We start from the raw sequence: 144,179 nt of genomic DNA, 5'->3' as shown, positions 1-144,179 counted from the left end.
ACATTCTAATTGCTGCCGTGATGTCATAATGAGCAATGTTAAGTCTATGGGGAAATTGTTAATAGTTTTTATTTAATAGTTCAAAAAGTATAAAAGTTACAAAGTTGAAAAATACAAAGCACACATGGCATAAGCAAGACCTACGCAACAACGTTTGAATGAAGTTTCTACGTTAAACGGTTGAAGCTGAATTGCGAGCGTTAGAAGAAGAAGAATAAGAAGCCTAGGAAGAACAGTACAGTGCATTTTCATGCACTGTAATAATAAGAAGAATAGGAAGAACAGTACAGTGCATTTTCATGCACTGTAATAATAAGAAGAATAGGAAGAACAGTACAGTGCATTTTCATGCACTGTAATAACTAGAAATGCAATTCCAAGGAATTACCAGTGCATGAAAATGCAAAAATAGATAGATAATGTAGATATGGTTACTAAGGTGTAGCTAGGGTAAACATGGTGGTTGCATAGTTTACAGAGAGTTGATAATGTGAAGGTAGGCAGTTTAAAGATGAAACATTCCAGTTCTAACTTAACTAATGATTTCTATTCATGTTAAAATGTTGATTAGCTAACTTAGCTAATGATTTCTAGCCGTTAGGCTAAAAATGCTAATTATGCTAGCAATACTAACTTTACTAACAATGCTAACCAGGTTGATTAGCTAACTTAACCGATGATTTCTAGCAGTAATGTTAAAAATGCTAACTATGCTAACAATGTTAAATATGCTAACAATGCTAACCAGGTTGATTAGCTAACTTAATTGATGATTTTTTGCAGTTATGCTAAAAATGCTAACTATGCTAACAATGCTAACCATGCTAAATAGCTAACTTGCTAGTGAGGACTTTTATTTTGAAACATTTGTTGCTAGGGTATCCATGGTGGCCACTATCAGGAAACAAGAAGTTACTGTTGTATAATCATGTTGGTTGCTATGGAAACGGTCATAAACACTTAATTTTAATGGTTGCTATGTTGGTTGCTAGGTACATGGAGGTTTCATGTAGTTGACTGGAGGCATAGTGGATGATAACTGACAGTTGGAATGGTTGAACAGTTCAATAGTTGAGTAGTTTCAATGGTTAAATGATTCAATAGTGTATTATTGCAGTGAGGACTTTTATTTTGAAACAGTTGTGGACAGAGGAAACAGTTAACAGGATATGTAGTCTTCTGAGAGACTGTATGCTTAAAGCCAGAGAAACTGACAGTTGGTGCCCAGGTGGCCGGCCACCTGGCGTAAGATTCTAATTGCTGCCGTGATGTCATAATGAGCAATGTTAAGTCTATGGGGAAATAGCTCAATGTTAAATCTATGGGGAAATCGTTTTTTAATTCATAGTTTAAAAAGTATAAAAGTTACAAAGTTGAAAAATACAAAGCACACATGGCATAAGCGAGACCTACGCAACAAAGTTTGAATGAAGTTTCTACGTTAAACGGTTCAAGCTGAATTGCGTGCGTTAGAAGAAGAACTAGAAATGCAATTCCAAGGAATTACCAGTGCATGAAAATGCAAAAATAGATAGATAATGTAGATATGGTTACTAAGGTGTAGCTAGGGTAAACATGGTGGTTGCATAGTTTACAGAGAGTTGATAGTGTGAAGGTAGACAGTTTAAAGCTGAAACATTCCAGTTCTAACTTAACCCTATGAGCCCTAAGCTGTTTTAAGGGCATTTTCACTACCTCTAGTTAGAAGCATTTATCCTGGTCATTGTAAGTGCCATTCACACATATTACATATTGTTTTTTTCAGCACAGTCTAGGCTATCCAGATCTGCCACAATATCATGTATAAATACTTGCATTGATTTGATTTAGATTTTTAAATAATAAAAAGTTGAAAAGCGTACTATAGAAATTCTTACATTTTGATGTGTATCTCACCACAGCAAGCTCACATCTCGACGAAACTTACATGGTTATGTAGGCCTGACTGTCCTGAACACGGCAATATAAGAACCATGGTGGAGGTATACTTTGGGGCTGAGCAATTTACAGAAATTTGTGGTGTGTGCCTTCCAGAAATAAATGGCAATTTTTATTTAGTGATGAAAAAATTACTTTTTGCCACTTTTTGCACTCCATATTTGTGACACTAGCTGATCTGACATGACTTGTTTGCGGTAGCACACATGACGTGCACAGATGATGATTCTCTATTATATTTGTTTTACTGCATTGCAATGAACAAAGTAAAGGCAAAAAGTGTTTATTTGTCAAACAAATGTGGATGCAATATGAATCTTGAATTGGATACCATACAGGAGTGTGCTAGGATCTCAAAACCGTCTTATGAACGTGACTTGTCATAGAGAAACACATGATAACATTGGATTATGAACATAGGCTATTCCACACAAAAACACGAGGTAAGTGGAGCTAAATTAAGTTATTATTTTGCTGTCACTTCGTCTGTTTTATGGCCTAGAAGGTTGTATTTGGTATCTGTGGATAGCTCTAGCTCTCCTATTTCATCTGACATGCGTGCCAAATCTTTTTGATCGCGATTTCACGAGGAAATCAAACGAGAGTAAAGGTAGCCAAAGCTATATGATATTATTATTTGTTTGTAACTTCGTCTGATTTTATCATACGAAATGATCGATGTATTTGGTATCAATGCAAAGCTCTGCTTCTCCTCTTTCATTTGATATGCGTGTCATGTCTGTGCGATGCGTGGTCCGCGAGTAATTTAAGCGAGAGTTCTGGATGCGCCGGTGAACGCAGAGCAATATAGACTGTAAATATGATATACTTTGATTTAACTTCATCATTTTATTTTATTTTCATACTTGATCGTACAGACAAGTGTCTAGTATCGTTGGAAAGCCCCGGTTCTGCTCTTTCCTGCAATATAAGTTTCATCTCGCTGTGACTAATAATAGCGGAGCAATGTAACAAAGAAAATGTGTGCGTTTTTTGACGCACTTTGCGTCCGTCGGGCTCATAGGGTTAACTAATGATTTCTATTCATGTTAAAATGTTGATTAGCTAACTTAGCTAATGATTTCTAGCAGTTACGTTAAAAATGCTAATTATGCTAGCAATGCTAACTTTACTAACAATGCTAACCAGGTTGATTAGCTAACTTAACCGATGATTTCTAGTAGTAATGCTAAAAATGCTAACTATGCTAACAATGCTACATTTGCTAACAATGCTAACCAGGTTGATTAGCTAACTTAGTTGATGATTTTTTTGTAGTTATGCTAAAAATGCTAACTATGCTAAACATGCTAACAAGCTAACTTGCTAGTGAGGACTTTTATTTTGAAACATTTGTTGCAAGGGTATCCATTGTGGCCACTATCAGGAAACAAGAAGTTACTGCAGTATAATCATGTTGGTTGCTATGGAAACGGTCATAAACGCTTAATTTTAATGGTTGTTATGTTGGTTGCTAGGTACATGGAGGTTTCATGTAGTTGACTGGAGTCATAGTTGATGATAACTGACAGTTGGAATGGTTGAACAGTTAAATAGTTGAGTAGTTTCAATGGTTAAATGATTTAATGGTGTATTATTGCAGTGAGGACTTTTATTTTGAAACAGTTGTGGACAGAGGAAACAGTTAACAGGATATGTAGTCGTCAGAGAGATTGTATGCTTATAGCCAGAGAAACTGACAGTTGATACAGGTGTAATCAATTTAACTGGCTAGTCTTAAGAGAAGAGTGTATATGCTTGAAGCCTGAGACAGAGTAAATAATTTAAAAGTTGAATGTAGTCTAATTAGTGTTGATAGACAGAGAGTTTAATGGATGTTGATAGACAGTTTAATGGGTGGATGAGTGAATGGTCTGAAGAAGATGAATGGATAGAGAGTTGGATGGAATGTGCCTTATATTCTTGTAGAGTGGAGAGACACAGCTCTCTACTGAGAGTAGTGGATACAGATACAGGTGTAATCAATTTAACTGGCTAGTCTTAAGACAGCCAGAGTGTGTGCTTAAAGCCTGAGACAGAGTAGATTGTTTAAAAGTTGAATGTAGATCGTCTAATTGATGTTGATAGGCAGACTGTTTAGAATGGGTGGATGAGTGAATGGTTTGAAGAAGATGAATGGATAGAAAGTTGGATGGAATTAGGAAGACTTATGTTGATACAGTTGATACAGGGGAACAGAAAATGTAGTCTCAAGAGAGCCAGTGTGAGAGAGAGAGCTGCTGCACCTGGACTGGCCACCTGGCGTAACATTCTAATTGCTGCCGTGATGTCATAATGAGCAATGTTAAGTCTATGGGGAAAGTTGAATAGTTTTTAATTACTAGTTCAAAAAGTATAAAAGTTACAAAGTTGAAAAATATAAAGCCCACATCGCGTAAGTAAGACCTACGCAACAAAGTTTGAATGAAGTTTCTACGTTAAACGGTTGAAGTTGCATTAACTGCGTTAGAAGAAGAAGAATAAGAATTAAATAGTTTTTCAAAGATTTTTTCATTTATCCGCCTTGAGTAGAACTTTTTTCTACTCGTTCAGCTCGGGGTGGACAGGCGGAAAATCCGCTTTCCACCTTGTGCAGATAATCGGCGCGGAATCCATTCACTTCCATTAAGAAACAACAGAAAATATTGCCAAGTCCTGAAAAATCCTAATGAAAAAAAAGAAGCTTTTAACATGGATTTAAAATTATCAATAATATGGATTGATTGACCTAATTTGAGAGACGATTCCAGAATTGAGCAGAAACAGAAAAGGCTCTAGTTGTAAATTGAGATGAAGGAAAAGAGAGAAAATGTTGGGAAGACATAGCAGGACAGATGTATTGTGTTGCAGATGTGTTGTGGTGCTGATTCATGCAAGCCTAAAAACAAACAGTTCAATTCAATTCTATATTTCATTGGTAGCCAGTGCAGTTCACACAACAGGAGTGATACGATCACGCTTCTTAGTTCCAGTAGATAGGCCTAATCTAGCAGCAACATTTTGAACCATTTGTAATCTTGTGACAAAATAAGGTGAGTTGCAATAGTCAAGTCTTAATGTAGCCTAAAGGCATGTAATGAATGTGACCAGAAAGGGTTGAAGCTGGTTGAAAATTTCACACAACATATTATACTTGATGCCAACTTTGAACACTCCAGCAGTGATCAAAAAGTGTTGTTAAAGAGTCGTAAGGGTAGATTAGGCAAATTCAACATTACCTGATGTTATCAAGCTGGAAGTAGTTGCTAGGCTGATGCTAGGGTACATGAGGTGGTTGCTAGGGTAAATAAGATTATTGCTAAGATGTTGCTAGGGTAGTTGTGGTGGTTGCTATAGTAACTCAAGGCATTGCTAGGCTGGTTGCTAGGGTAGCCATGTTGGTTGCTAGGTTGTGATTGTGGAAGTAGTTGACAGTGGTTTCACACTTAAATTGGTTGCCATGCTGGTTGCTAGGTTGCTAATCATGCTAGGTATCTTAAAATATGTTGACTATGTTGATCAGCTAACTATGTTAACAATGTTAACAATGCTAACCAGGTTGATTAGTTGACTTAGTTGATGATTTATAGCAGTTATGCTAAAAATGCTAACTATGCTAACAATGCTAACTAGCTAACTTGCTAGTGAGGACTTTTATTTTGAAACATTTGTTGCTAGGGTATCCATGGTGGCCACTATCAGGAAACAAGAAGTTACTGCAGTATAATCAAGTTGGTTGCTATGGAAACTGTCATAAACGCTTAATTTTAATGGTTGCTATGTTGGTTGCTAGGTACATTGAGGTTTCGTGTAGTTGACTGGAGGCATAGTTGATAACTGACAGTTGGAATGGTTGAACAGTTAAATAGTTGAGTAGTTACAATGGTTAAATGATTTAATAGTGTATTGCAGTGAGGACCTTTATTTTGAAACAGTTGTGGACAGAGGAAGTAGTGAAACAGGATCTGTAGTCTTAATGAGATTGTATGCTTAAAGCCTGAGACAGAGGGTGCCTCTCATATAGCGTTTAAGCGTCCTCTCTCGCTCCTTGATCCTCACTGATCTACATAAAGAATGATGGAGTGGCAACAATGGGATAGTCTAGCCCTTCTTTTATCTTTCTTTATGTAGATCATTGAGGATCGAGGAGCAAGGGAGGACATATAAACGCTGCTTGAGAGGCACCCACAGTAAATACTTTAAAAGTTGTATGTAGATAGTCTAATTAATGTTGATAGACAGAAAGTTTAATGGATGTTGATAGGCAGATTGTTTAATAGATATTGATTGACAGTTTAATGGGTGGATGAGTGAATGGTCTGAAGAAGATGAATGGATAGAAGGTTGGATGGAATGTGCCTTATATTCTTGTTAAGAGAGACACTGATACAGCTCTCTGAGAGTAGTTGATACAGATGTAATCAATTTAACTGGCTGGTCTTAAGAGAGCCATGAGTGTATTTTAAAGCCTGAGACAGAGTAAATCATTTAAAAGTTGAATGTAGATAGTCTAATTAATGTTGATAGACAGAGAGTTTAATGGATGTTGATAGGCAGATTGTTTAATAGATGTTGATAGACAGTTTAATGGGTGGATGAGTGAATGGTCTGAAGAAGATGAATGGATAGAAAGTTGGATGGAATGTGCCTTATATTCTTGTAGAATGGAGAGACACAGCTCTCTACTGAGAGTAGTGGATACAGATACAGGTGTAATCAATTTAACTGGCTAGTCTTAAGAGAGTGTGTGCTTAAAGCTGAGACAGAGTAGATTGTTTAAAAGTTGAATGTAGATCGTCTAATTGATGTTGATAGGCAGACTGTTAAGAATGGGTGGATGAGTGAATGGTTTGAAGAAGATGAATGGATAGAAAGTTGGATGGAATTAGGAAGACTTACGTTGATACAGTTATGCGCAGAGGATACAGGGGAACAGAAAATGTAGTCTCAAGAGGGCCAGTGTTTAAATCCTGAGAGAGTGAGAGAGCTGCTGCACCTGGACTGGCCACCTGGTGTAACATTCTAATTGCTGCCGTGATGTCATAATGAGCAATGTTAAGTCTATGGGGAAATTGTTAATAGTTTTTATTTAATAGTTCAAAAAGTATAAAAGTTACAAAGTTGAAAAATACAAAGCACACATGGCATAAGCAAGACCTACGCAACAACGTTTGAATGCAGTTTCTACGTTAAACGGTTGAAGCTGAATTGCGAGCGTTAGAAGAAGAAGTTTAACTAGAGAATGTAATTCCAGGGAAATTACGAGTGCATGAAAATGCAAAAATGTATAGATACAGTAGATAATGTAGATATAGTTACTAAGATGTAGCTAGGGTAAACATGGTGGTTGCATAGTTTAAAGAAAGCTGATAGTGTGAAGGTAGACAGTTTAAAGCTTAAACATTACAGTTCTAACTGAACTAATGATTTCTAGCAATTATGCTAAAAATGCTAACAATGCTAACCAGGCTGATTGGCTAACTTAGCTAATCATTTCTAACAGTTATGCTAAAAATGTAACTATGCTAACTATGCTAACCAGGTTGATTAGCTAATTTAGCTAATCATTTCTAGCAGTTATGCTAAAAATGCTAACTATGCTAATTAGCTAACTTGCTAGTGAGGACTTTTATTTTGAAACATTTGTTGATAGGGTATCTATGGTGGCCACTATCAGGAATAAAGAAGTTACTGTAGTAAAATCATGTTGGTTGCTATGGAAACGGTCATAAACGCTTGATTTTAATGGTTGCTATGCTGGTTGCTAGGTACATGGAGGTTTCATGTAGTTGACTGGAGGCATAGTTGATGATAACTGACAGTTGGAATGGTTGAACAGTTAAATAGTTGAGTAGTTTCAATGGTTAAATGATTTAATAGTGTATTATTGCAGTGAGGACTTTTATTTTGAAACAGTTGTGGACAGAGGAAACAGTTTAACAGGATATGTGTAGTCTTCAGAGAGATTGTATGCTTAAAGCCTGAGAGAAACTGACAGTTGGTGCCCAGGTGGCTGACCAGCTGGGGTAACATTCTAATTGCTGCCGTGATGTCATAATGAGCAATGTTAAGTCTATGGGGGAAATTTGAATAGTTTTTATTTAATAGTTCAAAAAGTATAAAAGTTACAAAGTTGAAAAATACATAGCTGAAGTCACCTAAGTAAGACCTACGCACCGCAGTTTGAATGAAGTTTCTACGTTAAACGGTTGAAGCTGAATTGCGCGCACAAAAACGTTAGAGGAAAAATAATAATAAGAAGATGTCGGATAACAGTAGAGTGCATTTTCATGCACTCTAATAATAATAATAAGAAGAATAGGAAGAACAGTACAGTGCATTTTCATGCACTGTAATAATAAGAAGACTTGGAATAACAGTACAGTGCATTTTCATGCACTGTAATAATAAGAAGTTGAAGTAGAAGACTAGGAAGAACAGTACAGTGCATTTTCATGCACTGTAATGAAAACTCGGGGCTATTATAGCCCCATAATTAAAAACAGCTCAAACAAGATGTAATTGCCTGAAAACCCAACAACAGAGAACAATTAAACTGTTCCAACTGGTCTCAGAGAGTCTCACAATGGCTCACAATGGTTTTGTGGTATTTCAGTGATGAGCAAGTTTGCTTGTGCAAGTTCACAGAGCAAAAGGCACCGACAACAGTATGTGCCTATTGCCTCTATGCCAGTCCTAAACAAAAAAAGAAATGATGACAAAAATGACATACAGTATTGCATGTCAATGAACCACGATGACAACAACAGTAAGATTTGGGTGTGTTTGAATTCCTGTCCATGTAACATCGCTTTCTACATTCCACAGTGGGGAGAACTTCACCTTCTCTAAATACAATTATATTTCCTCATCAGCTATAGAAACCCAGAACGATATTATTAAGGTCACTACCAAACTTTTCTCAATTGATTCTATAGTACTTTTTCGTGTACAATCCATTTCTGCTTGGTATATACAGGGTTTGCCCTGTCTATCACTTTTCACTGTTCTGTCTGAATATACCAAAAATATCAAAATATCAAAAAAAGTATGTTTATGTGGTATGACATAGTGTTAGACAATGTATATCAACTTATATCAACATTCTTGACACTTGATTGCCTGTAGATTACAAATCTAAATATAAATGTAAATATATCTAAATATATTTACCACTGTGCATTGTCCACATCAGCATCATCCTGACAAAAAGGTCTTTCATCTTCTTGAGTTTTCAAAGCTTATGAAATAAGACCAGACTGTGAGGAAAGTTATGTTAGATTCTGTATTCAAAACAAAGTATCTCCGGTTGATCTTAAGTGAGTTCCTGAATCTCTGTGGCATATCCCCTACAGCAGTGGTCCCCAAATGGCGGCCCGCGGGCCAGATCCGGCCCGCGCACAGTATTTTTTTGGCCCGCCACGTCAAGTCTGAACAAAGGTAAACAGTCATGTTGGCCACGCGTGATTAGCGATCTCTCTACTTCAGTGGGTTACAACATCTGATAGTCATTCACTTTTCATACTGTTCGTATCCGACGTCCATGTCAAATTTATTCCAATTGATCACAAATGCTACAATGAAACTCCATCTCATTCTCAGGTTTTCATTGCCTGTCCTCACAGCACGCATAAGCGCACACACGCACAGACAAATGAGCAGTCAATTTCTAGCTGAAGTAACCGCTGGAAGTGGCTACAATACACTCGCGAAATCCTTCTCGTTTTGATTACGTTAAATCCGTGTCAATAAACCACTGCTAATATTAATGCACAGTTTTTGCGAGAGCTACTTTATTAATATTTGGGAAAGTGATAAGGGGCTGCGACTGCTCTGCTGAAGTGCCACGACGGCACAGCACAATGAGCTTCAGAAACAATCAAGACATTCAGACTAGGCTACCCCAAAACGTTAACGGAATTCTCCCGAAGCTACCGATTAGCCACTCAGGGCCTGCATTCAAAACATTAAAGAAATTAATTTAACAGATCATGGCAACTGCATGCAAGGTTAACTAGGCCTATCATGAGGTTATTAAAGCTGGTTCAGAATTAGTCATTGAATCAAAAGCTTTACTTTGCAAGATACAATTCTAATCTAACAACCTGTTCAAATATACCAGAATAGAGGAAGTTGCATCTAGCAGAGCTAATTTTTTTTTCTGCTGATCTGTACCACCCACTTTCAAAAAGCCTCCAACACCCATGGGTGGATGTCCACATGGGTAATTGTCCACAGTTTGCCTCTGTTCACATCAGGCACTTAGGCCTAGATAAATGTGTGGCAGCTGATAATGCTTTAAGTTTCATTTAGCAAATGTGTAGGCTACAATTGTGGGGGGGGGGGGGGGGGGGGGGGGTTGTTGTTGGCCCTCAGCCTCACTTGCTGTACAGAATTTGGCCCTCGGGAAAACTAATTGGGGACCACTGCCCTACAGTCACAGCTGTGAGTCCCTACAGTCATAAACTTTACCTGCACATGCATACGCACCTCCCTTTCAGCCTCCAGTCTCACTTCATCTTACACACACACACACACACACACACACACACACACACACACACACACACACACACACACACACACTCACAAAATAATACACATCATGGACAGACCACACCATGGACTCATGAATATAAAACATGTAAAAATAAAGCTGGACAGCCTGGGAACAGAAAGGATTGGAATTGAACCCCACAGTGGATTGAGATTTTGAGGTCTACTGCACATAACATTATTCCCCTCTGAAAAAAAGTTATTGCAGTAGCTCAATGGTTATCATGAGCATGTTGTCTTTTGACACAGTGGCATACAGTATACTGCAATATTTTACATATTGTACTGTTCATTATAACATGCTGGCTTGGCACTCTGGCACAATACATCTGCTCAGTGGTTCAACTGGTTTGTTAAGAAGACTCATGAGTCATGACAGATTATTAGTTTAGATTTGTTTAGCTATAAAGCTTTTTTTCATATTTTATTTTAATATTCTTTGACATGGGGTCCATTTTGTGTTGTGAGGGTTCATGCGTGAGTGTTTGCTTCCATGCGTGCACGTGTGTTTGTGTAAGAATGTGAGACTGAGACTGGAGGCTGAGCATGAGATAGAGATAGAGAGAGAGAGAGAGTCTGTCTTTGTCTGTCTTGTCTTGTCTTGTCTGTATGTCTGTATGTCTGTCTGTCTGTCTGTCTGTCTATCTGTCTCTGTTTGTGTACCTGTCTCTGTCTGTCCTGTCTGTCTTGTCCTGTCTGTATGCATGTCTGTCTGTTTATCTGTCTCTGTTTGTGTACCTGTCTCTGTCTGTCCTGGCGGTCTTGTCTTGTCTGTCTGATTGTTTGTCTGTTTACCAGTCTCTGTTTGTGTGCCAGTCTCTGTCTGTCTGCATGTCTGTCTCCATCTGTCTGTCTGTCTACCGGTCTCTGTCTATCTGTCTGTCTGTCTGTGTACCTCCCTGTCTCTAAGCTACACCTTGTCACTCTTTAATGTCTGATAATATATATATATATTTATTTATTTTTTTATGTTGTTTTGCTTAGTTTAGTTTAGTTTTGTTTTGTATCTTGTGCACTGGGATAAGGGCACTCGGAGCTCCTTCAACCATTCTCTTTTTTTGTTAAACCTTGATGTGAATAAAAATAAAGTTGACCTCCGAAGACGGGGGGGGGGGGGGGGTGGTGGGAAAAAAAAAAAAAAAAAAAGTGAGAGAGAGAGAGAGAAGAGAAGATCTAGAGAAAGTGGGAAGAGGCAATGGAAGAGGAGGCTGAGAAGGAGGTGCTTGTGCAGGTGCAGCATGTGACTGTGGGAGATATGCCACAGAGATTCAGGAACTGACTGAAGATCATTTGGAGAGAATCTGTGTTCTCAACAGAGAGTCTATCATAACTTCCCTGCTGTGGTCTCATTTGAAAAGCTCAAAAAGATGGAACTGAGGACATCGCCTGTGGTACATGGAGGCACTCTTTTACCAAGTAAGAAATCATTTTAAACTTGCTTGTTATCTTTTTCTCTTTATGTACAGCTCTTCCATTTGCACTTTCTCTTTTAATCTCTGGACTACATACTTATAAATTATTGTTATTATGATTACCAGTAATGAAATAATTTGTCATATTTTGATATCTGATGTGGTGATAATCATACTGTTGGACATTTTGGAATGGGTGGGATCAGGAAATGATCATGGGGTGGACGTTGCAGCCACAAAATACTGTCTTTGCTTAAGAAATATGATGGCAATCACATACAATAATTCTGCTAGTTCATAAAAACCTCTTGACCTTTCTCAACAAACCAGTTGAACCACTGAACAGTTGAGCATTTATCACCTGACAAATGAAACTCATTTGTAGAGATTCCTCCAGCAATTTTCAGTGAGCTACTCACACATGCACACACACGCACGTATACGCACGCACGCAGGCACGCACACACACACACACACACACACACACACACACACACACACACACACACACACACACACACACAGAGAGACTATCTATGACTGTGGCCCGGTGAAGAAATGTATGACTTTTAATGACTTCACAATGCCATTTCACCTTAGCTTCTTTGGCCAATGGAAAACTTAAAGGAGAGGTGATTGAAGGAGCAAAACTGAAAGAAGCAATGCGAGGAGATGTCTGTCATGAGTGTCAAAGACATGGAGCCATTGAAGCTGTAGCTCCTGGAGGAGTAGTTGCAGGAGGTGTTGGGGGAGCAGTGGGTGGAGCAACAGGAGGAGCAAAGGGAGGAGCAGCACTAGGAGGAATTGTAGGAGCGAAAGTAGGAGCAGTGGTAGGGGGTGTCACTGGTGCAGTGACAGGAGCAATCAAGGGATTCAGCAAAGGGGGTGAACGCGGAGGAGCAGAGGGTGGGAGAGCCGGAGGAAAAGCTGGAACAGTGGCCGGGGGAATAGCTGGGACAATTAATGCAGCAAGTGAAGATGTAAACCCAGATAAAATAATCAAATCTGTCATGGATGGCACAGATCTCAAAGTTCTAGAAAAAGCAATCGAAGAAGGTGGAGAGATGGGAGAAACTGTAGGTAAAATGACTGGAAGGGAGGTTGAAAAATTTATCGGAGAAGAATGAATTTAATCGAGTCAGTACCTTCCGGAAATGTCACTATGGCAGCTGCGCAACGCTTCAACAACACTTTACTAACATTTCCGGAAAGGTACTGACTCGATTAAATTCATTCTGGACTCTCTATCCGACCACATAAAGACGTGAGGATACTTCGGTTTGGCTTCAGGGACCCTCTACTCACTACCACGTAAGTGTAGCGTTGTTTGGAACAGTAGAAGAGGTATAAAAATAGCGTTTTGTAGTGGCGAAAGGACCTGCCCCGGTCACTTACAGGCTAACGAGTTTTGGCTAAAAACGGTGAACTCGAACTTTCTCAAAATACATCCGAATGACATGATTTTGGTGTCAACTCAACACTCCCAATAGTCCGAAAAATTGATCTAAAGTGAATTTCACTCCGGATTATCCCTTTAAGATGACAAGCTCTCACAGTTAATTGAGAGAAGGTCCATTTTTATGCTACTGTTTCCTCCAGCAATTAGCAAAATAAATGCTCCTAGAGGTACACCATCACACACAAACACAGACAGTTTTTTTTTTTTTGATGATGATTTCACAATGAATAGCTCACTTTTAAAGAGACCCTATGCAACTTTCTGCAGGAGACGATCGCTCTTTGTTTACATCTGGAAGTCTGAGACGAAGAACCATGCTTGCAATTTATATATTTAAATATAGCCTGTACATGTATAAATATACACGCTAAAGCTGTCGGGGAAGCTCTGCAGAGAAAATGCAAGCATAAAATGAGCGAAAACGAACAACGAAACCGAAACCAGAGATGAAATCGCCAATCCTGCATAGTTCCTCTTTAACTCCTTGTAACGTTTTGCTCCCCCAAGAAGATGAAGTGGTTGGAGCAGTTGCAGGAGGAGCTGGGGGCGGAGCCGGAGGAGCAGCAGGAGGAGCAGTGGGAGGAGCAATAGACCTCTGAAGTTCGCCTACAAAAAAGCCACCATCTTTGCCCAAATAAGGAGATCCGGTATCTTGAGATTTTTTCTATGGGAAAATAACATGGGGATTTTCAATAATCGCACCTGTTAAACTCTCGCGGGGATGATGACATTTGAAATGCAGACGTTTTTCACTACACAGTTTTGTCCACTGCCTTCTAATGGATACTGTGATCTTCGGCAGGTGAAGACAGCACACTTTGATCTTTGCTACCCCAAAGCTAACTTACAATGCAACTTGCCATAGGCAGTTAGCTTCAATTAACTCCCGGATCTCCTTATATGGGCAAAGATTGCAGCTTTGGATCCTTTTTGTAGGCGAACTTCAGAGGTCCATACTCGGAGCACTCGGCGGATTGATTACAGGAGGAGCAGAGGCTGGAGCAAAGCTACTGTAGGAGCAGCCGTAGCTGGTGTATTTAGTGCAACGGCTGCAGGGGCAAAAGTAGGAGCAGCTGTAGGGGGCGCCACTGGTGCATATACAGGAGCACAAGAGGGATACAAACATGGGGGTGCATATGGAGGAGCAGCAGGTGGGAGAGCTGGTGGAGAGGCAGGAACATGGATGGCGAGTGAACAAAGGGCTGAAGGATGGGCTGGGGAAATTCTCGGAGGTGTAATTGATGATATCACAGACCTAGGTGGAACGATTGGAGAAACAGTGGGTGAATATATTGGTAGAGGGATTGAAACATGTATCAAAAATGAGTAGAGAAAATGAATTAAGAGGTTGGGATGTGTCAGCATCTTATGTCTACTACAGTACTTATGAAGTTAGCAACTGAATAAATGTGTAGGCTACTCCCATATACTCATGCTGGTGTTTTTTTTTTTGTTGTTGTTGTTCAACAGAATTAATCTTCCATTTAATTAGTCCATGAAGGGTTGACTTGTAAATATTGAACCATAGCTGTATAGGTTCTCACTATGGCTAAAATAACACATTTATAGAACACTATTAAGGGTTGAAGAGAAATTTAAAGAGGATTAAACAATTTGGTATTTCCAGGGGAGGTGTAATCTTGGTGAAAACATAACTTCAGCTCATCGCAATGACCCAACCCATGAAACGGAACCAAAAGCAGTTCTTACTCGACTAACAAGCAGTAGGGATTATCGATAATAACATTAACATGGGCGAAGGAAGCAGAGACAATGTACTAGTAGCTCGAAAGGCTCTTGGTGAGCGTGTTTACTCATATCAGAGCTTATAAAGAGAACAAGAAAGTCCAGAGACTCTGTTATGGCATAATGACATACCATAATAGTCCTAGCCCATTATGATCTGAGGCTCTGAAGAACCAATTCCAAGGTGTAGAACCTTGCATCTGATGTAAAGGTTCAACACAGAGTTTTGACTCTCCATGGAACCATGCCCATATATGTATATATATATATAAAAAAAAAAAACATTTCAGCACCTTTATATTCACAGTGCATGGGTAAAGGTCATAAAGGGACCCTGCCAAGTCACAGTGTGCACCAGTTATCAAGGTAATCTCTTTTTTCCCCCACGCCCAAATGTTTTTCATTTGTTACCAAGCCTCACAAAGCTATGCCGAGTCTCCTTTGAAAAGAAAAGACAAGAGGGCAGTAAACTAGTATAGCAGGATCTGGAAAGCACCTGAAGCTGGTTGCATAAAGGGAGGGTAACATAAATAAAACAAGAACACAAGAACAAACTAGCTTTGTTTGACAAACTATAAATATAATGGTGCATAGGAGGCCCCAGCGGTGGCGCAACTGGCTGGGGCACCTGCACCGCACACCGGTGACCCGAGTTTGATTCCCGCCCTCTGGTCCTTTCCGGATCCCACCCCAACTCTCTCTCCCATTCACTCCCTGTCATTCTCCACTGTCCTGCAGTATAACATTGCTTATTGCTGTGTAGTTGCACAAAAAGGCTCTCGGTGAGCTTGTTTGTTTCCTGCGGAGACTGGTGAATCAGCATGTCACAATAAAGAATGGCGGCTCCACAGGAAACAAACAAGCTCACCGAGAGCCTTTTGTGCAGCTAGTCTACAGTAATTGTCTTGTGTCTAGTGGTGCTGTTCAGCAAATCACCACTAGGGGACACTGGTGGTACACCTGTGGCTTACTGTACATATTTAGGCCTCTAAAGGTCACTGGAAAAAGGTCACTGGATTTGCATGATGGGTGGTGTTGTGGAATTTGCTGTGAGATTTCTTTTTTATATATATCTAATCATAAAATATTGTATTGTTACTTTATAACAGGTAATTTGATGACAGGAATTATAAACTAAGTGAAACAATAAAGTGAAAAGTGAGCAACATGCATTTTAGGTTCTAAGTGTAGATCACATATGTCCTTGTGCTATATTTGCTCCTCTAGTAAATGGTGTTGAGCAGCGAGAGCTGAGGGACACTAGAAGCGGCTGTCCAGAGTGAGACCCACAGGCAAAATACAGTAACGCAGTGTTTCTCAAACTTTGCACAATGAGTAGCCTACCACCTCAGAGAACTATTGACTCTCTAAGTAACACCATTATGACCAGCATTAAAATATGGTAGTAGTGTAGGCCAATTGAAATATATTTTACATTAGACATTACTGTTTTGCATGGGGCAATTTACAACAATTTACGAAAGCCTAAGACCTGCCCAAAGTGGAACAGAAGTGCTGTTCACCCTATGAAGAGTTTATGTGCCATCAAGATTAAAGGCTAATAAGCTCAATGTATGTTCATGTAACTTACTTACCGTAAATGAAACTTGAAGTATTTAAGTGAGTAAACATTTATTTTTAATGAATTGAATTAAAAGTTCATTAGACATTTCTTATGGACATACATGTTTGCATTACAGAATAATGTATTTGTAACTATTCCGACTGATTAGTCTACTAAACTGTGCCTGTGGTGGGGGTGGTCAAGCCTATGACGCAATCATTCGAAACCGAAAGTAAACTAGCCTCCTGCAGACAAATGTCGTCCTCCACGGTAAGTTGAACAACTTTACTCGGAAAAGTAAGGTATTTCGTGTTAGGTAGCCGAAGTAAGCATTATGTAACATGCTCACAACGCAAAGCCTAGTCTAGGCTAGCCTACAATCTTCGATATGGTAGTCTACTCGAACCTGAAAAAAATGCAGGCCACGCGGCCATTTGTTGACTGGTTAGCCAATGCTCGATAAACCACCGGGGCTTAAGGGGAAGGTTAAACAAGCGATGTTGATACTTGGGAAGTGGAAACATTTGTAACCTAACTTAGTCGGCCGAGAGTGTTTTGGTCGGTAGCACGTTTGGAAGAAGAGAAATTGCGGCAGACCAAAATGCGGTGCATCTATAGCCTAACGCGGCGGATGCATCATGAAGTAGGCCTGACGCAACGCAACGAGATTAGGCTACTGATGATTTTAATGAATACGATAGGCTTCTAAATACGGTAGGCTAGGCTACTACATTTGGTGTTCTGATAATAGGTCTTCATCACGCTTCTGATAGTAGCCTGTAGGCATTCACCAGCGTATAGCCTACGCCAGCAAGCAAGCAAACCGTTATCCTTAGTTGCGTAACCTTCCAGTTGTGTAACGTTCCACATTAGTGTTTTTTCTTGACTTAAATAGCCTACAACACCCGAATTGTTTTGTGTATTCAGGGCAAAATTGGTTTTGTGTATTCAGATGCTCTGTGTTTACAAAGCAATTAGGCTAAGCCTCATTATAGATCATTTGACCGCGAACACGAAAGGAGAGTGTCTCCAAAGGGTGGGGAAGAGCCTTCAATCTGAAGTTCTCTGGCCAGACAAAATATGTTGCATTAATGCATTATTTAGAAATAACTGATTTCGCCACTACCTCAAACCTTCGAACAGCAACTCTATGTTGCTGATGTATTAACATATTGCCAGTCGAACATGCAGCAGCTAACACGTTAACACAGAGGTTAGTAGATCAGTAACACCAGCAACTACAAAAGTCCTAAGGCAATAGCCTACCGGAGTTGGTTCACTTTCCACCGGTAGGCAGATGCTAGTCAATCAGTAGGCCTAGTAACATATCCAACTCCAGCTTCAGCGAGTAAAGTCCATACTATTGGTTCTACCAGTGCACTTAGTACAGGTGATCTCATCAATTAGCTGCTCTACCTGGCTGAAGAGTTGTGCTAATTAAAAATCGACTGGTTTAAGTGAATGCTTGGCACAGATACAGTATGTGGTAGGACTTTTTTCTTTCTGAAGGTGAAGTTTTCCACCTCTGCATATCACATGATTATACAGCCATGTACAATATTTATAATATTAGTAATCACATGCATGCAGGTTCCTGATAAAATAAATAAATACATTAATAAAAAGAGCACTTTTTTATCTGTTCTGTGATAGCCTAATATCACAATATATTCCTTTCAATTCTATGTAGTGAAAGCACCGAAATAATTTAAAGTTGGGAGTTTTTAGCATTTTTTTTTGCTTTTTGTTTTGTTTTAAAGATCAGCATGTGTTATTTATTAATTGTTGTGTGCTTCCAAAGATTGCTCAGTAAACCTCTGGATTTGCATATACTTATATAACTGCTTAGTTAAAAAGTATATTGTTTATTTCCTTCATTTTAAGTCTATTGTTTGTTTTACTTCATCAGGGCTGCCTGAACGGAAGTCAAATAATGGGCACAATCTCAGATATCTTGATAAAGACACTGGACAATCTTGAATCGGACTGCTTCAGGAGGTTCAAGCACCGCCTGCAGATTTATGGCCCAATCGCCTGGCGGAGACTGGAGAATGCTACCGTGGAGGAGACCGTGTGCATGCTGGTGGAGGCTTACACCAAGCCTAACTGTGGCAGCGTCGTGTCCAGCATCTTGAGGAACATGGACTTAAATCAGCGGGCTTTGGACCTGGAGACGGACCTCCAATTTGGCAAGTAACTCTAGTACAGCATTAGCTTTAGGGAATCAATTGGGTCTATGTAAGTCATAAGTCTGTCAGATCATCACATTTTTGGACTGCATCACTTTAATTTGAATAAAATTAAATCCAATTCAAGCCCATGGAACTTATCATTTTAAGCTTTAAAAAAAAAAAAAAAGTATTGTTTACATAAATATTATTTACACCGAAACATGAACAGTTACATAACCAGAATAGCACATGGTACAGGTAAACAAACACTCAGACATAAATAATGATATTTGGGCAACAATTCAAAAATATATAGAGTAAATTTCATTGTGATGTTGAAGGCTCATGTAAACAATTCTTCCCATTTAAGTTTTTTCTTTATATTGTAGTCACTTATACTATGATAACTGTTAAGGTGTAACATAATGTTTATGTGATGGAGATTTGCAAGCAATATGATAACTACATATCTGTGATTTAAATTGAGGGAGATATGGCAAGTCAAAACTTAGATCACCTCTTCCTTGGTATTGGTCCAAAGCACATGGAATTTCAGTTCCATGGGTTTCTGACATAACTGAATCAAGCATTCCAAGTTTTTTTTTTTTTTTTTTTTTTTTCAAATCTGTGACAATGCAATCCAAAATGTACACAGATACAACCAAATTGTGATCCTGCTCATAGTCATTCAATTGATTATTTTATTGCTTTATTGATAAATAATTTGGTTTGAATTGTCAGCAAATGTTTCAGTTATAGAGGAAAGAAAAGGAAAACAAACTTAAATCCCATCTTTAAATGTATCAACATGGTTTATCTGGCTTTTATTGATTAGTACCTCCCTCTGTTTCCACCCTCTTTCTGTCTGTTTTCCTGTATGCATGGATTAAAGTTTTCCGTCGCTACGACGGATTTCCGTCAACCGGAGGCGCTAGAGGTCAATCATGAGATTGATGCAGATCCGGGGAGAAAATATTGGGGGGGGGGGGGGGCGCGCGATCTCCCTTGCAAGCTGCAGTGATGGTTACACCTCTTGTTGAACCATGTTTTGTGATAGGCCTGTGTTTTAGCCTATGTTAAAACTTCGTTGTGCGCAAGATAAAATAAATAAATAAACGGAGTGATTATTTGCACCCGGGTGTAAATAGTGGAATGGAGGCATTTTCTTATTTGCACCCAAACCGGAAATGCGTGCTATCCAACATAGCGGGACCATCTTGGCAGGAGATGGCCTACCTAAATCTAACAAGTTAGGATTATTACAACTATATTTGAGAGGGGAAAGTGGTGCTAAATTTCCACAAACTTTATTCAGTGAACGGGTAAAGCCGTCCGTTTGCAAGCACAATCAAGAAACACGATCTTTTTATTTTGTTTACCGTTACCTAACAACCCCAACAAGTGAGTCAATAATTAGTATTCTCCCCTTCTTCTTCGACGGGGCGCAGTACAGCGGTAAAGTGACTGAGTTACCATGCTCGAGGTGCTGGGTTCGAACTTCAGATGAATTTATTATTTTTTTTGCCTGCCAAAGTACGCATCATGACTTCTTTTTTCTTAGATGACGTTACCTCGCGGCAAATAAGAGTTTGTGCTTTTTGAACCTGTCAAAGATTTACTGGTTTTATTTCAGTTATGAGTAGAGTTAAGTAGAAGTAGGCTTCAGTAGTTGTTAGAAAGGTTGTGTTTTGACTTTGAGCCCCCAACGCTGCCTGGAAGGCGCTTAGGCGTGGGTTAAGGTTAAGGTTAGGTTAAGGTTAGGGTTAAGGTTAGGTTAAGGTTAGGGTTAAGGTTAGGAGTAGGATTAAGTGTTTTAAGTCAACAGTGGCAGCGCTGCCTGGAAGACAACTCAGAAAACAACTCTTTAAAGTAGCTTGTCTTTGATGAAGCTACCACATGACCACTCATTACCCTAATATTTGTATAATCACTTCCAAGTAACCCAGACATGGCAAAACAGCTAAAAACTGTTCAAAACTATTAGGCCTAGCCTACTGTAGAGCTGGTAAATACACAGGCCTATTGACAGAGAACATGGATGTTAGACATCGGGTGTAAATAGTATTGTTGATTATTACACTATTTACACCCGGGTGTAAATAGTAATGTTGATTATTACACTATTTACACCCGGGTGTAAATAGTAATGTTGATTATTTGCACCCGGGTGTAAATAGTAATGTTCATTATTTACACCCGGGTGCAAATAGTCTCTGCCATAAATAAATGCGTTCGTGCAACTGCGTTGATGAACATTAGGCTACTACCACTATTAGGCTACTACTAGGCTACTACCACTATTAGGCTGCTACTACTAATAATCATCATCATCATCATCATAATGATACAACAATAAACGAAAGAAAGGCCAATTGAAACAGATGAAAGAACAGTCTTGATTTATAGCCTACTTGGAGCCGCATGCCTATTTTGTAGGTTAAACAAGCTTTGCAGAAGTTCAGGAAAGCTGTCGTTTTTTCAGTTTAATTAGTCTATGATTTGGGCTAATTATTCTTCATAAAAGTAAAATGAAAATAAACAGTTGTTTCGCCAGTTGTAATAGTAAGCTATAGAATAGTATCAGGACAGACATCCACGCACTAGCTGCGCAAAGTTCTGCGTTGTTTGCGATGACTTCTTGTCCGCACTTGCTGTGTAGTTCCCCGATCTCATCAAATTAGGCTACTTAGAGGTCGGCAGTGTTGGGGAGCTTAAAGATGAATAGTCAAAAAGAACATGGATATAGCCTACTTTCGGTCATTATTAATATTAGAGTCGGGTGCGCCCGAAACGCAGAGACAGACAACGGAAAAGTGTGTGTCTGCGCCACGCCACTATTAAGCTATCCTACTGTTTAGTTTAACTGCTAATTTCTCAAAAAATAATTATTATAAGCCAACAAGGTTAATTTATACAATTCAAAAGGATCCAGTAGCTTAGGCTATGTCTATACAGTTTGCCTAATTTGTCTTCTTCAAAGAGAAAGTTGTAGGTCCGTTTCCAATAAACAAAACTTATATAATGGGAGTCCTATGACTGACGCGTGTTCTTATAAAAACGTCTTATCTTCCAGTTAATATTCTTGAATGTTTATTGTAACAAACAGCACAGTTCTCATACAATTGACACGACCAACACGGTCAGAAAAAACGTGGAACTCCTAACATTCATGCCGTGCATCACGTTTAGCCAAAAACTAAAACGTCTTAAAGTGACATGCAATTAATTAAACAACATGTCACCTAATCACACTAAGTAAAGTTACACCAAATTATATCCTGACATCAGAAAACATCAGAATTCTTTAGCATATTACATTTCAAATCAATTATTCCAAATCTCCAATAACAGAGACGGTTAACCTATGGCTGTGAGTTTTAATTGTTTTCATGCATGTCTGATAACAGGTAGGGAATGTTTTGGAGACATACATTTTAAGCATAATGCTGGCCCTAATCTCTGACTGAAAGTTCGCAGAATTTATGCATTTACATAACAGTATTTCATAACTTTTCTCAGGGGTGACAGTGACACCCCCCAACCCCCTATTTTTTTTGGGGGGGGGCGGCCAACGGGCTATGGCCGGCCCTCGGAGCACTCTTAATAAGCAACAGTCTGCAGTATTGAATAGCTAGGCCTACTTTAAAATGTGTTACTTGTAAACGGAGGGTACAATTAGTCTGTATGGCCCTATTTTACGTAGGTCTACGCTAAGGCCCTTTGATTTGCATCACTTGCGTGTGTCAATTTTTTATTTTATTTTTTTGGACAAAAAAATTTCAGTTAGATGATTTTTTTTCACTTTAATCCATGTGTATGTCTCTCTCTTCACTTTCTCCCCTCTCCTCTCTCAGGAAGGGGTAGGTTGGGTTCCGCTGGTGTCTGTCAATGGACTCAGGGAGAACGTTTCAGCCTTGATGATTCTCCCTCCTGTAGCAGTCACTTGCAGCCAATCAGCTTTGATGCCACGACAGCGTTGATGCCACGACATGCTACAGGTGATAATGCTCACTTCTACATTATAAATGGGCACAGAAAATCAAAGTCCACAGCACATGATGCTTTTCTACTTTTTTTTTTTTTTGCTTTGTATGAGTCATATCAGTTAATGAAAGCCAAAATTTTCCTAGGATAAAGTAAAGTATCAATTTGTCCATGATTCTTGAAGTTGATGTTTCTAGAAATGGCAAAGTTCACAGTACATGATGCTCTTTTTTGCTTTGTATGAGTCATATCAGTTGATGAAAGCTGTGGGGGGGGGGGGGGGGCTTGTATTTTGGTTAAGAACAAAGGCAGCTTTTGTTCTATAATCACTACTGACAAATGTTAGGTTAATTTATCAACTGTTATTTTGAACTATCAAAATGCTCTACATATTTATTTTGTATTTAAAATGTCCTTTAAGAAGTCTTTAAAGGTAAAAAATATTTATCATGATCATTTCATTTCAAAATATGAGATTAATCAGTTTTTTTAAAAGCCCTATTTAAGTTTTAGAAGTGTATGCAAACAACGAACAATGTGTATGTAAACAATGAATTCTATTCTACGCTCATACTGTATCCATGTCACCCCCATAGGCACTGCTGAGTTGAGGATCGTGATGCTGGGCAAGACCGGAGCTGGCAAGAGCGCCACCGGAAACACCATCCTGGGGGGCAGCGGCGACCACTTTCACGTTGACTTCTCTCCCGAGTCGATCACGGCCACCTGTGAGCGGAAGTGTGCCGTGGTGTGCGGTCGGCCCGTCGCCGTGGTCGACACCCCTGGCCTGTTCGACACGGCACTGCCCACCAGCGAGATGGGGAGCGAGATCCAGAGGTGCGTGGAGATGTCTGTCCCTGGGCCACACGCCTTCTTGCTGGTCATCAGCCTCGGGAGGTTCACGGAGGAGGAGAGGAACGCGGTCAAGTGGGTTCAGGAGAACTTTGGGCCGGGGGCGTCCAAGTACACCATTGTGCTTTTTACCAACGGTGACCGGCTGAAGAGCACCATTGAGAATTTTCTGGCCCGCAGCCCTCAGCTGACAGATCTCATTCAGAGCTGCCACCACCGATACCATGTGCTCAACAACGAGAATACATCGGATCTGAGTCAGGTGGCGGCCCTGCTGGAGAAGATCGAAGTCATGGTGAGAGATAACGGAGGGAGTTACTACACTAACGACATGTACCAAGAGGCTCAGAGGAGGATGAGAGAGGAGGATGAGGAGAAAGAGAGAGAGGGGGCCAAATTACAACAAGAAATCATGTTCAATGAAAATTGGAAAGTTTTTTTTTCTTCCGCACAAGCCGCAGGGAACTTTGTCGTTCGTAAAGCGGAAGAGAAGGGAATGCCCAAGGAGGTGGTAGATGTGTTTGGAAATGTGTTTAATTTGTGTGACTATCCAATAGCGGACTGCAAAAAAAAGCTAAAAAAATTGAGGAGAAAAGGTTTAGAGTCAGAATAGTTGAAAACATGTCCACAGATCTGAAGAGGAAAGAATGATAGAAGATATAGAAACAGAGTTAGCAAGTACGATTATTATTTTGGACTGTTATAACAATAGGACTGCAAGAACAACTTTGAGAAAGTGAAGGAAATGTTTTAATAGTTATAGTATAGTTTTAAAAGCTTAAGATTATAGCCACAACATGTTGCCTCAAACACACATACACATTTTTCTACTGCCAAAGAAGCTCTGTTCCCATTCGCGAACCAACATTTGAACCATTCGGAGCGTTTCAACCCAACAAAATCCAGTTCGGAAGCAGAAAATACTTTCGACTTTTTTTTTTTGCGAACCATAGTGGGTGTGTCATTCTGCCGCTCAGAGGAGTTTTCTGTCCATATCAATTGTTGCCATGAGTAGAGATATATATAGTATAGTAGAAAGTGTTAATCCACAGGTGATTTCACCGACAACGAACCCGTGCTTTAACCGGTGCTGTTCAGTATTCTTTGAACCGTGGTGCTATCTAGTGAACCAGCCCGCACTACCTCCAGTTTTGAACCGAACCAAAGATGCATCATCACCAATGGGTGTTACATGAAAAAACAAAAGATTAAAAAAAGATGCATAAACAGGAGAATGACATGAAGAGTTGTCCTGTAAAACGGCAGAAACCAGCTGGTTATAAATGTGAACGTCTGCAGTGTAATGGTAGTTGACTAGTTTTGTTAGAATATGTTACAGATGCTGCAGAACATGTTACAGATGCTGCAGATGTATGTGTATCAGCTCCCCCTGAGATGGGTGTATTTTTGTAGAATGTCCCTGGCACATACGCAACACTCCTGGTGCCTGATGTAAGGCCAGTTACATTGACTATTAGTGAAAGCAAAATGTTACAGCAAAAGCTCTAGGAACGAGCCACTTCAGTTGCACATACAGGTGTATCCCGACTGTTACATTGACACAAAATGAGTCCATGTGCCAAAATCATTGTTTGCTGCAGAGTTGTCTTAAGTTTAATCATGTGGATTGGCTGAATCCAAAATGTTGTTGTACAGGTTTCTAAACTCAGTGCCAACCACTATACTGTGTATATATATATGCGTGTGTGTGTGTGTGTGTGTTTGTGTACATACACACACACACACACACACACACACACACACACACACACACACACACACACACACGCAATGTATAGTATACACTACTTTATGATTTCCTAGCACTTATTCGATCTATGCACTCTACCAATTTGAGTTTTAAACGTTTTTAGATTTCCATGTTGGCCAGAGTCTCTGAATCTCTGAAAACTTTGTGACACCGCCAAGGGGGCAGATCAATGCTAATTGAGAAAGTAGTCAATTTTGCATTGCTCCCACAAAGAAGTATGTCTCCTTTGAAATATCCATATATTTTAATGATGGTCAACCACTAGGGTCACCAATAGCATATCAGTTTTCAAGTATTCAAGTAATCAAGTATTGTTTTACGTTACGTTTTAGTTACTTAGAGCTTCAGCTTTCAGAGATACTTTAGCGTCACTGCTGTCCAACTGATCAATCAGATCATTATTTAGAACTCATTGTTTAATTCCACACAGCTGGCTGCCCACTAAACATTAGACGTCTGATGGACGTGCAGATCATGTTGTTATTGCGTCCGTCGATCCAAGACCAGTTCTGGACGACTGCACGATGTGCAAAGTGCTAGGTCCGCTATTTGGATGGCTAACCATGATGACCCCATTTGGACATCAATAGGACTAGGTAACCTGGTGAATACTGGACATTGGCAAAAAAGACCATTTTGAGTTACAATCTGCACCTGAATCTGGATGTCCAAAATACGTCTCTTTGCACAGTGGGTGGCTTCCTGAAACACACATACACACACACACACAAACACACACACACACACCAAACACACGCACACACGCGCACACACACACACACACACACACACACACACACACACACACACACACACACACACACACACACACACACACACAAACACACACATTCATTAGCTGCTGCTCATTTAAATGACACCTACTGCTGTTACTGCTTTTGTTTATAGTATATTCACTCATGTATGCCTTTAATAGTATATTCACTAATCTATGCCTTTAATCGTATATTCACTCAGGAATGCCTTTAATAAAACTGATTTTCCAAGATGTTGCTGACTGACAAATGTCTTTTTGTGATTGAAGAGATGTTTGTTTTCACATCTCCGCTTAATATGAAATGTTGTATTTGCCTGCATAACATGCAAGCCAGTTGGGAGAGAAAATGTGTTGGGTTATACAAGAACGGAGAGATTTACTCATTGGGTGGGCCTGATCACTTTAATAGAGTATGGCCTATATTAATTAAATAAAAAATATTAAATAATTGCAGTGACTTACCACTTCATTACAGGGAAATCTTCATGGTGTTTTCCAAAACTGCACACCATTATGCTGTCTAAATACTAGCTAAATGTGGCCATTTAAATGCAAGGTTTGCTTCACTCCTTCACATACAGTACTGTACCCCAGGACTGTGCAAGAATAGATTAGAGTGCCGTGCACAAAGCGAACGGACTCATTTTGGAAAATGTGACAAAACACTCACTGCAATCAAGGACTACAGTACATGATGATGCATCTGATTTTAAAGTTCTGGTCTCTCTTTTGTCGCCTTGTTATGTTCTGTTAGGATTCTCTGTCTTCGACTTTATTTAATCATAGTATAGATAGATAGATAGAGAGATAGATAGATAGATACTTTATTGATCCCCAAGGGGAAATTCAAGAAGTATTGTAACATAGGATTAACACTGGCTATTAACATTGCCTGGGAATACCCATGCAAACGTACATAGAGCCACATATGACATCCTCTGGAGGTTTATTCCAGTTGCATGCTGCATTAGCCTAGGAAGACCCATACAAACTTGCGTAGAGGCACATAGTTGCATGCTGCATTAGCCTGGGAAGACACATACAAACCTTTGGCACATTTGGGACTTGCTCTGCAGATCTGTCTGGCCAAGAAGGCATGCGAATACAATCACTAATCTGGCATATTATATGTGTGTTCCTTTGGAATTGAGCAAAAAATAACTGCATTTAAAACCTTCATTTAAAAGATTGCTATACTTTTGAAATCATTTGGTAAGAGTTTTAAGTACCAATTTAAGTTTAGTTTTACTGCTAGTTACGCCACTGTTGAAAGTTGTACGTCAATTTTCCAGACCCACTCCCAATTGTCTGGGTGATCACAGGCTAAATGTTGATTGAATATTTGTTAAAGAATAAAGACTAAGAAAAGTAAAACAATTGACATAATTTTCGGCTATATCTCCAAAATATACATGAAACACACACAGAGAGAGAGAGAGAGAGAGAGAGAGAGAGATAGAGAGTGTCTGTGTGTGTATGTGTGTGTGTGTGTGTATGTGTGTTTCAACAAATATGGTCATGCATACGTGCACACACACACATGTGTGTGTGTGTGTGTGTGTGTGTGTGTGTGTGTGTGTGTGTGTGTGTGTGTGTTTGTGTTTCAGTGATGGCCAATTGTGCGGTGCATGCTGGAAGGTAAAGAAACCTATATGATGAAAGACCTATTTAGCACAAGGTTATCTTGCCTGCTACATTTCGATTTATATATAAAACATAAGATAAAACACATACAATAAATGTCAGAAAAAGTGCAAAGGACTATGCTGTGGTTGCACTAGTGGCAGTCATGCATGCCTATAATCAAGGACTGGATTCTAATTTAAAGAGGACATAGAATGGATGGACTGAGTATTGTACTGTGTTCTCTGATGTTAAAATTGTATATCAATTTTGATTTATAAAAAATAAACTCAATTGCAATTTTACAAGGCCAATTAAAACCCTATATTTAGGCTGGGTATTGAAATGGTCCTTTTGACTAAATGGCGCCCTCCTTGGCAACCACCATTGAACTTCAATGGCTTTGCGATATTATTTGGCATCACAAGTAGCCATTTTTTTAGTGGCTATTTCTACAGTTAGTTCAATATTTTCATATGGAGGGCACAAGCATGCCTCATGTTCTCTTTGGTTATGCACAACCTCTACTAATTCATCAAAACCATGCCAAAAATTATTTCCATTCTATGTCTCCAGTCCTTTAAAGCTCTTCTTTATTTTTCCCAGCTTTGTCGTCTTTTCCCTTTTCTGCATGGAAGACTTGTCCGTCATGTTGTTCCCTCCAGGTCAGATGGACCTCTGAAGGCTGCTGTTCTCCCTCTGACAGCTTCTGCTGAATCTGACCAAGAGAGGAGAAAAGAGGGATTTTTTCTAGGGGTAATCTAGGTGCCTTTCACAGCAACCCTCATGATTTGTGGGCACCAGGCATGGAATTTCATAATTTTAGGGGCCACTTGGCTTTCGGTTAGGCATATCTGGAGGGCACAAAGCCACACATCAGGGCACCAATGCCAAAGTTCGCTATACTTTTTTGATGATGACGTGTCATCAAACAAAAGATTGCTTTTTGAGAGGTTTAGCTGTGACATATTCAATAACCCCCAATTTATTATTATCTGCGACATTCCATGATGTTACAACCAAAAGTCTAGCATGTCAGAATTTTTGGGGAATCTCCTGTGACACGCGAGGAGAAAGCTACGATAGATCGGCTATATGATCTTGTAATGTGGCCAGTCTTACAACCAAGACGTGGCAATTTTTGTGGTTTTCTGATCGCCTAGTCTGACATAGTCAATCGTGAAAGATCATCGTGGAAAACAAAAAACATTGTGTAGTCTGCACAGGCCATAAGACAGTGAGGGTTAAGCTGCTTGTGTAGTCTGCGCAGGCCATAAGACAGTGAGGGTTAAGCTGCTTGTGTAGTCTGCGCAGGCCATAAGACAGTGAGGGTTAAGCTGCTTGTGTAGTCTGCACAGGCCATAAGACAGTGAGGGTTAAGCTGCTTGTGTTGTCTGCACAGGCCATAAGACAGTGAGGGTTAAGCTGCTTGTGTAGTCTGCACAGGCCATAAGACAGTGAGGGTTAATCTGCTTGTGTAGTCTGCACAGGCCATAAGACAGTGAGGGTTAATCTGCTTGTGTAGTCTGCACAGGCCATAAGACAGTGAGGGTTAATCTGCTTGTGTAGTCTGCACAGGCCATAAGACAGTGAGGGTTAAGCTGCTTTGTTAGTCAGATCTGAATTTACCTGTTCCATTATAGCTGCTTGAACAGATGGGTTGTTCATATCGACTCCGGATTCTGGTCGAATCTTCACTTTGAAGATTTGCTTGTACACGACCCCTTACACACACACACACACAAACAAATAAACACACCAGCACACACACATAGAGAAGAAAGAGAGAGAGAGTTGTGACATTGTTGAGAGAGCATTCCAGTGATCCATGGTCGCAATCTGGACACATAAACCATGTAACTCACTGTAGCGGCAGACAAATGGTTTCGCTTCAGAGCACCGTCCATTCTTCACTATGCCACTGTCGCCCAATGAGACCAATCCACAGGTACCCTTCCCGTTGGCCGGTTGATACGGTGGCCAGTTGTTGAATGCGGTACCAGTTGTGTCGCTCCACCTCCAGCCTTGTCGGAACAGGCCGATCCAGGTATACTGCCAATAGCTGCCAGATGACTGCCCAGAGAAGCCCGAGACCTTGCTCTGGACCTGTTGGTTCTGAGCTCGGTCCGTTATGACGGCCAGGTCAGTGTGGTGGGTCCTGCAGTGGTTCTGAGCCAGAGTCCAGCTGAGAGGTGTGGCCACATTGATATAGGGGTCAGACTTCCCTTCTGGGGAAAACAACAACAACAACAACAACAACAACAACAACAACAACAACAATGCTTATTTGATATGCACTCACAAGGGGGAGGAGGAGTTCACTAAAGTGTAAGTTTGGGAAAAGAGACGGGGGGCATTCTGTACTTACGGTCATAGCACATGAAAGTTAAGTTTGTTTCACATGGAAAGTCATGCCAATTGCTATTATCTTCGATGGCAGCGCAGTTTTCCCCCTTGTTATACTGTGGCTCATCATATCGGCAGTTCTGGAATGTCGCCTCCTTGGAATAATCACCATTGCCGCCCAGTGACCACTGCCAGCTTTCGTACAGGCCGATCCAGAAGTCGCCCCCATGACCTTTATCCGTGGCGGCCTTGGTCAGTAGCTCCATGTCCCCTGCACTGGTGGCAGTGGCCAGAGTGCCCGACCTCTCCTTGCAGTACGCTTGGGCCTCTCTCCAGTTCTTATTGATTGACACAAACGAGTACTGATGGGGATGACATGAGACCATCACGTGGTGTCCTGTGTGGAAAATAGCAGCAGTCTGTTTGACAATGATTGAAGGACAAGAGTACGTATGTTCATACATTTACATTTATTAAGTTAACGGACATTTTAATGCGAAGTGACTTACTGCACGGACCAGGGCTATTCTCCGCAGAGCAACTCAATGACTCAAGGGCATAATAGTGGAGGTCGAGAATTGGACCGACAACTTTTTTAGGCTACTGCACCATGCTGTCATGTCCTCAGGTCTTAACTCTTTAATAAACAAACCTCAAAGCAAACGTGACATTTTGTGAAGTCAACTCGCGCAAAATGGGAGAACACCCAACTAACTTGGTCATTACAGTATGTTTATGAAACTCAACATGTGTATTGAAGTCGTGCTAACTACTGTATGTCTCAGTTCAGCTAACTAATATGACTTTAATGCATTTATAGACTGCAACAGCCCCGGCCTCCATATATTTTAAAGGATCACTTTACTTCAATTTTAAAAGTTAAAGTGACAGTGACACACTCAAGGCTATACTGTTGTTGTGTAATTTATGTGTAATTCAATCAAACACCCCATCAAGTAGATGACTAACCAAAACACACTAATCCTGTAAGAATTAGCTGAAAGAGTTGTGGACAGGCACAGATATGTTGCTGCAACTATACAGGTGTCCTGTTTCTACAAAGCAAATGTGGGCTTGGCAAGAGACCTCCTTGGAAGCGTACAGTATGTTGCTGCTGGAACTATTGAACTATTCAAGTATAGTTTACAGTACTTGATTTAAATGATCAGGCTTACTTTTCCACCCCAACATTTAATTACACTCAATCAAGCAATCTCAAAAGCCAAAATCAACATAATCAACAAAAGACAAAAACTGAGGTATACTATCTAAACATAGATCGACTTAGATTTTTACAGTGTGTGGTAATGTGGTGAAGGTTTCTACAGACAAATCAAAGTTTTGTAAACTTTGAAAGTGTACAGAGAAGTTATAACAAAACCTGTATCTGTAGAAAGAAAATCCACTGGCTTCCTGGTCTGGTGAAATCAGTTATCGCGTTCGATCTTGCAGCACTCATTTGACATATATTTTAAAATTTGGTTTAGAAATGAAAATATCCCAACATCCAGGTAAAATGAAATGTATCTCAGGCTTTTCAAAAGCCCTCTTTCCCCAAGTCTGACAGGTTGTGTGCCTTGATGAGGAAGCACACAATTTGCATTCAGTTGGTCCGATATGCCTACTAGGGGTGTCACGATACCAAAAAATCAGTAGTCGGTGCCAATACCAGTAAAATTACACGATTCTCGATGCCAAATTCGATACTATGTTAAAAAAAAAGAAGGATTTTCTAAAATCCCATGTAGGCCTACTTAATGAATTTCTCTATTGAAATATTTGAGAAAAAAAAAAGAATAGGCCTACTGACATATAATTTCAAAACATACAGAGCATAACAGAATACAGTATCCAATTGCGAGCATATCACATAATGGATTGTATAAAAACCAACAACTTGCATTGCCTTTTTATCGCTCTGCTTTCATAATGTGATTTTTTTACAAGATGTAAAGTCTTTATTTGAAACACACACACATTCTGTAACTATTTATACATAATGAAATGTCTGATCTTCATAACAGCAAACTTTATGCAGATTATAGCCTAGGCCTACTATTCATATTACAACTCCACCTCTTAAATTCAGCTGTCTGGTTGAAGCCTCAAAATATTGTAAACAAAGTAGCAGGCTAAGCGTACTGGTTGGACTGTTCAGTTTCCCCACATGTGTTTAAGTGTCAAGGTAAGCTACTTTTTCTCCTTGGGACATGCCCTTTTAAGTCTTGGAGTTGAAAAACATTGGTATTGAGATGGTCAGTCTTGAACGCAAGAGTTTTAATCAAATAGCCTACTGCACCATAGCCTGCTAATGATGCTAACCGGATTTTAAAAAGCAATTTAGCTAGTCGTCTTCTGTGCGTCATTGCGTTCACGATTGTGAATGTTTTATTTGGATTATGTGCATGTCGTGGTCGGGTGTAGGCCTACATTGAGCACGCACGAGAGCGGGCCAAGGAGGACGAGTTTACTTCTACTATTTGGTAAAGTTGCACGCATAGTCTACAAAAGTTGTGGAAGAACTAGCTTCCACCCGGGCAGCGTCAGGTGCATCAGTAGGCTACAACACTTCCAGAAATTACCAGGTTGTTTTCATGGAGACAGACGCTGTGTGCACGGAGGGGAGAGGCTGTGTGTGTGTGTGTGTGTGTGTGTGTGTGTGTGTGTGCGCATATGTGTGTGCATGAGAGACAGACGCGTGAGTGACAGAGAGGGAGAGCAGGGAAAGGAAATTCAGCTTAACGAATGTTGCGTGTTTTTCAATAGCGTTAAACAATAGATAAATAAATAAAAAAGTAACCAAACGCAATATGTGGCGGCCGGTGCTGAAACTGTGGCGCATGGCCACAAATTAGCCGATAAGGGAAACACTGTATTGCCCCCATCAGTTCCGGAAGAGTCGCAGCACCGATGCTTATGCTGGCGTCGGTGCTTACGGTGCTTCAAAAAAATAGGCATCGCCGGTGTTTTTTCATTTTAGAATCGAGAGGTATCGCAAGTATCGGTTCTCGTGACATCCCTAATGCCTACTCTTTTTCACAGAAACAGCTGTGTTTCCCTATACTGTAGTGTACGTGCACTGCATACACATAAGTGCATTTGTTTTCACAACTTGAAATTACAGATTAATCTGGTAAGTAAGGTTAGTAAACTCATTTTACAGTGTAGCACAAACTTCAGCGATTCAAGTATAGTTTACTTGATTGTTTACTTTTCTACCACAAAATTTAGCAACACTCATTTTATGCAAGTAATCTCAACAAAATGTAAAAACTAGAACACTAATAGAACACTTAGAACATTTTAAGGGAGAAAAGCTTACTTTTACAGTGTACGTAATGCATTCATGGTGGGAACAAAGCATGGTTTATCTCGAAGCATAACATAAGATACAACTGGGCTCCAAATTCTATTGGTCTGTGTGCATGTTCCTCTTTAAAGGTGCACTTCACCTATTTCCATTAAACTTTTTATCATTACAAACCCAGTCATAGATTTTAATGGTTGTGCATCATTCCCTCGTTTTGCCCTTAGACGGGAAGGGGAAAATGGCGAAAAAAAAATTTGGCTCATGAGGATGGAAGCATTGTTCACAGCTTGTTCATTTGAACATGTCAAGGTTGCAGGAAGGAAGGAAGGAAAAAAACTGATGTCATTGGGTTCCTGTCCAGATAATTCCTAACAGAGTAATTTGGGCTTACCCTAGCTACACATACAGTATTTTTTCAATTAAATAAATTGTTCATATATTGTAAATCACTTACTGTATTTACATTTTACAGTGGCACAAGGTTTTTTTTTTCTTTTTTGGCAAACAGGTTCGCAAAATGCTCATTACATTGGGTCTAACCATTTTGCGCAAGATAAAAAATCAGTATCTTCACCTTGTGAACCGACTCTATCCTATGGCTAACTAAGCTTCAGACACAAAAAGGTCAACATTTTTGTCTAGGTGTATCTATTTGATTATATAGATTGATCGTGAAGACACCTACCTGTTAGTAGAAAGATGAAGAAAGTGTGGACCTCCATGTTCTGGCAATGTGTCTCCAGATCTGTTTGTTCCTCTTCTCTTCTGGCTCTGTAGCTCTCTTCTGTACAACCCATTGTTCACCTTTTTTCCTTATTTATCCCTCATGTTGTCCTCAAATCTTACGACGTTCGTTGTCCTTGGGGTCAATTTGACCCCAGCTAAAAAAACTCTCAAAAAATGATTCAAATTATTTTTTTTACCCAATTTTTTTTGTGGTAGGTACTTAACAAGAGTGTAATAACCACCATCAAAAGCCCTACAAAACAATCCCACCCCCCCACACCCCTTTATGAACCCTGGAACCCTGACTGGCAATATGGCCAATCCAGTGTCAACAGCCCAAAGGCTGACTTTTTGGACTTTTTCAGACCTGCCAAAATAACTTATATGTAATATGTACTTGTATATGCAATAATGATAATAACTACATGTTCTCATACTATTACAATAATAATATCCATAATTTGTCAAATATTCATTCTCATCATGTTTCATAAAAATGGGGTCAAATTGACCCCAATACCACCAACGTAACTATTTTTTTTACAGGACATTGGAAACATATTTTTGTGCAAATTTCATGTTTACTCTGTTGTACCCTTCAAATGAGGAAAAGTCATGAAACTTGAAGCAAAACAAAAAAAGTGAACCATATATTTTATGATGTTAAACACTGCTTGGGGTCAAATTGACCCCAAGGACAACATAAGGGTTATATCAACTAATGCAAATGCAAACGGAATGATGGTTTGTTTTCAGAAAAACGATATGAGGAAACAGTCAAATAGAGGTGCTGGCTAGGATAAACTATGCAGAGTGCCTATAAAAAGTCTTCACCCCTCTTGGATATTTCACCTTTTACTGCTTTTTTTTAGCTATAACAGTGTGCGGACGATCTCTCTATCGTCTACTACAATTGTCCAGCACCTGTGCAGAGTTTATTTGGATGTGCGCACCACCCTGTTTCATAAGCGGAATATTGCTCAATTTAATTTGGTCTTTTTCACAATCATTTATAAAAATCCTCTCTTCAATGTCAATGTGAAAGCATCAAAATAATGCTAAGGGGTTCTGCCGGTGGGACCGTTACCCCTCCCCTCCACCTCCCCCCAACATAATAGTCTAAAGTAGCCTACTCATATTCCCATTCTACATTGATCTACTTTTGCAAACAGCTTCACAAGACATGATGCTAGGGCTCAGTTGTGTTTCTAAGTCATATCAAGAGACCTAGAGGGCTGAAATGTGGTTAGTTCAGATATGCTTGTTATCTGGCAGAAAGAGAAAACAACAGTTGTTGTGATGGTTTCCCAATTTAGGCAATAAGGCCTGAGAGGTCTAAAGTGGGATCGGACAGTCTATTCTGACGTAACTTCCGGAAAATGCACACTGCCCAGCGTGTGTACTGATGTTTCAGACACAGCCCTAGAGGGCTGAGATGTGGTTAGTTCAGATATGCTTGCTATCTGGCAGAAACAGTTGTGATGGTTTCCCAATTCAGGCAATAAGGCCCCAGAGGTCTAGAGGGGGCACCCTAGCATTTCGTGCCTGACAGCGCCCCATAGCTGTTCTAAAGTCAGTGAATCCTACAGACTCGAGTGGCGTATTGCTTTTTTTCACCATCATCATTTTTTTGTTTAACAAAAAAACAGCACTCAAAGCCTTCTTGTGTCAGATGGATGTAGCTGCTAAACAGATTTGGTGACATTTCAAAGTACCACCACGCCCTGCCCGTGGCAAAAAGCATGTGACTATGTGAGCCCTTTGGTTACGATTGTTTCTATTTCTAAAACCAATATGCTGATTTATGATAAAAAAAATAGATAAAGACTAGATAAAAGTGTAAAGACTAGATAAAAGTGCTGAAAGTCTCTGCTACATCTCCAAAATATTGATGAAATACCATAGAAATGTATGAAGGAATAGACACATTTGCACAGACTTGTCCCTGTTCAGAACTGCATTTTGGTCCCATTCCACTCCAACTCTGTTACTTGATTGAGCTGTGGAGACAGCTGAAACCTTGAAATATGTTTAAAATATGATGATTAACAACTTCAACACCAGAACAAGTCATTCACAAACCAAAACGAGTGCCTTTATTTGTTACAGCTGTTAAACTAGAAAGCTTAAATAGTCATCAATAAAAAAGGGAAAGTGTGTTTGCACATCGCAGATCACTTCTTGAAATTATTTCTCACAAGAGAGCTTGTGTGTGTGTGCGCGCGTCTGTGTGTGTGTGTCTGTGTGTGTGTGTGTGTGTGTGTGTGTGTGTGCGCGCGTCTGTGTGTGTGTGTGTGTGTGTGTGTGTGTGTGTGTGTGTGTGTGTGTGTGTGTGTGTGTGCGTGCGCACACGCATGTGTGCCAGTGTATGTGTGTATCAACAAACTTGTGTGCACTGTCGATGTGCCCATGCACACAAGAGTGTGTGTGGGATGGGCAATTTTGCAAGGCATGCTGGGAAGTAAAAAAGCTATATGGATATGCACAACATTGTTTTGCTTGCTAAATTCTGACATAATAAACTAAGATAAATATAAGATACAATGCAAATGACTATGTTCCGCTTCCACTAGTGGCAGTTATGTTTATAATCAAGAACTAGAATATTATTTAAAGCTCTACTCTGTTTTTTTTTTGTATGTGTGTGTCATCTTCTTCTGCGTGGAAGATCCGTCCATCGTATTGCTTCATCCATGTCAGACGGATATCAGAAGGCCGCTGCTTTCCCTTCAACAGTTTCTGCTGAATCTGCAGAAGAGAGAAGGGGAGGGGGGGGGGGGGGGGGGGGCAGTCAACTTTAGCATGTGTAACTTATGTATATATATATATATATATATATACAGTATATATATATATATACACACACAGTGGGGGGACTAGTATTTGACCCCATGCTAAAGTTGACTAAAAAGAGGAATATAAAATCATCCATTGGCAATTGATCTAATGCCTTAATTAAAAAAATGAGTAAAGATCCAACCGCTATGGACGCCTTTTTTTTGTGATTAAAGAATATTGTAAATAAATACATGTTATGCCTTAAATACAGGCATAATTATTTGACCCCTATGTTAAATTCCCATAGGAGCAGCAGAGTTTTTTTTATAGCTTTTTCAGCTATTTCATGGATCCAGGATACTATGCATCCTGATAAAGTTCCCCTGGCCTTTGGAATTAAAATAGCCCCACATCATCACATACCCTTCACCATAGCTAGAGATTGGCATGGTGTTTTTTTCCAGTTAGCCTATTAGCCTGTTTGATGCTTATTTGGCTCAATGCAAATCCAAAAAACGGTCAGTGTCAAGGTTTTTTTTCCGCCGAGGGCGCTGCTGAGTACTGTGAATACTGAACTACTTTGAATTGAAAATAGCTGCCATCAGCGTGGTGGACACAGGCCCTCAAGCTGCTTAGGTAGTCAGAGCTGGATTTACCTGTTCCATGATTGCTGTATGAAGAGCAGGGTTGTTCATATCGACATCGGATTCTGATCGTATCTTCACTCTGACGATTTGCTTACGCACAACCCCTTATACACACAAATAAACACACAAACAAACACACACACACACACACACACACACACACACACACACACACACACACACTCACACATATAGAGAAGAGAGAGAGAGAGAGAGAGACTTGATACATTGTTGAGAGCATTCCAGTGATACAATGGCACAATCTGGGTACATGATCCATGCAACTCACTGTAGCGGCAGACAAATGGCATTTGGTTGTAGCACTGTCTGTTCTTCACTATGCCACTGTCGCCCAATGAGACCGACCCACAGGTACCCTCCCCGTTGACTGGCTGACTGAATGTCCAGTTGTTGAATGTGGTACCAGTTGTGTCGCTCCACCTCCAGCCGTGTTGGAACAGGCCAATCCAGGTAAACTGCCAAGAGAGGCCCGAGACCTTGTTCTGGACCTGTTGGTTCTGAGCCTCGTCCGTTATGACGGCCAGGTCAGTGTGGTGGGTCCTGCAGTAGTTCTGAGCCAGAGACCAGCTGAGAGGTGTGGCCACGGGGATATAGGGGTCAGACTTCCCTTCTGGGCAAAACAACAACAACAACAACAACACTTATTGTATATGCACTCACAAGTGTGTGCCTGTGTGTGTGTGTGTGTGTGTGTGTGTGTGTGTGTGTGGGGGGGGGGGGGGGGGGGGGGGGGTATTCTGTACTTACGATCATAGCACACGAAGGTAAAGTTTGTTTCACACGGCCAGTCTTGCCACTTCCCTGTCGGTGCTTCTATGACCGTGCAGTTTTCCTTCTTGTCATAATGTGGCTCATCCCATCCCCAGTTCTGGAACTCCGCCTCCTTGGAATAATCATCATTGCCAGCCAGTGACCACTGCCAGCTGTTGTACAGGCCGATCCAGAAGTCGCCCCCATGACCTTTATCCGTGGCGGCCTTGGTCAGCAGCTCCATGTCCCCTGCACTGGTGGCAGTGGCCAGAGTGCCCCACCTCTCCTTGCAGTACGCTTGGGCCTCTGTCCAGGTCTTATTGATTGACACAAACGAGTACTGATGGTGATGACATGAGACCATCACGTAGTGTCCTGTGTGGAAAATAGCAGCAAAAATTATAGTGGTCTGTTTGGCAATGGTTGAAAGAGAAGAGTATGCATATACATCTACATGCATTCATTTACTAGACACTTTTATGTAGCCTAAATGGCTTACATCCATTACTCTGTTCAAGGGCACTACGGTGTAAGCTGGGAATTGAACCTACAGCTTTTCAGGCTACTGCAGGCCAGCCCAGCTCATAGAACACATGTAAAACTTTCTGCGATACCAATATTAGCCTACTGTAAGTTACGTAAAACAGGGTTTTGTATCAACAAGTCAAAATGGCACAACAAATATGTCTAAGTACAGGCCATTTCCAAAAACATAGGGCCATCGTCTTATCTGGGGACGAGCTCATATACTTCAGTTGAGTTTTTATTTTTCTTACTACTTTTACTTTAGTATATACAGTATATATATATATATTAAAAAAAAGTAAACTTTTCCTTCAATGCATTACATAAAAGAATGGTCCAATTTCTTAGCTCTTTTATACAAGCACAATGTGGCCAAAGCTGAAAAATTCAAGGAAAAGTCTCTAAAGCCAGTAGTAGTAGATAAAGCACTATTAATGAAGGGAAAAAAAAAAAAACTTTGACAATCATGAGCACCATCTGCAGGCTGATGGGTTAACACTTAACAGTCACTAAATGTACATATTGTAAATACATTTATTTTATAGCCCTGGATGAAATTCCACAAAACTTTGCATACTCCCAGAGGATGCCAGGTTGATCATACTGTACACAGGACATTTGGTGCAGTTCATAACATTTCAACTGAAGGTAGTGGTGATTAAAGCAATATTAAATTGCATTTTCATTTTTTACCATGGGGGTGCAAATCACAGATGACTGGTTATAAGCTAAGTTGATGCGGGCTCTTGAGACCAACATACCATGTGGCCCATTAGAGAAGCCCAGCTCAAGAGTACGTCCCCAGGGGTGAACCTTCAATTCTGCTTCAAAATGTTAGTCTTGCTTTTAATCACAGGCATTTTTATGCTTTCTCTCATGGAGCCTCTGAGTCAAATTTATAGTTGGCAGTAATTGAAACTGCTCCAGTTTGCACGCTGCCAAATTGCCAGGGGCGAGTGCGGGGGAGGAGTGGCCCCCGGGGACCAAACATTTTTCCGTAAAAGTCTACTGGGGCTACATGCTCACTAAGTTTCATGTGCCCTGGTGTTACGGTGTCCCAGGAATCGTTGACCAAAAATTCAGGAAGATTACGGGAAAAAAGAAAAAAAAAAAAAAAAAAAAAAAACTTTGACAAGAACTATACTATACATAATATTATTTTTTCTTCACGAGAATGAGGCGAGAATGTGCAGGACTGAGCGGTGGTCATATTGTGTACCGCTTTGCAATACATCTAGTTTTTTTTCACGTCAGTTACTTACTTTGTAGTTTAACTGACAACTATGCAGTATATGTAGTTATAAGTAATGCTATGCCATGGGCTGACGGGGCTGCAGAGAGCCCCCTCCCTGATAATACTATACTGTATATCATCGGGGGGGCCAAATTGTCAATTTCTCTTTGCACCCCAGAAGAAATACCTACTCTCTAAAATGTCCATACATTTTAATCGCAGTCTTCTCCTCAGTGGTAATCCTAACAATATCAATCCCGTACACAGTCATTTTGTTCATCATTTGTTCTATGACATACACTTCCCAAAAAGCCACAATAAGGAATAATGAGAAAGAAAGAAACATTATAAACAAGAAAGTAATCCTTATAATGCTGAACTGCTCTAGTTAGGACCATGTTTGAAGCTCAGCCCATATGTTACTGAGTTGACTTAAAATCCAAAGTTGAAACACTGTCAAGTTGAAAATGAGCTTGTTTGTAGACCTAGCCTTGTTAGTGTAGTAGTGTGCCAGTTTCATAACCTAAAGTTGGTGAGTTTGATTCTCAGATGGGGGCATGATGCTTTTTTGTCATTAAGCCAACAATTGCCAGATGTATGCCATAGTGCTGCCACAAAGTCTGCTATCTGGGTAATAGACTATGTCCCACTTTTTGCCTATCTTCTGGCTGTCCATAAACTTGCCAAACAGCTCGTATGTGTCATCAGATGCTGTCCCTGTTGTTAATGTAACGCTACGATTGACCAAAAATATTCCATAATTCAGCCATACACTCCTGGCGCCTTCTGACCTGTTATGGCTGCCCATAATCATGTCATATTGAAGCTATACGTTTTTGTCTGCCTAAACAAAGCCTAACATTGCCAGATGTATGCCAAAGTTCAGCCAGAAAGTCTGCTATCTGGAGATTGTGTCTCTAAAACTTGTGTCTCTGTTAAACCAGGGGACCGTTAAATAAAACGAAGTTCTTGGGAACTCTGCTGCCACTTGATTCTCGTTTTCTCCAGATACAAAATGGTAAAATGTTTTGTCTGGACTATGGTGATTAATTTATTATACTGATTCATCATATAGACACCTACCTGTTAGTATAAGGATGAGGAAAGTATGGACCTCCATGTTCTGGCAATGTGTCTCCAGATCTGTTTGTCCCTCTTCTCTTCTAGCTCTTCTCTGTACAATCTTCCACTGTTTATTTACATGTGTGGTTTTCCTTAGTACCACCGCAAATGCAAATCATTATCTTTAAACATCAAGCAGGCATGGCAGCAATCTATTACATTAACGTGTCATATGATAAAATAAACCGTCACAACACAACACAAGTCTTTATTTTATGTAAATAATGAACAAGCATTGTTGCGTAACCTGAAATGAAGAAACTTACCTGAGCTGACAGGAATATGAATACCCTCAACAGGAGTGGTGGAGGAGGATAACTGCGGTTACGAGGATGCAAAACAGTTATAAGGTAACATTAAGTGTGAAAAGCCAACACAACCTGCTAAGAAAAGAGGCCTACCATGCTAGACAGGGAGCCGTCACAACGAGGGGGGGAGCAAGAATTACAACTGCAGTCACCGGTATCTCCGGGCCTTCAATAATTAGGCTTAGAGTGTGGTGACAAGCACACAAACACAAATTTATTTTATTATAATTCTTCTTATTATTACTATTATTATTATTATTATTATTATTATTATTATTATTATTTCTGCAATTTAGTCCGCATATGTTTTATTTGTTCATGAACTGAAAACACATCCTGCTGAGTGATTTGGAAGGCAAATTAGAAACTCTCTGGAACTGCCCTTCATGCAGCAGACACGTCAAGTTCAATCAATTCAATCATGTGTGAGTGAGAGAGAGATAGAGAGAGATGTTTAACTTTTATCTACACGCCTAAAGTGTCGTTCTAGGCAGCCAACGTCACAGTATGTGGCAGTACTTGCATCTGCGCAAAAAGTCCACCCGATGTTTACATCTTTACAGTATGTTGCTAGGCAGCTGTTATGCCTTTTGATGACATGACATTTGAATATCAATTACTTGTAAGTGCATGGCATTACTTTGTATGCATTGTTATTTTTTTCTAACTAATATGTATACAGAAGTTTAACAAAATCCAATAGGCTAACATGATGACTGTTGGAGTTTTTCACATACTTTATATACATATATACAGTATATATTGTCCACATACACTGTTCATGGAAGCTGGATTGCCCTGGGGGGAGGCGTCATCCTCCTCATCCTCACCCATTGGGCCTGGGGAGGTATTAGGGCTTGAGGTGCCAACAGGGGGTGGGCTTTGGGAAGCATATGAATAGCACACATACAGTATACAGAATAGACAAATGCAATGCAATGCACAATTTTCTGGAATGAAGTGGAACCAGATTAGTCATGTGTGAGTGTGAGAGAAAGAGAGAGTTATTCAGTGTGTGTGTGTGTGTGCGTGTGTGTGTGGGTGGGTGGGTGTGGGTGTGGGTTTGTGTGAGTGTGTATTTAGCATGCTTGGTTGAATATGAACAACAGATGAACAGCAAGTCATCTTTCCCAAAGAACTACACACACTGTTTCAGAGGAGTTTACCAAAACTCTGCCTATTGCCAGAAGTTCAGAACAAACTATTATCGGTTCTAAACATTAAAGCAACGCTACATACAGTAATTTGTTGTACCTTAAAATAATGCATGATAATTGCGGTCAGGCAAACAAGTTTGCAAAATGCTCATTACATTGGGTCTATCCATTTTGCACAAGAAAAAAAATAAGTATCTTCACCTTGTAAACCAACTCTATCCTATAGCTAAATGCATTTAAAACACAAAAAGTTTCTACAAACACATTTTTGTCTTGGTGTATCTATTTTATTATATTTATTGATTGCGTAGATGACTAAAGTGTTAACCTCCATGTTCTGGCAACGTGTCTCCAGATCTGTTTGTTCCTCTTCTCTTCTAGATCTGTAGCTCTCTTCTGAACAAAACATTGTTCACCCTTTTTCCTTATTTATATCAACTAATGGAAATGAAATGATGGTTTGTTTTCAGAAAAAAATGAGGAAACAGTCAAATAGAGGTGCTGGTTAGGATAAACTATGCAGAGTGCCTATAAAAAGTCTTCACACCTCTTGGATATTTCACCTTTTAGTGCTTTTATAAGCGGAATATTGCTACATTTATTTGATCTTTTTCACAATCATTTATAAAAAAATCTTCTCTTCACTGTCAATGGGAAAACAGATACAGTATCTACAAAATACTACTCAGGTGTTCTACTCAGGTGTGGGACGGTTATTTCAGTGTACCACCTAGCCCCGACCGTGGAAACATGCATGGGACTGTGAGCCCTTCGGTTTTGATTGTTTCTATTTCTAATACCAATATGCTGATTTAAGATAAAATAAATAAATAAATAATAAATAAAAAGACTAGATAAAAGTGCTGAAACTCTCTGCTGCATCTCCAAAATATCCATGAAACACCATAGAAATATATGATGGAATAGACATCAGACAGAAAAAAATAAAAATCCATGTTCAGAACTGAATTTTGGTGTCTTGTCTCCCATTCCTCTCCAAGTCTATTACTTCATTGAGCCATTGTTTCAGATATGTTGATTAACAGCTTCAACACCAGAACAAATCATTTACAAACCAAAACATGTGCCTTTATTTGTTACAGCTGTTAAACTAGAAAGCTGAAATAGTCAACAATAAAAAAGGGAAAGTGTTTTTGCATATCACAGATCACTTCTTGAAATTATTTCTCACAAGAGAGCTTGTGTGTGTGTGTGTGTGCACGCATGTGTGCCAGTGTATGTGTGTATCAACAGACTTGTGTGCACTGTCGGTGTGCCCATGCACACACGAGTGTGTATGTGGGATGGGCAATTTTGCAACGCATGCTGGGAAGTAAAAAGGCTATATGGAGATCGGCACAACATTGTTTTGTGCGCTAAATTCTGACATAATAAACTAAGATAAATATAAGATACAATGCAAATTACTATGTTTCGCTTCCACTAGTGGCAGTTATGTTTATAATCAAGAACTAGAATATTATTTAAAGCTCTTGTAGAGGCTAAGCCTAAACTCAAAGCCCCGAGGGGTTGCTAGACAGGGCACTTAATTGATGCGCTTTATAGCCACTTACGTTACTTGTGTCCATGAAAATGCATCCGAGACATTACGTGCTGTTTAAGGCATTTTATTGCTCACCACGAGTTGTATAAAATGTCCAACATTCAATGTTCACAAAATATCGTAAGCCAGTTTGGCCTGCCACAGCGAAGCGGTCAAAAAACTATGTGTGCTCCCCCTTCGTCAAGCAACACCTGTCACCTGAACAATAGTTCCCCCCTGATATGGTGCGCACACATAGAATAACATAGTGACACCTAGTGGACAAATTACATTCACAAAACAAGATAAAAAAAAATGGCTCCTACAGCTCTACTCTATTTTTTTTTATGGGTGTGTCATCTCCTTCTGCGTGGAATATCTGTCCATCGTATTGCTTCATCCATGTCAGACGGATATCAGAAGGCTGCTGCTTTCCCTTCAACAGTTTCTGCTGAATCTGAAGAAGAGAAGGGGGGTAAGTAAGTATAGTACATGTAAGTACTGTAGCATGTGTAAGTAAACGTATGACCACAACTGTGTGTATACAGTATACATCATACACCATACACAGAATAGTGGTGAGTGCTGTGAATACTGAACTACATAGACTTTGTATCGAAAATAGCCGCCATCAGCGCAGCAAAATGTGATTGGTGAACACAGGCCCTCAAGCAGCTTAGGTAGTCAGAGCTGGATTTACCTGTTCCATGATTGCTGTATGAAGAGCAGGGTTGTTCATGTCGACATTGGATTCTGATCGTATCTTCACTCTGACGATTTGCTTACGCACAACCCCTTCTACACACAAATAAACACACATCCAAACACACATACATAGACAAACAAACAAACAAACAAACACACACACACACACACAAACACATACACACACATATATATATAGAGAGAGAGAGAGACTTGTGACATTGTTGAGAGAGCATTCCAGTGATACAATGGCACAATCTGGGTACATGATCCATGCAACTCACTGTAGCAGCAGACAAATGGCATTTGGATGTAGCACTGTCTGTTCTTCACTATGCCACTGTCGCCCATTGAGACCGACCCACAGGTACCCTCCCCGTTGACTGGCTGACTGAATGTCCAGTTGTTGAATGTGGTACCAGTTGTGTCGCTCCACCTCCAGCCGTGTCGGAACAGGCCGATCCAGGTAAACTGCCAAGAGAGGCCCGAGACCTTGTTCTTGACCTGTTGGTTCTGAGCCTCGTCCGTTATGACGGCCAGGTCAGTGTGGTGGGTCCTGCAGTAGTTCTGAGCCAGAGACCAGCTGAGAGGTGTGGCCACGGGGATATAGGGGTCAGACTTCCCTTCTGGGCAAAACAACAACAACAACAACAACACTTATTGTATATGCACTCACAAGTGTGTGCCTGTGTGTGTGTGTGTGTGTGTGTGTGTGTGTGTGTGTGTGTGGGGGGGGGGGTTATTCTGTACTTACGATCATAGCACACGAAGGTAAAGTTTGTTTCACACGGCCAGTCTTGCCACTTCCCTGTCGGTGCTTCTATGACCGTGCAGTTTTCCTTCTTGTCATAATGTGGCTCATCCCATCCCCAGTTCTGGAACTCCGCCTCCTTGGAATAATCATCATTGCCAGCCAGTGACCACTGCCAGCTGTTGTACAGGCCGATCCAGAAGTCGCCCCCATGACCTTCATCCGTGGCGGCCTTGGTCAGTAGCTCCATGTCCCCTGCACTGGTGGCAGTGGCCAGAGTGCCCCACCTCTCCTTGCAGTACGCTTGGGCCTCTGTCCAGGTCTTATTGATTGACACAAACGAGTACTGATGGGGATGACATGAGACTATCACATAGTGTCCTGTGTGGAAAATAGCAGTTATATTAAAAAAATTATAGTGGTCTGTTTGGCAATGGTTGAAAGAGAAGAGTATGCATAAGAGTATGCATATACATCTACATGCATTCATTTACTAGACACTTTTATGTAGCCTAAATGGCTTACATCCATTACTCTGTTCAAGGGCACAACGGTGTAAGCTGGGAATTGAACCTACAGCTTTTCAGGCTACTGCAGGCCAGCCCAGCTCATAGAACACATGTAAAACTTTCTGCGATACCAATATTAGCCTACTGTAAGTTACGTAAAACAGGGTTTTGTATCAACAAGTCAAAATGGCACAACAAATATGTCTAAGTACAGGCCATTTCCAAAAACATAGGGCCATCGTCTTATCTGGGGACGAGCTCATGTACTTCAGTTGAGTTTTTATTTTTCTTACTACTTTTACTTTAGTATATACAGTATATTTAAAAAAAAAAAAAAGTCAACTTTTCCTTCAATGCATTACATAAAAGAATGGTCCAATTTCTTAGCTCTTTTATACAAGCACAATGTGGCCAAAGCTGAAAAATTCAAGGAAAAGTCTCTAAAGCCAGTAATAGTAGATAAAACACTATTAATGAAGGGGAAAAAAAAAAAAAACTTTGACAATCATGAGCACCATCTGCAGGCTGATGGGTTAACACTTAACAGTCACTAAATGTACATATTGTAAATGCATTTATTTTATAGCCCTGGATGAAATTCCACAAAACTTTGCATACTCCCAGAGGATGCCAGGTTGATCATACTGTACACAGGACATTTGGCCCATTAGAGAAGCCCAGCCCAAGAGGACGTCCCCAGGAGTGAACCTTCAATTCTGCTTCAAAATGTTAGTCTTGCTTTTAATCACAGGCATTTTTATGCTTTCTCTCATGGAGCCTCTGAGTCAAATTTATAGTTGGCAGTAATTGAAACTGCTCCAGTTTGCACGCTGCCAAATTGCCAGGGGCGAGTGCGGGGGAGGAGTGGCCCCCGGGGACCAAAAAATTTTCCGTAAAAGTCTACTGGGGCTTTCATGTGCCCCAGTGTTACGGTGTCCCAGGAATCGTTGACCAAAAATTCAGGAAGATTATACGGGGAAAAAAAAAAAAAAAAAAAAAAAAAACTTTGACAAGAACTATACTATACATAATATTTTTTTTTCTTCACGAGAATGAGGCGAGAATGTGCAGGACTGAGCGGTGGTCATATTGTGTAGCGCTTTGCAATACATCTAGTTTTTTTTCACATCAGTTACTTAGTTGTAGTTTTTCACGTCAGTTACTTACTTTGTAGTTTAACTGACAACTATGCAGTATATGTAGTTATAAGTAATGCTATGCCATGGGCTGACGGGGCTGCAGAGAGCCCCCTCCCTGATAATACTATACTGTATATCATCGGGGGGGCCAAATTGTCAATTTCTCATTGCACCCCAGAAGAAATACCTACTCTCTAAAATGTCCATACATTTTAATCGCAGTCTTCTCCTCAGTGGTAATCCTAACAATATCAATCCCATACAGTTGTTTTGCTCATCAGTTGTTCTATGACATACACATCCCAAAAAGCCACAATAAGGAGTAATGACAAAGAAAGAAACATTATAAACAAGAAAGTAATCCTTATAATGCTTAACTGCTCTAGTTAGGACCATGTTTGACTTAAAATCCAAAGTTGAAACACTGTCAAGTGGAAAATGAGCTTGTTTGTAGACCTAGCCTTGTTAGTGTAGTAGTGTGCCAGTTTCATAACCTAAAGTTGGTGAGTTTGATTCTCAGATGGGGGCATGAAGCTTTTTTGTCATTAAGCCAACAATTGCCAGATGTATGCCATAGTGCTGCCACAAAGTCTGCTATCTGGGTAATAGACTCTGTCCCGCTTTTTGCCTATCTTCTGGCTGTCCATAAACTTGCCAAACAGCTCGTATGTGTCATCAGATGCTGTCCCTGTTGTTAATGTAACGCTACGATTGACCAAAAATATTCCATAATTCAGCCATACACTCCTGGTGCCTTCTGACCTGTTATGGCTGCCCATAATCATGTCATATTGAAGCTATACGTTTTTGTCTGCCTAAACAAAGCCTAACATTGCCAGATGTACAGTATGCCAAAGTTCAGCCAGAAAGTCTGCTATCGGGAGATTGTGTCTCTAAAACTTAGTGTTAAACCAGGGGACCGTTAAATAAAACGAAGTTCTTGGGAACTCTGCTGCCACTTGATTCTCGTTTTCTCCAGATACAAAATGGTAAAATGTTTTGTCTGGACTATGGTGATTACTTGATTATACTGATTCATCATATAGACACCTACCTGTTAGTAGAAGGATGAGGAAAGTATGGACCTCCATGTTCTGGCAATGTGTCTCCAGATCTGTTTGTCCCTCTTCTCTTCTAGCTCTTCTCTGTACAATCTTCCACTGTTTATTTACATGTGTGGTTTTCCGTAGTACCACCGCAAATGCAAATCATTATCTTTAAACATCAAGCAGGCATGGCAGCAATCTATTACATTAACGTGTCATATGATAAAATAAACCGTCACAACACAACACAAGCCTTTATTTTATGTAAATAATGAACAAGCATTGTTGCGTAACCTGAAATGAAGAAACGTACCTGAGCTGACAGGAATATGAATACCCTCAACGGGAGAGGTGGAGGAGGATAACTGCGGTTACGAGGATACAAAACAGTTATAAGGTAACATAAAGTGTGAAAAGCCAACACAACCTGCTAAGATGCTAGACAGGGAGCCGTCTCAACAAGGGGGGGTGCAAGAATTACATCGGCAGTCACCGGTATCTCCGGGCCTTCAAAAATTAGGCTTAGAGTGTGGTGACAAGCACACAAACACAAATATATATATTTTATTACTATTTTTCTTATTATTACAATTATTATTATTATTATTATTATTATTATTTCTGCAATATTTTTATTTGTTCATGAACTGAAAACACATCCTGCTGAGTGATTTGGAAGGCAAATTAGAAACTCTCTGGAACTGCCCTTCAGGCAGCAGACACGTCAAGTTCAAGCAATTCAATCATGTGTGAGTGAGAGAGAGATAGAGAGATGTTTAACTTGTATGCAATCTACACGCCTAAAGTGTCCTTCTAGGCAGCCAACGTCACAGTATGTGGCAGTACTTGCATTTGCGCAAAAAGTCCACCCGATGTTTACATTTTTACAGTATTTTGCTAGGCAGCTGTTATGCCTTTAGATGACATGATATTTGAATATCAATTACTTGTAAGTGCATGGCATTACTTTGTATGCATTGTTATTTTTTTTTAACTAATATGTATACAGGAGTTGCACAAAATCCAATAGGCTAACATGATGACTGTTGGAGTTTTTCACATACTTAATATACACTAATCCAGCGAAACACGGAAGTAACACAAAACCGCCATTACTGCGTGGCAGGCTGCTAAGAAATTAGCCCGTTGGTTCCATAGGCGGCTGTTGCAGAGGTTAGCTGTCATTAATACACGTCTTAATACCTTATGTTGTTAATAAATTACCTTCATTGGTAAGTTTTGGCACAGTCTGACATCATTGATCCAATGTTCCCTTTCACCTGACATTTTGTTTCATGAGCGGGATCTCTTGTTAGACATTCCCTGACAGGATGCTTTCATTGAAAAGCACAGGCAAGTGTCACTCGTCACACTCACAGGCACGCAGTAATGGCGATATTCAAGATGGCAGCGCCCATAAAGTTCGCACTGGATTAGTGTATATATATATACATATATATATATATATACAGTGCCTATAGAAAGTTATCATACCCTTTTGAAATAGTTACTTTTTTTGTATTACAGCCTGAAATCAAAACCCATTTAAAAAAACGGAGTGATTATTTGCACCCGGGTGTAAATAGTGGAATGGAGGCATTTTCTTATTTGCACCCAAACCGGAAATGCGTGCTATCCAACATAGCGGGACCATCTTGGCAGGAGATGGCCTACCTAAATCTAACAAGTTAGGATTATTAAAACTATATTTGAGATGGGAAAGTGGTGCTAAATTTCCACAAACTTTATTCAGTGAACGGGTAAAGCCGTCCGTTTGCAAGCACAATCAAGAAACACGATCTTTTTGTTTTGTTTACCGTTACCTAGCAACCCCAACAAGTGAGTCAATAATTAGTAGTCTCCCCTTCTTGTTTAGTGGGGCGCAGTACAGCGGTAAAGTGACTGATTTACCATGCTCGAGGTGCTGGGTTCGAACCTCAGATTATTTTTTTTTTTTTTTTGCCTGCCAAAGTACGCACCATGACTTCTTTTTTCTTAGATGACGTTACCTCGCGGCAAATAAGAGTTTGTGCTTTTTGAACCTGTCAAAGATTTACTGGTTTTATTTCAGTTATGAGTAGAGTTAAGTAGAAGTAGGCTTCAGTAGTTGTTAGAAAGGTTGTGTTTTGACTTTGAGCCCCCAACGCTGCCTGGAAGGCGCTTAGGCGTGGGTTAAGGTTAAGGTTAGGGTTAAGGTTAGGTTAAGGTTAGGGTTAAGGTTAGGTTAAGGTTAGGTTAAGGTTAGGGTTAAGGTTAGGAGTAGGATTAAGTGTTTTTAAGTCAACAGTGGCAGCGCTGCCTGGAAGACAACTCAGAAAACAACTCTTTAAAGTAGCTTGTCTTTGATGAAGCTACCACATGACCACTCATTACCCTAATATTTTAATCACTTCCAAGTAACCAAGACATGGCAAAACAGCTAAAAACTGTTAAAAACTAAATTAGGCCTAGCCTACTGTAGAGCTGGTAAATACACAGGCCTATTGACAGAGAACATGGATGTTAGACATCGGGTGTAAATAGTATTGTTGATTATTACACTATTTACACCCGGGTGTAAATAGTAATGTTGATTATTACACTATTTACACCCGGGTGTAAATAGTAATGTTGATTATTAAACTATTTACACCCGGGTGTAAATAGTAATGTTGATTATTTGCACCCGGGTGTAAATAGTAATGTTCATTATTTACACCCGGGTGCAAATAGTCTCTGCCTTAAAAAAAAATCTTTTCCAGTTTTATTTACAAATGTAGCTGTACAACATCAAAATAATGAAAAAAAAGTCAACAGTTCTGAAAATTAATAAAAAATTAAAAACTAGAATAACAGGGTTGGAAAAGTCATCATACCCCTGACTTAATACTTTGTAAAGCTTCCTTTTGCTTTCATTACAGCCATCAATCTGTTTGGATATGTCTCTATTATAGCTTTGCACACCTAGATAGGGGAATATTTGCCCAATGTTCCGTGCAGAAATGTTAAAATTTAGTCAAATTCTGTAGGGAATGGCGATGGACTGCTCTCTTCAAATCAATCCACATATTTTCTATAGGATTTAAGTCAGGGCTCTGACTTTGCCACTCAAGGATATTCACCATCCTATCCTTAAGCCACTGCTTTGTTCTTTTGGCAGTATGTTTAGGATTTTTGTCGTGTTGGAAGGCGAATGACCTCCCCATCCTCAGCTGTTTAGGAGAGGGACGCAGGTTTTCCTCAAGAATTTTGGTGTACTTGGCAGCATCCATTTTCCCTTCTATCCTGACCAATTGCCCAGTCCCCGCTGAAGAGAAACATCCCCAAAACATAATGTTGCCCCCACCATGCTTCAAAGTAGGTGGGGAAGTGCGAAGTGTGCTTGCTCCGATGCGCCGCGAAAGCGCTCCAGCAGGAGATGCGACCGCTCGCCCTCAGGTCAAAACACTAAAGTTTGGCCAAGACGCAAAGCTGCTTCGAGTTTGGCGGCGTTACCCTCGATTGCCGAATTCTTACACTGACGTGACGGGTTGCCTAGGTTCATCAGTGGAATGTCCCAGAGCACCTCCAATGTAAAAATGTGGATGTCATCCCAAAGATGTAAAGAGATATGAGACAAAATGCATTTTTGCTAATTGCGACGCCGCCTAGTGGCCAAATTATACCAAATTTACTAAGGCTACTTTGGATTGTGTCCAAAATCATCCCACCAAATATGGTCTTGACACCTCAAAGCGTTTCCGAGATTTGACCTCACTTCCTGTTTGGAGGCTTCGCCATCGAATTTGATTGGCTGCCATGGGCGAATGCTTTGATGTATGGAAATGAAATGTACACCTCTAAGGTCTGTAGACCTTGTGTTGAATTATGTATGAGTTGTTCACGTGTAGCCAGCATGAAACACGTAACCAGTGAAAGAAGGAAGGAGCCTAAGGAACTAGGCATGTTTCTAGAACAAATACGAGTAATGTTAGGAGAATTGCAGGAATATCTGCTGTTTACTCACTGTTGAGTAAGTTGCAATGTGTTATAGCCTCAAATTGATGGTAGAATAAATAGGACGACTCACCTGTTCAAATGGTGTAATAGGATCAAATTTGGTGTTGATATGTCAAAGCAACCAGGCTGTTACTGGTTAACATGTCTGAATATGAAATAGGGATGGCGAAAACTACAAATTTTCTTGACCGACCACCGAGGCTCATTAGCCGGTTGAAACCGGTTAACCGATTCGTTTAAAATAAATTATGCTATTTGAAATAACAGCCACGCAATTTCCCAACTCTCATCTCTCTGTCCCCCGCTCATAGGCTACACACAGCCCCGGCGCCGCCCTTTCACTCACGTCACTTTTTTAAATCCCCTACAGCACCAAACATGAGTCCTGCAAACCAAGGAGCTTGTAAGTGGAGGACAAATGGTTCCTTCGCTCCGAAAATGGTTTGGGTACAAGGTGATCGCGTTGCAAATAAAGGCGTTTGTCTAGCGTTGGAAGCTCATTTGAAGCTGAAATGGCCGCGGCTCACTTATGAAAATGACAGCTCCGAAGAGACGCAGCTTAGTTTGAGGAAGTGCTAACAATAATAACGAAAGATGATCATTACCTTATCTGTTACCATTGATGAACCTTCCTGAAATGTAGATGTAATGTCTTTCCAAATCTAAGCCCATCTTATGCGGAAAGTTGCCTAGACTGCAACACGATAAAACCAATGGATAAAACAGCGCACTTCCAGATTGCAAAAGACGCACCGGCCACCGCTGTGACCTCGTACCAAATGTTTTTATTGGTTTATTACGTAGCCTAGCCTACAAGCAGGCGAGTTATGAAAAATTGAGTGTGAGGGATAATTTGTTAACTTCACGAAAAAAAGATCTTCTTGGAATGAGATGGCTAGCTGTAGTAACGTTTAGTCCACTGTCTTTAGGCTAATTTAAAGATGCCTCTTTTTTTTTTTGTTAACCGACTAGCGACAACTTTGGTCGGTTAACGTGGATACGGTCAACCATCGGTCAAACAGTCACCGGGTTAACATCCCTAATATGAAATCGATTTTGGATTGGTTGCATGTGATAAAAGCTATGCCATTTCCTGTCCAGACAGCATTCATATTCAGAAATACTGTACACCGGCAACAAGGCACACTCACACACACACACACACACACACATACACACACACACATACACACACACATACACACACACACATACACACACACACACACACACATATACATATACATAATATATATGTATATACTGTATGAGCAATTCCATGCAAAACTGTCAAGTCCATAACCCCACACAGCGTCAAACTATGATGTGGATGATGATTTCTTAAAAGTTTACCATTTCGCTCTTCTTGTTTGTACAACATATTCAATGACATTGTTAACTTAATCATTTGCATTATATAAATGTAACCTATTTTTCCACCCTTATGTCTCAACATATACTATACACATAGTCACATTCATAAACATAAACAGGATCCTAGGTTCTCAATTTGCTGGACTCACTGTCTACCATAAAGTTAAAGAATAGTAATAACAGAAGAAAAGGTAAGAAGATGTTGATAGCGTGATTAACTAGTGTGGTGCCTCCACTGAAGAATGTCTTTACCACTGCTCTGGTGGAAATATGCAAATCCTCAGAAATGTCAAGTGACTACAGTTACTTCTACCTGCTTTGACATAGCTTATCCTAAATGAAATACTATGCAATGCAAGCATCACAAAACATTTATTGTATCCTTTGTTTTTAACTCTTAGAATTCAGTTCAGTGTGACATAATAAAATGAAAGTACAAAAACAGTTTTTAAACCCCTTTTTAAAAGTTTAAAACTTTAAATGAAATCTCAATTAAGGATTACGTAGTTCTAAATAGTAACTGTGTGGTAATAATTCACCTGTACCACCCATAGCCTAAATTAATTAAATTGTTCATTTAAATGTTAAATGAACAATAGTTAAATGAAACACACAGTAATACTTTCTATAACACTTTGTGTTGGATGTAATTAATTGAACCTAGAATTGTTAACTGCTATACAATAAGTGGGCCAAACTTCACAGTTTAAGTCTCCACACATAGCCTAAGCTTGCCTACTGAGTCTAAAAACATAGCTCCCACTTTCCTTAGCTGGAGGGGAATTCTGAGATTTCTCCCTAAAGCAGAAACTATTATTTTTACCTAATTATTATTACTATTATTATTGGGGAGGTTATAGGTTTGCACTGATTCAGGTAGGGTAGTGGCACTATACTGGATGGTATATCAGTTAGAATAGGACGGAGAAGAGATGGGGTTTAACTTTGTATTGTTCCAGCAGAGACATTCAGGATTTCCATACATACAGAGAAATATAGGTAGATGGCTATTTATATAGATATATAATATATCTGCAGCATACAGAAATGCATTGAATACTAAGCTCATTAAACGGAATTGTAAGCCAGGACACATATACAGCAACGGCAACGCTAACCCCTTCAAGAAAGAAAAGAAACCTTTTTGTTCGTGACTAAAGTTATTATGTGGTCAATTACGCCATCTAGCGGCGTAAACGGTACTGTGTAATAGAGTTAACTCGCACAGGTACAAACTTCCTCCAGTCGGAGATTGTTAATGAGGGCTATCTTTTACTGTCTATGGGGCTAAAGGACTGTATTGATTGATTGTGTTGCTTGGGTGGCGTCAGTTAGAACCAAAGATCATAGAGCGCTAGACTCTTTGGTTAGAACACCAGTTGTGAAGCAGTAGTTTCTCCTTAGTTTCTTTATTGAGTTTTCTTCCACCATACAACAGCATGAATAAATGTATAATGTATAGTGGTCTGTAAAGAACCAAATAAACTGTCATTAATATGGTCACTAAATAAACTGTATCGCTATCTCTCATTCTATGAGCACAACTTCTCACACAAGTAACATTAACAGGCTTTCAAACCCTTAATGCTAATTCTCCGTTTAGCATGCTAAGTCCTTGCATATCAACGTGAAAGATACATCCCACTCCCAATACACATGACCGAAGGTTACGTTCACTTACTTTTGTTGTCATACACGCACACAATTCAACTTAAGGTAATTGGCAGTAAACTCACTCAACACTAACGTCATGAACTTCAACACTGTGGTAATACTATACAAGTTCTAGATCTAACGTCTCTAATGATCTAAACATCAAACTTACTTTTTGTCAATGATTGCATCTCTGAATGTCAAGGACTGGATTATACTCAGGATAACTGCAGGAATTGTCTGAGGGTAAATTAATTATCTCTTTTTTCAGTGCACAGCCGTCTGCTCATCATCACAACAGAAAACGAAACTTAACAGGAAAACAAGCGACGTGATTTACCCAGAATGCTCGAAGTCAATATTGCATAGGCTATAACAAGAAATAAAATCTCAAAACATCACAAATATATCAAACGATGTCCTGTAATCATTACAATCTCCTAAATAGTAATTCATTACGAAGAGAAACTATTGCAATTGGTCAAAAACAAAACACCGTCACAGTGAAAGCTCGTGTGATTGCCACCATAAATAGCACCTGGACATCAATTCGTTTCAACAACGAGTAAGTCCGTACTTGCCTCTCGGGGCCATGGCGTCGTTAAGATTTACCCAGTCTCGGGATGAGACATCGTTGCGGACAATCTAAATCGGTCGTGAACATGCGTAGATGTATACTCTCTCAGTCAATCAGCTCAGACGCAGACAGTGGTTGCGGTGTAATGGAGCTGGGCTAAATAGTGATACAAAAGCTCCTGCATAATGGAACTCGTGCCAGGTCCTTTTGCAAGAATTGGCATACTTTGATTTTTTTTTTTTAAATATCAACATTGTATCTTAAATCACTCTGGAACGTCCTTTTGGCATTACTTAAGCAATTTAAGGTGAGCTATTCTGCGTAATAGTATACATTCGCCAACACACACGTTTTTGCTAATTATAGAGCCATCAAAAGACCAAATAACACCAAATTTATTGAGGGTGCTTTGGATGGGATCTCAAGTCATCCCACCAAATATGGCTTTCATACGTCACAGCATTTCCAAGATAGGCACACTTCCTGTTTGCCGGCTTCGCTTGCTGAATTTAATTGGTTGTCACAGGCAAACGCTTGAACGTTTGAAGGCGAAATCGAGGCAGTTGATCCGCCTTGGTCTGTAGATCACGCGTGCCAAGTTTCATGACGATCGGATGAACTATGCGGCCAGAGTCGCTTTACTTTGACTTTGGACAAAATTCAAAATGGTGGAAAATCCATCATGGCGGAAAATGACGTCACATGGTGCGTTGGAATCAGCTAGGTCAGAGGATTCCAATGGTATAAGTTTTATCAAAATCGGCCATACGGATCAAAAGTTACGGGCATGAACGCGTTTTCCAACTTTGACCAGTTGGTGGCGCTATAGCGTGAGAGTGGCAAGCATGAAACCTGGTGGTGTCAATCAGGGTAGTCTCCTCTATCAGCATACCAAATTTCATGACTTTATGTCTTACGGTTTGGGCTACAGGTGGAAAAATGTGTGGGCATCAGCGCTCAAAAATCGCTTTTCCATTCATTCCTATGGGAAAAAATCGACCGGAAAAACTGGAATAACGGGAGAACGACACGCCGTATCAAAAAGCTGTATACAAGCCACCATCCTCGCATCAGGACCCACGCGTGAGAGGTGGAACGGCGTCTCTAGCTCTAAATCCCTAGGACAAGATAGGGAGACAAAAGTTGGACTTGAGATAAATAAGTATATGAAACGCACGGATAACAATAGTGTGCTTTTGCAAGCACACTAAATAGTGACCCTTGTGTAATTGGTGGCTATGCAGAGGCCATGGAGAGGTTTGGTGGCTAACCGACACTGATGCGCACGGACATGGGGGCAGAGAATGTGGTTCTTCGCGATATGCAAGTGTAGGCTACTTAATGCAAAATGATGAAGATAGCAGAGCGGGCAAATCAAGCTGTTTGACCGGGAGAAGTAGTGCAAATCAAAGAATAGAGAGTTGGTAGAATGTAATGAGGAAAGAGGACATTAAGCACTACATCCAGATGTTTGGCGAACTTAAAGACGAGGGTCTATTCGCTGGTGACTTTCTAGACAAGGCACTCATCCAGCTGTGTTTCAGAACGTTCGCATTCTGCGCATACAAAAACTCACTATTAGCGCTATCTTAGTACATCTGGCCCATAGACTCATACGATAAATTGAGCCCATATGGAATCTACACAAACGGGTGCATAGATGGCTTCAGCAGGGAAATTATGTGGCTCAGAGCTGCATTTACAAATAGTGACCCTCGTGTTAGGAGCTACAGAGGCCATAGAGAAGATTGGTTATACCCGACACCGATGCGCAAGGACATGGGAACAGAGTTCTTCGTGATATGCAAGGGCACTAGGTCAAAATTATGAAGATATAGGCTAATATGAAGAAATTATAACTCATGTTCTGAAACACAGCTGGATGAGTGCCTTGTCTAGGAAGTCACCAGCGAATAAACCCTCGTTTTTAAGTTCGCCAAACGTATGCTGTATAGTGCAGATGTCCTCTCTCCTCATCACACCCCACCAACTCTCTATTCTTTGATTTGCACTACTTCTCCCGTCAAACAGCTTCATCATTTTGCATTAAGTACACTTGCATATCGCGAGGAACCACATTCTCTGTCCCCATGTCCGTGCGCGTCAGTGTCGGGTAGCCACCAACTATATAACACGAGGGTCACTATTTGTAAGTGCAGCTCTGAGCCACATCATTTTCCTGCTGAAGCCGTCTATGCACCCGTTAGCAGATTCCATATGGGCTCAATGTATCATATGAGTCTATGTGCCATACGAAACTGGGTCCGAGAAGCCTGTCTTCTTCTCAGGCGTCGCCGGTGGCGACACTGGAATCCTTAAGGGTCGTGTTCACTAAGAATGATGCGCACAGCTCTCTTCTCACCCGCAAGCCATTCTCTAGACATTTTTGTGCATCCAATGATACATATGAAACTTCCCGGGACCTTGGAGTTGGCCCAAAATAAAATCAATAACGGGACCTAAGTCATCATAGCCACGGCAGCGAAGACCGCTTGTTCGCAACACTTACAACCAGGTTGCCAGTAGGCTATTTCTTTGTGTGACATACTGTACATAACCCACGTAAACCCTTAGTAGATCCATGTCTTTCACAATGCCTCAAACTGACCCAAGGCCTACTTGTCACAACTGTAACAGCAAATTGGATAGTGCTCATCATGTTCTAACTTATGCACGTTATAAGCTATAAATCATGGGCACGTTTTTTTAAAGAACGAGCTCTCGATTTGTTTTAATTGAGAGCTCGATTTTGTAATTCGAGGACTCGATTTTATAAAACGAGGGCATGATTTAATGAAAACGAATGCACGTTTTATACAAATCATGCTCACGTTTTTATCTAATCGTGCGCCCATTTTAAGAAAAACTAAAACGAGTGCACATTTTAGATTAGCGAGACCACGATGTAGTACTGTGAGTGCACGTTTAAGGAAAACGGGCGCATGATGTAATGAAACGAGAGCACGCTCTACTTAAACGAGTGCACGATTTAATAAAATGAGAGCTCGATTTTGCAAAGTGAGCGCACGTCTTCGTCCTTCCCCAAAATATATTGCCGTGAGCCCTCTCGGGCTCCGTAGAAAAGTATGTAGTAACTAGTGAATTACAACATTGTGAAAGATCGTGTTTCCAACGACTACAAACACATCAGTCGCGTTAGTGACATTAGACCAATTCACAGCCACGGGCGCCAGCAACAGGTCTTATTTGAGCTTCCCCCTTGCCGATGAAAATATCATGAGTCAGAGGGTTAAACACATCAGATAAGTTGTATTTCATTCATAGACTGTACAAACACTACTGTTAAGTGACTTAGCTGGCAGCAAGATGTAACCGTTAACTAGCATAATAGCTAGCTAACTAGCCAGCCTCTCGTCTGCTAGTTGGTGACGTGCATCGTTTGAGACGAGAGATGTAGCCTAGTCCACTGAAGGGATTCGCACAAAACTTACATAACTTTTAAAGTCTAACGAAAAACAGAACTTTATTAATGTGAAAAATTATCTTTTAAATTCCCACACATCATATGTGAAATGCACGGTCCAACTCGAACGGGACCAAAAAATAATTGTTATCTCTCCATTGACTCCCATGCATAAAAAATCGTGAAATAGGTCCCATAGACCGGAAGTAGAAGGGCGGGACTTCGGCTCTCTATTGCCAGAAGTTCAGAACAAACTATTATCGGTTCTAAACATTAAAGCAACGCTACATACAGTAATTTGTTGCACCTTAAAAATAATGCATGATTATTGCGGTCAGTCAAACAGGTTTGCAAAATGCTCATTACATTGGGTCTATCCATTTTGCACAAGAAAAAAAATAAGTATCTTCACCTTGTAAACCAACTCTATCCTATAGCTAAATGCATTTAAAACACAAAAAGTTTCTTCAAACACATTTTTGTCTAGGTTTATCTATTTTATTATATTTATTGATTGCATAGACACCTACAGTACCTGTTAGTAGAAAGATGAAGAAAGTGTTAAAGGAGTCCTAGAATTCAAAACCACATTCACCTTTTCCTGTTGAATTTAGGCTGCGAGCAGTGTCCAAAGGACAACACCAAAGACTTGACCGCGTCCCCCGCCTGCTTTCGTATGCAAATTGGGAAATAGAAACAGCCGTGTTGAAATGCTCCAATCTGAACAGAGCTCAGATAACACGTAATAGGCGCCCATCCCCCTTTAGATACACCCCCTCTCATTTGCATACCTTCGATTAATAATTCTTGTTAAACTGCTCTTACGATGCTAGTATCTAGATATGTGGTCTATGGCAGAGACGTTGTAATGCTAGCGTTATTACAGCTAACTTTGGAGAGTTACTATACTAAGAAATGTACTGATAAAACTTACCAATCTAACACATTCATTCTGTTGGGGAATCTGCTGCACTTCATCTTCGTCAGAACCTTCTTCTGACTTGGTTTATACATGTACGGCTGTATTCCTTACTCAAATCCATTGTTGATAGCTTTATCAAAGACGTTGGCTTTATTTACCAGCAGTAAACGTAGTTTCACTTTGCTCTAGCTTCAGACCGGTGGATTGAGCCAATCAACTTTCAGGACATATCGGCCAATAGACCAATCAGCGCGCATCTCATTTGAATATTCATGAACTTGCTGAGTGGGCGGGAAAAACAAACTGTTTCATTGCAAGGCTTATTTATGACCTTGTATTAGGCGATCTAGCAGTGCTCCTGGGGCGTTTTCAGCCCCACAAATTTACATATGACATTATTTAGGCTCAAAGATCAATTTGTAATGGTCAAAAAATGCGTTCTATGACTCCTTTAACCTCCATGTTCTGGCAATGTGTCTCCAGCTCTGTTTGTTCCTCTTCTCTTCTGGCTCTGTAGCTCTCTTCTACAACCCATCATTCACCTTTTTTCCTTATTTATATCAACTAATGCAAATGCAAACAGAATGATGGTTTGTTTTCAGAAAAAAATGAGGAAACAGTCAAATAGAGGTGCTGGCTAGAATAAACTATGCAGAGTGCCTATAAAACGTATTCACCCCTCTTGGATATTTCACCTTTTAGTGCTTTCATAAGCGGAATATTGCTACATTTATTTGATCTTTTTCACAATAATTTATAAAAAAAATCTTCTCTTCACTGTCAATGGGAAAGCAGATACAGTATCTACAAAATACTACTCAGGTGTTCTGCCGGTGGGACGGTTACCCAATTGGATGTACTGTAGTTGCTAAACAGATTTGGTGACATTTCAGTGTACCACCTAGCCCCGACCGTGGAAACATGCATGGGACTGTGAGCCCTTCGGTTTTGATTGTTTCTATTTCTAATACCAATATGCTGATTTAAGATAAAATAAATAAATAAAAGACTAGATAAAAGTGCTGAAACTCTCTGCTGCATCTCCAAAATATCCATGAAACACCATAGAAATATATGATGGAATAGACAAAATCCATGTTCAGAACTGCATTTTGGTGTCTTGTCTCCCATTCCTCTCCAAGTCTATTACTTCATTGAGCCATTGTTTCAGGTTGATTAACAGCTTCAACACCAGAACAAGTCATTTACAAACCAAAACATGTGCCTTTATTTGTTACAGCTGTTGAACTAGAAAGCTTAAATAGTCAACAATAAAAAAGGGAAAGTGTTTTTGCACATCACAGATCACTTCTTGAAATTATTTCTCACAAGAGAGCTTGTGTGTGTGTGTGTGTGCGCATGTGTGTGTGTGTGCACGCATGTGTGCCAGTGTATGTGTGTATCAACAAACTTGTGTGCACTGTCGGTGTGCCCATGAGTGTGTGTGGGATGGCCAATTTTGCAACGCATGCTGGGAAGTAAAAAGGCTATATGGAGATCTGCACAACATTGTTTTGCGTGCTAATAAACTAAGATAAATATAAGATACAATGCAAATGACTATGCTTCGCTTCCACTAGTGGCAGTTATGTTTATAATCAAGAACTAGAATATTATTTAAAGCTCTTGTAGAGGCTAAGCCTAAACTTAAAGCCCTGAGGGGTTGCTAGACAAGGCACTTAATTGATGCGCTTTATAGCCACTTACGTTACTTGTGTCCATGAAAATGCATCCGAGACATAACGTGCCGTTTAAGGTATTTTATTGCTCACCACGAGTTGTATAAAATGTCCAACATTCAATGTTCACAAAATATCGTAAGCCAGTTTGGCCTGCCACAGCGAAGCGGTCAAAAAACTATGTGTGCTCCCCCTTCGTCAAGCAACACCTGTCACCTGAACAATAGTTCCCCCCTGATATGGTGCGCACACATAGAATAACATAGTGACACCTAGTGGACAAATTACATTCACAAAACAAGATTAAAAAATGGCTCCTACAGCTCTACTCTATTTTTTTTTATGGGTGTGTCATCTCCTTCAGCGTGGAATATCTGTCCATCGTATTGCTTCATCCATGTCAGACGGATATCAGAAGGCTGCTGCTTTCCCTTCAACAGTTTCTGCTGAATCTGAAGAAGAGAAGGGGGGTAAGTAAGTATAGTAAGTAGCATGTGTAAGTAAACGTATGACCACAACTGTGTTTATACAGTATACTGTACATCATACACAGTATAGTGCTGAGTGCTGTGAATACTGAACTACATAGACTTTGTATCGAAAATAGCCGCCATCAGTGCAGCAAAATTTGATTGGTGGACCCAGGCCCTCAAGCAGCTTAGGTAGTCAGAGCTGGATTTACCTGTTCCATGATTGCTGTATGAAGAGCAGGGTTGTTCATATCGACATTGGATTCTGATCGTATCTTCACTCTGACGATTTGCTTACGCACAACCCCTTCTACACACAAATAAACACACATCCAAACACACATACATAGACAAACAAACAAACAAACACACACACACACACACACACACACACACACACACACACACACACACACACACACACACACACACACATACACACACACATATAGAGAAGAGAGAGAGAGAGAGAGAGACTTGATACATTGTTGAGAGAGCATTCCAGTGATACAATGGCACAATCTGGGTACATGATCCATGCAACTCACTGTAGCGGCAGACGAATGGCATTTGGTTGTAGCACTGTCTATTCTTCACTATGCCACTGTCGCCCAATGAGACTGACCCACAGGTACCCTCCCCGTTAACTGGCTGACTGAATGTCCAGTTGTTGAATGTGGTACCAGTTGTGTCGCTCCACCTCCAGCCGTGTCGGAACAGGCCAATCCAGGTAAACTGCCAAGAGAGGCCCAAGACCTTGTTCTGGACCTGTTGGTTCTGAGCCTCGTCCGTTATGACGGCCAGGTCAGTGTGGTGGGTCCTGCAGTAGTTCTGAGCCAGAGACCAGCTGAGAGGTGTGGCCACGGGGATATAGGGGTCAGACTTCCCTTCTGGGCAAAACAACAACAACAACAATGCTTATTGTATATGCAAGTTGTGCCCTGCCAGGGGGACTACGGATGTAAATTAGCCTAAGGCTAACTCTGGTACAGTGCATCAAATGGAAACATTTATGTTAAAAAACTGTACATGGTCCCTTACAAATAAAATGACAAATGACAAATGAAAGTATGTGTCTGTGTGTTTATTTTTCACAGTGTCACTGTGTGTCACTGTCAGTGTGTGTGTGTGTGTATGTGTGTGTGTATGTGTGTGTGTGTGTGTGTGTGTGTGTGTGTGTGTGGGGGGGGGGGGGTATTCTGTACTTACGATCATAGCACATGAATTTAAAGATTCTTTCACACCGCCAGTCTTGCCACTTCCCCGTCGCTGCTTCTATGACCGTGCAGTTTTCCACCATGTTGTATTGTCCCTCACCCGATCCCCAGTTCTGGAATTTCGCCTCCTCATCGTCGCCGCCCAGTGACCACTGCCAGCTTCCGTACAGGCCGATCCAGAAGTCGCCCCCATGACCTTTATCCGTGGCGGCCTTGGTCAGTAGCTCCATGTCCCCTGCACTGGTGGAAGTGGCCAGAGTGCCCGACCTCTCCTTGCAGTACGCTTGGGCCTCTGTCCAGGTCTTATTGATTGACACAAACGAGTACTGATGGTGATGACATGAGACCATCACGTAGTGTCCTGTGTGGAAAATCAGCAGCAAAAATGCTTTTCAGGAAAAAAAAAACAAGAATGCGCACGTGTCCTACTTATACCTTGGAAATCCAGAGAATGTCATGGTTGAAAGCGTATCAGAATCTCAGAAATAATCACGTTTGCAGTCATCTTAACCCTTATGTTGTCCTTGGGGTGAATTTGACCCCAAGCAGTGTTTAACATCATAAAATATATGGTTCACTTTTTTTGTTTTGCTTCAAGTTTCATGACTTTTCCTCATTTGAAGGGTACAACAGAGTAAACATGAAATTTGCACAAAAATATGTTTCCAATGTCCTGTAAAAAAAATAGTTACGTTGGTGGTATTGGGGTCAATTTGACCCCATTTTTATGAAACATGATGAAAATGAATATTTGACAAATTATGGATATTATTATTGTAATAGTATGAGAACATGTAGTTGTTATCATTATTGCATATATAAGTACATATTACATATAAGTTATTTTGGCAGGTCTGAAAAAGTCCAAAAAGTCAGCCTTTGGGCTGTTGACACTGGATTGGCCATATTGCCAGTCAGGGTTCCAGGGTTCATAAAGGGGTGTGGGGGGGTGGGATTGTTTTGTAGGGCTTTTGATGGTGGTTATTACACTCTTGTTAAGTACCTACCACAAAAAAAATTGGGCAAAAAAAATAATTTTAATCATTTTTTGAGAGTTTTTTTAGCTGGGGTCAAATTGACCCCAAGGACAACGAACGTCGGTAAGATTTGAGGACAACATGAGGGTTAAGACGGCTACATGAAGTCAAATGAGCCAGAATCAAATTGTTGTCTGATAAAGGCGGGACAAAGGCGAGCTTAACTGATGATGACATCGCTGCATCGCTCAAACTCAGTACACATTGGTTCGGAAGCAGTCAGAGTAAAAATTGGTCTTTTGTGTGCTGTGATATTTTCAAATGCTTGATCCCCATGGCTGAAGTGCCCTTGAGCAAGGCACCTAACCCCTCACTGCTCCCCGAGCACTGCTGGTTGGGCAGGCAGCTTACTGCTCTGGGTTAGTGTGTGATTCACCTCACTGTGTGCTGTGTGTGTTCACTAATTTGGTTAAATTGGGTTAAATGCAGAGAAAAGAAACTCCCTCACGGGATCAAAAAGGTATATATTCTGTTCTATTCTATTCTATTCTTACACCTGCGTTGACCTAATCCTGGGCTGGCATTAATAAAATGTGTTGAGTTAGAAGACCAGACAACTCTAGGTCAAGCCTATCTCTTGTCTTGGATTTGTCAATTGTGATTTTGTCTGCAACTACTCTAACTATCGGAAACTTCTGACACAATGCAATCTTGCAGAGATCTATTCAGGCGACGCTACATCTATTTACATCCGAGGGGACAAGGGCTGTTGGCTATTTGGCTACTGCCTTGATGGGCAGCATAATAATGTAAAACAAATGAATTAAACAAGTAAATGCATGCATCCTCATTGTGCCAAGGTTGAAGGACAGCAAAGCAAAGCAATCAAAGACTGACATCAAAGGGCCCCTTTTGAGACTAACATGGTTTAACCATTTTGCACAAGAAAAAAAAAATCAGTATCTTCACCTTGTGAACCGACTCTATCCTATGGCTAACTAAGTTTCAGACACAAAAAGGTCAACATTTTTGTCTAGGTGTATCTATTTTATTATATTTATTGATTGCATAGACACCTACAGTACCTGTTAGTAGAAGGATGAAGAAAGTGTTAACCTCCATGTTCTGGCAACGTGTCTCCAGATCTGTTTGTTCCTCTTCTCTTCTGGCTCTGTACATGTAGCTCTCTTCTGAACAATGCATCATCCAAACATTGTTCACTGTTTATTTACATGTGTGGTTTCCCGTAGTACCCCGGCAAATGCAAATCTTTATCTTTATACTGCAAATGGTCATGGCCTGCAGCAAAATATTCAGTTAAAATTGTGATTTAAAAAAAAAACATCATAGGCCCATTATGATAAATGTTTGTGACAAAATAAACTGTGTCACTTTCAAAACACATCGTGAACATTTCATTCATTTCAGTAACAAACAACAGAAGAAACTAACATTGAACGTGTAAACTGAATTTAATGAAAGCTTCAATTACAAGAATTACAAGCACAGTCACACTCCTTCCAGGTCTTTTAAAGGTGTTTGGGTTATTATTATTATTATTATTATTATTGTTTTTATTATTATTATTGTTTCTGCATAGAACATTTAGTCTGCATACTGTTCTTTGTTCATGAGCTGAAACACATCTTGCTGAGTGATTTGGAAGGCAAATTAGAACTGCCTGGAACTTCTCTTCCCTTCATGCAGACACATCAAACCAAAATGTACAATGTGTCATACCTTTGCATAACGGCCTTATAATGTTCCTTAAGTTTAACTAGGGGCAGAATATAGGACTAGGGGCAGAGTACAGGACTAGGGGCAGCATACAGGACTAGGGGCAGAGTATAGGACTAGGGGCAGCATATAGGACTAGGGGCAGCATACAGGACTAGGGGCAGAGTATAGGACTAGGGGCAGAGTATAGGACTAGGGGCAGCATATAGGACTAGGGGCAGCATACAGGACTAGGGGCAGCATACAGGACTAGGGGCAGAGTATAGGACTAGGGGCAGAGTACAGGACTAGGGGAGAGTATAGAACTAGGGGCAGAGTACATGACTAGGGGCAGCATATAGGACTAAAGGGAGCATGTAGGACTAAGGGGAGCATATAGGACTAGGGGCAGCATATAGGACTAGGGGCAGCACCACCAGGAAGACAGCCGCCCGTCCATTGTAGGCATTCAGCTCCTGGAAAAGACAAGGGAAGGGTGCAGGGGACTTTCCTTGAATGCCCTTCAGAGAATCTCCTCTTGTAAGTGTTACGGGGAAACCAGTGCCAGTGCTTGTCTGTCTGTGTGTCCATCTATGTCTGTTTGAGTCTGGCTATGAGACTGGAAGGTGGGTGTGTCATGTGACGTGTGAATTTACTGGGAGTCTGTCTGGGTGGTGGTTGGTGTGCATCGCAATAATTATCCTCACAGGTGTGGTGATTTAGGGGTACAGTAGTAGGCCAAGCAGCATTCTAAAAGAGCTTAGTCACTTGTGTGGCAGCAGCGAGTGAGAGGGTGTCTTTGCATGTTCCGTGATCACGTGGTGGTGCTGGGAGCTAGACACAGCCTGATTTCCTGCCCCTGTTTCCCGCCCCGGGAGAAGGGCGATCCGACGTGCAGAGCTATCCAGTGGAGCGCCGTGTTATGTCTGGCCTGCAGTCGAGCGCCGTGCTGTGATCAAGCCATTGCAAAAGCAGTGACAGCGCCTGTTCATTCATCTCAAGGGCACGGCTTTATAGTCACCCTCTACCAAGTGCCGTTTCCCCCTTTACTGAATTAGTCGAGCCTGCGTCTGGTGATTTTGTTGCTGCAATTTGCAGTCAAAGCGCATTGTTGCTGTGGCATCCTCTCACCTGCATGCATTAGTTGGCGAAAAAGCCATACTGTAATACACCCAGAGCCGTGTGTGACAAATTTAGCACCATTTATTCCCATTTGTCTTTTCCTCTCTTTTCGCTTGCCAGTGGATATCCCTGCCATTGGCCTGTCTGATGGTCTCTGCTTGAGGTTTACCCGCCACCTAGCTGTCAGTCACAGACCTGGACCGCTTCTGATGTCCTGGATTGTGCAAGCCAGTGTGTGCAGCACTACAGTACAACGAGCTTTGCTAACTCTTAACACTTATGTCCTAACTACAACTGACACTTGACTGTATGGAAATAGCACTCACTGACGCACTAACTAACTACTTATCGTGCAAACACTCGCACGCAATGTTCACGACACAAATGACCGGCGTGGTTGAATTCCCCATGATCATTGCATTTGGTGTGTTTGTTGGAACGTGTCATATCCGCACAATATTTGCACACCTATGAAGTAGCTCACATGCACAAACGAAAGCTGCTGCAATATGCGATTTTCTGGAATCAAGTGGAAACAGATTAATCATGTGTGTGTGTGAGAAAGAGAGCTATTCAGTGTGTGTGTGTGTGTGTGTGTGTGGGTGTGGGTGTGTGGGTGTGGGTGTGGGTGTGGGTGTGTGTTTTGGCCTTCAAGGATTTATTTAGCATGCTTGGTTGAAGATGAACAACAGATGAACAGCTAGTCATCTTTTCCAAAGAACTACACACACTGTGTCATGTTTTCAGAGGAGTTTACCAAAACTCTTGTCTATGGTCAGAACAAACTATTATCGGTTCTAAACATTAAGGTTTTAGATTATTTTAATCTGTAGGTTGCTGACTCTTTGGCCACATCTGCGTATATTAAGCTCTGTGGATTTAACCAATATTTTTATATAGCAATGGTCTAACACACTACGGTGACTATCTCCTATGGGTTTATATATTGTATCTATTTATATACTGTATATTATATATTGGTATATGAGCCAAGGGCCCCAAAGTGGGGTTTTCACTATATCTGTTTGGAGTTTTTTTTTATGATGTTTGATGAATTAGTTTTTTGGATGTGACACTCGATCTGATCACAAAGAAGGATTTTCATGAAGCCTTGGAAACGTAGTGATAATATTTGCATTCAAATATATAGTGAACTGCCTTTTTTAGAACAGATTTTATATCCTCCATACATACGTGCACATGATTTTGGGTTTTCCGAGCACACTGACTGAGGATACGCACATGCATCCTCAGAAATTCAGCAAAACTAGAACTTGATGGATGCTTGACATTGGAAAAGTACTTAAGGTGCCTCTCATTCAGCGTTTATACGTCCTCCCTCGCTCCTCGGGCCTCGAGCCTCACTGATCTACATAAAGAAAGATAGAGGAATGGGTAGACTATCCCATGGTTGCCGCCCCATCATTCTTTACGAAGATCAGTGAGGATCGAGGCCCGAGGAGCGAGAGAGGGCGTATAAACGCTGCATGAGAGGCACCTCAAGTCTTACTGTATGAATGAAATACCATGAGAGGCACCTTTAGACAGAGTTTGATTCCGATCACAGATTCTAAATCGCTTACAAGCACCTGATGGGAATAGAATGTACCCATGTAAACAGATGGCGCAAAATTTTCAATCGGAATAGTTTAATCGGAATGACAAAAAAAAACTGCCCATGTAAACGTGGCTAATGTTTGCAGAGAGTGCCCAGTGGGGGTTTCAGTCCTAAGAAACATAAGGGATTCTGTGATCCTTATAGAAACACAGATTAGCTGATATCAGCATCTTTGATTTCTCGCCCATTCAGGCAATATTGACACATGGTGTCACCTTTTACAGTGAACGTATGGAGGCAATGTGCCATCCTCTTCTCCAGAGGAGTTCAAAGTAAACAGAGTTCTAGTCCTTCCCAGTACATGGATAGGGTCAGGCACCCATTCCAGTAAAGCTGGATACCGGCTTGAAACTTGAAATTAGAAAAGACAACCAGAACTTGGAAATCAGCCAAATAATCCCTCAAGCCTTCTATTGTCATGTTTTAATTTGACATATACTGGTTTTAACTGACTTTAACTTGTTAGGTCTTTGCAGTATACACAACAATGAATTATAATTATATTTTAAACTATAAAATGAAAATAAAACTAAACTATATGTTTCTAACTGTAGGCTACAGTCATAATATCATTCTATCCACATATCCAATTCTAACAATGAATCGAATTCCTATACTATTTTAAATTCACAGACGCACCACAACAGCTATCCAGCCGAGAAAACACAACAGGCAATTAACTTATTCTTCATACTAATAAACTGCTGTAGCCAATACATTATTCTGATCCGGGTTGGAAATGGGTGTATAGGGTGTATAGGGTGCACGTTTCCTAGCACCTTCTCACAATAGACACAAATGTGCAAAAGAAAACTGTTTATTTCAGCTATTGTAAAATTCATATTCTGTGTGTCACTTTGGACAAAAAGATCTGCTGAGTAACCATAACCATGTTAATACATGTGTTTATACTATGGGTGCCTCTCATTTGGTGTTTTACACACCCTCCCTTCCTTCCTCGATCCTCATCCTCACTGATCTAGATAGAGAATGATGGGGCTGCAACAATGGGATAGTCTATCCAGTGTTATAGATCAGTGGGAACGCCCCTCGAGCATCGAGGATCGAGGAGAGTGTTTGAGAGCCACCCTAGGTGTGTAATCCAGTGGAATTGGTTGGTCATGCTGTTGTGTTATAATAGGTGTTCTTGGGCTGTTGGGTACAGTGCATGTGACAGTGAGAGTTGTGTATTTAGAGGGCTGGACTTCCTGTCTATGCATGTATAAAAACGTAGCACTGTTCCAACACCTGAACAGAAGCACTGAAACATCACTGATCCAGAGCAACAGGTGTGTTCTTCCCTCTGCTGTGTGTCATCAACATTGTTTGAAGAGACAAAGCAGTTTTTGTTCATTACAGTTTGACATTGTTTTTAGATATTTTATTTAGAGCGAACGAAGCGTTTCACTAAGCTCTTCATCAGGTTTGCTCTTTCATTGCATATTTGGCACTTTCTCCACAGATCATTGCAGCAACAGTAAACAATGGGGAACTCCTCAAGCAACATCGGCAACAACACTACTTTTTCAACCTACAGTAGCCGCAGTGCTGCCGTCCCGCAGGTTCAGCACACGATTGCCAACGCTACGGGGAAGACCATCCGGGTGTACTACGATGGGGAGAAGATGAAGACGGGGGACATTGTGGATCCTGGACAACATTTCAAAAACAGTTACCGCTACATTAGCATCATGGTCGACAGTTCCTTCAGCTTCTCTGCTGAGGGGGTCAAGTATGCCACCGTCTGCTTGGAGAGCAGCAGCTCCAGTGATGTATGCGAGAAGGTCATCGCTGAGAATTACGAGATCCCTGAGGGCAAGTCCTTTGTCGTGAGCGCTGACCATAACATCGAGTTGGAGAAGTAAGCACTTGGGAGGACGAAGATGACCTCTTCAATGGGCCAGCACAGGGAGAAGTGAAGCCTAAGATGGTTTATTTTGGTTGATTTACAGTTGATTTACAGTAATACTGTCTGTGTCCCATAATCTGCACTGCCCGATACAAATACAAATACAATTGTTACTAATAAAATGGAGTTGTTGAAAAACATACTACAGTATGTATCTGAATTGTGTCTGAATTGTAAAAGATACTTTTTTAAAAAAAAAATCATGATATATCAATTTGTATGTATAGTTCTTCTTGTCAGCTTTTTACTGGGTACCCATTTAAACCCAGTTTTAGCGATCGATTTAAAATGTTTAGATATTTAATAAAGATATATGATATCATACCCCCAAATAATATCACCCACACCCTTCTTTTGGGTAGGTAAACATTTACCACTAGAGAGTGTTCATTCCCTTAAAACGAAAATCATGTTCATGTTCCTGCATGGATCAACAGTGTGACTTTATGCCAGAGGTAAACTGCCAGGGTCCTTTGTTGAGATTATTGATATAAAAAAAATAAAATTGACTATTGATATTAATGAAATAAAGAAAAAAAATCTGTGGAGGGGGAATGTGAATGAAATTAAATATATGAAAACATACACAGTTCTTTTGCCATTATTGGCAGCCCTGTTAAAGATGTATACGTGTGTACACTGTCCTCGGTTTAAAGTCATAACCTTGTGTATATTCAAGCAAAAAGTCCCGCGAGGCCATTGATTTTAAACTGCTAAGCAGCGTTAGTGACACTACATACAAGCCTAAAACCCCCCTTAGCTGTTCTAAAATCAGTGTAAACTACGGACTTGAGTAGCTTATTGCTTTTCTAAAATGGTTGCTACATCCACCTGGCAAGATTTCATGAAACAAAGGCACAGCAATATAAATGTAACGTATTCATAGATAATCATTCAAGTCGTGGTAGCACACAGTGTTTTATATATTCAGAATAAATGTATACAGATAAGCTGCTAGACTAAGTAGTATAGCCTACTGTATACAGCTGTCATGTCATACTGTCACACAGCCTACAGAGAGGCTGGACAGCCGAGGCCAATGATGAATTAGCAAATAGACATTCATAGACACATGCACAAAAAAAGCTGCTGCAATGTGCAATTTTCTGGAATGAAATGGAAGCAGATTAGCCATTGCTACAGCCATGTAGCCACTGTGTCATGTTTTCAGAGGAGTTCACCAAAATGCAATGATCAATGAAGTGGAAACAGATTAGTAAATTTGTTGAAATTCCCATGATCATTGCGTTTGTTAAAACGTGTAATAACCACACAATAGTTGCACACTTGAAGTAGCTCACATGCACAAACGAATGTTGCTGCAACATGCAATTTTCTGAAATGAAGTGGAAACAGATTAATCATTTGTGTGTGTGAGAAAGAGATATTCAGTGTGTGTGTGTGTGTGTGTGTGTGTGTGTGTGTGTGTGTGTGTGTGTGTGTGATAAACAACAAATCAGCAGCAAGTCATCTTCTCCAAATAACTACAAACACTGTTTCACATTTTAAGAGGAGTTTACCGAAATGTACCTATCATGTTTCAGCAATTGTGAACAACTGTAAAACAATTTAACAACAACAAAAAAAAGCATTAGCTGATATCAGCACCTTTAAGTCTTTGCGCTTTCGAGCAATATTGACACATGGTGTGAGCCGTTACACTGAGCCAGTGGGGCGTGCTCCTCTACAGAGCAGTTGGAATGACACATCAATGTCAAACAGCGTCCCAGTCAGCAGGATGCTGGATTGAGTCAGCAAGACACCCATTCCAGTAAACCTGGAAAAGAGTTTGTAATGATATTTGGAAAAAAAAATGTTTTTTTTTTTTTTTTTGCATACATTTTATGTTGTGTGGTTGCCAGGTAGCAAATTAGTTCCCCCCTTGGGGATTAATGAAGTGCAATCTAATCTAATACATCTAATCTTGACTGTAAGCACTTTAAGCACTTGAAGCAAATAGTAGCCTACAAGTAGTATTTTTCGCCACGATTGAAAATGACTCTAGATCCAAACTAAAGCGAGGACACTTACTTCCACAATGAAGTGCGTAATGAAACTACAGAAACTACACAACTACAGAAAACACCCCTTAAAAAGCAAATTAAATGGGAAAACTCCCTCAAAAAATGTATTTCCCCAGTTTAAATTTTTCAGTATTGCCAGCACCACAGGGATTGCACACATTAGCAAGTTTGGGCAGCCATGTCAGCTACAGCCGACTCACAGTTGCAAAATGGCGCCAGTCACCTAAGGGCCATATAGTTTGTAGTGCGGTAGACAGCAGCAACAGTGAGAAGATGGTATGTGTGAAGGTGGTCTCAAAAATGCCCCACAGTGTGAAGGTGGCCTCAAGTGCCCCACTGTGTGATGGTGGCCTCAGTATTCATGCACATTGAGGAAATTATGGTGGAGAGAGCTAACCCTCAAAGACAAGCCCTGGGTCAGATCAGACTGATATAATCTCTGCGGATGCAAATCCTGTTTCACATCCATTGTGGTTTGGGTTGCTTTGTTTTTCCTGATGTTTTATATTAGTTTTACAACTGGTTAGCAACCTGATCCTGTATCAGAACAAGCCTGACCAATAGCAGCCCTTTTGGAAAGAGGTCCTCACTACAGAAGACCTCTGCATGTTTAATTTGCCTTATTTACACGGCAACCATTGTAAACCTATACGAGGCTACAGGGTACACAAATCATAGGATTGTTGTGTTCTATGAATGCGCCAGTAGGGGGCGAAGACACATTAATGATTATAGTCAGTGTACCCTTTGGCCTCCTTTTGATTTACACAATGTTCTGCTGCATGAATAAGGTGAATGTAGTAGATGGGAATGACCTGTAGGTGGCCATGTTGTCTCATGGTAGTAGCCTATTATAAGCATGTAGTAGAGTAGGTGATTCAATGCTATGCTTATTCCAGAATCCATTTAGTCCCATGCAAATACAAGTTTATTCATAATAATAATAATAATAATAATAATAATAATAATAATAATAGCCTAATAAATTGGGGTGTTGAGAAGCAGAACTTGCTCTATATTGTGAAACAAGACTTTTATAAAGAGTTCAAATGTATTCAGGCGCAGTGAATGAAAGTGAATGAAATCAGTTCAGTGTACAAATGTTATTCTCATTATTTAGCTCATATGATTAAATTGTTATTTACTCATTATTTTAAGTAAGTTTGCTTAAACCATTCAAGGCAATGAGCTACCTCACTTTAATTGAGTTGACTGAACTTTTAGGTTTTACAGTGTATGGAAGGTGGGAAATACCTGGGTTGGCTGGGTTGATCCCAGTGGAAGGGCCAGTAAGAGCACAGTCCAGCCGAGCCTACCCTGTCAAGTTTCAGATAATGTATTGAAGTTATAGGTGGGTTTATTACGACTTTGTACCTGGCATTAATTAACTTTGCTACCAAAGTCATTATGGCCCGTGACACGGTTTATTTTGTATCAGATACAGTATATTAATCATAACAATAGATATCATGTTAGCAACAAGCCATGACTATTTTACTATCAGCCATGACCCTACTTGCATTGACTTGCATTTACATGCAGATATGAACTGGTGCACGTTTTTCCGAGATCTCCTCATTTCGTGATATCTCACTTTGAAAACACTTCGTGGAAATGACAACCTCTCCAAGGGCGGATAAGAACTAAGGCAGATAATGAACTAGCCTGGAAAAGCCAGACCCTGTAATCTTTCCGAAATTAATATGCTGCTCTCGCGAGAACTCCAGGGTAACGAGTCTACATGATCGCCAGACAAAGTGTCAGGAACCTCAGCAAAACATAAAACTTTTATTTTTTTTCATCTGATTGAGTGAACAGTTCCTTAATAGTCTCAACATCGTCTTCTGTTGTCAACTGGAGTAAAGGAAACATGTTTTGATATTAAGCCTACATAAGTAGACTCGCCTACAGCTATCATAAAACAACACAAGCAAATATCGAGTTATTAATAGCCTACAGTGCAGGTTTCGGTTTCGTAGAGGCGTTGGAGGCGCAAGTGGCAGAAGAGAAAAGGGAGCAAACAGTTTGTTTACTCAATTTAGAGGACGTACAAATCAGGTGAGATACTTGTGGACTTTACTAATAATCGATTATGTTGAAAAATGTAGTGAAATATAAGTCTACACTTAGTTTTATGATGCACAGCGTGTCCACTGACACTGACCTATTGCATGAATGAAAACATAGCGCGACAGCGTTATAATTCAGACATCGTGATTTTCTTCAGTCTCTTAAATTTCTCAGTAGCCTACTATTTTTCTTTTCTTTTTTTACAATGAGCCGAATGTTTATGGCCCGCATATGCCTACGTTATTCTACGCATGGTCGCCATACACGGATCCACACTTTGTGTAGGCCTATTCGTCGTAGGCTACTGAAACACCTTTTTCGCAAATTACCCAAACTCAGGCTACCATTCTGACCAGTCTGTCACCACAACTTACAATTATTTCGGGTACTAGGCTAACAGGTGGGCCATTTCAGTGTTTCATGCTGAATGTATTCGCTTGCTTAGCCAAGGCTACTGTCAAAAACAAAGGCAGAAGTCGAGGCAGGCATATTTAAATTCCATATCGGATTGTGAGCATGTTTGATTCGTGCGAGAGTCTAGGGAAAGTTCAAAGCGGTTTATGTTGCCACTGTCACGGCACAATGCTCGGATACAATCCATTCCTGGTGGTATGGAATAGCCTATGCCAGGGCCAAGTGTGCCATTCTTCAGCCCGTGAGTTTCAGGCCAAAGACCAGCCCACTTTCACCGTTTTCCATTTAACCCTTTAACAGGCATAACTGAAACTTTAGTTGGAAAAAAAAAATAATAATGTTAATGTAAAGTCCATGACTGTTCTGGTTATAAGTCCCATCACATTCATGTCATTTCTATTCTCTCAAAGTTGATCTCCATGTTTCTTGCCACTGTGTGGATACATTTTGTTGTTTTTTGGGCAGATTCCCATAGGCTTCCTCCCTGACTACTTACTTGGCTGAGGGCCCCAAGGAGAGATGGCTTCTTCATGTGGTGAGTTATACAGTATATTTAACAATACAAAAGGCTATCTTGATAGAGCCTTTAGCTCTTTTTCTGGTGACATGTTTGTAGCTGATACTGTATGGTGACATTGATATTTGAGTTCAAAAACTTATCAGACTATACAGTACACCCCTACATCCTTCACTCCAGAGGCAATATGCGAAGTGGCTAGAACAATGTGTGGCTCTGTGGATTTCAATCAATGTCTCTGTGTCAATGTCAATCCATTACCTTCAAGTGTACTCATTACAAGGCACTGACCATGTAGGGCCATTCACACCAGGAGCAGTAGCCTAACGATAACAATAGCTATGACCATAGCCATAATAGCATCCACACTCACTGACCAACGATAAGCTAAGTCTGTTCTTGTGTTAATAATACTGTAATGAGATGGCTAAATTGTGATGGGATCTGATTGGCTGTTAGCTTTATCATTCTCAAAATGTATATTTTTTTATAGTTATCATTATGGTTATTGTTCTTGTTGTGAACAGCCCTTTACGCCATAAAACATTTTATAGACCATAAAATCCAAAATAGTTTATCTATCACTGCCAACTGTAGCCCCACTGTAGTTTTTTTTTTTTTAAATCTGTGAATGGTGAAATTATAGAAGCATGTTTATGGCTACCTGTCACTCCAAAAATCTTGATTGTGAAAAAAAAAACATATTTCCCCCTATTTCTAGATTTGTTTTTCAGTGCATTTAATAAGTATACATATTGTACAATGGATAATGTTGTCACAAACAGTATGTAAAGAAAACCTGTAGGAAAAAAGTAAACAAACCTTTGCAATGTTGTATTGTGTAAAATAATTAACTATGAATGACGGATATGTAATATGAATTGGATCTGAACTGAATGTTCTGTGAGTGAGAGTGTTGACCACTAACCCAGCTGCCCTGCGATAGGTTCAGCTGCCCTCAGACTGGTACTGCTGGGCCCGCCCGGAGCGGGGAAGTCGACCGCCGCAAACGCCATCTTGGGCCGAGACGTCTTCCCGGAGTGCGTCACCACGAAGAGCTCCGTGCAGACACAGATCATCGGCGGGACGAGCATCTCGTTGATTGACACCCCGAGGTGTCTGATGAGTTCCACTCCGAGCGACGGCGGTGTGCCGAGCGGAGAAGACCTGGAGGAGTGTCTGCGCGCCGCGGCTCCGGGACCCCACGCGTTCCTCCTGGTCGTCCCCCTCGGGAGCCCTCTCTCCGCGGAGCTGACCGGAGCCGTGGAGTGGATCGGACGGAGACTGGGCGAGGAGGCCCTGCGGACGACCGTGCTTTTGTTCACCAGGAGGGAGAGGGTCACCAGGCGGGAGTGGGACTGCTTCCTGTCGCGACAGGAGGTGCGGGACGTGATCGGACGCTGCGGGGGAGGGTGCCACGCCGTCAACAGCAAGGCGGAGATCGAAGCGAGCCAGGTGACGGAGCTGCTGGAGAAGGTGAGGGCCGTGGCGGAGAAGAGGGGAGGCGGGCACTACGCGACGGACGCGTTCCTGGCGGCTCGGAGGAGGAGCAAAGCGGAAAGGGAGGACGCGAGTGCCGTGGCGGGGAGAGAGGAGCGGAAATGGGGGGATATGAGAAAAGAGATGGAGATGAAGCGACAGATGAGACAGGAGGTGAAGAGAAGAGAGGAGGAGGACAAGAGGAGACGGGAGGAGGAGAGGAGAAAGAAGGAGCAGCTGGAGCTTCAGGAGAAGGAGAGGAGGAGGAAGCAGCGAGAGGAGAGAGAGAGAGTGCAGAGAGAGAGGAGGAGATTGGAGGAGGAGAAGAACAGACAGCAGCAGGAGAAGAGGAGGCTGGAGGAAGAGGAGAGACGACAGGAGGAGATCAGGGAGCGACTGGAGGAGGAGAGCAAGCAGCAGGAGGAGGTGGCCAGGAGACTAGAAGAGGAGAGCAGGCAGCAGGAGGAGGTGGCCAGGAGACTGGAGGAGGAGAGGAGGAAGCAGGAGGAGGAGACGCAGAGGCTGGTGTTGGAGAGGAGACGCATTCAGATGGAGCAGCTGAAGGAGAAGGAGGAGAACCAGCAGGTGGCCAGAGGAGGACGGCAGCAGCAGCAGCAGCAGGCTGATGGTTGGAAAACAGCGGAGAGGTGCGCTGCAGTAGCGGGGGCCTTCCTGGCACCTTTTTTCAGACGCTAAACTTTACCGACAGACAGACAGACAGAGGGATAGACACAGACAGACAGACAGACAGACAGAGGGATAGACACAGACAGACAGACAGACAGACAGAGGGATGGACACAGACAGACAGACAGACAGACAGACAGACAGAGGGATAGACACAGACAGACAGACAGACAGACAGACAGAGGGATAGACAGAGGGATAGACACAGACAGACAGACAGGTACATTTATAGGTAGAAAGATGCTTCTGTATAGATGTCTGGGCTGATGAATGCATGATTGGAGGGGTGAATGCATGATTGGGGGGGATTGAGGACTGCATGGAAAATGGACAGAAAGTTCCACAGAGATTTAAACTTGAAACACAAGCCCCATTGATATGGGCACGCTTAAAAAAAAAAGAAGAAGAAATCGGGGAAAAAAATGGCCTCACATAAACACCTCAGGTGACCAGATTCAGCCTGATGTGACAAAATGCTAAATTTGGGTCCTTTTTGTAGACAAACTTCAGAGGTCTATTGGACTGTCTAGAGAAGCTAACTCACTAGCCACTCTGTGGCTGTTAGCATGTGGCAAAATGATAATTCAATGATTTCACAACAAGGGATATGCGTTGGATAAAAAAGTAAATGGGCTAATCTTACCTGCCAACTTTATTCCTCTCGGGAATCAATCCGTTATCTAAACTGTACGCCACTTTGGAATTACTGATAAAGTGCCCTGCTCAGCTTCGTAAATCAACTGTCAAATCCAGTGGAAGCGTAAATTATTATGAATAAATGTATATTCATCATATTTTGAATTTTTCAACACGGTTTATGTCAGTTGAGGAATTAATGGCGGGAGAGAATTTTGTTTTAATACTGTAAGTCACTTTATAATCTGTACGTTAAGTTCTATGATTTTTCTAGTTCTATGTTGTGTTGCATTGTGAGGCCCAGCCCGGTCATGGGCACATTTGTTGCTATGGAACGTGTTGTTGATTGTCGCCTCTTGGTATATACATACTCTTAATCCCAATTCTCAAAATGAGGAAGTGTTCATGCTATATGACTTAACATTGAATTGAACTGCATTACATTTTTTGTCAGTATGCCTCAGGCAACACTCCATGGTGGCCTCGGCTACATACTCGTGTCATGGGCCTGTTGATCTCTGCTGACAGTAGCTCCACAGCGCCCTCGCTGTTGCCCTGTGTAAACCAGTGGTCAGATATTGAACTGCGGCTAACCAACTGACAAACACAGAAGAGATTCAGCGGTATACTGTAAGAAACTGCTGGACTTAAGCAAGAAAAAAAGTTATATACTTTAAAATACACTTCAACGACATTATGGAGTGACATCACTGTTCTTAATCTTTAATTTTCTCTTCTGTTCTTATCTATTCTTCTAAATCCTGTTCACAGTGTGTAATCTAATTGCCTATAGGGTTTTTTTATCTGATGTTTATCTACCTCGACACTTAAAAGTTTTTCCTGGATTTTCTGGTATCATTAATAAAATATATTTTGAAGAAAATATTTCTGGACAGAATGTATTTCTTCCTAATGTGACTGAGTCAATACATTGCCATTATTATAACTCTAACTTGGTGGAATCAGAGGAAAAGTGAAATTCTAAACAATCTGTGGTTAGGGTGAGAACAGTCTTTGATGATGATGTGCGCCTCAATGCTCTTGATGGTTCAGCAGTAGACGTTGAGGAGACAGGTGGACCTTTTTAGCCTCCCCGGGAAGAGGAGACGCTGGTGAGCCTTCTTGATCAGGGTAGAGGTGTTGAAGTTCCAAGGGAGGTCCTCAGAGATTTTGCGTGAAAGAAATGAAAGAAGATTTTGCTTTATTTTCTCATGTTCGGCCTATGAATGAATGCCATGTTGACCTACTGATCTTTCTCAAATTCACTACAAGCATAGTCATTGCACATGGTGTAAATCACTTGGCCTATGGATGGGGCCATATACAGGTTAAACAAGTAAGGTTAGAAGGTTAGTGAAAGAGAAGCACGAGTAAAGGCTGATTCCAGATAAGTGCACATTTTGCTATTTTATTTAGTCTTTTGAATTGAATACAACACACCGTTAACCTGCACGAGAGACCGATTGGGAGAATGTCATCATAAGTGGCATTTGACTGGATATACATTGATGTATATAATTAATATAATTGTTTTCGCCTTGAAGGTACTTATTTTTCCAATAATGACCTATATACATTATCCCGCTTATTATACGGCTTCTTTAGTAATGACTTCAGCTAATAAAATAAATAGTTCGCCACACAGAACGTGACTGTTTCAGATGTTGCTTGAAAATATTTTGTTTAAGTCCCAGTCAGGGCAGCCGACCTGTGCTGAGACTCTTCTCGTAATCTACCTCTCAATGGCTCAGCCAATTGGAACTGTGGTAACATTGATTTTTTATCTAGAAAATGTAAAAGTAAAAACTTGCAGTTATAATTAAATAAATTAACATTGTATTCTATTTATTGAGTACAAACTGATGAACCGATGGTTGAAAGACCACTAGCTGTAGCAGGGAACTGGCTGCTTACTTCCAGGCTTGTGATGAGTTGCTGTGCTATTAGTGTGGTAGTGTATACTGTGTGCCCAAGTTGATTGTGCCTTTAAACCCTGAGAGTGAGCAGCTATCCTTCTGATTGTTATTTCAATAAACTTGTACTTGATCTTTCCCTCTGACTCTTCTTTGGTGTCTGGCAACTGGCTAGTAAGAACCTGGTGTTACACACTGATTTGGCATTTTATTTAAATACTGTAAGAAATGCATATTTTTCTACTCTTTCACTTCCCTTACAAAAGTTGACAAAAGTTTAAATTGTGACGAGCCAGGCTGTTCATCTGCTGTTGGTGAAGTAAATATTTGAAAATAACATGGTTCCTTAGTCTTTGATGGCATATTATGTGGGGGTGTAGTTGGGCGTGCGCACCATAGCATTAATTCCTGCACGGCACCCAACAGGACTGAACACATACACTGAAGTCATTTTTACATGACCCATTAAAAAAGAACACAATGTTCAGCAGGCATGAGAACTTAAAATAAACCAAAAGGTTAACCGAGGACTCCCTGTAGCTTGCTGGTTGAACAAGTTTCCGCCCGCTCAGACCAGCAGGCATGTGATGACATGCTCTTCAACACAAATGTGTCTCCAGTGTTCTGTCTTTGAGAAAGTAGCACTCAGAAATCAGAATACATACTGTACTTACACTTGTCCAAAACGACTTACAGCAATGGAATAACATGTAGGCTATTAACATTTAAGCATCTTTCGAATAAAAAGTGATTGTGATCCTCTGGAATCCTAGAGAACTTCCACACAGTTCTAAACCACTATTTGATTTTGGCAAACATAAAACTGTCAGAGCCCTCCCTCAGTCTGTGTGTGCTAGAGACTAGAGTCCTTCAGCAGCAGCAGCAGCAGGCCGAATGGTGGAGAACCCTACTGGTTCGGATGCGGAGAGACCTGAATAGAAAACAATAGAATATATACTTTTTTGATCACGTGAGGGAAATTTGTTTCTCTGCATTTAACCCAATTTAACCGAATTAGTGATCACACACAGCACACACACAGTGAGGTGAATCACACACTAATCCAGAGCAGTGAGCTGCCTGCCCAACCAGCGGCGCTCGGGGAGCAGTGAGGGGTTAGGTGCCTTGCTCAAGGGCACTTCAGCCGTGGTGGATTGGTCGGGGATCGAACCAACCAGTACACCACGGCTGCCCACCAGTAAACCAGTACACCAGTACACCATTAGATAGATAGATCGATAGATAGATACTTTATTGATCCCCAAGGGGAAATTCAAGGTCCCAGCAGCTAATGACACCACACACAACATACAATACAATGTAAACAGGAAAATACAAAGCAAATCAACAAATCAACGTGACTACAAGAGCAGTAAAATACTATGGATAAGACGTGCATGAATGTATTGAAGATTGGTACTGTGATCCAGAATGAGGTGTGTGTCAAGTTGGTAGTGCAAATAAGTCCAACAGTGCAACAGTGCAAGATCACATTCTAGTGACCAGCAATAAATATGTACAGTACAAAAAGTAAGCATAGTAATAACTGTACTAGTATAAATATATGGACAATTAAAATAAACCTAACATAGTAATAATATAGGTTATAGCAGCAGTGCAAGGATAGTTAGATATGGGTGCAGACATTAGTCATTGGTCAAATATATGGACAAAAAGACGGTAGACATGTAAGCCATGCCATGTAAGTGTGTAAGAGGGTGGAGGTGCAGATATATAGAAGTCCAACTCTCCTTTTCCCTTCACTGAAGCATTGTACAGTTGTATGGCCCTGGGTACAAATGACTTCCTCAGTCTGTCTGTTGTGCATGTCATGGAGCGTAGTCTCCAGCTGATCAAGCTTTTTTGCTGTATGATAGTGCTGTAGAGTGGATGACAGTCATTGTCCAGGATGCTGTGTAGCTTGTTCAGGGTCCTTTTGTCTGATACTGAAGTGATGCACTCCAGATCAGCTCCCACAACAGAGCCAGCCTTCCTTACCAGCCTGTCTAGTCACCCAGCATCCCTCTTCCAGTACACCACGGCTGTAACGACTCCCGGAGGGGAATGGGGTGAACAGTCTGTGGATGGGCTGGGGAACAGTCTTTGAAGATGCTGCTCACCGTATGCAAGTGTCACTCAGTGTAAATGGCCTCAACGGAGGGGAGTGAGGAACCGGTATGTCAACTGGATTATACAGGGGATTGCCCTCAGAGCAATTAAGAGTTAAAGTACCTTTCTCAAGGGCACAACAGGGAATTTAACCCACAATGTTCAGGCTACTGCACACCAGCTCCATAACTACTACCGTCACCCCATTTGACCTTTTGTTAGGGGACACCTCACTTCATGATAATAGAACATACTCTGAGTTTCCACAGAAAACCATAAATGATGTTCAGAATCAGTTTTTTCAGTTGTATTGACTGTGTGTATTGACAAATTTGACTGTGGATCCAACTAGACTACACAGACATTTCTTTTTACATATGATACATATGATATGCATGGTATACAGGCAGAAAACAGCAAGATGCATTTAATGATCATTTCTGACTAATTTTACAACATGGACACAATATAAACTGTACCATTAATATATGAAAGATGCAAACGAGAGTGCACAGAGAGCACATGTGAAAGGGAAGTGTGTGTCATTACAAACAGCTGTTGGCTGTTATCACTTGGTAAACAAACTTCACTGCTTAGTAAACAAACAAGTTCCATACAGAAGAGTAAGTGTGCAACAATAAGATTAGCAGGGACGCAGACAGGGGCGCTGAGGGTCTTTGTGTAGGGCGTTGATCACCCTGCCATTTGGGTGAACACTGGGTGAAGATTTAGGAATTTGACAATCGGCCTTGCGCTTGTGGTCTTACCTAAGAATATATTGTAACTTAGAGAAAGTGATTTAGGAGTAAGAGGACATCTTCATCAATCTACCATACCGACTCTAACCAGCAGAGAGCAGTATAATATGAAAATGTGTTAAAAACCCATGGACGTAACATTCCAAAAACTCACATTCTCCTGACCGCACCTTAACTCCAAGGCTCACTCTTTGAACGCACACCACCTGTCCACGTCTCGGATACATTTAAAAGAAAGCGGCACTCAAGCCACCTGATTAAGTAATCTTTGAAGTGACATTGGTTTGATCATAAATAGAGGTAAGTGAAAGAATTAGAGGGTGAGTGAAAGAGAAACATGAGTAAAGGCTGATTCCATCCTGAACTGTCCATTTTGCTATTTACAAACCATACATTCAGTACAGTCTTTTGAATTGAACACAACACACCATGCCCCTGCATGGAAGAGTTGTTACTGACAGATTGGGATAATGTCATAATTAGTGGCTTGACTGCACAACTACATTCACGTAAGTAAGGTTCTATCAAAACCATCTTAATGATTACATGAATATTAATGTGTGAACTTGCTCTCTTGATCCGATACCTACCAAGCTGTTCAAGCAGGTTAAGCTGTCTCGCTCCTGAGGTTCTCTTTTCAATATTGTTAATACCTCCCTCCTGTCTGGAATTTTCCCTTCTTGTCTTAAACATGCTTTGGTTACTCCTCTGCTAAAAAAAAAGCATAATCTTGATCCCTTGGCTTGCGGGAGTTACAGGCCAATCTCTAACCTACCTTTTTTGGGTAAAATTAATGAGAAGGTTGTTTACAAGCAGCTTTGCTCTTATCGATCTCATAACACCCTTTTCGATCCCTATCAGTCTGGTTTCCGTGTGAATCATAGTACAGAGACTGCTTTGGTCAGAGTTATAAATGATCTTAAAATTGCCACTGATCACCATAAAGTATCTGTTCTCGTTCTTCTAGATTTAAGTGCTGCATTTGACACTGTAGATCACACCGTTCTACTCCAACGCCTGCAGGATCTAATTGGCATCCAGGGTACAGCTCTCGCTTGGATTTCCTCCTACCTAAATGGGAGATCTTTTTCTGTCTCTATGAATAGATTCTGTTCAGATATTATGAACATCTCATATGGGGTACCTCAGGGGTCAATCCTTGGCCCTTTGCTTTTTACTTTATACATGCTACCACTTGGGTCTATTATCCGGCACCATGATATTTCTCATCATTCATATGCGGATGATACCCAACTTTACATTTCTATATCTTCTGATGACCCCAGTCCAGTAAATTACCTAATCAGCTGTATCTCGGACATTAAGAACTGGATGGCCCAGAATTTTCTATTGTTAAATGAAAATATTTTTGCCCCTCCGAATAGATTATTTTATGTGCTCTTGCTTAACTCTTTTAACAAGTGAATTGTATGGATGTTCTCATCTTTGCAAAGTGTTTTTTATTGAATTGTTCTTTTTCCAGTGCTGCTTTTATTCTTATTTTTAACCCTTATAGGGTCTTCGTTTTTTGGTTACACAGGGGGTCCTGCTGGGTCTGGTAGACCCATGGCATTTTGGGGTCTTTAATTCAACATATTGAAACCTTTTTTTGCTAAAATTTATTAGAATTTGAACTTTCTCACTACATCTGCCATGATCCTCAGATTCTGAAACTTCTTCCTCTGCATCATCTTCAAGTCCCCCTGTATCTTCCAGTATCAATTCTAAGGCAGTCTGAACTGAGAATCGCTTTGCCATCTGTGTGGTATTCATTCCCGCAGGACAGATGGTGAAATGTGTGGGAATATGGGTGCAGATATTGTTGGGTTAGGGGTTGGGTTAGGGTTGGGTGCTCCAATTTTGTAACAATGTTGCAACCTTGTGTGGGAACTGCACTGGTGGCTCACACTAAGGGCCCATTTACCTGCTTTACTCTCTCTCTCCCTCTCTCTCTTTCTCTCTCTCCCTCACTCACTCACTCACTCTCTCTCTCACACACACACACACACACACACACACACATACACAGGCCCAGAAACCTAAAAGGGCAAATGAGGTAACACAGGACCTATGATTTCCACACATTATAGCCCCGGGTCCAGTAGACCCGCGAAGACCCTGTATGTAATAGAAATGTGCAGGGGGGGGGGAGATGCAGGGGGGGTTCATTTTTTTTTTTTCTGAATTATGTTCCTCACACAAAATGAGCCAAGGCCAATGAATCTCAGTTTGAAAAATAATAATTTGTATCACTTTTCTTAAGATGAAAACTGAAAACGGGTCCCACAGACCCGAAGACCTTATAAGGGTTAACCATTTTGTGTGTCCATATATACGTGTGTGTGTGTGTGTGTGTGTGTGTGTGTGTGTGTGTGTGTGTGTGTGTGTGTGTGTGAGAGAGAGTGTGTGTTCATATATGTATATTTTCCTTTTCATTCAAAGCACATTGAGTCTATGTATGCCATATGAAATGTGCTATATAAATAAAATTTGATTGATTGAACAGTGACAGAGCATGACATGACAAACACTAGTCAATTGTCAATTGTAGAAACATTATTACTTTTTTTTATCTTCAATGTTTAATCACAATGTGTTTGCTTGCAGCCGCCTGTAGCACCCCTGCATGACATACTGTATGATATACAACTGAAATCACAATGGAGTCAGATCAACAATCAGGTTAGTGCTTAAAGCAACACTAAAGAGTTTTTTGTACCTCAAAATAATGTTTCCAAAATCATTTCAGTGGTTTATCAATTTGTAACAGGGTGAACGGCACTTCAGCTTTCACTTTGCGATCCTCTATCGGCTATAACCGCACTATGTAACTTTACAAGGTGGGGTAGTGTATCTGTAGTTCGATGAAATGAGACATCAGAAACTACAAATTTGACTTGCTTCGATGTCGCAATACAACATACTTTCATAAAATCATGCAACATATTCTACCTTGTCTGTTATTTGCTGGATAAACAAATAGTGTGTGTGCGACAGAGGAAAAGTGCTTTAGTGTTTCTTTAAAGGAGTCACAGAATGGATTACTAATGAATGGATGATTAATCATATCCCCTCAATGTAAAGACATTTGCTGTTATGCTACATTAGCCTATCACTTAATGCTGTGCAAGATTCACTTGCCGTTGCAGTCACAAACTAAATTAACAATTGCTGACTAGAATTAAATTATATTTTATCTATCAACTATTTGTGGGACAGCTAATTAATGTTCTAACACCTTACCTCTTCACTTCAACAAGGATATGGTTGAAACAACAACTAATAAGGTTTAAACATTTTGATAAAACAGGTCTTGTTCCTTTCAATGACTGACGTGGATTGCACTCTTTCCCACACACACGCACACACACACACACACACACACACACACATTTATACAGTTGGCCTTGGGCGTTGGCATTTCTGGAAAAAAACGACAGAACACAACGACAGAACGACACAAACACTCAAACAACCAATGCCCTCCTCTGCCTTTCCCTACCTTCGCTGCCATGTGTATCCTTAGCGGGAAGATGCAGCATATGGGGTGAAATATTCACAGGAAACCATAGAAATTGAATAATTGTGTTATTACAGTATATCCGATATTAGTAGTATAGTCATTCCATATCAGAACGCTTGAAGTACAATCCAAATGCAAGCATGAAACTTCAGAGTGTTACCTTTCATTTGAGACCAAGTTTCTACACAAAGGAGTTCACAAGCAATAAGCATTTGATTGTAAGTCAGTATGCATTTTGGATAACCAAAAGTCCTATGGGGAGTTTTCAGGGCATAAACACATGAGTATACCTTTGCAAATAATGGTCTAAAGTACTCATATGTTCATTCTATAGTGATTTACTTTTGTACAGAGCTTCATAAGACCTGGTGTTTGTGTTTGTAAGTCATATCACGTGACTTAGAGGGCTGAAATGTAATCAGTTCAGAGATGCTTGTAATCTGGCAGAAAGAAAAAAAATGTATTTGTACTGTGTAACTCATCACACGGTTATGCTGATAGTTGCCCAAGAGACTACAGTGTCAGGCATTGGATTATAGACCAAACTAGGTGTGAACAGTAGCCTCTGAAGAAGGCACTGTGCACTTTTAGGTGAAAAAATTGCCATTGAGAACCAATGAGTTAAGTTAAAGAGACCCTATGCAACTTTTTCATTCAAGAAATTGCTTAGAAATCGTTGTTTTGCTTGACTGGCCAGTTTTATCGAAAACAGTAATATTTCCTCCCGCCACCAGTGTCCCTATCCGCTATTGCAACCTTGCAGTTTGTTCAGGAGACGATCGAAGAAGAACCACGCTTGCAATTTATATATAGCCTATATATGTACAAATATACACGCTAAAGCTGTCGGGGAAGCTCAGCAGAGAAATATGCAAACATAAAACGAGCGAAAACGAAAAACAAAACCGAAACCGGAGATGAAATTGCCAATCCTGCATAGTTTCTCTTTAAGTGACATTCATTTTAGGCAAGTAATATTAGCAAAAGATAAAAACTAAAATTCTACTTACTAAACATTTTAAGTAAGTGTAACAGGGTCGTCAGGGCAAATGCCTGACACCCCATGTCTGTAGCCTGACTACGCCACCCTGGGGCCTAGCGCCTTAGGGAATCTTTTAAGAGATCAAGACCTTTATTGGAACAGAGCTGCACAGGTTCTTTAAAGCATAAGGAGACATGAATTCCGTAAATAAACGATTTATTGAACACAAAAGACAGACATTCTAACAAAAGAGGGAAGAGCAACAAATAACAGAGGCAGGCAGAGCTTGCCTGAGGGGGCAGGCTAATATCAAGGGTGATAATTTCGCACCAAACACAGCAAGTCTATGAAAGTGTCTCACACAGTAGTGCAGCTCTCCACAGCAAACAACTCTCAGTTACACAAGTTCCCCAGCAGGTGACTAGCCCCCCCATTAAAAACACTCCGCCTGCTCACAAAGAAAGACAATCAAACCAAAAGTAACTGGGACAAAATAGTAAATCAAACATCAAACAAAAATAAAGGAAGACAAGACAGCAGCCTGACCAACGCAGTCCGAAGAAGCAGGCAACATCACATCACCCCTGCCGTGGTCCGGACAGGCAGGGCACCCAGCTACAGTACATACAACGATAAACATTAACCACAATGACAAAACTAACACAAACAGAAACACTCAAAAAGGTGGCATACCTGGTGGTAGGCTCTCGTGTGCTCGGACGCAGCAGAGCCTACATTGTTGCTAGCCACCAAGCTCTTAAATAGGCTGCACAGAGCCAGTTAACCAATTAAGGTTATTGACCCGCCCCTCGTTAGCCAAGGCAGGCCAGAGGGAAGACACAGGGCCAGCAGTTAGGCCGTGTTCAGCAACGAAAGCAAACATTTCTGTCATCAGGAAATACTTGCTAATTTGGTGTGATTAAACATAGAACAATAGAACTAGGTGAGTGTTCATTGAATGCATGCATACGTGTGCGCATTTGCGCGACAGAAACCGAAACTAATCCGTGGCAAGCTCCGCTTCAAACTGTTGGAAGGCTATTTAATTATTTAACGGCATTTAATAGAACAATGTGGATTCTTGCATCTTCCATAGAAACAGAGGAGAGATGGCTATAATGCTCTATTTAGCATTGAGTATTGTTAAGTCACGTTTAATATAACATGGTCAAAAGACATAGCCGTAACGTTGCTCCACAACTCGAAATAGGTGGGCGGTCACGCACGTAAAGTCACGTCGCGGACAGTCAAATCCGATCTGAGTGTTGGGAGCTGTTCAGACTGAGACGCATCTGTCCATATCCGATACGAATGTGATGTGAAACTACCTCCCGGATGTGGTTTACAACTGTTTCGCAAAAATCGGATTTCATGTGACCTGTCACTGTTCAGACTTCAAAAGTGACATCCGATACAAATCTGAATGGGCTAAAAATCGGATTTTGGCTGGCAGTCTGAACGCAGCCTATTAGAGTCTATCCTACTATACATAAGGAGAGATATTTTGTTTTACAGTGTGTGTGTGTGTGTGTGTGTGTGTGTGTGTGTGTGTGTGTGTGTGTGTGTGTGTGTGTGTGTGTGTGTGTGTGTGTGTGTGTGTGTTTGTGTCTGATAAAGGCATTGCTGGTCAAGAGGACAATATTCTTTACTGTTGTGTGTTGTTCTTTTAGGAAGGAGAAGGAGAAGAAATAGCTTGCCTACACCTCCTGGAAGTGAGCATTTTGTTTTTGAATTCAATTCATTTTTATTTTCTAATATTATAAGCTAACTTATTGATGCATGGGCGGTAACAGGCCATGGATGTTTTTGATAATACTTAATAGCAGTAATTTTGTTCCAACCATTTAATAACACAACTCAACACAACTCTTCAGATAGTTAGACCAGTAATTACAGTATGCAGCAAAATTACCAATGTTAATTAAATTGCATGCAAAACAATGCATTTCCTATTTTATTTTCAACTTGAATAATGCTTCCATTCTTCTACTTTTGAAGAAAATACGCTTCTCTTGAGCATACTCTGACAAACACCTACACAGTATCATTTTGATCATCAATTGTGCTACCTTACACACATCTTGAGAAGCCACAGTAAATACGAAACAAACATTAGAACAATAATGCAGCATTTACCCATAATCCAAAGAAGCAATTCACTAAAACTGGCAAGTGTTGTTGATTAACACTGAATGTTTCACTCTGAGACATGTACTCCTAGCTTTTAAACCTGATTATTTTGCTATGCACTAACAATGGAAATGTACTTCTGAAATATAATGTCAGAAATATAATCATCTAATATCAAAATATCTATCAGTGATCTCTGGCTGTTTCTCCACAGTGTCTCCTCTGAGGATTGTGCTGCTGGGTAAAACTGGGACAGGAAAAAGTGCCACAGGAAACACCATCCTGGGGAGTGACATATTCAAGCAGTATTTATCTCAATCTGTGACTGAAACATGTAATAAGCAACATGCTGAAGTAGTTGGGAGACAAGTAACATTGATTGATACACCAGGATTGTTTGACACAGAAAAGATGCTAGATGAGTTGGAAAGTGAGATAGAGAAGTGTGTTGAGTTGTCTTTTCCTGGGCCTCATGGCTTCCTGCTGGTGATCAGGCTGGATGCAATATTCACAGAGGAGGAGAGGAATGCCGTGAGGTGGATCCAGGAGAACTTTGGTGAAGAAGCGTCTCGGTACACCATAGTGGTCCTCACTCATGGAGATGTGCTGGAGGGAGAACCAGTGGAGGGGTTTCTGCAGAGACGTCCTGCTTTGTCATCTCTTATAGAATATGCTGGAGGTAGATATCATGTCCTCAACAATAAGAGTGAAGACAGGACTCAGGTCAGAGAGCTACTGGAGAAGATAGAGGCCATGGTGGAGGAGAATGGAGGAGGACATTACATCTATAAAGAGACTCAGAGAGAAATAGAAATGTCAGGTAAAATGAAGATGGCTGCTTTAATTGCTGGGTTTGCTGGTGGAGCAGGATTAATAGCAGTGGCAGGAGTACCAGGAGCAGCAGCGATAGTGGCAGAGCAGCAAGAGCAGTGGGAACAGGAGTAATTGGAACAGGAGCAGGAGAACCATATGTAACCCTATAGAATTTTGGTTATAAGTTTTATTTTCATGTTTGTTGATTTACAAGGAATGTGAATTCATAATGAGCATAATGCAAATGTTAAAATGAATACTAATTCATAATGTTATTATTGTCATTGTTAAAAGGTTAAAAATGTGATAAATAAGAAAATAAGGTTACCTGTAAGAATAAATAAATAAGTTAGCTTAATTTACTTACCTTTTGATATGAAGCCAATCAGCATCCGGGGTGAGAGGTCAGGTTGGAGTAGGAAGTGGGTGAGTGGAGGAGAACGTGAGGAGAGAAGGAGAAGACACGAGTGAGAGAAGCTACGCAGTTAAGCTGCTAGTGGGAAACATGAGTAAAGCACGACGTTTAGAGTGAATTTAGGATATGCAAGTAGACAAACAACCCGTGCGTCTTGTATGTGTATGTTAATGTGCTTTGACGTTGTTATTACCGGAGTTTGTGTCGTGTTTAATGTGGAAGGATTTGTGAATTCCAAACCGGCATTCACGCGAGTGGATAGAGAGCTAGTCAGCCCGACTAGCTCCAATGACCAAGAAAGACTGCTAACGAGAGACCTGCTAGGCCCTCGTGTTTGTGGCTTTCGAGGACGCCCTTGCCTATCACATAAGCTACAGCCTCCGTCAGGAAAGACGACGCACCAGCCATATCACCAGCCCCACGCTGCGTGATGAAGGGGAGCGGACATCTTGCCCTGCGTGAGTTGTGTTTTTTTTGTTGCGCCACGCGCGAAACAGCCATTTTGTTTGTTGGCTTCCACACTGTAAAATAGGGATGGGTATTGATAAGTTTTTATCAATATCGATGGCATTATCGATTCTGTCTATCAATCCAATTCCTTATCAATTCTCTTATCGATTCCCAAAAAATGTAGGTGCACCCACATTTTTCATTGCATCGCCTTTAACGCCAAAAGGTCACCTTTTATCGCTCTCCTTTCATATAATGTGAATGATTTTTTAACAATAAGGCGTAGAAAAAGCTTGTCTTTATTTAAAACACAATAAGGAATATACATATTCTTTATAAAGAAGTATAAAGATGTAGGCTATATATAGCCTACAGTGTGTATATATATAATATAATATAATTCTTTATATATTCTAATCTATAGCCTACTACTGACATTTCTGATATTCATGACATTCATGACTATTCATATTACAACTCTGCCTCTTTAATTCAGCTGTCGGCTTGAAGCCTCAAATTGTAAACAAAGTAGCATAGTTGGCTAGCTTATTATAGTCTACTGGTTGGACTGTTCAGTTTCCCCACGTGTGTTTAAGTTGCAAGGTAGGCTAATACTTTGTCTCCTTGGGACAGGCCCTTTTGAGTCTTAGAGTTGGAAAACATTGAGATCAGTCAACTTGAATGCAAGAGTTTGAATCAAATTTGTGCAGTAGCCTACGCTATGATGCTAACCGAAATTAATTACAATGTCGCTAGTTGTCTTCTATGCGTCATTGCTTTTCACGATTGTGAATGTGCATGTCGAGGGACGGGTGTCGCGCACGAGAGAGGGAGAGGGAGAGAGAGAGAGCGGGCCAAGGGGGTTACTTATATACAGTTTGGCAAAGTTGCACACATAGTCTACAATTAAAACTTGTGAAGGAAACGTATGCTTTCACCCGAGCAGCGTCAGGTGCACCTAGAATTATTTTCAGGCATACTCTTAAACATTTTGGGCGCATATGCACTCTGGAGCCCTGGACCGGGCAACGTTAGCACCCCTCCGTAGTCTGTCAAACACATGACACTCTTGGAGCTTAATCCCATGCTTCACGGACAAATGTTTTAACATACTGCTGGTATTACTACCCTTACACGATTTGACTTGTAGTATGAGTCGTCGCAGAGGGCGTGTGGTAGGCTAGTAACACAAAATTTCAGGAAAACCGGAAAAGGTCCGACGTCATGCAGGCTGAGGGAATCGTTAAGGGAATCGATAACAAAAAAGACGTACGATGTCGATGGAATTGATAAGTTAAACCCGGTTCCAAGACGGAACCGGTTATCGATGCCCAACCCTACTGTAAAACCCAACTTGCTGTTTGAACTTAAATATTTATGTAACCATGCTGCGAAAGAATTTTATGTTAAAGATGAACTGAACTGAAATTTGAAGTAAATATGATATAACAGATGTATTGTATTTCTTCTCATTGGTACAATGATTAAAATGGCTGGATTTGTTAAAAGGGACAAAATGATACGGTGAAAGTGGTGTTGTTGTTACACGGGCGCCGCCATGTTGGATTTCAACAACCAGCTACGTCACTGGCATGGTAGGTCAGTCTAGCGCCTATGACTAGCACTAGTTGCGCAGCATCGTAGATAGTGAGTCTGTGGCTAACAAGAGCCCATTTGGGATAACTGACATGGCTAAGGACACGGAAACTAACAGGACTTGGCCCCTGGCTGCAGTAATGAAATGTATAAGGTAACAGCTGGGGTTGAGTAACCTTTTCCCCGCAGGGTACTTTGACAAGGAACCAGCCCTCAACGCATAGTTAGTCCTATCTGCCTAAACTGGCTAGCCCTCCGACAGCCAAGGATTTCGAGTCTGAAGCAAACAAGTCAACAAACTATTTAGAGAGCTGTGCTTTTGACACAACAGGGTCGGTGACAGAATGTCACTTTACAACATCTTACAAGCCCAAGTGGATTTTGAAAAAAGTTTCCACGAGTCAAGTGATGCTACCGTAGGCCTACGTGCGGTGTAGAGCAAACCACCGATGCTATCTGCCGCAAAACAGGGCGCTGAAACGCAAACGCCAGGCAGGGGTTTAGTTATCCCCAGCATGTCTACTAGGCAAAAGGCTGGATGTAACGTTGTCGTCAAAATACAAAAACGTATAATCGCATACACACACAAATAAAGCTAACTGTAGGCTTTAGCGTTCAACAAAACAAACTGACACACTGGGATAGTCACAAAACAAGCTAGCTAGACAACAAACGATCCAACCTAGGGAAAGGGCTCACTTCCAGCCTCTAAACACGTTAGAAACACGTCTTATGTCAAACTAAGCCAGCACTTTGACCATAGACTCCATATTAAGTCATGACTCCAACGATATCACGATCATAATGCGTTTATAAGCTGCTAACAACCACAGCGGGTCTGTTACACGATGTCCCTTTCTACTCACCCTGAAGCTAGCTGATGTTCACCGTCTCAGGGCAGATAATGCAGTTCAAGTTCAATTTCTGAGTTCAAATCGCAGAAATAGCTGTCCATAGTACGAGGTATCCGTGGAATATCCATCCGTGCAAAATCCATCAGTGCAATATCCATCAGCATCCACAACGAACAAATCTGCCAACTCTGCACTTGCCTACAATACACGGCAAAACTTCTCCGTGCACTCGGGTATAAGTGCAGATCTTAGCAAGCGATTTCCTTGTCGGTCAGTACGTGGTGGCACAAATACAATTGAATGCTTAACAATAAACATAGCCTTAACTCGACAAAGGCGTCTGCCAAATCCCATAACCATAATTCAAAACAGCTGTGACATTTTGATCAGATTATGCAGCATGCCTATTCTGCTTACTGCACATTAAGGCTAATATTATACATCAGTATTCCTTATTGACTAGCTGGAATTATTTTTTTCCCTTTCATCCTATGTTTAAAGCAGGCATACGTGGGCATATAATTGGGCTACGGTTTTTTTTTTAATATAGCCTATAGGACTGCACGTTGAACAGGTAGACTAGGATGAAAAGTTTGAGAACCAGTTTCAAGAATAGCCATCAAACTGCTATATGATGACGAAATTGATCATCTGTATTTTATTCTCTCTACCCCCTGCCTTGTCAACAAAATTATTCTAGTCGTGATTTCTGTTTAATCCTGCATAATGTTGTATTATAGCGTTTATCGGCGCAAAGTGACTATAGGCGTGCGTCTGATTGTGTCAACGTTTTTTCTTAACCTAAGGGGTGCTGGGGCCTGAAACTGATCGTCCCCCATCTGGTGATAGTCAGACACTACATGCTTGTCCATCAGATGCTCAAAATGTGTAACCCATGACATTAAAATAGCTCATTTTCGTGAGTATATCATATGTTGCAGCTGTTGCTTCTGAGGCCCTACCATGCCAGTGACGTCATTGGAATTGAGCGTTCTAATACTAACAAACGCATTTTTTTTGTGTTGCTTAAAAAAGGCTATGTATTAAAAAAATTTATTCAAATTTTTAGTGCAATTTAGTTGTAATTGTGATAACCAACACGTCTTCAACGTTAATTATTTCAGTTCAGTTCATCTTTAAGACAACAAAGACAATGGAGTTAACTCAAATAAATCTTGCTATTTGACTCAACTCAATTCTAGTTTGTATGACTTGATAGCTTTAGTTGATATAACTTGATACCTTTAGTTGATTTAATTTCAGCACTTGATACCTTTAGTTGATCTAACTTGATTACTTTAGTTGACATAACTTCACCACTTAATATACTTAGTTGACATAACTTGATACCTTTAGTTGATTTAACTTCAGCACTTGGTAGCTTTAGTTGATATAACTTGGCCTTAAAGGGATATTCCGCCATTTTTGGAAATACGCTCATTTTCCACCTCCCCTCGAGCAAAACAATCGATATTTACCTTGTTCCCGTTCATCCAGCCATTCTGTGAGTCTGGCGATACAACTTTTAGCTTCAGCCTAGCATAGATCACTGAATCGGATTAGACCATTAGCTTCTCGCCTGCTAGCTTCATGTTTAAAAGTGACTAAGATTTCTGATAATTTTCCCATTTAAAACATGTCTCCTCTCAAATTAGAAAGTGCAATAAGACCAACTGAAAATGAAACCTGGCGTTTTTCTAGGCTGATTTGACATGGAACTACACTCTCATCTGGCGTAATAATCAAGGCAACTTGCAAACGTACCATAGGCGCAGTGATATCGTACGCAGCATCTGAAAATAGTCCCCATAGACATCAAGCAGTAGTAGTGCCAGTAGCTGCAAGTTGCCTTGATTATTACGCCAGATGAGAATGTAGTTCCATGTCAAATCAGCCTAGAAAAACGGCAGGGTTCATTTTCAGTTGGTCTTATTGCACTTTCTAACTTGAGAGGACACACGTTTTAAATGGGAAAATTACCAGAAATATTAGTCACTTTTAAACATGAAGCTAGCAGGCGAGAAGCTAATGGTCTAATGCGATTCAGTGATCTATGCTAGGCTGAAGCTAAAAGTTGTATCGCCAGACTCACAGAATGGCTGGATGAACGGGAACAAGGTAAATATCGATTGTTTTGCTCGAGGGAAGGTGGAAAATGAGTGTATTTCCACAAATGGCGGAATATCCCTTTAAGCTACTTAAGCTGTTGGATGATTTCACTGCAATGCTATTGAGTTACATACACCAACTACTTAAATGTAATGTAATTCTCACCCCACACATCTAATACAATTTAACAATTAATACTGCCCAATATGTTTCTTGTTTTATTGAAGATATAGCTTCATAAACCAAACAACACTGAGATCCAACTCGAGCTTCTTTAATAGAAACACATGAGTAAATACAATTACTTTTTGGAACAAATACTTATTTTCTATCAGTTACACACCCCATGAAGGCTTGAATTCATGAAGATTGTTTTTGTATCACCGAGCCAATCATTTGATTCAAGAGAGAAGACTCACATTTTTGTCTCAATTAGGAATGCAACAAAAATAAAAATAAATGAATTGAAGGCTTCATTAGGTGTGTAATTGATAGAAAAGAAGGCTGAGCTACTCCTTTAAAACAGTACCAACACATGATGTCATCAAAATTCAACATTGGTACCATCTCACTATGGGCAGATACTCATACTACCATAATACGTCATGTGTTATCTGTTATTTAACGCATCCTATTTAGGCAATCACCAATACTAAAATGTATCTTACATTGTAAGTAATAGAAATTTAAGGCAACATTTTCCATTTTGGTGACCTCTTAAACAAATGTTTTGGCATTAAACAATGTGCAGCCAGTTACAAATAGAGCAATTAACCAAAGAATAAAAAAGTGCATCAAAAAAGTGCATCACAAACAACAAGATTGATCACAGACACACCGTGGATAAAACCCCAGTGCGTGTTACCTTCCCCAAAATAAATCCATACTGTGCGTTTTACTGTGTCCCCCAAAAAAATACACACCGTGTGTGTTGCTGTGTTACTCTGTCCCCCAAAGAAATCCATACCGTGTGTGTTACGCTGTCCCCCAAATTAACACACACCGTGTGTTACTGTGTTACTCTGTCCCCCAAATAACAAAACAACAAAAACAACAAGAGAGTCCATTTCTCAATCAAGTTCACATTTTGTTCACATTTGGCCAAAGCTTAAACTGCTTTAATCTTACATGGTTTTCCTCAAGAGTCTGTTTCTCAAGCCATGAACCAACGCAGTGCAATGGCCTCCACCAATGTCCATGAGCACCTTCTGAATGACTTCAAATGTGTACCTTGTATCTTTGGGGTAGTCAATGTTCAGTGCGTAGAGCAGACCCATTAGAAGTGCCACAGCTGTTGGAAAATCACTGAGCGACGGAAGGATGATTTCTTCCTCGATGACCACAGCGAAACCAAAAGTATCATTCCCGTCTGCCACCACGAGGATGCCCACTGTCATTCCTCTCGTCATGTCCTCCTCAGCAACTGTGGCCTAAAAAATGGACAAACATGTGATAAAATAAACCTTCATTGATTCTGTTGTTGTGGCCAAAACGGCATTAAGCATGAGACACCAGTGGTTCCTAAACATTCTCCCCGGAACCCAAACTAGTGAAAATAGCTGACCTGCAAGCTCACAACACTTCACAATATTGATATTGAATATTAATAAATACATAAATAAAAAAGCGCAATGTGAGCTATTGAGTACTTAAAAACTTATTTCTAAAGGAAATCATTTAAAAAACAAAACAAACAACACCCAGTGTGAAATGAGCAGTGCTTTCATTAGCCCCCTTCAGATGGTCGAGCCAAAGCCAAGCTATTTGCCGATGCTAATTCCTTTCGCAACTTCAGGTGCGGGTGCTAACTGGTGCTACTTGGGGCTATAGACCCCTAAATTCTGGCCCACCCAAAATGTTAGGCCACTTGGCTCGACGACCTGAAGCCGGCTACTGAGTTAATTTATGTGCCACAGAAGCTATGTGAAGCCTGGACAATGACATTGAGGCCATGCTGGCATGGACATATACACATGTTGGAGCGGTTAGCGCTATAGGGCTATTTACTCCTGATTGGTCCCAACCCGCTGTTTAGGTCCTAAAATACAGGATATGTACATGTAAGGGTAAATCCATAACAATGGGGAGGGATGATCTGCATTGACAGAAAATATAAAATATACCTGAACTTTCTTGTAAAAGTTGGACGCAACATCTTTGAGGTAGTGGGGGAGCCCCATCAGCACGATGGTCCTTCTCCATTGGTTGGAACACTAAAAACAATTGACAATACACAATCAATGGAACAGCTTCAATCAGATAGCATCAGAAGAGAGTATTTAACAGTAAATAAAGTGTGTGTGTGTGTGTGTGTGTGTGTAAGTGTTAAATACTGTAGCTCTATGTCCCTTATATACCAATTTCATCCAACCAGAGAGAGACACAGATACAGGATAAACAAGGATAAACATGAAACAAAGAAAGCTGCAGACAAAATTGGAAAACTATAAATTTGAAACTTATAAAGTGCTTTTTTTCTGGTTGGATGACACCATTGACCCGTGTGAAAATACATTTGCTGTTTATTAAAGAGTTGGAAAGACAGGAACTGGGAGAAGCCTGTTACTGAACTAACACCATGTAGTAATATTTACTATAATAACTTTTGTTTAAACAGAAAAACATAGTGTTTAAAATATCACAGAAGCCTACTTACGTCACTATCCAGTGTTGTCAACAGCTTCTTCAGCTCCACCACACCAGTCTTGGCTCTGTAGAGATCAATAAACCTATGCAGATACTTGTCCAGGCCAGCAAAGAAACAGCCTTTCAGGTCAACAGTGGTGAGGCGAGCAAACTCAGCTTCAATCTAGTAGGCATAAAAAGAAGCAAATAACAAGGGATTCAATAGCACTGATATTTATCATTTTATAGTCTCTTTATAGAGATATTAGCAATTGTTGCTTAAAGGGACACTTCACCGATTAGCATTAAGCTTTGTATCTTTAGAAAACCAGTCATGTTTTTGAATGGTCATGCAATATTCCCTCAGTTTGCCTTGAGATGGGAGAAATACGGATTTCAATAAACCCATGAATAGGACTTCCTGCTTTCAATGATGTAAAATGATGATTTTTACATAAAATAATGATGATTTTACATAGCCCAATAAGCTATTCTGATCTTCCTCAACTCATTTGAAATAGGGAAGTACTTTACCTGACATTCAGAGAACAGTGCTGGCCATCTATCTTTGATGACCGTCACAAGTGGCTGGTCCTCAACGATTTCCTTTCTTCGCAAAGAGAATGTGCTGGTCATCATCGCCTTAATTTTCGTCCAATCAACCTTTCTCTTCTTCATTTCTGTGAGCATTGCTGTCCTTTCTTCGTCAAGGGAATGATTCGTTTTTCCTTCCGGGATGTTTGGCATGAAGTTGACTTCTGATTTTCTAGCCTTCTTAAAAGTTCTTTTCCCAGATGTGCTGGATGACCGTGAGTTGATCTTGAGCTCTTGACATCCAGCCTCTTTTAGCTTGTGTCTGAAGTTACGCATTTTACATTTTAAACTAAACCTCCAACAGTACCATCCAGCAACAGACCCTGGTTCCCTCAGACATGGATGTTTTTTGATGAGGGCTTGCGCCACCATATCAATTTCCTCAGGTTCTACGTGGGGGGTAAAGGCATAAATCGCTTCTGCTAATTTTTCCAAAATGTCTGATTTCATACCTTTGGAAATATCAAGAAGGGTTCCATCCTTCTGGAAGGCTTCATTTCCCTGCCTTAACCTTAGCTCTGTATCAAACGCAAAGGCAGGAATCTGAAATGACAGAGGCAGCTGGCGAGGACAACTTGGGGTGGACTCGACTCGACTGGGGCTCGACTCAGGGGATGTGATTAAGCTTGCAGTGTCCAAAGTTGAGTCTGTATGATAATGTTCTTCTGTAGGAAATTGGAGCTCTTCAAGAGGCTGACTGAACACTTTCAAAGTCACTTTATCTTTAGGGAGATCTGACATGTTACTCAAGTTGCAAAGCTCATTATTGAACATTGGATCTTGAAATTGTACCCTCAAAACTCCTTCCAATCCAAGCTTGTTTTTGAGGATCAAGTGCAGGTCATCAACCGTGTCAGGCATGTTCTCAATGATGACCCTCCGAATGTCCTCTTCGGTTAGGATGACACGGAGCAACATGATGAATCTACAAAGAACAAAACAAATACACATTTTCTGATAAACAAAGCAAAGTCATGATCACATGTCATAGAACCCCAACCAAGTAAGACATTTAACCACATTAGGCCTATACCCCAATATTGGGAACATTCTTTGTAAATTACAGATCCACAAGCTCACTACTGAATGTGTGACACGTTGTAAGCAATTGCATCTGGTATTTTCAGGGAAAAGATTTAGTGCAGATGGGAAAAGGTAAGTAATCAACCAAGTATGGGGGTTTTGCTGTAGGAGAGTGCAATACAAGGCATTGTGTTATCCTGCAAATAAGCCAAAAGAATTACCTCAGTGTAGCAGGAATGCCTTAGGAGAAATCAGGAGTCTGCCTTGAACCATGTAGGCTGACAGGGGGACGTAGTGGTTCAGTTCTGCAGGGTCGACCACAACCAGTTGGGAATCCTCAGCACTGCAAACTTCAAAACATCTGTAGTGGTCCAGATACCAAGCAGAGAAAGGTTGAAGAGCAAAGAATGCCTTGTTGTTTACAATCACTACGTACAGGACACAGAAAAATAGCACTATATTACCCACATGCTTTCTACTAGGAGGAGGCGACCAGTGTTGAGCAAGAACTAGTTCATTTTTCTATTAACTTTGACCTGAACTTAAACATATTTTTAACTACAGAACTTGAACTCACTCGCCGAGTTCCTTGGTGTCTAAACGAAACTGTTAATGAACTGAACATGAGCTAGTTCAAAACTGAATTGGTGAAATATGAACGTGAATTCGTTCATTTTCTTTTGAACGAACTGAACTCAAGTGTGAACTTGCTCAACGCTGCAGGCGACCCTATCGGTTGAGGGCCGAGCGTGTGAAGTGGCTGAAACGCATGTGCCACATGGCGAATAAGAGCCCCGCTATCCCACTCTGAAGTACACCGAGCGTCATGTTTCAGGCCTAGCTAACCGTGTCCTAAAGAAAGCTAACCCCAAGCAAACTAAATAAACGGTGTCCTGCCCTGGGCTTAATGATTTCTCCTTTCAAAATCGTTCGACGAATAATGTCTAGAGCAGCTAACTCGGTCTGCTACGCTGTTAGCTATACTGTGAATTTCAGCCTACGTTTTGCTGTTCCGTTTTCAACGAGCAACACGGACGACAATTTCATCAAGTAAAAAACGTAAAACGTGTGAAGTTTTACTTGCAAGTTAACATTTACACTCACCTTGCAAAAATACGATGATGGGTATCAGTCTCTGGTGGTGTTGTTCCACGAATTTCCATCCATTTCCTTCTGCACCCGACCGAATGAACGCGCGCCAGTAAGACACTAAATGATGACGCAAGACGCAAAACGTGCTACACGTGATGCCGCACAAGTTGGCAGTAGTCCACTCAACTTGACATTTTTTGTTAACATAGCATGGCTTTTCATTGAGTGAGCTTCCATGTAGTTGAGACGTTTTCAATTGATTATTTTAAGTTAAAACGACTTTTTGCACAAATCTGTGTTGTATTGAAAAGGAAAAGTTAGTTATGAAAACAAACAAGCAAATTGGGTTTTACAGTGCACGAACCCAAGCACCGAAACAGGCCTGCACCGCGAACTTCCTAAAACTGGTTGGGTACCCATTCATATCTATTTAGTTAGATTTTGCCGGCTATAGGTTTTTTTGGGGTTATATTTGCATTGTAGCCTACTGTGTTTGTGCATTGTTTACCGCGCTACAAGCAAATGTCATTTGAGTGAACAGTACAATATTTGAATGTGTGCATGCTATTTCTGAAAAGTAAATAGTTAAATGTATTTTTGTTTGCCTTTTGAATATTTCATGATGGTAATGACTAGTATAACAGTTTAATGACTTTAAAAAGGGTTTATTGCATATCTTATTGAGAAGGTTAATACTTTAAGAGTTTGAGTACATTCACACTGGTTTGACTTGATTAGTCTTATTTGAATATAAGCCTACATTTAGATAATAGTACATGCTTAAGTAGTGTAATAAAGAGTAAAAGCTTTATTATTGGTTTATGACATTTAAAATAGTGTTAATTACCTATTTACAATACAGCATTGATTAAACCTTATTAAGAGATTGTAAGTACGAATTCGGGGAGCGCACTCCAATTAACAGCCAGACAGCTAGGGGGCGCTACATAAAATGGGGGCTCGTCCGGGATGGGTTTAATTAGTGCTTAATTAGGTAATTAGTAATTTCTAATTAGCGGACAATTTCAGTTTTCTCTCTCTTGGCTTTTTGTTAGTCATTCAGGGAAAGTGGACACTCGGCTTGTTGAATGGTAGAGTGTACGTTTTTTTTTGAACATGGCTCAGAGTAGACACACAGTGTTTGTGAAGGAGCTCCAGGCATGGTGCCGTGGAGAGGGATTGGATGGGGCTCATTCCTTCATGGTGGTTGTTCCGGAAGGGCTAGAGATCTCACGGAGTGAAGATGCCATGGAGGCCATCAAGTTGTTGGGTCGAGTGTGCGTGAGAGGGCGTGCATTCAATGAAGGGATGAACCGTTTAGCTGTTCTATGTGGGTGCAAAGAGAAGGTAGAGCCTAGTAAGGTTCCCTCTGAAGTGTTGCCTATTGGTGGAACAGTGAAGTGGAAGATGTTTTAGTGTCTGATGAGGACATCTAGACGTTTAGTAAGGGGAGGATGTAACCCTATAGAATTTTGGTTATAAGTTTTATTTTCATGTTTGTTGATTTACAAGGAATGTGAATTCATAATGAGCATAATGCAAATGTTAAAATGAATACTAATTCATAATGTTATTATTGTCATTGTTAAAAGGTTAAAAATGTGATAAATAAGAAAATAAGGTGACCTGTAAGAATAAATAAATAAGTTAGCTTAATTTACTTACCTTTTGATATGAAGCCAATCAGCATCCGGGGTGAGAGGTCAGGTTGGAGTAGGAAGTGGTTGAGTGGAGGAGAACGTGAGGAGAGAAGGAGAAGACACGAGTGAGAGAAGCTACGCAGTTAAGCTGCTAGTGGGAAACATGAGTAAAGCACGACGTTTAAAGTGAATTTAGGATATGCAAGTAGACAAACAACCCGTGCGTCTTGTATGTGTATGTTAATGTGCTTTGACGTTGTTATTACCGGAGTTTGTGTCGTGTTTAATGTGGAAGGATTTGTGAATTCCAAACCGGCATTCACGCGAGTGGATAGAGAGCTAGTCAGCCCGACTAGCTCCAATGACCAAGAAAGACTGCTAACGAGAGACCTGCTCGGCCCTCGTGTTTGTGGCTTTCGAGGACGCCCTTGCCTATCACATAAGCTACAGCCTCCGTCAGGAAAGACGACGCACCAGCCATATCACCAGCCCCACGCTGCGTGATGAAGGGGAGCGGACATCTTGCCCTGCGTGAGTTGTGTTTTTTTTGTTGCGCCACGCGCGAAACAGCCATTTTGTTTGTTGGCTTCCACGAACCCAAGCACCGAAACAGGCCTGCACCGCGAACTTCCTAAAACTGGTTGGGTACCCATTCATATCTATTTAGTTAGATTTTGCCGGCTATAGGTTTTTTTGGGGTTATATTTGCATTGTAGCCTACTGTGTTTGTGCATTGTTTACCGCGCTACAAGCAAATGTCATTTGAGTGAACAGTACAATATTTGAATGTGTGCATGCTATTTCTGAAAAGTAAATAGTTAAATGTATTTTTGTTTGCCTTTTGAATATTTCATGATGGTAATGACTAGTATAACAGTTTAATGACTTTAAAAAGGGTTTATTGCATATCTTATTGAGAAGGTTAATACTTTAAGAGTTTGAGTACATTCACACTGGTTTGACTTGATTAGTCTTATTTGAATATAAGCCTACATTTAGATAATAGTACATGCTTAAGTAGTGTAATAAAGAGTAAAAGCTTTATTATTGGTTTATGACATTTAAAATAGTGTTAATTACTTATTTACAATACAGCATTGATTAAACCTTATTAAGAGATTGTAAGTACGAATTCGGGGAGCGCACTCCAATTAACAGCCAGACAGCTAGGTGGCGCTAATGATGTCTGCAGGAGCAGAACTATATCAGAAGTATTAGAAAGAGCATTAGAAACATTAGGAACAGGGAAGGAGGAGTAGCAGCAGTGGCAGGGTCTGCAGTAATGGCGGGAGCAGTAATAGCAGCAATAGTTTCATGAAGAACATATTTTAGGTAAGGGATAATGTATAGAACGCTGGTCATTATCGGGAAAATAAGTACCGACAGGGCGAACTGGAACCCCAACATAAAGCGGAGGGGTCTTTTTTTTTCGCCCTGAAGGTACTTATTTTCCCGATAATGACCTGCGTTCTACATTATCCTGCTTATTAAACGGCTACTTGCCAAAACGAGAGAAGAAACTTACCACAATGTGTTTTTAGTAATCGTAACCGTTTCGTGGCTTCAGCTAATAAAATAAATAGTTTGCCACACAGATAGAATGTGACTGTTTCAGTTGTTGCTTGAATATATTTTGTTTAAGTCCCAGTCAGGGCAGTCGACCTGTGCTGAGACTCTTCTCGCAATCTACCTCTCCCAAGTGGCTCAGCCCGCGGCCAGTATAATTCTGTCAATTGGAACTGTGATAACATTGATTTTTATCTAGGAATTTAAAAGTAAAAAATTGCTGTTATAATTAAATAAATTAACATTGTATCCTATTTATTGAGTAAATGATGAACTGATGGTTTAAGGACCACTGGCTGCTTACTGTTGAGTTGCTGTGCTATTAGTGTAGACTGTGATTGTGCCATTAAACCGTGATCCCCAACTCCCATTGATTCTGATTGTTATTTCAATAAACTTGTACTTGGTCTTTCCCTCTGACTCTTCTTTGGTGTCTGGCAACTGGCTAGTAAGAACCTGGTGTTACACACTGATTTGGCATTTTATTTATCTTTGATGGCATATTATGTGGGGATGGGGTGGGGCTGTAGATGGGCGTGCACACCATAGCATTCATTTCTGCATGGCACCCAACAGGACTGAACACATATACACTGAAGGCATGTTCGTACATGAACCATTAAAAAAGAACACAATGTTCAGCAGGCATGAGAACTTAAAATAAGCCAAAAGGTTATCAGAGGACTCTGTAGCTTGCTGGTTGAACAGGTATTCACCCACTCAAACCAGCAGGCATGTGATGACATGCTCTTCAACACAAATGTGTCTCCAGTGTTCTGTCTTTGAGACAGTAGCACTTAGAATACATACTGTACGTACACTTGTCCAAAACGACTTACAGCAATGGAATAACATGTAGGCTATTAACATTTAAGCATCTTTCGAGATAAAAAGTGATTGTGATCCTCTGGAATCCTAGAGAACTTCCACACAGTTCTACACCACTATTTGATTTTGGCAAACATAAAACTGTCAGAGCCCTCCCTCAGTCTGTGTGTGCTAGAGACTAGAGTCCTTCAGCAGCAGCAGCAGCAGGCCGAATGGTGGAGAACCCTACTGGTTCGGATGCGGAGAGACCTGAATAGAAAAGAATAGAATGAATACTTTTTTGATCACGTGAGGGAAATTCATTTCTCTGCATTTAACCCAATTTAACCGAATTAGTGAACACACACAGCACACACACAGTGAGGTGAATCACACACTAACCCAGAGCAGTGAGCTGCCAGCGGCGCTCGGGGAGCAGTGAGGGGTTAGGTGCCTTGCTCAAGGGCACTTCAGCCGTGGTGGACTGGTCGGGGATCGAACCGGCAACCCTTCGGTTACAAGTCCGAAGCCCTAACCAGTACACCACGGCTGCCCACCAGTACACCAGTACACCAGTACACCAGTACACCACGGCTGTAACGAGTCCCGGAGGGGAATGGGGTGAACAGTCTGTGGATGGGCTGGGAACAGTCTTTGAAGATGCTGCTCACCGTATGCAAGTGTCACTCAGTGTAAATGGCCTGACAACAGAGGGGAGTGAGGAACCGGTAGGTGTCAACTGGATTATACAGGGGATTGCCCTCAGAGCAACTAAGAGTTAAAGTGCCTCTCTCAAGGGCACAACAGGGAATTTAACCCACAATGTTCAGGCTACTGCACACCAGCTCCATAGCTACTACCGTCACCCCATTTGACCTTTTGTTAGGGGACACCTCACCTCATGATAATAGAACATACTCTGAGTTTCCACAGAAAAACATAAATGATATTCAGTTTTTTCAGTTTCATTTTGAACTGGGGGTTATTCTGAAACAAGGTAATATAAAGAAGACATTTTTGTTTACAGATGATACAACCCATATACATGTATACAAATGGAAAACAAACTCTTTTATAGGACACGTACAAAGTGGAAGCATGGCAAGTCAAAAACAGTAAGATGCATGATAATTTGTGACCAATTTTACAACATGGACACAATATGAAGTGTACCATCAATATATGAAAAATGCAAATGAGAGTGCATAGACAACATATGTGAAAGGGAAGAGAGTGTTATTGCAAACAGCTACAAGTTCCATACAGAAGAGAAAGTGTACAATAATAAGATTAGCAGGGACGCAGACAGGGGCACTGAGGGTGGCATGGTGGACCCTGTCCAGAATTCAATCAGCCAGTAAGTCTTTGTAGGGCGCGGATCACTATGCCATTTCGCCGAACACTGGGTGAAGATTGATGAAATTTATATTTGTCGGCCTTGTGCTTGTGGTCTTACCTAAGAACTTACTGTTACTTAGGGAAAGGGGATATCTTCATCAATCTACCATACCAACTCTATCCAGCAGAGAGCAGTGTCATATGAGAATAGAAACAGGTCATTTAGACAGAGCAGACAACTTGTTATTTTGTAATGATCAGCTGTAAGTAAATAAAACAAAGCCATAAGCAGTGGAGTTTTTAAAAATACAGAAGTAAAAAATATACAAATAGCAAGACACTATACGGTGAAACGGGTATGGTCAGAATGAGACTGAACATGAAAAGAAAAGAGAAACTTAGGTTAAGGCATCAAATTACAGATGACTAGCACGGCCATTTTGGCATGTACAAACAGTTCATTTTGTACAGTCTTCTGGATTGAGCACAACACACCTTATCGTTGTCACTGGGAGAATCTCATCATTAATGCAATTTGTTCTGGACAACTGCAACAGCATTCATGTAAGTAAGATTTGACCAGTACCATCTTAATGATTGCATGAATAAAAACGTCTGAGTAATGACGGAGTATAACATTACATCCACAAGACGTCATGGCTGCTCTGCGTCCTGTTCAGACGTGTATTAAAAATTCGGAAGTAATTATCACTTTTTTCATCTTTACTTGTGGTAACAATTTGTTTTAACATGGATGTTTTACCTTTCAGCCATCTGTAGCACACCTGCCTAGGATATACTACTGATATAACAATGGACTTAAGACACAATGGATGAACATTCAGGTTAGTGCTCAACAACATCATGCTCACATAATAGTGTAAACTATAAAACAGTACCAGTGTTTAACTTCATTAAAATTAGATTGACCAAAGAATGACTATGTATGCTTCATGCAACTTAGATTTAACTATCAAGAATGAAACAACTGTGTTTCCGGCTCACGGTAGCTTTGTGGCCATCATGCACCAAACTCGCGTCATTCTGCAAAGCGGTTTTACATTCAATTTCTGCTTTAAAAATGGGCTTGAGGTCCAAACACATTTATTTTACAATTAAAAACGTAGCCGTGCTTCTTTTGATGATGGACGTTTGAGGATTAGCTTACTTGCAGTATTTGATTGCAAATGGATAAAGGGGAGAATGGGGGAGAATGTAAAGTCATATTGTCATATTTGTGTTTCCTTACAGGTATACTGTATGTTCTTTTGTTAATGACGTTGCATGCTTTGTGCTCTTGTCCAGTGCTGGATGTTACTGTCTTTAAATGCCTATTTTAACCACACAATACCCTGATTATGAACTGGGCAAAGAGCTTTTCATGCCATGCAGGACGTAGCAGAGGTCATTTCATTCTTGGATGAATTCCAATATCACAATTTCAATGGACTGAACTAGTTGTAATAAAGTACAGTCAACATAAATACGCATCTTTGTTAAAGGTGACATAGAATGGAAATATTTTGTTTGTTTGTTTTCATGAATTATGAGAGGTTGTGCATGAACAAAGAGCTATCATGAACATGAGGCATGGCCTACTTCATATGAAAATCTTGAACTTAGAATAGCATAATGATAACTGACATGCGACCAGAAGTTGTGACCGTTACGCATCCTGTTACTTCAAGAAGATGATTTGTTTAGTGCATTTCTATTGTGTGGAGACGGAGTTTGAAAGACGACTGTTTATCCCACCCCTCTGATTGAGTCCTACCTACAGTGAGTTCCCAGACCCTACATCTTGATGAGGGTCTGGCTGGTCAGACTAGTGAAATACCCCTCTGTAAGTGGATATCCATAAACATGACGGAACACATGCAATATATTTTGTTTTGGCTCTTTCACAGGAGACTCAGACAGCCTTAGGATTGTGCTCCTTGGCCCAGCTGGTTCAGGCAAGACTTCAACTGCAAATGTAATTCTGGGACTCAGGACCTGGTTAAAAAATGTGGAGGAGGGTACCACAGTCTGAATAACAAAGCAGAACTAAGGAGGTCTCAGTTGATTGGAAAAGATAGATGGGATGAAAAAGGCAAATACAGGTCAGATACCATATGACAGTAAAGGAAATATGTCTAATGTCAGAATTGTGTTACTGGGTAAGACTGGGGTTGGGAAGAGTGCTTCAGGAAACACCATCCTGGGGAAAAAGAAATTTAAAGATGATGACTCTTGTGACTGTGTGACCACAACCTGTCAGAAAGAGTGTAGTGAGATTGCTGGGTGGCATATTACACTGGTTGATACCCCAGGATTATTTGGCAAAGATGAGACAGTAGACACTGAAAGAGAGATAGAGACATGTGTTAAGATGTCTGTTCCAGGGCCTCATGTCTTCCTCTTGGTGATCAGATTAGGTGAGAGATTCACAGAGGAAGACAGTAACACAGTGAAATGGATCCAGGAGAACTTTGGGAAGAGAGCGACAAAGTTCACCATGGTGCTGTTCACTCATGCCGATCAGGTAAAGGGAAAACCACTGGAGAGCAAGCTAAATAAAGAGCTCACTGCCCTGATACAGAGCCTTGGGGGTAGATACCACACCTTTAACAACACAGAGAGGGATGACCAGACTCAGGTTATAGAGCTGTTAGAGAAGATAGATGCCATGGTGGAGGAGAACAATGGAGAGCATTACACAAACAAGATGTACCAGGAGGCTCAGGAAAAGATCAGAGAAGAGGAGGAGAGGAAGAGATGTGAGAATGAGAGAAAGAAAAAGGAGTATGAAGATTTAAAGAAGGAGGCAGCAGATGCAGAGAGAAAAGAAAATGAAGAAAGGGGAAGGACAGATGCAGTTAAGAGAAAACTAAAAATGGGAACAATAGGATTGGGAGTAGGAGCAGGAGTAGGGATAGCTATAGGACTAAAAAATTGTGATTCCCCACGAGGTGTAGCTTTTGTAGCGGCCATAGGAGGGTTCATAGGAAGCTCAGTAGGATTAAAATATGCAGATGCAACAAAGCCAAAAGCAAACTAGAAAATGTAATTGCACAGAAGAAATTACCATTGCATGTCGATTGTCGCGTGAGGGGCAAAACTGTGGACCTTTCGGGCCTTGTGTGCTGTAAAGTCCACAGTTCTATACAAAGTGCCTCTCATAATGTTATGCTGTATTACATTTTATATTTGAACCGAATGATTAAATAATTTACTATTGAAGCATAGTGTACACTAATGCCATACCATTTATGATTTGTAATGCAAACATATTACATTGAGAAACAGTAACCACCTTTAAAATAATTCAATCTGAATTCAGGATGCATAATGTGAGTAGATTGAATTCAAGATTTATGTAATTATATCTAGTTTTTGTTTATTTTATATTTTATTTTATTAGAGTGCATGAAAATGCACTCTACTGTTATCCCAAGTATTCTTATTATTTTTCTTCAACGCTTTTTGTGCGTCGAATTCAGCTTCAACCGTTTAACGTAGAAACTTCATTCAAACTGCGCTGCGTAGGTCTTACTTAGGTGACTTCAGCTATGTTTTTTTCAACTTTGTGACTTTTATACTTTTTGAACTATTAAATAAAAACTATTAAAATTTCCCCATAGACTTAACATTGCGATGATGACATCATAGAATCTCTATGCAAATGTGAACCACTCAGAGCAAATCAGAAGCCTGCGTTGTACACAGAGGCGGGAGTAACAAAAACAATGGCGGCAGCCCTGGGGGTCATAACTGGAAATATTAAATGTGAATTAAGGTTTCTTGACCACTTTTGATGGTTTATTTTTGATACGGTTTATTGTTTATATGCGACATAAATGTGTTCAGGACACACAGATCATTGTAGGTTAACGTAAGCTTTCTTATGGTAGAGTTAGCTTGTTAGCTTGTTGACCCATTATAGATAAACCACTGGATATAATCTGAAGCACCAGACTGTCTCGCTAACTAGCAGGCTATGTAGGCAACAAACGACTGGTCCGAGCTTGCTTCTGCTATTATTAGTCCACATCTGGCAAATACGCACAAAGTGCGGTTAAGGTAACAAACCAAACTATTTCCGACTAAAACAAATAGCCTAACGTTATCAAGCCAGGCAAAATTGCTAGCCTAGGCTACTTGAATTAAAATAACGCAGACCACGAGAGTCCTAGATAGTTCAGCTGTAAATAAAGCTAACTTCACTGAATCAATGTCAACTCCCGGTGTTGATCCCCGTCTTTTGGCAGCCGATTAGGCATAACATTTAAATGTTTACCACCGTTAATAGCCTATTGTACAGCCAGGATGAATATTGTAATACTCCAGACACTTTGTCACACTTGAGGGAAACTTCCCGTGCTTTATTTATCAACCAAGTAGCTTATCACAACCGAGTTGCTGTTTTAGCCACAACTGACGCTTTTAACAGACCTTACTCTGTCCAACTCCTTCACTCTCCGACTCCGACCTGTGCAAACAAACACGCAAACACACGTACGCACCTAAAACTCCATCCCCAAGTCCCCCTTAAAGGGACACAACTATTTCAGGAACACAATAAAGGATGTAATTCGGCTACACAGCCTGTCAAAATGACCGTTGACTATGAGAAATATAGACCTAATCATTCAGCCAATAACGTCGGCGTCGCATAACTGTGATTTTTGTGTGCAATGCACACCCTAGCTCTTCTACAGTCACGATAATGCAATACAATTATGATGTTTAACGTAGGCAATGTGAGCCTGCACGGTAGACAGTAAAAGAATGACCTCTGAAGATTTATCCACACATATTGTCTACACAAATTATCTCTTGCTGTGATCCCTCGTGCTCTCATCCTAAATTGCAGAGTTTATTGTAGCAAAAAAACAACCATTCATGGTTTAACCATAAATGCATGACTTCGTATCACAACATAATATCGATGTTAGGTTATAAAATAAACTAAGCCTAGTTTGCCTTTGGACTGTTCAAGAGCTCCATGCTGGTGTGTTATCTATATGATCAGTTTGGAAATTGTCCTTACTGTTTATCAACACTCATGTCTGATTCAATTACTACCTAGGAACCTCCACCTAATTTAGCAACCTACATAGCAGAGTAACCACTGAATACCCTGATAAACCTAACAGCTATCTCAATTACCCTTGCAACAATATAGAAATCATCGCAATCACCCTAGTAATGTTAACAAAGACCACTTTCCATTCAATTAAACTTTCCATTTCCACTTTCTCTCCATCCATTTACTTCCAACTATGTATACCTTCATTAAACTGTCCTCCTATCAACATCCATTAATCTACCCATACATCCATTAAACTATTTGTCTATCAACATTCATTAAACTATCTGTCTTATCAACATCCATTAAACTGTCTATCTCTACACAGCCCTTAAACTATGTCTATTAAACTATCTGCCTATCAACATTTATTAAATAAATACATTTATTAGAATCTTAAGCCAGGTGTTCAAAGCCACCTGGCAGCAACTCTCTGTCTCAGGCTTTTTGGCTCTCTTAAGACTACATATCCTGTTCAACTGTTTCCTCTACCCACAACTGTTTCAAAATAAAAGTCCTCATCATTTTTGCATTTTCATGCACTCGTAATTTCCTTGGAATTACATCTCTAGTTTTCATTGTAACTGGTTTTCTATAAAATGTCTTGGATTTGATTTGACTCCATTGTATCCAGCACTTTGTAATATGTCTTGACTTGTGTCCTCATTTAAAAAATAAACTTTTCCCATATGGGGACTCGACTTATTTTACTGTCTTTACTTCACTTTCAATTATTCACTTTCCCATCATCCCATCTATTCCCCAGACAGCATGTTCCAGACTATTTTCGTACTTCGTTGACAGGGACGTAGTGGAGGCTGAACACAAGTAAACACAGTTTATCCACCTCTGAAATGTCACACACATAAATTGACAAGCATGATCTATTTTTGCGGAGAGAATGCAGGACTGAGCGGCGGTCATATTGTGTACCACTTTGCGGTACATCTAGTTGTTACTGTTGCCATTTTGTTGTTCCGAGTGTATACAGTACAGGGTAGACTGGTAAGGTATAAATGTAAGTGAAAACGAAAGATGGGATAACTGAAGGTTTCATGATGGTGTCAGATTACAGGATGACACACCTATTAGGTGTGTACCTACGATACCTACAGTATGGTAGTCTTTTGAACCATGACACACTGAGGATCACTCGGAAAACACAACAGAATCACCATAGACAGAGTCTCATCATAAGCGGCTGTTTCAGGACAGTTATATCAATGTAAGTACAAATAGTCTAAGTTAGTTTTTAATAATGGCTGAATTCATTCAGAATGTTTAACAATTACAGACATCTTTGTGTTACATAAGATTGCATGAAGTGCACCTGGATGCAAAACTAAGATATTCCACTGGACTTGCAATGGAGTCACAACAACATTCAGGTTAGTACTTAATAATACATAATGTTAAGAACCAAAGGTCCAGTGTGATGGTGTTTGACTCTAGGACATCACCACAAATAGTGATTTTTTGTTGTCTCTTGGTTCATAGACTGACAGCACATCCATTTGCCAGTAGCATGCGTCACAGTTACTAAACTATATATGTGTGTGTGTGTGTGTGTGTGTGTGTGTGTGTGTCTGTGTGTGTACAAATATACCAGTTGACAAGACAACAGGTAACCTTAGATATGTTATGGTACAATGACTTAAGCAAGTAATTTCTATGTGTGTTATGACCACGCTTAACAAGCAGTGAGTCAGGTTTGATGCCCTGTTAATTTAAATCTCAAAATCAGGCATAGCTAAATAGAGTTAAATCTTTATTTTGAATGTCCAACCGGTGCACTCTACTCTACTCCGGATCTCTATGTTGTGTCAAGTGTTTTGTCCTACCAATGTCACACTCATTTTCATTAGATTTATTCATAAGCTATTTGGAAGGCAAATTAGAAACAGGTTTAACTAGTGTCTGCTACTGAGTCCATTTGTATACCAAAGCAGAACCTAAGAGTAATATGTATCACACTGTAAAATCTAACAGCTATCCTCACTGAAAATGTTTAGGAAGCATAATTCAATTTTGGCGATGTTGTCTTTTCTCCTGAAGTTTGGCTATATTGTGAAGTTAGTTAACCTTAGTTTAAAAAAGCATGTAAATCAATTGCCTTGCAGTTACATGCTAATCATAGGAATAGGAATGGTAAGCAAATGCTTACTTACTCTAGTGCACTTACACTACTTAGAATTCATATTCAATTCTATTCTATTCTATTACAACTATTACAAGTATTACAAGTAAACTATGTGTTTATAAAAATATTGAAATTGTGCTATCTAATGTCACATTTCCCAAAATGCATTTCCAGAATCCCACAGCATCGGCTCACATATTTGTAAAGATATCATATATTTATCCTAACTTAAATTTAATCTTAATTACTATAACAAAGTGACAGTGTCACTAACCATGTAACTAAAATGGCTATATATTAACGTGTTTGTATTTCTGGTGGAAGTATCAGGCAAAAATTGGGCTGGCAAGATAACAATGAGGGCCCGCTGCTACAGATCTGTGAAGAAATCAAAAACGCCATACCAGCTGACAGTAGGACTACACTCTTACAGCGGCTGGGTTGAAATTAACTGAATTTTGCTATCTGGAAACCTATTCCCTAAGTAGTTTTGACTCAGCAATGTAGTTATATCTACCTTGCTTTTGGGTTAAAATTATTACCCATTAATATAGTAGTTTTAACTCGGCAATGTAGTTATTTCTACCCAGCTTCTGGGTTAAAGATACAACCCAGCATGCTGGGTTATATGCAACCAACGTTGAGTCGGTCCATATATGACCCAGCAAATGGGTTGATATTGGGTTGATTTCAACCTAGCTGTTTTTAGAGAGTAGTTAAAAAGACACGGTCAAAGTTTGTAGGAGAGGTAAAGAACTAAAAGATTATAGAACCATGTGAGGTGACTGCTTGCACTCTTAAGAACTGTTTCAGCCGCTCCCGGATGTACGGTATACAAATATCGTGACCTTTTAGCGGAAATGACATCACGCTCTGGCGTGCAGAGAGGCTATTAACTCATTGACTACTGACCAAGAGATTGGCTGTAAATAGTTCCAAAAGTCCCATAACGTGGAAATAGCTCGGAAAAAGCTCTCAATTTTTTATGGAGGTCTAAGGAAGTGTTTTATCTACCGCTCTGGCTTGTGAGGCCATGTGATATCATCTGCAGAGTCGTAACCACGCCCATCTAGGTCTTTGTGGACAGATTTTTAATCACGTGCATCTTGTGCTGCGCAGTTCTGCGCAGCGCTGCTCGATGCTGCGCGATCACAAACCCGCCTAATGACCGGTAGAACTTTGGGATATCCCATTTAAGTCAATGAAGTTCTACTTGTATTGTGAAGAGACATATAATAACTAGGGCTGTCAAATTAACTGATTAATTTCTATTAATTAATTTTAGAAAAATTAATTGATTAAAAAAATTAACGCAGATTAATCGATTGTAAACTTTGACCCAGAGCCATTATAGTCAGTAACCATTAGACTGTAAAATAAAGGAGAGAGAAGAGAATGTGCTGCCTAGATCATTGATTGGCACTAGGGATGCAACGGTTTTCAATAATTTATTGAACCGTTCGGTTTGGCCTGTTCGGTTCAATAGACTCACCTAAACCGCAATATTTCGGTATACGCGACATTAAACTTTTTATTTAATACAAGGTTATTGCACGCGCGTAGCCTGGGAGCGATAGTAAGGAGTGCTTAGGACCCGGGGGATGAGTTTTCTCTGACTGTTCAGCTTGCCTGTCGTCAACCTTGCAACAACCAATCAGAATTTTACTGAATTTCCCAAGACCCAATAAGCACGTTGAAATGCAAATGAAGGAGTCATGTCAGAAGAAACAAACTTTACCGGCGGCTGCACGATCATGGCGACATTCGAAGTAGCCTACGAACAAGTCAAAAAGACCGTCAGTAAACAAAGCACAGTGTGCAAGCACTGCTTCAAAACGATCACCTAATAAAGGTAACACATCCAACATGTCGGCCCATTTGCGCCACCATCACCCGGCTGTAACCTTAGTGGATCAGCACGGAGAGCTAGTTTGCCACCGAAAACCCAACCATCCATTGCTGCAGCCTTTCGGCAACAATATTCCTATAATTCCCAAAAACACAAAGACATAACGAATGCGATTGGCGTGTTCATAGGAAAAGACATGATGCCCTGCCGGGTATGGGATTTCGCTACATGATAAATGTTCTCGATCATCGCTTCAATATCCCCTCCGGCACGCATTTCAGCAGTAAGATTCCTGAACTGTACGAAGTGTGTAAGAGATAAGTTGAAAGTGACTTTTAAAGTTTACATTTTATGCAACCTACTTAATATTACAAAAGGGCTGTATGTTCTGTAAGACAACAGGTAAGGGATAATCAACGATGCGCCGTGCGTTTATAGGAAAACTAGATGTACCGCAAAGCGATACACAATATGACCGCCGCTCAGTCCTGCACATTCTCTCCGCAAATATCAATCACGCTTGTGTTTCCATCGCCTACTCCATCCCTACTGCAACTTTTATGTATGTAAATGAGTGTGTGCATGTGTGCGCTTGCTTTTGTGTATGAGTGCTTTTCTGTCTAGTGTGAGTGTGTGTCTGCTTGTGTGTGTGTTTAATGTGTCTCTGAGTATATGTTCACTGTGTTCTCTGCCGTCACTGTCACTCCAATATCAGATAACACACACACACACACACTCACATGCGCGCGTGTGCACACACACACACACACACACACACACACACACAAACACACATACACAGGCACACACTCACACACACACACTCGCACACACACACACACACACACACACACACACACAAACACACACACACAGGCACACCCAGAGAGAGAGAGAGAGAAAGAGAGAACACACACAGAATACACACAGATAACACAAACACAGAGAGAGAGAGAGAGAGAGAGAAAGAAAGAGAACACACACAGAACATGCACATACACACATATACACACATGCAAACACACAGATGGGCACACAGAAACGCACCCACACACTATAGTACATCACACACACACTCACTTCTCAGCTCCGGTGGTCTCACAAAATGTACTCAAAGATGTGTGTGTGCATGTGTGTGTGTGTGTGTGTGTGTGTAGGTGTGTGTGTGTGTGTGTGTAAGGGTGTATGTGTGCGTGTTTGTGCATGTGTTTGTATAATGTTTTATGTACATGTGTGTATGTAGTGGTGCGTGTGTGTGTAGGTATGTGTGTGTGTGTGTGTATTTATGTGTGTGTGTGTGTGTGTGTGTGTGTGTGTGTGTGTGTGTGTGTGTGTGTGTGTGTGTGTGTGTGTGTGTGTTCCTGCATGTTTGTTGCACCCAGAGCAACCATTCTCTTTTAAAACATATTTGGAAACTAGTTGATTAAAGGTTTCTAATGGTGTCACTTATATGTTTCTAGGACAAAAACTAGCAGAGATTGAGATGTTTGGAACAGTTTTTGAAATCCCCAGGGGGGGATTTAGACTCCAGATAATACCACCATCTACTGGCCGATGGGTATACAGTCCTGAATGTACACATAAATCCATTTATTTTATAGCCCCCCATGGATGAAATTCCACAAAACTTGGCTTACTCCCAGAGGGTGTCAGGTTAATCATACACATGAAATTTGGTGCAGTTCATAACATCTCATCTGAAGATATGGGCAATTAAAGCAATATTACATTGCATTTTCAATTTTTACGATGGGGGGGCAAATCACAAATGACTGGTTATAAGCTAAGTTGATGCAAGCTCTAGAGAACAACATACCATAAACATTTTGTCATCCTCGGTGCCACGGTTCAGGTAGTTATGTAGGAAAAACTGTCATTTTTGGGCTTCGGGCGGGGGCAGCGCGGGGGTGGAGTGACCCCCGGGGACGAAACGAAAATTTTCCATAGAACTCTACTGGGGCTACATGCCCACCAAGTTTCATGCGCTCCGGTGTTACGGTGTCCCGGGAATCGTTGACGAAAAATGACGGGAAAAAAGAAAAAAAAAAAAAAAAAAAAAAAAAAAACTTTGACAACAACTATGCACGTTCGAAGTGGTAATAAGGACCCGACGCCGCAGGCGGACACTTCGATAAGTGCATTATTTTCCTAGAAACGCACAGGGCGCGGAGTTGATATCCGCTTATATACCACTGCTACTATCATTATGACCGCCGCTAGCGTAGCTAGCGAAGCGGTCATATAGTTGTTGTCAAAGTTTTTTTTTTTTTTTTTTTCTTTTTTCCCGTCATTTTTCGTCAACGATTCCCGGGACACCGTAACACCGGAGCGCATGAAACTTGGTGGGCATGTAGCCCCAGTAGAGTTCTATGGAAAATTTTCGTTTCGTCCCCGGGGGTCACTCCACCCCCGCGCTGCCCCCGCCCGAAGCCCAAAAATGACAGTTTTTCCTACATAACTACCTGAACCGTGGCACCGAGGATGACAAAATGTTTCAAATCCATTTTTGAAAACATTACTGTACTGTAACAAATCAAGTTACTGTTTTTACAGTAATATCAATACAAATGCAGTTGTTTTGTTTTTATTGAGTCTAGATAAATTACTGTAACTAAACATAACCCAATACAGTTTCACTGAGATTACTTGAAAAACAAAATGTAAAAAAATATGTTTATGAAAATTCATTAGTAAAATGGTGGATATAGTGTTTTGGAAAAGAACTCTTCAAATGCCTAATCCTCTGCAGAGATCTAAGAAGATCCGTTACTCTAAAGTTTTTAAAAAAATATGCATTGGCATTTATGAAACAAAGAACCTTCTCACTAATTGAGCATTGTGATTTCAATTGGTTTGCTGTAGTGTGTAATGTGTTTACATTTTTGAAAGCTTCGAGCTGCTCTTTTGGTGTGAAAGTTTGAGTGTGGTTGTGCTTATGAAGCTTTAGAAAAGGGTATTGTGTTTAGACATTGGGGAACATGGAGGAAACGTTTGTGAAATGTGTTTTAGCATTTGAGAAAAACTGTAATATACTGTCTTTCTCAAACCCCAATGTCCCTAATGTCCTAATAATGTGCCATTGGTAATGGGCAATGACAAGTTCTGAATAAAAAAATAGATAATAAAAAAATAAGTCAAAATAGGCTTACACATCTTTCTCTTTTAGTTATATGTTAGTTTGTTTTGACTCTCTCACAGGAGACTCAGCCAGAGTGCAGATTGTGCTCATTGGCACAACATGTTCAGGCAAAAGTGTGACTGCAAATGGCATTCTGGGCAGGGATGTTTTTGCAGTGTCACAGACATCTGCTTGTGAGGCCCACATTGCTGAAGTTCAGGGAAGAAACATCTGTTTCATTGACACCCCTGGAATGACCAGCTCAGCTGAGGTGAAGAAGGAAATCCAGAAATGTCACACTCTGGGTTTTTCTGCACCAACTGTCTTTCTGTTTTTCGTTGACCTGAAGAAAGACCCTGATGGAAAGTGGAAACAGTATCTGCAGCTGGTGGAAGAGATTTGTGGCCCAGATACTGTTATGCGTATTATGATCCTGTTTATGCAAAGAGAAGAATTGACCGAGAGGGATGTACAAAATATGTTGGACACTGAGGATACTCAGGACCTGATTGGAAGTTGTGGTGGAAGGTACCATATTTTTAAGAGCAAAGCAAAGATTGACCCATCGCAGGTAAAGAAACTGCTGGACAACATAGATAGCTTGATGGAGAGTACAGTCCAGCCACTCAGGATTGTGCTGCTAGGTAAGACTGGAGCTGGGAAGAGTGCAACAGGAAACACCATACTGGGGAGAGACGTCTTTGAAGAAGATCCGTCTTGTGACTCTGTGACCACAAAATGTCAGACACAGCATAGCAAGATTGCTGGGTGGCATATTGCACTGATTGATACCCCAGGAATATATGATACAAGTAAGACAGCAGATCAGTTAAAAACTGAGATGAAGATGTGTGTGTCTGTTCCTGGGCCTCATGTCTTCCTCTTGGTGATCAGATTAGGTGTGAGATTCACAGAGGAAGACAGTAACACAGTGAAATGGATCCAGGAGAACTTTGGGAAGAGAGCGACAAAGTTGACCATGGTGCTGTTCACTCATGCCGATCAGGTAAAGGGAAAACCACTGGAGAGCAAGCTAAATAAAGAGCTCACTGCCCTGATACAGAGCCTTGGGGGTAGATACCACACCTTTAACAACACAGAGAGGGATGACCAGACTCAGGTTATAGAGCTGTTAGAGAAGATAGATGCCATGGTGGAGGAGAACAATGGAGAGCATTACACAAACAAGATGTACCAGGAGGCTCAGGAAAAGATCAGAGAAGAGGAAGAGAGGAAGCGACAAAAGAAAAGAGAAAGTATTGAAGAGTTGAGGAAGGAGAAAGATGATGCAGAGAGAAAAGCAGTTGAAGAAAGGGAAAGAGCAGATGCAGCTGAGAGACAGCTCATAGCAAGAGGGGCAGTAGGAACAAATAAAAAAAAGGCAGAGAGACACAATGATGAAGGAATAAATGCAGAGACAGAGGAAGTAAAGAGAGAGAACGTGAGAAGAGTAATTCAATATGGATTAGTAGGGGTAGGCCTAGTTGGCTGCATATGTTTGAACAAATTTGTAGGAATACCTGTAGAAAGACCTGTAGCACTAGGAGTGGTTGGAGGAGGATTCATAAAAACTTGTAGAAGTATAAATCATGTCTATAATACTCTTCACTCTCAAAAATAGGGGTACATTTTTGTTCTTTCAGGTACAACTTTTGACCCTGTACCTTATAGGGAACACAATTGAGCCACTAAAGTACTAATATGTACCATTGCGGGACCATTAATGTACCTTTACTGAATACACTCACAAAGGGACCAAATTTGTACTTAAGGGTACAAAAAGTCCATGGCCTGCCACTCCAAAGTTGTTGGGAGAAGAGATTCGGTACCGTTTTGAAGAACAATAATGTACCCATGAATGCAGGTACTTTTTTTGTACACTAGCCATCTGTACCCATCAAGGTGCACTTGAGTACCTGCAATCACTGAAATGTACCTGTATATGTCATTGCTGCATACTCTAAAAATGAAAAAACAGTGCGTACCTTATTTTTATTTATTTTTTATTATTTTCTCAATTAGCATTGATCTTCTCCCTTGGCGGTGTCACCAAGTTGGGCACTCAATGCTTATTTGCATTATTTGTCTGCAGGGGCTCTGCTAGAGAATTTGGGCCCTTTGACTGATAGTTATTCTAGGGCCCCCACAATGATATTGTTGGGGAGGGGGCTCTCGGTGGGCCCTTACAATGGTCTCACCACCAGTAGATGGATTTGATCTTTTTATAAAGTGAAGGTTCTCGGACCTTATACATTTTCTCTAAATGGATATAAAAGCAGTATCAACTGGACCATTAGTTGTAAAAAGGAAGTTTATATTCACAAGAACTGCTTTTTCTACTTTGTACTTCTACTTTCAGTACTCAAGTGTGTTTTAAAATTATAGATTACATTTAGTTAAGTCATATTCTGATCAAATATCTGTATTTCTTCTCTACTTCAATTCTAAGTGTGGGTTTTGGATACTTTACCTTACCTTCACCCTATATTAATTATGATTCGCGTAACTAGCGTAGTGGTCTTCATGATTATGCCGTGGGTACATGCGTACGTGCGTACACACACATACACTCAGACACAGACACATATGCGCACACAGACACGCACACACACACACACACACACACACACACACACACTCAAACACTCTTATACACAAAAGCAACCTCACACATGCACACACTCATTTATATACACATGAGCTGCAGGAATAGGAGATCTATACACATAAATTGCACAAAATACAGAAAAGTTGAGGAACGTAGTTTATTTTTGTAGAGAGAATGTTTTTGTGGAGAAAATGTGCAGAACTGAGCGGCGGTCATATTGTGTACCCCTATGCGATACATCTAGTTTAAGGTGTGACTAACAAATGCATATTCAAAAGAAAAAAGTGGTTTTTTTGTCTGTGTACTCTCTCAATTCATTTGAATTAAAGTCTTATTGTCAGTTAAGAAGGTTTCAATTGGGTTCATTCGCTATCAAAACACTTTTGGACCACATTGCCATGGACTTGAATGAACTTGGAAAGAACACATCACACACAATTAACAGGATATCACAATAACCCTATATATATATATATATATATATATATATATATATACAGTGAGGAGAAAATTTATTTGATACCATGCTAAAGTTGCCTAAAAAGAGGAATATAAAATCATCAATTGACAATTGATCTTAATGTCTTAATTAAAAAAAATAGTAAAAATAAAACCGCTAAGCACCCCAATTTTCTTTGTGATTGAAGAATGTTTTGTAAAGAAATAAATGTTCTTCCTGAATGCTAGGGGGAAGGAAGTATTTGACCCCCAATGTAACCCTATGGGAATTTAACACATAGGGTTAACATAGGGGCAGGCAGATTTTTATTTTTTAAGGCCAGCTATTTCATGGATTCAGGATATTATGCATCCTGATAAAGTTCCCTTGGCCGTTGGAATTAAAATAGCCCCACATCATTACATACCTTTCACCATAGCTAAAGATTGGCATGGTGCTTTTTCCAGTAGGCCTATTAGCCTGTTTGATGCTCATTGAGCTCAATGCAAATCAACAGGCTAATAGGCCAACTGGAAAAAGCACCATGCCAATCTCTAGCTATGGTCAAGGATATGTGATGATGTGGGGCTATTTTAATTCCAAAGGCCAAGGGAAATTTATGGGGATGCATAATATCCTAGATCCATGAAATAGCTGGCCTTTAAAAATAAAAATCTGCCTGCCCCTATGTTAACCCTATGTGTTAAATTCCCATAGGGTTACATAGGGGGTCAAATAATTCCTTCCCCTAGCATTTAAGGAAAACATTTATCTATTTACGATACATTCTTCAATCACAAAGAAAATTGGTGTCCTTGGCGGTTTGATTTTTACTATTTTTTTTTTTAATTAAGGCATTAAGATCAATTGTCAAATGATGATTTTATATTCCTGTTTTAGCATGGTATCAAATACATGTGCTCCTCACTGTATATATATGTAAGAGGAATCTGATTCCTTCTCATGTCCGGCTCTGTTCTCATATCTGGCTCTGTTCAGACTGGGTCACATTAGTAACAAATCTGACAGGTTGCTGTAGCAACGAAAACAAACGTTTCTGCCATCACGATGAAATACTTGCTAATTTGATGTGATTAAACATAGAACAATACAACTAGGTGAGTGTTCATTAAATGCATGCATGCGTGTGAGCGAAACTGAAACTAATCCGTGGCAAGCTCCGCTTCAAACTGTTGGAAGGCTATTTAATTTTTTTTTTTTTTTTAGATAATTTTTTGGGCTTTTTATGCCTTTATTTGGACAGGACAGTAGAGAGAATGACAGGAAGTGAGTGGGAGAGAGTTGGGTTGGGATCTGGAAAGGACCACGGGGCGGGAATCGAACCCGGGTCGCCAGCGTACGGTGCAGGTGCCCCAGCCAGTTGCGCCACTGCCGGGGCCGGCTATTTTATTATTTAACGTCATTTAATAGAACAACGTTGATTCTTGCAACTTCCAAAGAAACAGAGCAGAAACTGTAAAATGCACTAATTAGCATTGAGTATTGTTAAGTCAAATTGTAATATAACATGGTCAAGAGACATAGCCGACGTTGCTCCACAACTCGAAATAGGTGGGCGGTCATGCACGTAAAGTCACGTCACGGACAGTCAAATCCGATCTGAGTGTTGGGAGCTGTTCAGACTGAGATGCATCTGTCCATATCTGATACGAATGTGATATGAAACTACCTCCTGGATGTGGTTTGCAACCGTTTCGCAAAAATCGGATTTCATGTGACCTGTCACTGTTCAGACTTCAAAAGTGACATCCGATTCAAATCTGAATGGACTAAAAATCGGATTTTGGCTGGCAGTCTGAACACAGCCTTAGGCTTAGTTCACACTGGCAGTCAAAATCCGATTTTTTGCTTATCTGGATTGTATCTAGCTTGAATTTTGGGTAGTCTGAACAGCACAAAACCGCATGAAATGCGATTTTGAAATGCTGATTCGCACCACATACGGAGGTGGTTTCAATATCACTTACTATCAGATATGACTCAATCTGAAGAGTCGAACCACTTGAATAGGATTTCAACGTGCCCCATTTCGTCATTTGCACATTTGCACACAAACAATTGCAACAGAATTCTGAGTGACGGAAGTGATTGATTGATTGATTGATTCAGCGCGTGCGCCAGGGCTACCAGCAAAACAAAAAACAACATCAAACTCATCATTTTATGTTGAGTCATCATTTTATGGTGAAACATGGAAAACTATAACGTAAAGGGTGACGAGGTATTTGCGCCGCGGCTACGCATAAGAAGTTGGAAAAAAATCAAAAATAAATCCACTTTCATCCATGACGACTTGGTTGTGTACAACTCTACCTAATGAATCCAGGTGTGTGTAGTTTATATCGGATCTGAGCAAAGATCCGATATAACGCCAAGATCGGATGTGATCGGATGTGATCACTTGAGAGAAGTCAGTCAGAAAGATCAGGTTCTGATCAGATATGCAAGACATCTGATTTCGACTGCCAGTGTGAACTAAGCCTTAGTGTGATATAACCAGAGGTAGAACAGTCCAGCTTCAGAAAGTCAAAGTCCTACCACATATCTGTGCCAACGATTCATTTAAATCAGCTGATTTTAATTAGCACAACTCTTCAGCTAGGTAGAGCAGCTAATTAGTGAGAGCCCCTGTGCTACGTTCACAGGTAGAACCAACATATGGTTGGATTTTTACTTTCTGAAGCTGGACTTTTCCACCTCTGGATATAACAGACAACATTGCAGTTGTTGTTAAAGGGACACTTCACCGATTAGCATTAAGCTTTGTATCTTTAGAAAACCAGTCATGTTTTTGAATGGTCGTGCATCATTCCCTCAGTTTGCCTTGAGATGGGAGAAATACGGATTTCAATGTTGGACTTCCTGCTCCATTGATGTAAAAATCATCATTTTGCATCATTGAAAGCAGGAAGTCCTATTCATGGGTTTCATTGAAATCCATATTTCTCCCATCTCAAGGCAAACTGAGGGAATGATCCACGACCATTCAAAAACATACAAAGCTTAATGCTAATCGGTGAAGTGTCCCTTTAAGGGTCTGTGGAGACTAAGCACTCTCAGCCAAAAGCATAGAAAGCTCTGATAAATGATGAATGGGTATAGATTTTATTTGAGTTATGTTTTATTATTATTATTGTTACCATTTTATTTTGTTCTGAGTGTATACAGGGTAGACTGGTAAGGTATGAATTGAAGTGAAAACAAAAGATGGGCTAACTGAAGGTTTCATAATGGTGTCAGATTACAGGATGACACACCTATTAGGTGTGTACCTACGATACCTATGGTAGTCTTTTGAACCATGACATACTGCGAATCACTCGGAAACAAAACAGAATCATCGTAGACAGTCTCATCATAAGCATCCCTGTTTCAGGAGGACACATATCAATGTAAGTGCAATACAAAAATACCACCGTAATTAGGTATTAGTTGAGTGCATACAGAACATTGAACAGTTACAACATTTTTTGCTTTACATGAGATTGCATGAAGTATACCTGGATGCAAGACTAGGACATTCGACTGGACTTGCAATGGAGTCAAAACAACATGCAGGTTAGAGCTTAACAATGCCTAATATAAAAGACAAGGTCCAGTGTGATGGTGTTTGGCACTAAGACATCATAAAAATACCAATATATGTTTTATTAGTAATTGTGACATGCTATTGGCAAATGAATGTGCTGTCCATCCATGAACCAAGTGTAAGAGTACTACATGCATTTGACATCAACAACACAAAGTTACTATTTGTGGTGCCCAAATATATCTATTGACAAGCCAACAAAGGTAACCTCAGATATCTTACACCAAAATGAGTTGATGGAAAGACCTAAATTAGCTCCTAGGTGCAGCTTAACTTCTACTCCTGGGACACAGCATGATTCAGTATAGCCAATACAGCAAAGACTTACTATTCATTTTGCAATTTTGTAGAGTCAATGGAATATGCACTATAAGTAATATTGATCCATACAAATTGTTGACAAAAGGACTTTACAATGGCCAGATAGATTATGAATACTATTTCCATTAGCCAATTAATTTTTTTTTTAACCTACTCGTGAAGGTTATTAAGGAAACAAAATGCATCCAAAATGCATTCAACCCACTTTGGCATACATGTTGGGACACATTGTTGTAAATTGATGTAAAAAATGAAATTAATCCCTTAACCAAGCAATGTCTACATGTATCATGACCAAGCAGTGTGTCAGGTTTGGTGCTCTCCATACAAATTTAAATCACAAACTCAGATGTAGATAAATAGAGTTAAAGGGATATTCCGCCATTTTTGGAAATACGCTCATTTTCCACCTCCCCTCGAGCAAAACAATGGATATTTACCTTGCTCCCGTTCATCCAGCCATTCTGTGAGTCTGGCGATACAACTTTTAGCTTCAGCCTAGCATAGATCATTGAATCGGATTAGACCATTAGCTTCTCGCCTGCTAGCCTCATGTTTAAAAGTGACTAAGATTTCTGGTAATTTTCCCATTTAAAACGTGTCTCCTCTCAAGTTAGAAAGTGCAATAAGACCAACTGAAAATGAAACCTGGCGTTTTTCTTGGCTGATTTGACATGGAACTACACTCTCATCTGGCGTAATAATCAAGGCAACTTGCAAACGTACCATAGGCGCAGTGATATCGTACGCAGCATCTGAAAATAGTCCCCATAGACAACAAGCAGTAGTAGTGCCAGTAGTTTGCAAGTTGCCTTGATTATTACGCCAGATGAGAGTGTAGTTCCATGTCAAATCAGCCTAGAAAAACGCCAGGTTTCATTTTCAGTTGGTCTTATTGCACTTTCTAACTTGAGAGGAGACACATTTTAAATGGGAAAATTACCAGAAATCTTAGTCACTTTTAAACATGAAGCTAGCAGGCGAGAAGCTAACGGTCTAATCCGATTCAATGATCTATGCTAGGCTGAAGCTAAAAGTTGTATCGCCAGACTCACAGAATGGCTGGATGAACGGGAGCAAGGTAAATATCGATTGTTTTGCTCGAGGGGAGGTGGAAAATGAGCGTATTTCCAAAAATGGCGGAATATCCCTTTAAAGCTTTCTTTACCATGCCCAAGCAGTGCACTCAAGATTGTATGTTGTGTCAAGTGTCTTTCCACATGAAGTTGTGAAACTCTTCAGCTAACAATGAGCGTTGCCATGACACGTCAGTATTAAGAAAATATGATTTTCTCTTTCCGAAGTTGCATTGAATATATTTTAATGTGGCAGTAGACAGTGCTTGCATGTAAAACTGTTATATGTTTGTCAGTCATATGGCCTATATATTGAGTGCAGAATTATCAACATTTTGAAAGAATATGAGTTGAAACATATTAGTTAGCCTGCTGAGACAGTGCTAACAAGTTTTAATGTACACAGAATGGACAGAAAATGAAAACTGGACGGAAGTTTCAATTTGTGAATATGGTTTGGAATTTGAAAGGCAAATTAGAAACAGGCTTAACTAGTATACGGAGTCCCTTTGTATAAATTGCAACCTAAGGGTATGTTCATATTTTGCATTTTTTTTTTGGACAAGGAAATGTCACCAGCCAAAGGCCAATGACCTTAAGTACCAAAGCAATCCCAGTTACACACAACACAACATGAGGTTAAGTGTAATATATATATATATATATATATATATATATATATATATATATATATACATACATACTGTACACACACACACACACACACACACACACACACACACACACACACAGTGGGGAGAACATGTATTTGATACCATGCTAAAGTTGCCCAAAAAGAGGAATATAAAATCATCATTTGACAATTGATATTAATGCTTTAATTAAAAAGATTAGTAATAATCAAACCGACACCAATTCGGTATTTGTCCACAGGTGGACACAAAGTTTACTGGAGTATTAGGTGTCTGTCCATGTGCGCGATCTGTCAACAAAACCTTTGTGTCCACCTATGGACAAATATCAAACACACTTAAAGGCATTGTAAACCGACACTGGCACATCCTACAGTAAGACTTAGTTCACACTGGCAGTCGAAATCGGATGTCTTGCATATCCGATCAGAACCTGATCTATCTGACTGACTGTTCTCATTGCATATGGCAAGTGATCACATCTGATCACATCCGATCTTGGCGTGCAATGCTCAGATCCGATATAAATTACACACACCTGGATTCATTAGGTAGAGTTGTACACAACCAAGTCGTCATGGATGAAAGTGGATTTATATTTTATATTTTCCAACTTATTATGCGTAGCCGCGGCGCAAATACCTCGTCACCCTTAACGTTACAGTTTTCTATGTTTCACCATAAAATGATGACGTTGGTTTTTGTTTTGCTGGTAGCCCTGGCGCTTGCCTGGCGCACGCGCTGTATCAATCAATCAATCACTTCCGTCACTCAGGATTACGTTGCAATTGTTTGTCGCAGTGCAAATGACGAAAGGGGCACGTTGAAATCCTATTCAAGTGGTTCGACTGTTCAGATTGAGTCATATCCGATAGTAAGTGATATTGAAACCACCTCCGTATGTGGTGCGAATCAGCATTGGAAAAATCGCATTTCATGCGGTTTTGTGCCGTTCAGACTACCCAAAATTCAAGCTAGATACAATCCAGATAAGCAAAAAATCGGATTTCGACTGCCAGTGTGAACTAAGCCTAAGTAGTGACCCGAATATTGGCCAAGAGTTCCAAGACCCCCCACACACTTGTTATAAGAGAGCGCCCAATCTGAGGGACCAGTTAGTTCGGACATATCTCCCTGCAGCAACGTCTTCACCGTTTCCATTTCATATATGTGACCTTCCACGGCGAAATCAGTCACAATGTCCAAATTTTCAAAATCAAAGTTATTACGTTTTCAGGAAGGGGCATAATCAACCTTCAAAACGATACCTATATCTAATGAATTGAACGTCATATTACTGAAATATAAACATTCAAAGGAGTTGAGTTCATCCTGTCATGCCAATAGAAAAACGGAGAAATCTGCCTTTGAAGTTAACCGTCGGCTCAACACTCACGAACGCTTTGTAAGGTCGCCGCTATTACAAGATTTACGGTACTTGTATCAACGACACAGCACGCGGATGGCTTGGTGGTTGTCGATGAGTGCATTTACCGTAAAGCGGCAAAAAACGAGACGCCTCTAACTTCCTGCTTCCTCTAACTTTCTCACCTCAACAAACTCACGTTTTTAGACTACAAAAGGTCAGTTTTTCGGCGAAATGTATTCACGGCCGTACAGTGTAGACCTCCCACTGTTTCAAAACACTTACAAAAAAAAATCCACGATTTTAGCACAAGTGACATAAATGGCCATTTTTCTCAGAAACGCCTGTTGCGACAAGCGACTGGTTTTGCCGTGGAACGTCACATATCACACTGGAATTTTAGGTGCTTAAATTGTGCAGCATGTAAGAGCATGATAACTGAGAAAAGTTTCACACATCCCGCACATAATAGAACATACAAAGTGAGAGGCCGCATCACCTGCTTATCAACATTTGTTGTATATTTGTTGACATGTCCCTGTGGGTTATATTACGTGGGTAAGACAAAACGCCATTTAAAAACCAGGATTTTTGAACACAAATGCACAATCAGAAGAAAAGATGAAAAATCGTCAGTTGCCAGACACTTTAATGTAGTGGGCCATGATGTAAATGCCCTCAGGTTTATGGGCTTGGAAATTGTAAACCGTTCTCCAAGAGGGGGAGACCGCGAGGACCGCCTCCTTCAGCGCGAGGCTTGGTACATCTTCAATCTTAACACCTGCATTCCCAATGGAATGAATTTAGAATTGCTATTAAGTTGTTTTTTGTAAAACGTATTTACTTTGTTGCATTTTTTGTGTAGCTTTTAATTGGTTTCATGTGTTGGCCAGATCATCTAATATTGAAAAGCAATTGGAATTTTTTAAAAGTATGATTTTATATAGAAGTTATTTTACTGTCCACGTAGTACTTTAGTTTATGCATACCGAAAAAAAGAAAATTGCTTATGAGTGGATGCTAACCAATGCCTTTGAGATGAGTGTTAATTAACCCTTTCATGCACAACGTCCACATGCGTGGACAGTAACTTTAACTCTGTTTTCTACTGATTTATCATGTTGATATACACCAATCCACTTCAGGGCTGTTTTAGTAGGTCCATGGCAATATATTAACGACATGTATCATCTTATATTTGGAATATTGACTGTTTGATGACATCATCAATTCAACATGAGTGACAGTAATGGCCATGTGCTGAATGCTCCAGGCCATATCTGTAAAAAGTTAGTACTCAAGAAGGCAAAATCAGGGAAAAAAAAATATTATGGTGTACAGGAGAGTCTGCTGAACAACTCTGTTTTTAGAAATTAAATCTGATGTAAAATAGAGTTTGTAGACCCTAAAAAGCAACTGTCCACGTGTGTGGACGAGTTAAATAACCAAAAATCTGATTTTGTAACTAGAATTTGTTTTTATTTTATTATTTTTTTAAAAAAATATATGATTTTAACTGCTTTAAATTACAAAGAAACAAACATTTGGTAAACATATTTATAAATAATGACCTAATTACATGTGGTAATGCCAAGGTGGTATGGTAATATGGGGGTAGTAGAGGAGTGGGTGGGTAGTAGAGGGGTGAGTATGAGAGTACTAGAGGGGTGGGTGGGGTAGTAGTAGAGGGGTGGGTAGTATGGATGTAGTAGAGGGGTGGTTGGGTAGTATAGGGGTGGGTAATATGGGGGCTCGGTGAGTAGTAATGGGGGTAGTAGAGGGGGGGCGGGTAGTATGGAGGTAGTAGAGAGGTGGGTGGGTAGTATGGACTTCAGAAACAATATTTAAGCTCACAATATTCAGACCGGTTGTTGTCATGTAATTATTTATTGGTACCACAAACCATCAAGTAGATAACCATCTACAACATCTTAATCCTGTGCATAGTGTTTAACTCTTTGTTAACTGCTCACTCTATTATCGGTATTTAATTATTGATAATGTTGGGGCAATAGCTCTGTCGTTAGTGTGGAGTTTAACACGGTTTTAAACTCCAACTCCAACTCCTGTTTAAAACTGTGATAAACTCCAAATTAGTGACAGAGCAATTGCCCCGTTCAGTCTGGAAGTACTTATTGAGTTGGCAACAGGATCAACTACACACATCCTTAGTTGTGCAATGATATAGTTGTGAATAAAACTTTCACAGATTGAATATCCATAAAAGATCTAAGAATCTTCATTCATCAAGGTGAAAATCAATACTATCCAATTGCAAGGACGCAGCCCTGACAGGAGGCCCCAGGGGGGCCCCTCCCCAGTATAACTAAGTATTAAAGGGAGGCCCAGAATTACTGACAATCATAGGGCCCAAGTTCTCCAACAGTACCCCTGCAGAAAATTCAACATCTTTTTTTTTTCATATTTCAATGTCCTGCTCCATCTAGAAACATGCCCTAATAGTGGTCATGCTGATTTTACTTAAATAATATAAATAATATTTTTTGCCGTTTCATTCCAAATGTTCAACTCTCATTTCCATCACACAACAAAACATGTGTTTTCATGCAAAAATACCATAATATCAACTGTTCCAAATGTTTTTTTATTACATATTACACACATACAGTATCTGCCCAAATATTAAATTGATTAATTTTCCAGAAATGTATGATGTTTTGTTTTTATATGATTAACTTGAAATCTGTACTGTAATGGAAATGACGGTTTGTGGCGGAGATGACATAATGACAATACATAGACAACATTTAATATTTAAAAGCATCACAATTGTTTTTTTAAATGTCTGTATACCATATTTTATGTAATTATGTTTCCATCTACTATATTTGTTTAGTACTATGAAGCAAATAAACTGCGTTTTAGCGTGGGCAATGTCATTTCCACCTCAACCTGTCACCATGTCATTTCCACCAAAAAGTGACTGTGACGGAAATGACATTTTGCCCCTTTTCACCTAAAATCTCATGATATCTAGCCTTTTGATGCAAGTTGTTAGACTTAGCATTAGATAGCATTAGATCCAGCTGCTTTGACATCCACATGAAATATGAGACATCTATGGAAGTCACAATTAGGGATGTAACGATGCATCGTGACACGAATAAAAATCGATACAAATGCGTGACGATTCGCACCGGTTGATAGAAAAAAATGAATCGCGATGAGTCACGTGACTTATGTCACTAAGTATGGGGCACAGAACGAGGGAAGACGACGGTAGGCAACAACTTTGAACTAGAGTGTGTGTGTCAGGGTTCGTATGGGTGCTTGAAATCCTTGAAAATGCTTGGATTTTAATGTGGTGTTTTCAAGGTTTGAAAAAGACATCATTTATGAAGTTGTTTTGTTTTTGCCACGCGTTCGCGTCCAGTTTGACGTGTCTGGATTTTCCGATAATGACAGCAATCTTGTGATGCTGATATTGACTTTTAATTTCTGCGCGTGTAAACTAGTCTAAGCTACTGTGCTTGAACGAAGTTAGCTGTGACAGACTAACCTACTGGTTTTCATCGTTTTAACCACAAAGCCTGTCGACCTTAGGTCTACTCAATTGTTTAGTTAACACCTTGTCATTTCGCGTTTGTCCCGCCGTTCACCTCCGTGCGCCCCATGTACATCAGAACATAATGTCGGGATAGCCATCTCACTATGAGAAAACGTATGACGATAGTGCTAAGAGATTAACACGTTTGCATGCTTGGTAAACATCAGTCTTGCACATAATATTGAGCTGATTTTTTTAGTGGAAATGGCTTACTGTAGCATTGTGCTGATAGATGGAAAAAGTTGCCTATTTAAAGGCACAGTCTGAATTTCAATCCTAGCTCTCCATTTAGTGTGTGCACTTGAACAACTATAATGATGTAGCAACAGTACTGCCCTACAAAGCAGAAAGGCAGTAACTGCATTTTTGGTCGAAAATTAGTTATAATTATTATAATTTTCATGACATTAAAGTTGTTATGAAGATTGATAAGTACCAAAAACAAGCTAATGTAAAGTAAAAAAATAAATAAACCTCCAATAACTGCTACATTAACTACAACCATAAGGCTAAGCAACAGCATAACTTTAAAATGTTTTTTTTTTCATATGCATAGTTACTGCCTTTTTGAGAGGAGAGGTGTAGGACGTAATACTTTGGAAGAAGAGGGAGTGGTGCAATTTGATTTTCTTTGGAGCAACCTCTTCAAACAGCATCAATATCAACAAAAAAAAATTGTGATAAAATCGTATCGTGAACAAAAAATCGTGATCCATATCGAGTCGTGAGTTGAGTGTATCGTTACATCCCTAGTCACAATTTGTCCATCCATAAAACCCTCTTGTGGAGTATCTATTGCTGTAGTTACTAGGTACACAAACCTAAAATCATGATCTCAGGATTCTATTTTGTGCAGTGTGGTGGAAATGACAGTGAGACCATGAGACAAGGCTTCATCTTATGAAAAATATAAGAACATGTGAATAAATATTGCAATACATAAAATGTATATGAAATATGACTTGAATTCTACATTATTTCTTGATTTAGAATTAAGAGAGGTTGACCACCAAAAGTCTGGCCTTGGGACAGGGGGGAAACACTCACAATTATGCATAAAAGACCTCATATTACTTAAAATAAGAATAATTGAGCCATGTTTTTTTTTTATAAAGGTATATTTTCTTAGGGTGTATTAAGTTTGACAAAAAGAAAAAAGAAAAAATGTTTTTTTAGTTTTTTTTATTTCTTCCCAGGACATGAAAAGTCCCGTAGTTGATGAATTATATAGTTGTTGTCAAAGTTTTTTTTATTGTTATTATTCTTTTTTCCGGTCATCTACTTCTTGAATTTTTGGTCAATGATTCCCGGGACACCGTAACACCGTGGCACATGAAACTTGGTGGGCATGTAGCCCCAGTAGACCTTTACGGAAAAAAAATAATTTCGGCCCTGGGGTCCTCCCCACCCCGAGCAATCGCATTTTTTCTTTTTTCTGAGCATTACATTTTTTTTTTTGCTACGTCGCGGGACGTTTTGTTGGCAGCAGCCCTCTAGTTTTCCTGGATTGGATTATTGACTCTTGTGCGCGGTCCTGGCAAAATACAAGACATCTTTTGTTTGGACTATTAGGTTTATTTTCGGGACTGAATGAAAGGGGGAATTGCAATGCTTGGGATTGTTTGGGACATTTAATTGTGTGTGAATATAAAGCCCCGCTGTGCGCGACCTGGGTTATTGTTTGGTGTGTGTCTTCCTTTACTGTTAAATCAAAGAAAGGGACATCGTTTCATTGTTATAATTAAGAGACACACTCAGATTTGTAGTCTGCATTGTACTTCATTCTCAGAATTATCTGCTTATTGCCATTCATATTTAGCCATTCAAAAGAAACCCTTGTGCGTTTAATTAACACAGCCGAAGGCTGATTGTTACAACAGGCCAGCACATTTCCACCTGTTTTACGATGCTGCAAAAAAAGACCATGCATCTCTACTGTGTAGGTAGGACTAATGGGACGTCGGACCAATGGGCCTCTTTTTTTCGGATTAATGAGATGTCAGACTAATGGGATCTCTATTCAATGGTTCATTTTCGGACTAATGGGATGACGAACCAATGGTCCATCCCCGTTAATCTCTAGGTATGGTGCCTTGATAAATACACTTAAGGGTGCCTTCCTCAGCTACCTTAGCAGATAGCTGTAGCCTTAGGCCAGGGGCAGATGTCATCAGGTTGTGTCCAACCTTCACTGGGTGTTTCGACCCTCAACCACAACACCCTCCAGTTGGTGGGCCAGCATTGAGTGGCCAGCTCACTGCCCACCTGCCCCTGGCTTCCAGCATTACTCCTCTCTCTTACTCCAAATCCAGCATGAGGCCAACTCCCCCATCCGGTGAGCTGCTTGCTTCATACGCTAGGGCTACACTGGATGCGTTACGTTACGTTGCGTTCTAAACGCGTATTTTTACTTTTTGACTGGCTTCACTGGCTGCGTATGTAGCCACAAGTCAAGAGCAAGAAGTTTGTTTTGGATTTGCCATTTTTCAGCACAGTGCACCGGGCTTTCCACTGATTCATACAATAAATACATCTAGAATTAATTTCATCCTCGGGGGGACAGCTTGTCAATTATTTCAAAACAATTGGGTAACACTTTACGATAAGGGTACATGAATTATCATGAATTAATGCATGAATTAATGCATGAATCAAGCATTAATTCATCCCTTAATTCATCCCTTAATATTTATCCTTAATAAATAAAAATGACTTTACAATGGCCAGATAGATTATGAATACTATTTCCATTAGCCAATTAATTATTTTTTTAACCTACTCGTGAAGGTTACTAAGGAAACAAAATGCATCCAAAATGCATTCAACCCACTTTTGCATACATGTTGGCTTGTTGTAAATTGATGTAAGAAATGAAATTAATCCCTTAACCAAGCAATGTCTATGTGTATCATGACCAAGCAGTGTGTCAGGTTTGGTGCTCTCCATATAAATTTAAATCACAAACCCAGATGTAGATAAATAGAGTTAAAGCTTTCTTTACCATGCCCAAGCAGTGCACTTAAGATTTTATGTTGTGTCAAGTGTCTTCCCACATGAAGTTGTGAAACTCTTCAGCTAAAGGCTGGCTTACATTGAAAAAAGTGACCGAGACGTCTACATTTTTTTCTAAATATATCTTGGCAGCCTCATCGCCGACGAAGCACCGCTAGCTAGGCGCAAAGTTCTCACGTAGCACCACTTCCAGTCGAATCTATGGTTGGGAGTTTACAAGACTGCTACGTGAGAACTTTGCGCCTAGCTAGCGGTGCTTCGTCGGCGATGAGGCTGAATATAGTTCCAAGTAAAGATCTGCCCAGGTAATAGTCTCGTTCGATTTTGCATTATGATTTGTACTCGTTTTGAACACACGGCTCCCAAGATATATTTAGAAAAAAATGTAGACGTCTCGGTCACTTTTTTCGAGGACGTGCTCACTGACACCCTTCATCTACAGCAACTGTGCTAAGCTAAAGCTAAAATCGCTGCTCCCAAAGCAGGAGAATGCCCGGACGGATTTTAACCGGGTTTTTTTCACTTTTCTAACTCTGGGGGTGACCGAGACTAGCTTAATTTCATTTTTGGGTGGCGTATTCCTTTAACATAAGCGTTCCAATGCTTATGACCCTTAGCCTAGAAATCTAGACGCCCCTAGTGGCAGCAAATGTAATTTGGCTGGCGGGGCAGTCTAGGCACGATCCATTGAGCTAGGGAGCTGAGAACCCGAAAATCAAGCGGGCCAATCACAGCGTGTAGAAAGTCGGTGGGCGGGCTTAACATAATGGTGACTGACACGGTCTCACACCCAACTCGTCGAACGAGGACGCATGGGCACAGTCGGCTTCCGATATTGACGCCAGGAGGCTTGACCATGCGTCCTCGTTCGACGAGTTGGGTGTGAGACCGTGTTGAACACATACGACCAGACACTATTATTGGACTCAACAGCCAAAAAGCTGACAGAACTATATGTATATGTTCTGACATCATACCCTCTTTGTGTTGATGTTTTGTGCCCCTGTTATAATCTTTAGCATGTGTTCCAATTCTTCTAGAGGGCTGTACTTCTATATATCTCTTATTATATGCTTGACTTAGTTTTGCATTGTTTTGCTTCTCCCACAGGAGGCTTGGCCAGTCTGAGGATAGTGCTCATTGGCCCAACTGGTTCAGGCAAGACTGAAACTGCCAATGGCATTCTGGGTAGAGGGGCTTTTCCAGAGTCCACAACAACAGTCTGCGAGGCTCACAGCGGTGAGGTTCAGGGGAGAACCATCTGTTTGATTGACACCCCAGGGCTGACCAACGCTGCTGAGGTGAAAAAGGAAATCCAAAGGTCTTGGACTCTGGGTCCTTCTGTACCCATAGTCTTTCTATTTTTTGTTGACCTAATCAAAAAAACTGAGTGGAAACAATATCTGGACTGGGTTGAACAGATTTTTGATAAGGAAACCTTGATGCATGTTATAGTCCTGTTCTCAAGGAGAGATCAATTAACAAAAGACAGTTTTGATCAACTGCTGAACAATGAAAATACTCAGGCCCTGATAAAAAGATGTGGTGGAGGATACCACAGTCTGAATAGCAAAGCAGAAATAAACACATCTCAGGTGACAAAATTATTGGAAAAAATAGATGGGATGAAAAAGACAAATGGGAGACAGGAGAATGGATTTCAGGCACCACATGACAGTAAAGTCAGAATTGTGTTACTGGGTAAGACTGGGGTTGGGAAGAGTGCTACAGGAAACACCATCCTGGGGAAAAAGACATTTAAAGATGATGACTCTTGTGATTGTGTGACCACAACCTGTCAGAAAGAGTGTAGTGAGATTGCTGGGAGGCATATTACACTGGTTGATACCCCAGGATTATTTGGCAAAGATGAAACAGTAGACATTGAAAGAGAGATAGAGACATGTGTTAAGATGTCTGTTCCAGGGCCTCATGTCTTCCTCTTGGTGATCAGATTAGGTGTGAGATTCACAGAGGAAGACAGTAACACAGTGAAATGGATCCAGGAGAACTTTGGGAAGAGAGCGACAAAGTTCACCATGGTGCTGTTCACTCATGCCGATCAGTTAAAGGGAAAACCACCGGAGAGCAAGCTAAATAAAGAGCTCACTGCCCTGATACAGAACCTTAGGGGCAGATACCACACCTTTAACAACACAGAGAGGGATGACCAGACTCAGGTTATAGAGCTGTTAGAGAAGATAGATGCCATGGTGGAGGAGAACAATGGAAAGCATTACACAAACAAGATGTACCAGGAGGCTCAGGAAAGGATCAGAGAAGAGGAGGAGAGGAAGAGATGTGAGAATGAGAGAAAGGAAAAGGAGTATGAAGATTTAAAGAAAGAGGTAGTAGATGCAAAGAGAAAAGCAAATGAAGAAAAGGAAAGAGCAGATGCAGCTGAGAGAAAACTAAACATAATAGTAGCAGCAGGAGCAGGAGCAGCAGGAGCAGCAGCAGGAGCAGCAATAGGAGCAGGAGTAGTAGCAGGAGCAGGAGCAATAGTAGGAGCAGTAGCAGGGGCAGGAGCAGGAGGAGGAGCAGGGGCAGGAGTAGGATTAGGAGCAGTAGTAGGAGCAGGAGCATTAGCAGTAGCAGGGCCAATAGCAGGGGCAGGAGTAGGAGTAGGAGCAGGAGCAGGAGCAGTAGTAGGAGCAGTAACAGTAGTAGTGAAGGCGAGAGCAGGGGCAGGGGCAGGAGCAGGAGCAGGAGCAGGAGTAGTAGCAGGAGCAGGAGCAATAGTAGGAGCAGTAGCAGGGGCAGGAGCAGGAGGAGGAGCAGGGGCAGGAGTAGGAGTAGGAGCAGTAGTAGGAGCAGTAGCAGGGCCAATAGCAGGGGCAGGAGTAGGAGTAGGAGCAGGAGCAGTAGTAGGAGCAGTAACAGTAGTAGTGAAGAAGAGAGCAGGGGCAGGAGCAGAGGCAGGAGCAGAGGCAGGGGTAGGAGCTGAAGCTATTGGTAGTTCTGAAGTAAAGGTAGATATAGAAGCAATCTAGAAAGATAATAAATAGGGAAAATAGAGTATTTACCTCCTGGAAAAACAACTGACAAAACAATGGATACTGTTCTTACCAGTATAACAATATCATCCCGTCAAGTCCAATAGATCAACTTTGAGGGATAGCTTTAACCATGCAGGATCATCCAGACCAAATGTGGCGATTTTACTACATTCTATTCCTATCTATGTACCAGCATGTACAATTATAGCCTCCTACATGGTTTAGTTCTTGTGATATGGGCTTGTGAACTTTGACATACAGCTGGCTGTACACTATATTCCCAAAAGTATCAGGTCACCTGCCTTGACCCCCACATGAACTTCAGTTACATCCTATTCTTAATCCATAGGGTTTATTATGACGTTGGTCACTCTTTGCAGCTATAACAGCTTCAACTCTTCTGGGAAGGCTTTCCACAAGGTTTAGGAGTGTTTTTTTATGGGAATTTTTGAGCATTCTTTCAGAAGTGCATTGGTGAGGTCACACACTGATGTTGGACGAGGAGACTGGCTCTCAGTCTGCGCTCTAATTCATCCCAAAGGTGTTCTGTTGGGTTTAGGTCAGGACTCTGTGCAGGCCAGTCAAGTTCATCCACACCAAACTCTGTCATCCATATCCGTATGGACCTTGCTTGGTGCACTGGTACACAGTCATGTTGGAACAGGAAGTTGCCATACCCAAACTGTTCAAAAAGTTGGAAGCATGGAATTGTCCAAAATCTCTTGGTTAATGCTGAAGCATTTAGAGTTCCTTTCACTGGAACTAAGAGGCCAAGCCCAGCTCGAGAATGGCTCCTTCCTGTTGAAAAAAATCCCTTAAACACACTCCTAAACCTTGTGGAAAGCCTTCCCAGAAGAGTTGAAGCTGCTATAGCTGCAAAAGGTGGACCGACGCCATTTTAAACCCTATCGATTAAGAATAGGGTGTGACTGAAGTTCATATGGGGGTCAAGGCAGGTGACCCAATACTTTTGGCAATATAGTGTATCTTTGAAAGTATAGATCTTATAATGACCCATTACAGTTTTTCTCAGTCGCTTTGGTGCATTTTTCAAATCAGCAATAACATTTGCACCACAATTTGATACATTCCTCAGTATAATTAGTACTAACTGCACCATGAAGTGGATTGTCTGCAAAAGTGCTTATCTTGCTCAAAATCCTTTGTTGTATCTAATCTAATAATGTTCAGGACAGAATGCATTTCTTACAGATTTCATTTGGTTTTTTTTTCAATTGCTTAGGCACAATTTCGAAAACAAGGCCCATATTTCAAAACACTACACACAATTAGCACTCACATACAGTGCCTATAGAAAGTCATCATACCCTTTTGAAATAGTTACTTTTTTGTCTTACAGCCTGAAATCAAAACCCATTTAAAACAAATATTTGTCCAGTTTTATTTACAAATTTAGCTGTACAACATCACAATAATGAAAAAAGTCAACAGTTCTGAAAATTAATAAAACAAATTAAAAACTAGAATAGCAGGGTTGGAGAAGTCATCATACCCCTGACTTAATACTTTGTAGAGCTTCCTTTTGCTTTTATTACAGCCATCAATCTGTTTTGATATATCTCTATTATAGCTAACGTACTCAATGCAAAACACATTTGTCAAAACAAGATAGAGTGTAAGCTTGTTTTTTCTCCTGAAGTCAAGTAGAATTAATCTTTGCATATCACACCATTTTACTTTTTTCCCAACAATTTAAAATCTTTACACATGACACAATGTTCGAAACATGTCACTGAAAGACCATAACCCCATACAAAATCAGCAAAAGCATACACTAATTCTCAGTTTTCAATTTCATAAAACACTGTTATATATATATGTATATTGTTGTGCAAATCAGGGCTGATGTTTTGCTAATTGAGTGTAAGGTTTCTTCTGTGAAATACTTTTGATTTTAGTATTTTTCAGTTTTTTTTTCAATTGCTTACACACATCCTTTATGTAGCACACAATTTTTAAAATCTTTGGCTCAAACTTCACAACTCTACATCAATTCAGCAAAACCATACACTAATTCTCAGCCTTGACACAGTTTTCAATTTAGCTTTTAAAGTGTAACTGCACCCTAACATATGTTTTTTGAGCTGTTGATTGATTGAAAATACTCATAAGTGGTGAACTACACTATTACCAGGGTTAATATTGACAAAAATCGTGTTTCTCGACAAAAGTAACATTTCGTATGATTTTGTATTGGAGATATTGCTCTCTGCGCCTTCTACAGGTTGAAACATGCTTTGGCATGTTGGTCCAAAATACTATTGGAATGCTGACGTAGGGTGCGTTTCATGCAGCGTTTATACGTCCTCCCTCGCTCCTCGATGCCTCGATCCTCACTGGTCTACATAAAGAATGATGGGGGGGAAACAATGGGATAGTCTATCCAGTGTTAGTTATAGATCAGTGGGAACGCCCCTCGAGGATCGAGCATCGAGGATCGAGGAGGCATGATGAGAGGCACCCGTAGTCTTGCACTTCTCGTCTAACACTTCGTCACCGGGTCGTTACAAATTAGGAATGAAACGCCCCAACACCTGCTGCCCTGATTAGCCTACCTGTGATAAGCCATGTCTGCAGCATTCATTCCCAGATTGACACAATATCACCATGGTTGATTGGATGCAGCAGTGCTGCACGCCCTTCCAAATTTCAGAACGTCTCGCCCATTTTGAAAGCCTTTTTCAGAAATGTGAAGTGGGTGGAGTTATGGGGTGAAGTTACAGTTTTTGCAATTCAATACACACAATTATCTACCTAACACACAATAATCTATCAGGAAGTAACTTGATTTCCTATTTCAAACAGAACCAATGAAAATGCCACACTTACACTGTATGCGCTGTACAAAACTGAATTCACAACAGCAGCTCATTTATTCTGAAAAATAAATATTTTTGGTTCCAATATTGATTGGATTGAGTTATTTTTGCATATTACTGTATTTTCACTCTTATATGGCAATATTTTTAAAGAAATCCATAAAAACAAAAGAGCTTTAGATTTAGAGTAACAGTGTGTAAATGATAGACATAAGTTTATAATACTATGGAAAATGTGTTTATGATGTGAGACAAATGCTTGCTTTTGAGATATGTTTACAATATTTTGAACGCTGTGTTTGATTTTGCAAGATAGGGGGCACTTTTTGCATTTCGTTTGAGCAATTCTTGAATTTGTGTGTAGAGATTTGAAAAAAAAGCAGATAGAGCTTTGAAAATGTGTCTAAGCAATTGAAAAAAACTGTAAGCAATCGTAAAAAAAAACGATACTGTATGTAACTGTATGCCACATGTTGCTTCGCAGCCAACCCAGTTTACATCTACTATGATTTGTGGCATGGCATTCGCACCATTTAGAATAATTACTGATAATCATCAACGGGAATGTTTGCATTAAATTTATTAAAACTTTATCAAATGTTCTGGTTCTGTTTATCTGTGTCTTTCCCACCCAGTTTCATGCCCGTTTATAATACAATCTTAACATTTAATCTGTTGGATTGTGTTCACCAACATTAAATGATGATTGTGCATGATTTTCTGACAAAGAAATGGAAATACAGTGGGTATAAAAAGTCTACACACCCCTGTTAAAATGGCAGGTTTTCATCATGTAAAAAAATGAAACCAGGATAAATCATGTCAGAACCTTTTCTACCTTTATTGTTAAATTGCAACCTATAAATTGAAGTGAAAAACAATAACAATCCTTTTAGAGGAAAAAATGAAAAAATAAAAAATGTACAATAACCTGATTGCATAAGTGTGCACACTCATCGACTCCTCGCTACAGGCCTAGTGCACACCCCTAAACTAATACTTAGTTGAAGCACCTTTAGATTTCAGCACGGCATTCAATCTATTTGGGTAAGAGTCAATCAGTTTGGCACATCTTGACTTAGCAATATTTTGTCATTCTTCCTTGCAAAAAAGCACCAACTGTGTCAAATTGGCTGGGCATGCACAGCCCTCTTCAGGGGCCTCATTTATAAAACTTTCTTACGCACAGATTTGATCTAAGACCGTGCGTACGCTCAAATCCATGCCAACGCTCAGATTTATAAAGACCGTCTTTGACGTGGAAAAGTGCTTATCTCCACATCAGGGGCCTCATTTATAAAACTTTCTTATGCATAGATTTGATCTAAGACCGTGCGTACGCTCAAATCCATGCCAACGCTCAGATTTATAAAGACCGTCTTTGACGTGGAAAAGTGCTTATCTCCACGTCAGGTTCCAACCTGACGTACGACCATTTCCTTGTGGTAGTGCCAGGGTACTGCAAGTAATCTGAGGTCCAAATGCGATGAATTCTCAAAATTCCAAGAAGACCAAAGATCTCATGTAGTTCTCTACCATATGCATGATCAATATCAGCAGAAGTTGTAAGTAGTAAGTATAGAAGTTAAAGTTTTAACTAGCCTAATTCTTAAAGGTTGGAAAAGGAAAGTGAAAAAATCCTATAATATTGTAGTGGAGGCTAAAAGTAGCCTAAGTAAACGCAGTTTATTCACCCCAGGCATTTCAAAAATAGAGTTTATCAACCTCTCCAAAGACGTATTCACCTATTTCAACTTTTAACATTGAAAAAGCACACTGTATTATCTGCATTCACAATATGAACACTCATCAACACGAACCATTTAATCCACCAATCTTGAATTTCCCCTTGGGGATCAATAAAGTATCTATCTATCTATCTATCTATCTATCTATCTACCTATCTAGCCTATCTATCTATCTATCTATTTTATAACACTTGATAATATCCTCTACCATAATCAAACATATTCTGAATGCGTTATGAAACGGCGCATTACCGTGATCACAGAATTCATGGGTTACTTCTTATTTTACTACTACACCCGTGCCATGCCTAGGCTATATCTTATCTATTTCATAGCATTCAAAAAAGCAGGCAGGCCATAGAGTCATATATATATTTAATGTTCCCATCGATATTGACCATAAAGTGTCCATTTACGCTTGTTTAGAAGAGGGAAATATGACTTGCGTTCATGATATTCCAAGCTCCACAACAGAAAGATAATATTATAATGTAGGCTATATATGGACATG

At 40.4% G+C, this 144,179-nt stretch overlaps 8 protein-coding genes across 10 annotated transcripts; 5 read left to right on the top strand and 3 right to left on the bottom strand.

Moving 5' to 3' along the window:
• The first annotated feature begins 16,872 nt into the window (after positions 1–16,872).
• On the top strand, positions 16,873–25,453 carry LOC134084220 (GTPase IMAP family member 9-like). 2 transcript variants are annotated; one of them, XM_062539858.1, is made up of 4 exons: positions 16,873–16,924; positions 18,564–18,843; positions 22,680–22,823; positions 23,406–25,453. In XM_062539858.1, the coding sequence occupies exons 1-4, from the start codon at positions 16,910–16,912 to the stop codon at positions 24,272–24,274; spliced, it is 1,308 nt and encodes a 435-aa protein (XP_062395842.1). In that variant the 5' UTR covers positions 16,873–16,909; the 3' UTR covers positions 24,275–25,453. The 2 variants fall into 2 exon arrangements, with proteins under 2 accessions (XP_062395842.1, XP_062395843.1); XM_062539859.1 differs by lacking the exon at positions 16,873–16,924 and adding an exon at positions 18,050–18,140.
• Positions 25,454–36,619: 11,166 nt separating this feature from the next.
• LOC134077098 (C-type mannose receptor 2-like) lies at positions 36,620–42,434 on the bottom strand. The gene is made up of 6 exons (XM_062532511.1): positions 42,375–42,434; positions 41,559–41,610; positions 38,409–38,786; positions 37,930–38,271; positions 37,650–37,744; positions 36,620–36,963 (listed from the first exon to the last, which is right to left on the bottom strand). The coding sequence occupies exons 1-6, from the start codon at positions 42,432–42,434 to the stop codon at positions 36,826–36,828; spliced, it is 1,065 nt and encodes a 354-aa protein (XP_062388495.1). The 3' UTR covers positions 36,620–36,825.
• A 1,543-nt stretch (positions 42,435–43,977) lies between these two features.
• LOC134068964 (C-type mannose receptor 2-like) lies at positions 43,978–55,844 on the bottom strand. Its single transcript, XM_062524830.1, has 7 exons — positions 55,628–55,844; positions 48,764–48,815; positions 48,459–48,619; positions 45,760–46,137; positions 45,290–45,631; positions 45,001–45,098; positions 43,978–44,757 (listed from the first exon to the last, which is right to left on the bottom strand). Exons 3-7 carry the CDS (start codon positions 48,493–48,495, stop codon positions 44,623–44,625), a joined length of 990 nt encoding a protein of 329 aa, XP_062380814.1. The 5' UTR covers positions 48,496–48,619; positions 48,764–48,815; positions 55,628–55,844; the 3' UTR covers positions 43,978–44,622.
• A 7,326-nt stretch (positions 55,845–63,170) lies between these two features.
• LOC134077096 (L-selectin-like) lies at positions 63,171–65,906 on the bottom strand. Its single transcript, XM_062532497.1, has 4 exons — positions 65,807–65,906; positions 63,737–64,105; positions 63,284–63,417; positions 63,171–63,182 (listed from the first exon to the last, which is right to left on the bottom strand). Exons 1-4 carry the CDS (start codon positions 65,898–65,900, stop codon positions 63,171–63,173), a joined length of 609 nt encoding a protein of 202 aa, XP_062388481.1. The 5' UTR covers positions 65,901–65,906.
• An 8,957-nt stretch (positions 65,907–74,863) lies between these two features.
• LOC134068713 (GRB10-interacting GYF protein 2-like) lies at positions 74,864–79,937 on the top strand. The gene is made up of 3 exons (XM_062524481.1): positions 74,864–75,168; positions 76,060–76,129; positions 77,058–79,937. Exons 2-3 carry the CDS (start codon positions 76,114–76,116, stop codon positions 78,284–78,286), a joined length of 1,245 nt encoding a protein of 414 aa, XP_062380465.1. The 5' UTR covers positions 74,864–75,168; positions 76,060–76,113; the 3' UTR covers positions 78,287–79,937.
• A 3,920-nt stretch (positions 79,938–83,857) lies between these two features.
• LOC134084204 (GTPase IMAP family member 9-like) lies at positions 83,858–95,573 on the top strand. Its single transcript, XM_062539857.1, has 4 exons — positions 83,858–83,993; positions 86,301–86,375; positions 89,869–89,910; positions 90,543–95,573. Exons 2-4 carry the CDS (start codon positions 86,354–86,356, stop codon positions 91,271–91,273), a joined length of 795 nt encoding a protein of 264 aa, XP_062395841.1. The 5' UTR covers positions 83,858–83,993; positions 86,301–86,353; the 3' UTR covers positions 91,274–95,573.
• A 12,145-nt stretch (positions 95,574–107,718) lies between these two features.
• LOC134084188 (GTPase IMAP family member 9-like) lies at positions 107,719–113,009 on the top strand. Its single transcript, XM_062539856.1, has 3 exons — positions 107,719–107,814; positions 108,021–108,095; positions 109,158–113,009. The coding sequence occupies exon 3, from the start codon at positions 109,334–109,336 to the stop codon at positions 110,288–110,290; it is 957 nt and encodes a 318-aa protein (XP_062395840.1). The 5' UTR covers positions 107,719–107,814; positions 108,021–108,095; positions 109,158–109,333; the 3' UTR covers positions 110,291–113,009.
• Positions 113,010–113,469: 460 nt separating this feature from the next.
• Positions 113,470–139,421, top strand: LOC134068566 (GTPase IMAP family member 8-like). 2 transcript variants are annotated; one of them, XM_062524358.1, is made up of 3 exons: positions 113,470–113,546; positions 113,636–113,709; positions 137,192–139,421. In XM_062524358.1, exons 2-3 carry the CDS (start codon positions 113,688–113,690, stop codon positions 139,072–139,074), a joined length of 1,905 nt encoding a protein of 634 aa, XP_062380342.1. In that variant the 5' UTR covers positions 113,470–113,546; positions 113,636–113,687; the 3' UTR covers positions 139,075–139,421. The 2 variants fall into 2 exon arrangements, with proteins under 2 accessions (XP_062380342.1, XP_062380266.1); XM_062524282.1 differs by lacking the exons at positions 113,470–113,546; positions 113,636–113,709 and adding an exon at positions 125,947–126,054.
• The last annotated feature ends 4,758 nt before the right edge of the window (positions 139,422–144,179 follow it).

The sequence above is a fragment of the Sardina pilchardus genome, chromosome 1 (genome assembly GCF_963854185.1).
Source record: "Sardina pilchardus chromosome 1, fSarPil1.1, whole genome shotgun sequence".
Taxonomy (NCBI): Eukaryota; Metazoa; Chordata; class Actinopteri; order Clupeiformes; family Clupeidae; genus Sardina; species Sardina pilchardus.
This window is presented reverse-complemented; position numbering and strand designations above follow the sequence as displayed.

Bases quoted from the DNA above. Each gene is read 5' to 3' on its own strand.
- LOC134084204 (XM_062539857.1), top strand. From the start codon at position 86,354: ATGGAGTCAGATCAACAATCAG. The intron at 86,376-89,868 runs GTTAGTGCTTAA...TTGTTCTTTTAG, and splicing joins GGAGTCAGATCAACAATCAG to GAAGGAGAAGGAGAAGAAAT. The intron at 89,911-90,542 runs GTGAGCATTTTG...GTTTCTCCACAG, and splicing joins CTTGCCTACACCTCCTGGAA to TGTCTCCTCTGAGGATTGTG.
- LOC134077096 (XM_062532497.1), bottom strand. From the start codon at position 65,900: ATGTACAGAGCCAGAAGAGAAGAGGAACAAACAGATCTGGAGACACGT. The intron at 64,106-65,806 runs GTACTGTAGGTG...TTTTCCACACAG, and splicing joins CTTCATCCTTCTACTAACAG to GACACTACGTGATGGTCTCA. The intron at 63,418-63,736 runs GTAAGTACAGAA...TGTTTTGCCCAG, and splicing joins TAAATTCATGTGCTATGATC to AAGGGAAGTCTGACCCCTAT.
- LOC134077098 (XM_062532511.1), bottom strand. From the start codon at position 42,434: ATGGGTGAGGATGAGGAGGATGACGCCTCCCCCCAGGGCAATCCAGCT. The intron at 38,272-38,408 runs GTAAGTACAGAA...TGTTTTGCCCAG, and splicing joins TACCTTCGTGTGCTATGATC to AAGGGAAGTCTGACCCCTAT. The intron at 37,745-37,929 runs GTGAGTTGCATG...TGTGTGTATAAG, and splicing joins GCCATTTGTCTGCCGCTACA to GGGTTGTGCGTAAGCAAATC.
- LOC134084188 (XM_062539856.1), top strand. From the start codon at position 109,334: ATGAAAAAGGCAAATACAGGTCAGATACCATATGACAGTAAAGGAAAT.
- LOC134068964 (XM_062524830.1), bottom strand. From the start codon at position 48,495: ATGGAGGTCCATACTTTCCTCATCCTTCTACTAACAG. The intron at 46,138-48,458 runs GTAGGTGTCTAT...TTTTCCACACAG, and splicing joins CCTCATCCTTCTACTAACAG to GACACTATGTGATAGTCTCA. The intron at 45,632-45,759 runs GTAAGTACAGAA...TGTTTTGCCCAG, and splicing joins TACCTTCGTGTGCTATGATC to AAGGGAAGTCTGACCCCTAT.
- LOC134068566 (XM_062524282.1), top strand. From the start codon at position 125,976: ATGAGATTGCATGAAGTATACCTGGATGCAAGACTAGGACATTCGACT. The intron at 126,055-137,191 runs GTTAGAGCTTAA...CTTCTCCCACAG, and splicing joins GGAGTCAAAACAACATGCAG to GAGGCTTGGCCAGTCTGAGG.
- LOC134084220 (XM_062539858.1), top strand. The intron at 18,844-22,679 runs GCAAGTAACTCT...CTCCTCTCTCAG, and splicing joins GGAGACGGACCTCCAATTTG to GAAGGGGTAGGTTGGGTTCC. The intron at 22,824-23,405 runs GTGATAATGCTC...TCACCCCCATAG, and splicing joins GATGCCACGACATGCTACAG to GCACTGCTGAGTTGAGGATC.